This window comes from Cupressus sempervirens, chromosome 1 (assembly GCF_028749045.1).
Source record: "Cupressus sempervirens isolate cs-2001-9-10 chromosome 1, ASM2874904v1, whole genome shotgun sequence".
Classification (NCBI taxonomy): domain Eukaryota; kingdom Viridiplantae; phylum Streptophyta; class Pinopsida; order Cupressales; family Cupressaceae; genus Cupressus; species Cupressus sempervirens.
In genome coordinates this window covers 755,011,947-755,156,125 of record NC_143118.1, presented here as the reverse complement: position 1 = coordinate 755,156,125, position 144,179 = coordinate 755,011,947, and the positions used below count along the sequence as shown (strand labels likewise).

Below are 144,179 nucleotides of genomic sequence, written 5' to 3'. Positions count from 1 at the left end.
CCCATGTGTGAACCTGAATTAAGGATTTTTTGCACAAAGCAAGTGGGGAAGGAGTTGACGCACTAGAATCCCAAAAACCCAACCAAAAGGAAAAAAGGGACACCCAATGAGAAGTAACTTTTACCAAAGCTTGACTATGGACTTAGAATATTTTTTAGAATGTGAGCTTGATAACTTCACTTGATTAAGGCCACTAAGGGAAAGCTCAAAAATGGGGCAACAATTGGGTCTAACTGGGGATATAGGCATGCAAGTGCCTAAGAAAGCAACCTAGTATCTCAGGTTTCGTAAAAGTATGGAGAGACGAGACACAAATAGAACAAGGGAAAAAACACAAAGCAAAGTAGAACAGGAAGTAAAGCGGGGAAGAAAAACTAACCTACTTTGTACATCATAGGGGTTACCTACTTCATTTCAAATCTAATAAAGCTTCAAGTCTTGACCATTGTAGGACAATGATAAGACTTCTCCAGATAGATATGCTAGAATGAATGAATTCTTCTCATTTTCCTGGTGGAATTTGAATGGTCATTTCCATAGGCTCTCGAACTTGGAGTGTATTACTTTTGGTTCATGTCTCCTTCCATGAACTTATGGCACCTCGTCCTCTTAGCGACGATATTCTTCACGTGCAATCGGTGCTGCATAATTATGTCCACCATCTCTCCTCTTTCTTCCTCCATTTGGGTCAGGTACATGATTCTTTTCTCTAGACTATCTCAAAAAATGCCTTTCTCCACTATTTGTAACTTACACATGGATAGCTCAAGGGGAATAGGAAGATTGTCTTATCTTCTATTTATTAGCTTAGTTGGCAAAATCCCAATGGCTCGCTTGGGGGTCACCTTATCAACCCACAAAGCTTTATGAATCTTTTTATGCTAATTCCTATGATTATCAAATGTGAGCTTCTTCATGAGATTCACCCAATTTTTATTGTTTGACTCATCTTGCCTATTACCTTGAGGGAAGTAATCTGATGAATGGCTTAGATGAATTATGTGATCATAGCATAACTCGATAATCTTCGCTAAACAAAAGTATAAGGCATTATCCATGACTAACTTCAGTGGGGCACTGAACCTTACCAATATATTTTCTTTTAAGCATTCACATACTACTTCCAAAGTGGTCTTCTTGGTGGGTCTTGCTTCCACTTATTTCGTGAAGTAGTTTTTTGTGGTAATGATGTGAGTGTGGCCAACATTGGACAAAGGATTGAGGATTGATAGGCCTAATGAAATATATCCCCCATTGTTGAGATGAACCTTTGATCACTACTAGCTTCAATGGGAAGGCAACTAATTGTAGCTTTACAGAGAACATCTTACACTTCTTGCATTGTCCTACCCACTTATAGGCATCTCTAAACATCCCCACCCAATAACAACATTGTCTTAATATCTTGAAGGCCATGATTGAAGAGGAGTAGTGGTTGTTACATAATTTGTTGTGAAAGGCTCAGAGAAACTTCTCCTGATGTGACTTGTCTCCACACCTAAGGAATGTATCGTTGATTTCCTTCTTCTAAAGCCAATCTTTGTAGATTGCATACTTTGTTGCCTTCATTCTAAAATCCCTTTTCTGCTTATGAGTAAGACTATTTTGGAATTCTTTGTATGTCAGGAAATAAGGTATGTTTGAAAACCATGTATCTTGGAGAATCAGCATTAGATCTTTGGGCTCATTTGTATCCTCCTCTTCTGAGTGGTTCTTTGCAATTGCCCTACAAAGTCCATTTCCTTGGACTAGCTTCACTAGCTTGATTTCAATGTTGTGCTCCTAGACCTTTGCTATTCATGCACCCTCAGTACTCCATCCCTCTTCTTGTTGTGTGGGGATGCTTTTTACTGCTAACTTAGGTACATACACAACAACATGGGAGTAAAGCATATAAAATCTGAAATTTTTTAGAGCTTACACCATTATGTATGTGTGCTTCTCTATTTCTAACTACTTGAGCTCCTAGTCTTTCAATGGAATGTTATTGGGGTGTGTACTATTTCTTTGTTCTCTTGTGTGAGGATAGCCAATATAGTGTGCTCTAAAGTGTAACAATAGATGATAAATTCATTCGTATAATCAGGATGTACTTAAATAGGGGCATTGGCAATGACACTTCTGACACTCTCAAAGGTTTTCTTGTTGAGATCACTCCATTTGAAGTTTTGACTTCCTTTCATCGTCTCTACAATGCATTTGGTGATTTTAGAGAAATCTAGAATGAACCTTCTCAAGAATTTAACTTGTTAGAAGGACTTAACTCCAATTTTGCTAGATGGAAGACTTAGTTGTTGGATAGCTCAAGCTCTCTTGGGGTCTATTCTAATTATTTCCTGCAACACTGTATGTTTGAGTAGTTTCCCTTTTGTAACACATAAAATAGACTTCTTCAAGTTAAGGGATATCCTATTTTCCTGACATCTCTGCAACACTTTACCAAAATATCTTAAACAATATTTCCTCTTCTTGGAAAACATAGTGAGATTATATAGGTATATGACAATGATTTTATCCTTCAAGTCACTTTAAAATAAAATCATAGCCCTTTGGAAGGTGGCACTTGCATTGATTAAACCATATGCAATCTGGTTATACATAAATGTTCCCCACGGGGTGGTGAAAGCATTTTTGTGTTGGTCTTTTCATCTACTTCAATTTGGTTATAACCAGAGAAGTTGTCCAGCATTAATCATTTCTAACCCAGCCATTGTTTGCAACAAGTGATCCATATTGGGTAGAGTGTAATTGTCTTTAGCAGATACTTGGTTAAGATTTCTAAAATCCACACAAATCCTTATCTCTATTTTGCATCCTTTTGTGGACAATATTCACAATCCATGTCACATGGTGAATCAAATATATAACTCGCGCTTTTAACATTTTGTCTACTTCCCTGAAGATGGCATTGGTTACCATACGATTGTAGTTTCTCTGCTTCTGGTGAAAGGACGTTGCATCAGGTCTTAGAGGAATCTTGTGCTTAAACTTCTTGTCCATGAAATTCTTTAAATCTTCATATCCCCAAGCAAACACATCCTGATAGGTCTAGAGTAGCTCTTTCACTTGCACCCTTTCTTCCCTGGTGCAACATTTTTCAATGTCAATGACATTTGGATTGAGCTCATCTCTGATGTTCAAACTATCTTGTTTCCTGATGGTTCTATCTCTCTCTAATTCCTCTTCTTTTACATGTAAGCATCTTGTCTAGTAAATAGGTTCTCAAGGGAAACAAGGTGTGATGAGATTTTGTTACTTTTCAACTGCACGATGCCATGCTCTGGATCTTTCCTATTGTTTGTAGATAGCTCATAATTGGTACTTTTGCTACCCTCGAAATATTGCCCGATGAATACCTCAACATTTTCCATGAATAACTAGATATTTCAATCATCTTCAAACACTTGTCATGACTCTACATTGTTAGGTACATTATGACAGAAGAGCATATTGATGTTTAAAGATCATATTTTGCAAATGTACTAATATTGTCATTATTATTGGTGTGTTCCAAATGCAAATTTGAATCTCATACAAATATGAGAGGAAGAGACATGTCTCTATGGTTTAATCATCATTTTTTATTAATAATATATTAACAAAGATAATAACATGTATAACAATATACATACATATTATATAATATAATATTTATATATACTATATACAATAATATATATTTAAAATGGATAACTATATACTTTTGCTGCCCTCGAAATATTTCCCAATGAATACCTCAACATTTTCCAAGAATAACTAGATATTTTGATCATCTTCAAACACTTTTCATGACTCTACATTGTCAGGCACATTAGGACAGAAGAGCATGTTGATGTTTAAAGATCGTATTCTACAAATGTACTAACATTGCCATTGTTATTGGTGTGTTCCAAATGCAGGTTTGAATCTCATATAAATATGAGAGGAAGAGACATGTCTCTATGGTTTAATCATCATTTATTATTAATAATATATTATCAAAAATAATAATATGTATAACTATATATATATATATATATATATATATATATATATATATATATATATATATATATATATATATATATATATATATATATATATATATATATATATATATATATATATATATATATATATAACATTTATATAGACTATATACAATAATATATATTTAAAATGGATAAGTATATATAGGAAATGATGACTTACCAATAAAAATAACGTATCTAAGTTCGAATCAATCCGACTGAAGCTACAACATTAACACTCCCTCTTAGCTAGGGAGGATTCGTAGAACACATTATGCTCTCAAGTATATGAAGAGATATTATCTCAGTATGATATTCCTAGAATGACATATTTAAGGATATCAACATAAATCCATCAACTTAGATGTTATCTTTCAATATAATCTAAAGTATGATTCAACAAGAAATATAATCATATGATATTCATCATATGTATATTCTTTTGGAATGTGCAGTGGCATCAAATCCTTGACGCCTACCAAAAGAATATGTTATATCCTAGAAGGATATAAGTTATTTAATTGTAGCACTCTAGAACAACAACTTAACAAGAAATCATAATGTCATGGTCTCTATCATGACAAGTATCATGATCTTCGACACTTCGAGACAACAACTTAATGAAGTGTGATCATAATACGTTTTTTATCATGACTTCCAAAACTCTGGGACTGCAACTTAATGAAGTTTCTCGTGATAATAGGTCTACCATTTATAAGATCGTCACCTCACAATGGTTACCTTTTGTTTATATATGTCAATGGAAGATCGTCACCTTTCATGACATTTCATATGTGAAATAGTAACCACCATGAACCAAGTCAAAGGGTGGTACAAGGTCTTTTACCTCAATTCTTTCTCACAGAGAAGAATACATTACAAAGAATTTCACTTCAAACTTTTCCCTTATAGAGAAGATATCACATTTCAAATTTCTCCCTCTGAATAACAATCCTAGGAAGTCAAGTCCTCTAGTTACTCTCTTAGAGCTCTATTCGCCTAAGGATGCTCGTCAAACTCCCACTGAATTTGATATTGATCTTCATGACTTTTTGGTGATGAGTCATTACTTCCTCATGATATACACAGAAGTGGGCTCATAATCTCAAGCAGTCACACACATGTATTTCTAGACCCCCTTTGAGTATCAATCTTCTAAGCTCCTACGTTGCCTTTGAATAGGTGGCATACTCCCTCTTAATGTAGAAGAATACTCATAATCTCAATCATCAAGAATATTTTCTTCAAGAGCCTCACTTTATCCAATCTTGTCATCAGATGACTAATGAATTCTAGATCATAGCTTCTTTCGAGCTATTGTCATAAGATTGTGTATGCACAATATTTTGGTAGCATGTGTAAAGTACCAGTCTTCTTTTCCTTTCAAGAACATCCTCAAACATAAAGGAAAAGATCAAGTCAAATAGCTCTTAATAGTATGTATAGAAACACAAATAGATAAATACAATACTCAAAGATATAAAATACTTATTTGTAGATAGATGAAACATCTCCCCCGTAAAGATGGTTCAAGTGGGAATGGAACATTGTTTATCATTTTCCCTCCCCACAATGTGAAGTTCCCACTCTAGATTTATATGTGGCTATAAGAATGTTTCAGATCGTCTCTTGATTAATTTAACTTTGCACAAGTCTTTGCAATAACAACACAATTTTGTCAAAATACCGAGTTGTGAATTCTTATTATTTCCAATGCCTCTAAACTATATCTTCAAATGTCAGTCTAAGCTCGTGTATTAGTCACATGCTTCCCTATTCTTAGATTGAAGGGCACTAATTATGTAAGTCACCAGTTATAGTCTTCTAATTAAGGAATATAATCTCACAGGTGTTATCAAAACCTAATTTTATAACATTATCTCAGTGTTTAGATAATAGTAGGAATTTTAGATGTTCACTTTGCAAGGGTAGGAATTACTAATATATGTGGAATTATGAATTCCTTGCACTTGTGTAATAATAATCACCACTAACTTGAATTATTAGATATCTTCCTCTTAAGACCCATAATTTATGGTGGCCCACTTCACGCAATTCATCATAAGTTACCTCTACATAATTGGAGGAGAGGATATCAATTATATACCATGTTTAATCTAGTTTAATTCAATCTTTGTCTCTTGTGAGTATTTGGCAGGTATTCTGAAATAACTCTATTATATTCGTGTGTACATATAGAATAATATTCAAGGTCCATGATTGCACTATTGTGTGTGTCTAATGTTGTGGCAATTCAATCAACCTTATACACTAGTTAAACATGGGTTTGGATCATCAACATCTCTTCAAATTAGAATAATGTTAATCAACTGCTTAATGTATTGGTCTTGATGCGAAGACATGGGCATAAAAATTTCTAGTGCGTGACACCATTTGTTCATAATGCTCAATCAAAATAATTGTTCTAGGAAGCTGTGTCGAGGGATGGGCACAACTTTCTAATGCCTTCAGAAAAACTAGCAGCCCCGTCTTTATTTTCATTGACAAACATTCAAACAAACAGTAATATTGATAACCTTCTACCCGTGCAGTGGGAGTGGCTTCCAATTCGTAGCAAAATCGTTATAATCAGTAGTCCCAAGCCTCGGTGTAGCACATCTAAACATATTTAGTAGTCTCACTATCTAATTGAGGGTATTGATGGTGTTCAAGCAAAAAAAAGTGTGTAAACAGGTTTTTGATAGTGTCGAAGCAAGCTTCAACCTACAGCCAAAATATTGATAGCTTGGCAAGCATGTGTAATGGCATTCCACTAGCTCTTAGAATGATTGCCTCTTATTTGTGTGAGCATGTTTCATCCTTAGATATTTTTGTTTGGCAACATTAATTCATATCCAATATATAGATTTATAATCTATCTTATATAATTAAAACCCCTTTATTTGTAATTCTTATCTATTCTCTTTTATTGCCATCTTCGGGCTTGGTGTTCATTGTCCGTCATATAAAAGAGAAATGATGATGATTCTTTCTTTTAATATTTGTGGCTTCGTCTACATATATCTTTCGAATTATCCTTTGTAGATAATAAAATTTATTAGGTGATCCAATGATTGCTCTATCATATAATTGGTATTGTTTGAATTCTGTTGTTTATAATTCTTATGCAATCGTTGCTAATGTTTATTTGCTATTAAGCATATTTTCTCTTCATCACTATTGAAAAATCTCCTTCTCATGATGATTCATATCAATATCTACCATTGTAGATAAGGAATTGATTTTTGTTATTGTTAATGGTTTCCAATGTCTTGTTTCAACGTACATCATTTTTAGATGTTCTCTTGTAACTATGTACTTCATATAATTCATATTCTAATTATTCTATATCCCACACGCTTCTTATTATTAGCCATTTATGTTGTATGTGTGCTCTTAGATACCCTTGTTTTTTATTTCATATTCCCTATGCCTAATAGAGATTACCAAGTGCAAACCAAAGTAGAGTGAAGTTGTATCAAGATTGGTAACACCCTCCATTTGGTCTACAAACTTGAGTTGTTCCAAAGACATTCATTCAATCTCCTACAATAATCATCTCGTTCAAATAATAGTCTCATCTCATATTTGTCACGTAATTATCACTGGTTATTGTTTATGAATATTGGAGTGGTGGATGGTGTTCCATGTGATGAATCGACACTTAGTTGTTGATGGTGCTCTATTCTCTACAATAATTTTGTTATGTTCTCCTTTTGTCTTGTGTAATGACTGATGCCAACTTCTATTGTGTTGAGTCCTTCTCTATCATTGAGTTGGTTGTTATATGGTTCTTAGAAAACATCAGTGGATAAACTAATCTAATTCTTGTTAATAAGGGTAAAGATGGCACTCTTTATTTTGCATTGTAGATAATTTGGATGCTCGTGTCAACTCTAGCAGTTGCTATTATTCCTACCAAAGTCTCAAAAACTTCCCATGGTCTACCGTAGTTAAAAAAAATAAAGCCTTTTCAGACCAAAAACATATATACTCTCAATCAGTATCTTGTTTGGATGTTCAACATCTATAACATCTAATTAAAATCTTGGTTGTTGAAGCATTGAACACCTTATATCTGCCCCAATTTGACTGCCTATGTCATCGAATTCTGAAGTGTTAATTGATTGTTGAAATTTCCTTTTGTATACCTCCATGATTGAGTTTTCTTTTTTGGTGGTCTATTCTACTTGATCGATGCCTCCTTCCTAACTATAATTTTGATGACAATGATGATTGTTTGTATATGGAAAAAGGTTTCGAAGAATCTATAATTCCTTCCATATGACTCCCAACACTTCCTCCTGCTCTGTCGTGACCTCTATCTACTTGATATATTTTCCTAGGATTGTATGCCTTTTTTCCTTCCATCTATCAGATTTTTTCTCTTCATTGTTCATGGTACATTTGCAGTTTGGCTTTGATACCATGTTGATGTTTAAAAATTGTATTTTGCAAATGTATTAACATTGCCATTATTATAGGTGTGTTCCAAATGCATATTTGAATCTCATATAAATATGAGAGGATGAGACATGTCTCTATGATTTAATCATCGTTTAATTAATAATAATATATTAACAAAAATAATAATATGTATAACAATATATAATATATATTATCTACTATAATGTATATATATATATATATATATATAAAATTTAACATGGATAAGTATATATAGGAAATGATGATTTACCAATAACATTAATGTATCTCAGATCGAATCAATCTGACTAAAGCTACAGAGCTCCTCTACCTTGTATTTCTAGTCTTTCAAATCTGAGTGCAAAAGAAGCAAAGAGGTTGACACGACTAGGGAATCTGCTCTTAAATTATGATCTCAAGGAATGATTTTGATATAAAAAGCCTCAAATGCTTCAATTTCAACCCATACTCGATTTTTGTAATTCTAAAACATGTGGTTCTTGACTGTATACAAACATCAAGCTTGCTTCACTATAAGTTCTATGTCTCTGTTGATGCGAGTTTTGTGTCACTACATAACATATTAGTAATTGGATGCTTGATACAGAATATCAAATACACAATTCCTCTCTTAAAAAGTTATCTCTCATGGGACATGAGTATAACTCCAATGTTCCTTACACCGTTGGATACTCGCTCAATTTTATCAATGTGATTTGTTGGTAATCACGTAGGCGGCCTTACGTTTTCTTGTTTGAGAAAAATTTGGATCTTGGTGAGAAAATGGAGATGGTGGTTCGGTGTGAATGCTAGATGATGTTGATGGCGCGATGATGGCAATGTAGGGTGAATGGCGATGGAAGGTGAGAATGCCGATGTTTTGGTTTACTTCTCTAACTAACCTCTTCTAAGCATGAAATTTGGCTGCTCAACTACTCCTACTCCTAAGAATGGAAGGTTAGCAGATGGATGGGGATCGAATCTAATGAAGGCTAACCAGCGGCCCTACCTCCATAGATGCAACGCTTCAAAGGAAAGTAAACTAGATCACCACACAAAGCCTCCCAACCAGCCGCTAGGATGCTAGTGGCCTAGTGTTGACCCCTATCAAACATCTACCAAAGCTACCATGCAACTATCCATTTTATTTTACTCTTACTCTAACAACTTGAAATGAAATTGCTTCAACTTGAAAAGAAAATTTAACTATGTGGAAGTAGAAAACATGCAATAACACCCAATGTTCTTAGTCAACATGCAATGAAAAAGAGAGCACTTTGGTATTATTTTCGCAACAATTTCTCCAATCCCCTCCTCTTTACAAATGAGAGCCAATGGCCTTATATAGAGGTCCAAAATACAATGGACGGTAGAGATCAAAACAAGATCGACGATCCAGATTGGATCCAAAAACCCTAATTAGGGTTGCCACCCCATCGGCCAATGAGAAGATGCCACCTCATCAATGGACCAATGAAAAAAGTGCAAAAGTGGCAACCAATGAGAAGGCACCAAAATGGTGGCCAATCAGAAACAAACACTTGTCCTATTCTAGAAGAAAGAGAAAGCTGCCACTTGGGCTTACATAAGATGATCTTCTAATATAATTCTTCCTTTTTCTTTTGTTCTTTTAGCTAAGGCAATGAACTTAGCTAGCCTTTCGTTAACTTCTTCCATAGGAGGACAAGGTGTGTGCTTCGCTCGGAGTTCTGCTGACTTTGCCACGCTGTTTGCTGCTTGTAGTATCCTTTCGTGATCCTTCTCATATTCCTTTGCAAACCCAATAAAAGCATTGAGTGAGGAAAGGGTGTTCAGATGTTTCCTTTTGACGGCAGCCTTTCCTAACTCATCCAATCTCGATCCAAATCCTGTCTCACTGACATCCTCCTCTCTAATACCCTCAAAATCAAGCGCCACCCCAACGTCGCTCATCATGGTCGAAATGGAAGTGTCGACACTTGGGCCGTGTTGTGCAATCTCATCATGAATTTCTTCAAGTGTTCTGAATCTGGTAGTCAATGCGACATACCAAGATTCAACTATGCTCAATCCTCTCTCATCAACCAATCGGGCTCTTTCCAAATATGCCTCCGGTAGCCTCATGAACGCCTGCAGCCTAGGAATAACCAAATCCTTGATGGGAAGAAAATTCTTCCATTCCTCTTCAAATAATCTGAATTTGTTTCTAACAGTCACCAATGACTGGAATGTTGAGATGAAGGAGGGCAAGAAATTTCGCCCATCTTGGATTGTATCATAGATCCAACCCCTTACTTCATGTAACTGAGCTGATACCTCTTCTGAATTGCTCCCGCTGTCTTGAGGAAGGGCTGCCTGATGCAGCTGTTGGATTGGCTGGCAATCTCTCCAATATTTGTTTTCGGCCTCCAACTTTACTATCCTTTCGTTTGCCTTCCTCAATCTTTCTCTGATTGATGCTATGCCTTCCTGAACCTCCTCACATTCCATATCATCTGTATTTCTTCCCAAATTATGTTCTACTATTTCGTACTCCCGGGCTGCAATCTCATCCGCTGCCTTATTGACTGTTGGTATAGCAATCTGAACCCTTCGGTGACCATCACTGTCGCTTCTGATTACCCTTGCCACCGTATTTGCCATCTATTTTTGGTTCTCGCTATCATCCTTTTCTATTAGTCCTTGGATATCATCAACTGCGTGAGCCATTACCACCTCGCCTCTTGGCATAAGCATTTGCCTTAACCATAGTGGTGCAGTGCATCTCCCCAAATCCGGATTCGGTTCGACCAACAAAGCATCACCAACGGCCTTAGACGCCTGACTTATCTCTTCAATATCAATCGGCCCATCTTCTTCTCTACTAGTTTCTGCCATATTTCCTTGCTGGTTCTCCGAGAGAGGGGAGTACTCCGTACTTTCACTGTAGCCACTTGATTCCGAATCAGAGCTCACCTCCACTGCGGCCCCTTTATCACTCGAATTGACCTCTTGGCTTCTAGCCTTAGTTATACTCTCCCTTGACGGCACTGCCCGCTGTCTTTTGGCTGGAGGTTCCGAACGTTCTTGGCTTTTCTCTACCTCCAAAGCCCTCTTCTTGCTATTTCTAACTGTCTTCAATTGCCGGCCACTTCCTTCACCCTTCTGTCTGATTGATTCTACTAGACCTTCCTTCGGTTTCATCATCTCATAAGTAAGGAGAACCTTTTGTCTTTGTAGCTTTCTCAACTTGGCATTATACCACGACTCGGTATGCAAATCTACTGTCCTTGTGACTGCCTCCAAGGAAGGATCCTGATGATCGTCCCAATCCACTGGATTCAACTCTGTTCCAACTACTGTCTCATAGTCTTCTCTCAACACACTACGATCATCCTCCAATTGATCGGGAATATCAAGGCCTCTCCATCTGATATCTCTCATCATGTTCACCGACAATCTCGAGAAAGCTAGCTTTCTCACGTGAAAATCATCCTTTGCATTGGCCCAAAAGTCCTCTATAGTGGGAACATGCTTAAATTCGCTTCCATGAGATGCCTTGATAAGACCAACAGGGTCGAATCCTTGCCTTGCTCTGTACCATCCTAGATGATACCACTCCAATTCCTTTTCCGCAGCCTCAAAGGTGGCCCGATTTGGGCAACTATCATTGCCAATTATAATTGAGAAGGAAACGCCTGTTTTCCCCTCATTCCTCATTACTCTATCATAGTGCTCAAGCTGCCTAGCCAATTCCATCAAAACTACCTTGTCGGGCGGGTATCTTGGAAGCCTCTTGGGACAAACTGTACTTCCTGCCACTCTAATGTATGTGAATTGCGGGAATTGGATGAACCAACTCCCAAACTTCTTAATCCTTGCTTCTGCTTCCAATGAAAGTCTCTTAGCAGGCGCCCCTTGTAATACCCTTACTGTCTTCATGGTGAATGCATCGCAAAACATCTTGTAATCCTTGTTATTGTGCAAATGAAGCTGCGGATAGCATTCATGCACCAAATATTGCCCCGGCCCATTACCAATCTCTCCTAAGGCCCTAAGTCCCGGACTCTCATACAATCTAGCAATTAAGTAAAACAAATAGGATCCCATGTAGAATTGCCTTTGGTTTTGAACTGTTCTAAGTTGCAACTCTAAATTTTCACTTATGATCCTAGCCCAATCAAATTTTCCTTTTCCCTTTTCAATTTCATCAATGAAGAAGTACATCCAGTTTTCGAATTGCATAGCTTGAGCTAGGCCCATGATCCGGCTGAGAAGAACAATGAGATCGCCATATTCCGGCTTGAAATCTGCCACTGTAAGCCTTGTTTATTTGTTAACTCCTTTCCTTCCTTCGTGTATCCAATTCCGCTTTAGATGTGAGAAGTAGGCCTCTTGGTTACCTTGAAATGATTTGGCCGCCTGATCCACCATTACAACTGTCATGCCCTTGCTCTGGGGAATATTAAATGTCTCTTCAATTGCTTGTTCGCCAATGTTGGCCAACACTCTCTTCCCTTCGCCAAAAATGATGGATTTACTGTCTAGATCAAATCTGGATGCACACTCCATAATCAATTCCGGACAAGGCAAAGTAGGAGGAAAAGCTGCTGCATGTACAATTCCGCTCTTGTATATCCTCTTTGCCAAGGGGGATTGTCCTTCCTTTAGTCTGTCCCTCATCCGTATCATGTCCACTGTAGCGATATTAGTATCAGTTATTTTCTTCATTTTCGAGAAGAAGGAAGTTTTGGGCGTCATATCCTCTTTGTCTTTCTTAGCGTTTGCCCGCTTGGGATTCTTACTTGCACTATCATCCTCCATGCTCGTCGCCCTATTACGGGATGGTAGAGTGGTGGACCAAAAGGCAAGAAGAACCAAGTAGTGCAATTCTTAGAAAAGAGCGAAAGAATGGATGTCAGCTTAAGCACTCCTTGCAACTCTAGATGATGACTTTCACCTTAACTAATAATCTTACAGCAACTTTTCGGAACCCGGGATATGACATCAAAGAATTACAAATCCCTTTGCAAATTAGAAAACAAAGCCTCTAAGCTTATCCAACACTTGCCTTCTATGCAAAAATCAAACTTTCATATGTATCTCTTCTCCCAACAAAATTGCCCAAATCTGATATAAAAATTGCAGCCCCTCTAGAAAATCAGAATTTTGTCTTCCACAAATTTCGGCCCCCACAAAATTCGGCTAAGCATGAAAAAAAAATCTGCCCTTCCACAAAATTCGCCCAAGCAAAGAAGGAGCAAAATCTGTAAAATCCGCCATCTAGGGCACAAATTGCAGCCCACAAAGTGGAGCAAAAATCCCCAAAAACGCAAAAAATCTGGCCCTTAGACAAATCGCCCAACAATGGCAATGGAGAAATTGCCCAAAAATCGCCAAAAAACTGCCTTCCACCAATTTCGCCCAAGTCTGGAAATCTGCCCTTGCTTCAAATTCGCCCAAGCATGAGGAGCAAATGAATTGATGAAAATGAAATGGGAGGGGACTCCCTTTATAGCAGCTTTCACCTTCTTCCCAGGCTGGCCGACTTGGTCCTATAGAGAAAAAAAAAAAAAACCAAAATTAAAGCTAAGTTAGTGGCCCACTTTAAATACTTTGCCAAAATTTTAATTTTCTAAAATGAAAACTGCACTTTTAATTTACTAATTAACCACAAATTGCAAAACGAAATTAAATGGTGCCTTGGGGATGCTAAAAATTTCTATTTAATGAGGGTTTGCTAATTAATACATCCTTGAAGTTGAATTTTGGCTAACCAAAAGCCATTTCTTAATATTAATTTACCAATTTCATTAAATACCAAAAGCTTTCAAGGCAAATTTAATCTATTAAAGCCAATTTTTGCAATTTTCCTCTAAATCGATTTTGCTAAATAATTAAAATTTTATGACAAAAAATAAAATTGCCTCTAGAGTAAAAATCGATTTTGCAATTTAACTTCATCTTACAAAATTAAATTCTATTTCACCAAAAAAAATAAGATTTTCCAAGAACCTAAGTCTAACGAAAAATTTTCTTATTTGAAAATCATTCAAATTTACAATTAAATCCAAATTTTCAAAAGAAATCGTCTAAGTACAAAATTCACAATCTTATCCTGCCAAGTTGAAATCAATTTTGAACTTATTCGGCCTAAGGATAGAACTGATAGCTCTGGAAAATCAAGTTGAAACCGGGTGAAAAATACATCTAACCTTCTCCACTGGCCCTAAAGGCGATTAAAAAGGGGGTCCCCAAGATTTTGGGGCGATGTGTGAAAACCTCACAACAGTCTCCAAGAGATTTTAAAACATTTTCTCCTTTCCCTTTGGCAATTGTTATACCCAACAACATTGATACATACTCTACGGTGTTATTGGTGTTCATAAACTCCAATTTATAGGCAAAATGATTCATTTCACCTCTAGGGGAAATCAAGATGACACCTGGTCTAGAACCAACTAATGCACAACTACCATCAAATTCAAGTGTCCACGTATATGGACCATCGAGAAAATCTGGTTCTTCTTTAACTACCAGCAAGTCACTGAAAATCATGTATTTTCTCAACTCCATCTCTTGATACAAGCTTTGAGCTTCGGGGTTCTTGTATTTCATCATGGTGTATTTTGCCTTCTCTCCTAGCTCAAGATCAATCTTCTTGTTCCCAATCAAAATTATCGCATGAGATCAATCCAACTTAATTTTGCCACCCATTTTCCTAGAAAAGCTTCAGCTCAGCAACATGTAGCTAGTTCGAATGTCTACTACTAGAATGGTGAGCTACAATCTCTTGGTTAGATGGGTCGCTAGAGAAACCTGCACATCTTTAATCTAGCCAAGCAACGGGGCTTGCTTGGCATCCATTGAGTAGCATTAGTCGAAAGTCTGGGTAAAACTAAGCTATGGGATTTGACTTTAAGTAGTCCAATGGTGATATATGGATACAAGCATCTTTACAAAACTAAACTATGTCAAAGGAGCTTGAGTTCTTACCCATTTGTGTGGCATTGGACAATGAAACACTCGGGTTGTTTGTTTGAGTTGAACTACCAGCGAGCACATTATTCTGAGGCTATGTGGAGGCAATCATAGTTTCACCTTTCTAGTTTCTTGTTAGCATAGCTAGTGGTTTCCCATCTAGAGTGGAAAAGATCTAGAGTGGAAAAGCACTCTTGACCCTTTCCAGATTCTGATTCATACTCCAGCTAAAGTTCCCAGAGCTACCTTCAGTAGTTTTATCATCTCCATATCCTAGAATTTCCCTGGCTAGCTCATTCGTAATGTTCATCTGCATGTAACTTGTCATCTTAGGGCATTTATCTCCATCATGGTCATTAGTAAGGTGCAACACACACATGTTCCCTTTTCCAAGTGGTGCTTCTGATTATTTGGGGTTAGCATGTTAGCTATTAGGATCCTATTAATGATCTTATTAAACTTTGCTATGAATTCTCAAATCAAAATGGCTGGCTCCTTGATGTGTGTAAGCTAGGTCAAAAATGTATGCTCATCCTTTGTACTTTTGAATCTTGTCTTGAGTTGTTGCTTCATGTTTGCCCAGTGTGTGATGCATCACATTGGCAAATGTTGAAACCAATTTGTCACAGTATCTACCAATGTCTCCATGAACATTCTCATAGCTACGTCTTTGTGTTGGGGCACTAACACACTGCATGCTACAAAAAAGGAAGCGATGTGTTCTTCAATCGACACTTTTCCATCCCCGCTGAACTGGGGAAGTTCTTTCTTGGCGACTGTGGCAAGCCATTATTTATGGCCAAGTGTAGGGGACCGATAGCATTTCCCCACAGTATTACCATTGCTCTCAGAAGATTAAAAGGAATGAGCCAAAAATTGATCCTATGTGGTGTGATGGTACTATGGTACTATTTTCGACGAGTGGGATTCTTTGTTTAAGATTTCACTTTTTGAATGTCCTCAAGGATAGCCTATATCCCTCTCTTCTCCCTAAGGCCTTTCCAAACGAGTTCCAAGAGTGGGAAATTGGCTTTTCTAAGCTCTTCAAAGACAAGGTTTTTCTTTCCACGTCCCTTAGAAATCTTGGTGTACTTAGAATCTAGGTTGAATGAATCTCCTCTTCTTTACTGCTTTTCAAGAAAACCAACCTTCGAGTTCTTTACTGTTGTTGAGTACACCTTCATCACTAAAGGACCCTTCCCATTTCCAACTATGGCTTCTTCTCATTCTAGAACCAGGCTAATTCTCTTGTAATCTTCTGTGTTTCTTCTCAACCTCTATACCAAGGTATTAAATTGTCCAAAAATGTCTTCTTGCTCATCCTAAAAATCCAAGTTTGTTTGTAGGACCAGGATTATGCCTCATTAGGAAGCACCATTTTTCCTCATAGTATGGAGTGGATGATCTATTAACACTTGTTCATCTCCCAAGTCACCAAAAATTGTTGGTTGACAAATTTGTTCTCTGCTCTTTTCTTAACAAGAATTTGACTCTTTCTTGTCCATCGGGTGAGAAAACAACTTGTAGCCAATAGATGGGAAATATATGTTGGTTTCTCTCCTCCTTTAACTCCCTTCTAGATTTTAAAGGTAGAGCTCCCTTCTAGGATGATGTGCAATGAATTTTGTTTTGAATCCTACTTTAATGGGGGGGGGTATGCTCTTAACCAGAGAGTGGAAGATACCAAATTTTTGATAACCATGAAAGACTCGGGCTTGATTTAGGATTTCTAGTTCAACTACTCCCATGACCATGAAAGCAAACAAACTTCTTTCAACACTTCAACTTATAATTCTACTCCTACGTGCATCTACCAATTAATTGAATAATTATGCATTTTTACTTCAAAATGCAATCACAAACAAAGGAAATGGAGATACAACTAAAGCCATAGTAACTCAGATTACCCAAAATCATAAAGTTCAACAACAAATTTAACTTAATTGACTTTATGGTTTAGTTGTATCTTAATCACCAAGCACAAAATGCAACATGCAATTACAAAACAAGGGAATAGAATCATAAATGAAACTATAGTGATTCTCAAGCCATCAAGGCCAATAATTCTTACAATACATGGAAAAAGTAATAACTTGTAGTTTCACTGTAAATTGATTATCAAAAACACACATACAATGAACAACAACCTTGATGAAAACTTTTGAGTCTTAATGGTCTCAGGCATATAGGGGAAATTGATACCAAAATTTGTCGATCCTTCAATAATTATTGAATTGTTACATATATAGGCCCTTCATCTTCTAGTTGCTACAAAATTACATTTATGAGAACATGAAAAGAGAGGCCACAAATAGGGAAATACAACACCTTCATTCTAAACAGAGTTCAAGGGAGTTGGAGCGTTTTGGCTTCCAATGTTAGTTGGCTCGGTGTTTCCTTGGCTCAACTTATGTGCCTTCATCTCTCTAATGATGACTGCAAGATCATCAGCATTAGGGATTGACACATTGTCCGATCAAACCATCTAGAAGTCACGATCCACCGCCATTCTTCCTACAGTATCAACCTAGGTTTGCAATTTTTCTAACACCTTCATTTGCATTCCATCTAGGGAAGTTAAAGTGTCGAGATCGAGTGTCAGGAATTCATCATGGTGCACCAATCCATCAATAAAGACCTGGTAGGCAGTCTTCATGTGATCAACATCAACTACTTTGTCACTTTTTCTCACATGAGACTCTGTATGCATCTCCCAAAGAAAGATAGAAATTGTTCCCCTTCTTTACTAATTCATTTTCTTCTCAATTTGTACCATACTTTCCCTTTTGAATTCAAGGGACCTCATCCAATGGGAAAGGGCTCTATCCCCACTCTTTAGAATACCCAAATGGGTCGTATTCTCTAGCTTCATGCTCATGACTTCATATAGCATGGATATGGAGTCATTGTACTTCTCTATATCTCCCTTGAGGGAGTCAAGTTTGTTGTATATGATTTCTTTCAACTTTCCAAGCCTTCTACAAAGGGCACCCAAATTTTCAATTAAGGGGAGGCCCCTTATTTTAATATTCTCCAACCATCCATGCCCAATATGAGTGAAGTGCATTTATTCTTGCAACATAGCAAGTAGGGCCTCATTTTCTTCTGTAGATGGGTCAAAAGGCCTTGTGCCTAATGATTCTCCTACCTTATATTTATCCTTTTAAGCCTTGAGCATGTTCCTTGCATAAGACCAAGAGGCACATGAATATGCTCCTACTGCAATTGGGAAAGGGATGTCCACCTTCTTAGTATTCAAGCACAACTCGTTTACCTCTAAAATCTAGTGGCACATCTCAACCAAAACGATCTTGTCATTTGGATACCATGGGAAGCCATCAAACCCTACAATGTAATGTATGAAATAGTCGAGAATTGGATGTAATAGCTTTTGAATTGTGTCTCGACAACTATTGCCTCAGGGTAAAGACATCATTCTGGACACTCTTGCAACATCTAACAAATTCTTATGGTGAAGGCATCATTTACCTTCATAAACTTCACATAGCTCATAGACTTTGATATTTTCATCAAATTCCTCAACATGTGGCAACCTAAGCCACAACTAAATAGTAGCCAAGGCATAAATTACATATGAGGACATGTAAAACTACTCCCAAGCCTTCCCTATTTGGAGCCAACCATTTCATTGAGTATTTGTGCCTAGTCTACGTACTCTCCTTCAGCACAAACTATTTGCACTAGGCAGAAGTAATGTTCTACAAAATTGAGAGTGTCTTCATTTCCTTTCAACTTGTGCAAGATAGCCATAATATCCACAATTTTTCTCTTTAAATTGGTACCAAAAGTAGTTTTAGGTAGTTTACTTTTATAGCCTCGAGGGGTCCGAAACCATGCAGCCATCATATCTCCTCTCCTTGTGGATTTCTTCTCATTATATAAGAGGCAAATTTCTAAAAATTCCTATCATTACACTTCCCTCATTGGCAACTAGAAACAATTTTGTATCACATCTCACTCGAGGGAAAGTAGCATTTCGTTGTCTGACATCTTGATATGGTATCTAGATTGTAATGGAAAATGCATTAAAGGATCAAGTCAAGGGCCTGCACTATCATCGGAAAACTCATCGCCTCAATTAGGCTACTCTTTTTCATCTTCTTGGTAGCTTGGTGAATGGGGTCCACTTGTAATCTCCTATGCAAGTCACCAAGATCATAAAATCATAGCTTAGATTCTTTAGAGTGCAATCAATTTTGTTTTAATTGTCATACCCAATGTACTTAACAGTTATCGCGAAGAACTTATAAATACTAGAGCATTTACTTAGCTACGAAAATCAAAAAAGGCCATTGAGAGAGATGATAGAAAATGCATGTAAAATTTTACTTTATAGATATGTCATTATGGTTGGTAACTGGAGTTTCTCATGCCACATGAGCAATCTAATTAGCATTAATTAGGAGGAGCCTTTCAAGCTTAACAATCAGATTTGCATTAAATGTTAGAAATTAACAAGTGAAAATGACGTCGGACATGTCTTATCTATGTAGCCTTTCTTTTCACAAATTTAATTTCCCTCATAACCCACTGCCTTAAGTGAGAGAAGCAAAGTCTTTGATTTATTATCTTCAATTTTGGCTAAAGAAAATGATTATTTATGTTGCATTCGAAAATCTAACTTCCATGTGGTAGGTGATCTGCTTAATGCCCTAGAGAAGCATTTTAACTACTTTCTTGAAAACCGTTAATTTTACATGCTTTCCTTCATTGCAGCAATCCTCGAAAAGAGGTTCTCCTTGAACTACACCTTTATAAAGTCCTGGCTTCAATCTTCATACTCTAGACTTCTATCTTGCCACGGGAGCTACTCTTATAGTTATGTGGAGTTTCACTGGAATCACTTCGCCTCCAAGCAAAAGAGAAGTGGGATAGTGGAAATCCTAATTTCCGCATATTTGAAACAATATTGAAAGACTAGGAACCTTTTCTTCTTGCCGGCGGGAAGCCTAAAACTTTCGCTAAGGGGAAGAACATAGTTAAATCAAAGCCACATGTATCCGAACGCAGTTTAAGGATTTTCCACACAAAGCAAGCAGAGGAGGAGCTAATGCACTAGAATCTCAAAAACCCCACCAAAAGGAAAAGGGGGCACTCAATAAGAAGAAAATTTTACCAAAGCTCGACTATGGACTTAGAATTTTTTTTAGAACATGGGCTTGATACCTTCACTTGATTAGGGCTACTAAGGGAAAGTTCGAAAATAGGGACGGCTGAAAATGGAGCAACAAGTAGTAAAGGGAGATAAGCACAAGATAAGAGGGGGCATACCAATGTATGATGGAAGTTTGAAGGAGGAAGAGCTATTGGATTGGATAGTAATCATGGATGTCTGTTTTGAAAGTAAAAAGGTACCTAATGATCAAAAAGTCAGATTGTCAAAGTCAAAGCTCAAGGGACATGCACTTCTATGGTGGGACCATGAGGAGGCTACTAGAAGGAAGAGGGGGGAAACCAATATCACTTCTTGGGACCAAAAGGTGTCTAAATTAAAAGATAACTTCCTTCCTAAAGATTATGAGATGCAGTTCTATAAAAAATAAGGGTTAAAATAGAAGATTATATGATGTTAAGACTTATACTAATAAATTTTATAAGTTAAGCTTAAGCGAAATGGTAGAAGAAGATAAGGTTAAGCAAGTTGCAAGGTACCTAGGACCTCTGAGGTTTAAAATACAAGATGAACTTGTTGTTAACCCCAAGATTGTCAAGGAGTTTTATGAATTGACCATAATGATAGAGTAGAAGAAAAGGAGAAGAAAAGACAAGAATACAAGGGGTTGGGGTATTAGTTCAAGGGGAAGAGAGACATCATTAACAATACAAACTCATGAAGAGAAGAAGTACATGGGCAAAGTTCTAATTTCTAAGGCAAAAGTCCAAGAGGAACATTTAATGGAGGTAGAGGTTTGGGAATCTTTACAAGGAGATGCTACAATTGTTATCAAGTTGGGCATTCAACAAATAGGTGCCCTCGAAAATAAACATGTCACTCTCAAGGAGGGGAGAAGAGGACCTATTTGGTTAAGGAAGAAGATGAAGACGGAATCCATCTAGCAAGGCTTGTATTCAATGGAGCAATGTTGATGATGAGAAGACAAGTTTAGCAGCCATTAGAAAAGGACTTGAGTCAAAGAAAGAATTTATTCAAAACCTTGTGAATGTGTTTGTAAAGTTGTTGATTTTGGTTCACAGGGCAATATGGTATCTAATAAAATGGTAGATAAGTTAACTTTGGCTAGGATACCTCATCCAAGACCCGATAAGGCATGTTGGGCCTTAGATAATCAGTCATTAGTTGTGACGGAGGTAGATTTTTTGATTGGACAACACTTGGCTAGGGTTGTGTGACATAATTCATGTGTTGCCATTTTCTATTAGGAAGGCCTTGGCAATTTGATAGGGTAGTGTTGTAAGATGGTAAGAGGAACACTTATCTTGTTCACAAAGGTGGGAAGAAGTTTAGCTTGTTTGTAGGCATTTGAGACAGCAACTAATGAATCAAAGAACATCATGTTCAATAGACAAGAGCCTAATCTCAAGAGTGAAGGAGTTCATGCCATTTCAAAACTTAAGGAAACAATGCCACTCGAATTGTTTGAAGTGGTCATGGTACGGATAGTCGTGTCCTAATATGCACTAGAAGGAAAACATTCACACTACAAATACAAATACCATAGCTCTAAAACCAAAGCGGAATGAAGAGCCTCCTTTGGCCAAGATGGTGGTTCAAGTTCCCAAAACTACCTATGGGGGTAATGCATAAGTGGGCGCCTTCATTTCTACTCCTTGTTTTTTGAAATTATGTGCAAGTATTTGTCCTTTTGTTGCAAGTATTCAAGGATTTCAATATGGCTCATTATACTCATGGGGCATGAGTTCTTTTCTAGCAGGGAGTATGGTACAGGGGCACCACATTGAACCAACAACCTACATGAGGGTAAAAAGAACAAAACATTTGTATATTTATGCTAATAACGTCTAAAAATACCACAAATGATGTAATAAGGCCATCAAGAGCCAAATAGGTGCAATAATGGAATCATTAGGTCCTAGGTCCTAAAAGTTGGCATAAGTTGGTACAAAGAGTCAAAGGGTCAATATTGATAATCCAAAGGTGAAAATTGGCCATTTAAGCCATGTTTGATGTAAAGGCATATGATCTCACCTATTGGAGTCATTAATTTGATCAAATGGTCAAAATTTGGGAAAATTGCAAACATTGCACAAAAGTTGTCTAATAAGTTTTTAGTTGCTTGACATCTTTGTGTCTAATCAATTTTCTTTAGGTGGTTTAAGGAATTGGTTGGTTGGAAAAGTTGCAAACTGTATAAATAATATGTAAATGCTCCAAGGTAATGTAATGGTCGATTTTTTGAAGTTTAGCAATAATGCACAAAATTTCCCTACAAAATATACATGTTTTCTCTAGTAGACAATCTAATTACATGCATTTTTCATGGTGAAGTCTTATTGAAATATCTTGATCTATGTTTGGAGATTGTAACACATTGATTCCTCTTCCTTTTAGCATTGGTTTAAGGAGATTTCATTTTGTTTGCAAAAAGATATCGCATTATTTGTTAAAATTGGTCCAATCCCTCATAAGGTAATTGGTGGCTTAATAAAATGTAATTACCTTATATGTTCACATTTAATAAACCCTAAAATGGAGGGATATGAATGTAGATAGCATGTGTTTGATGTTCCAATTACTTGTGGAGAATCATGTTGAGCTTTGCATGTGGAATCAATATGCAAGGAACTGCAATTACTATCATAGATTGAATAATTGGCTAGGGAGTCTAATCATGGGCATGTTTTGATCGTACAGGATTGTTGAGAAGGAGGTATGAGTCTAGACATGAGAGGAAGGTTCATTAGCACTTCCAAGTGAATGGAATAACATTTGAAGGTAATCCTATAAAATGATTGTCTCAATAAGAAGGGTGATTTTTTCAATAATAGTAAAATTGTGTTTTTGGTTTGCATGTGTCCAATGAAGGTAAATGGGATCATAAACTTGGTCTAACATGGGAAAACGGTGTCCATTGAAGAGAAGAGTTGTGAAAGTCCCTTGGATAGGGTAAGTTTTCAGAAAAAGGTTAATAGAGTGTATGTTAAAGGGCTTAAGACAGTCACTCAAAAATATGATTGTAGGAATGTCACAAAAGGGTTTGGTGCCTTGACAAGTGACCAAAGGATCTTTAAGAAGTAATCATAGAGTCGTGGATCTAAATATGCGAAAGTGAATCTATTTCTTTGAGTAGGGAAGTCATGTTGGCATTGGGTTGTCAAGAAGAACCATGTAATCAATCTTAGAAAGGATTGTGTTCATTTGTGAGTTATGGGTCAAGAGTGTCTTGTGAAGACAATCGGCGTCTATAGAGCTATTTAAAATCTTGAAGGGTTCAGGGAATATTACAAGAAAAGGTGTCAATGAATTTTCGAAGGGAAGGAACCTTCTTGTCAAGTTGGTACATGAAGCCCTAGTAGGGGTTTGAGGGGTGGATGATCTTCATTAGGGGCTCTCACCATTTTTCTTGTTCGGTAATGTTCTTATGTTCCTCTGATTGGGTTCGAGTCTATTGTTTTGGCTACTACTATCGGTGATAGGGGAAAGGTTTTGCCCCAAAAATATATTGTTCTTGGTAGGAGCAATGCTCACCCAGCCAAACCCGTTGTTGCTACCATCCCTTCTAAGATGAAAGCTTGTCTTGATTCTTATGTTAGGACCCCATTGGTAGTTTCTTGTGGTCCTGAAGTCATGGAAAATGTAGAGTTCTACCAGAGTTGTGGGATGGTAGGTAGATTCACAAACATTTGACCCTCTTATGGACCGGCATTGCTATGTTACCAACTCTTGGAGATGGTTAGCCTTAAGTTACATTGAGCTCTACCCTTGTGCCAAGGGGTTTTTTATTGCCTCATTTTATTCTTCTAAAGTTTATGATATTATTATGAACCAAATTCTAGGTCTGGGGGAATCACTCTCTTTCTGCCAAACTCTAGACAACTTCATTTAATCCTCCTAACGAACCAATCAATGTGTGTCAATGTGGGTTCACCTTCCAAATCTCCCACTCCATTTCTGAGAGATGTATTGCTTTTAGGCCACTAGGAACTCCTTGGGTCAGTTCCTAAAAGATGATGTATAAAGATGTGGTTACTATGGGCTATTCTACTGTTGCTCGAATTTTGGTTGATATTAATGTCTTGTACCCACTTCTGAGGGACATGGTACTCATGGTTGGTAGAAGGTCATGGACTCAAGCATTGAATTATTGTTAGATTAGGTGAAAAACTAATCTCCCAAGAACACCTGCATGCAAAAACCTGTCACATGAATGAAGCAAAGAACGGAGGCAAGGAAAAATCATAGAGGCCAAAAAGCCAAATCCATTTTATGGACATGCAAAGAGCAATATCTCATATAATCCAATAAGTGAATAATCAAATACAAAGAGGTGAATCCTTATAAAGGAATCACGAAACCCGAAAAGGGAAACTAAATCCTAAAAAAGCTAGGTTGCACAATATAATTAATAAAATATTAATTATATGCACCTACAAGATAGCTTAAGCAAACTAGAGTAATAAGCAACTTAATTAATTAAATCAAAGTGATTTAATTAATAAGTTAGAACAAATAATTACTCTAACAATTATGAGGGTCTCCCCTTTCATTGACAACACTCCTCTACTGGCCACATGGCTACTTCGTATGCTCTTCTTCGCCACAAAGGTGTTGCCACTTGGTGGAAGGTTGTGTGTATTGATTATTTGAGATTTTGTGTTGTTGACTTTCTTTCTGAGTCCTTTGAGGATTCATAGGCTACTAACGAAGAACACACCCCTATGGTGTATCTTATGCCCCTACTGCAAACCAAGGTTAGACTCATGTTGATGCTTCAAGTCTTTCTCTTGTTGCTAACCCCCAATCCTATTGGAGTGACACACTCTAGCCAAGGAGACCTCGTTGCTCCCTCTACTTTTGTTGCTTCTCTACATTAAGATTTTGCTAATGCTGCCCACTTTCTTAGCACTACGATCACAATTTTAAGTGGTGCCATAGTGGAGTCTATTTCATTAGGTAGGCTAAGGAAAGTATCATTCATCATTGGGCCTTTCTTGTGTAAGGGGTCAACCCCCTTGTTTCTTGGTTGCTTTAATATAAAAAATACTAATACATTTCACTTCTCCAAATGATCTTGGAAATACTTGGGAACATAATAGAAACAATGATGAAACAACTATGCCTTTACTATAATTTATAGCAAAATGGGACGAGAAAAACTACTATTTTCCCAAAACCAAAGGCCACAAACACTTGCAAATAATCCCACCCTAGACAACGAATTGCCAATAGCCATAATAGCCATAATAAAATAATAAAACTCCTCACTATTGGGGTGAAACAGGGTTGCCCTCTTTCCCCACACGGTTTGGCATTTATATTGATGAGCTTGGGACCTTCCTTAGAAAGTCTTCGCTCCCATGTGATGGTTGCTACTTACACCAAGTATTGATCTCCATTCTCCTATATGCTGACGATGTGGTCCATTTAGCATCTTCTCTCGAGAGTCTTCAAAGGCTCCTTAATGGCCTAGGCTCCTTTTGTGACATATGACAGTTGATTGTGAGCCTAAGTAAGACTTGGGTTATGGTATTCAACTATCTGAAGAGCTCTAATCTACACTTATTTTCACCGACAAGAGATTGGGATCTCATCTTCTTACACATCTCGGTGTCAAGTTTTTGGGACATCGCTTCAATATGAGAGCGGCCATCCAGCCCAAAGTTAACAAGGGGATGTGCTCCCTTGCTATGTTACAGAGACAATGCTTCAGACACCACTTCTAGGACATGATGTCCAAGTTGTCCTTTTTGGACTCCTTGGCTAGACTGATGATGCTTTATGTTTCAGTGGTTTGGAGATTGTCTCTTCTTGACTCTGACTGGGCCTCTATTGAGCGTGTTTAGACTTTGCTTCTCAGACACATTATTAGATGCCATAGAATCATCCCCCATGACATTATTTTGGCAGAGTTCGGAGCTCATCCTTTCAGACTTACTGCCATTTTTTATTCGGTTTGGTTTCTTCACCGTCTTTGTGGCTTTGCGAACTCTGCGACTAGACGTCACTGATATTCTTACTTGGCCTATTGCTCCTTTGTTGTTGTTGGTGCCTCAGATCCCTCCCCTAAGGGTCGATGTCGATATGCTCAAGTGACCTCTTTGTTGAGCTCTATTGGGATTGATATTGACCACCTCCCTCCCTTTCAGTTTTCAATGGATGCTCCTGCCTATCTCCTCCCATCACCACAGGAGTTGAACGGACATGTTAGGACAGATATTTATAGACAGTACATGACCATGACCTGGAGTAACTCGACCGAGGGGTCGTGTCCTAAGATGGCCTTTTATGTTAAGCACTTCTTGCTTATTACTAATGGGGTTATTACACAACCTAGTTACTTATCACGGCGCTGGTGTCATGCCTTACACATCTCCCTTGGATCTTTCAGAGTTGGCTCCCACCAATTACGGATATAGACTGGTCATCATATGTGCAAAGAAGACCGGATTTATCATTTATGCTCCTTGTCTGAGGTTGAGACAGAGACCCATTTCATCTTCCACTGCCTGTCATACTATGAGATCAGAGGAAGGTTTTATTCCCTATTTAGAGAGTGTAGTTCCCTCACAGCTTTCTTCATGTATACAGATCAAAGATGCCTGGCGCTCTATCTTAGGGAGGTGATGCAGCTTCGAGACTCCACTTTGCAGCGCTTGACTCCCTATAAGGTCACGGATCAGCCCCTCATCACCACCTTCTTTATCTCCCCCTTGTCTCTGACGAGGGGGGTGAAGCGGACCTCTAGTGCCAAAAATAACCTTGTAGCTGGCCACTCTCGATCTATGAGACCCCGGACCAAGTTTAGTACTACTACTACTCACTCTTCAGCAGCACCACTCCGGCAAGTCACAGCGACAAACCAGAGGTTCTTCATGCCAAGATTCATCTCATTTGGTGTTGGAGTTCTTTCAGCAGAAGAAGGGTCCCTAGTTCTTGCCTCCTTGTTGGCCCCTTTGTTTTATTTATTTTGATCTCGTTTGGTGTCTTGTAGTTTGTTGCTTCCTTGCTTGTATGCTTTTAGTCCCTTAGACCCTTGGTGATCTTTTGTTGGACATTAATAGATTTATCTTATCTTATCAAGCCTTTGCTTTTTGGGCGCCATGACTTCAGACATTCTAACTGATCTATATAACTTCTAGTGTTCTTTGAATCCCTAAATGGACACCTTTGTGTCCTCTCAAACTGAGTCTCGATGTGCATGAATCTTCATGTTTCAATATAGACATAGAAAAGAGTGTATGTTGTCCATGTTGATTTATCTTTATCATCCCTTCATGATCATTTCTTGAAAAGGCAATTACAAATGGCATTAAAGTAGAAATATTTAGTATTTTCTCATGTCTTAGGGAAAGCTTTCCAACAAACATGGACATATATGAATGGCTTTGGATTGCAAGGTTAATGTCACCATATCTAACAACACAATAGTGATCCACTATGAAGTTTTGACTAAACCATGAAAAACACTTAACATCACTTGGGAGGGTACCTTGCCAGTCCAGATTATTACAATAGGTTGACCAGCATATTTGAACCACTTTACATTGCAAAAGAGTGTGCGTGTATATAATGATTAAATTTGATTTTTAACATATTTAAAAATATTTCTCAAAATCTGCACAATAAAATGAAATAATTAAAATTTTTTAAAAATGTTGAAATCTTCTTGCGATTGGTTGTTTTATAGTGTTCTCTAATAAATTGTTAGTATTGGCAGTACTATTACACTTAAATCCTCTTGCCCTTCGCAGGTTGAGTGTGTCATTCAGGAATACAACATATCAATAATTCCATCTTATGTTGCACTATAGTTTTTAAAGAAAATGTTTTGCAGTAATCTTATTATATATACAACGGCAACAGAATCCATCATAAATAACCTTAATTAATTGTTTGTCTTACAATTCATCATACCCAATATGCCTTCTAACACTTGTCGAACCTGTCAAAGGGATTTGTAATAACCTATCACAAGAATTTGTCATACAAAAATGAGTTACACGTGTTTCTAAGATTCCAACACATGGCAAAATATCTCTACAAAAGTAGGATGCCTACTTGCCTAAAAAGGACAAAAACATACTTGTCATCGTCACCAACCAATGTGAAGACAACTTGCCTTGCATGTCACACAAAATGAAAAAACATGATGAGCAAGAAATTACATTTAAGACATTAAATAAATAAATACAATGTCAGGAATAGCTAAGGTTAAGATACCTTAATAACCAACAATCACTTCAAAATATCAGATAAGGCAAAACCATCCAACAAATCTAGCAAATATCGGCAAATCTGTAAAGCTACAGTGTAATGCATCACACAGTAATGCATGCATGGAAACTTTTCTAGCTTTTATTGGTTCTTTTCAGTATGTGACTTAACTTATTCACTGTTAATAGTCAGTAAAAGGCAACTTCACATTAAAGCACACCAAAATGCCGATATAACAGTGTACTAAAAAAAATTTCTTGTTATAAGGATCCGCACAATACTTTCAAGAACATCAGTATATCATTCGAGTGTATATGAATTAACCTAATACCGCTTGAAATAGAGCCACTTTCTTCTTCAACCTAAAGTAAACACAGAATTCGTATGATCATTAATGTAGATGTGTGGATGTTGCAAAGACCGGTAGTTCCTCACTGAGAACAGCATGTGAAAGAGGATAACGAATGACAAGGATACAAAGAATAGAAGGTAGAAACTTGTTTGCACATTTACATCTAATAGAAATAATAAGTGAGCATTTAGCACAACCTGTGCAACATCAGAAAGGTAGCATATCCATTTCTACATTTACAATTATTTTACAACATAAACAAGCAGTAGCACAAATCATGAACTGAGCAACACTGGAGAAGCTGCATATCCACAAAATCAGATAAACTGGTATCAACTACACCTCTTACACTGCCACAAAAGGTACAAATATCTTGCAAAAATAATCAAAAGAAAAGCAATTACACATTACATTCAGATTAGACACAAACTGCTCATGACATTTGGAGGGTAGGGGACAGGCCTGCAAATAAATTCATTGTGGCCTTAATTGCAGAAAATGTTCAGCGTCACCATCTAAATATGTTCTAACTACAAGAGACGTGTGAAATAGACTAGCCTCTATTAATTCAACAAGGTGAACAAGTACCAAAAAGCACAGCATGTGGCTAAAAATCCAAGCATTAATCTGATACACAACTAATTTGGGCACTTTGATTGCTTAGCAAAACATGTTTGGAGATGCTGCCAGAGGTTCAGTCAACTTTATCAGATATATAATTCTTAAAGCCATTCTCTTTTAATGCCTCCACCTTCTGTAAAAGATTGTCAATCACTCTAGAGGGATAAAGCTTGGCTGCCAACATTCTTTCCTTGAAGCCATAAGCAGGAATTTGTGCCTTTATGTAAGCTTGCAAAAGAAACTCAAATGATTGTAACTGGTAATTATATCCAATACTAGTCAAACAATCAAATATTTTCTCAGCATTTGCAATATCCCCTCTTTCAGCATACTTCTCTAAGACCATACTGAATGACCTATAGTGTGGCTTTACTTGATTCCTTGTACAAACTTTAATCAAAAAAGCACCTGCCTTTTCTGTATCACCTGATTTCACAAAGAGTTTAACAAGTGAATCACAAGTACCAGGATCAACTGTAATTCCTTTGCTAAGCATTTGTTTTACCAATTCCACTCCTTTGATTGACATATTATTGTTGACATAAACATCAAGAAGAGCATTGTAGACTCTGGGTAATCCTTTCTTCCTAGAACTTAATGATTTCTCAAATATGATTTCTGCTTTTTCAATGTTGCCCAGCTTTCCCCAGGCCTGTATCCCAGCAACAAGTTCATACGTATAAATTTTGTGTGAAGTTTCAAAAATATTCCAAACCTTTTCAATTTCATTATCCTTACCAACAACTGCGTACAAAGGAAGAAGAATTTTCAGAGCATGACGCTCATTCATATAATTATTTTCCAACTCTTTAATTAATGACTCCACATTTATCATATTTCCGACATGGGCATAATGTTTTGCTAGTGTTGACAGTATCATATAGTTAGTTTCTATGCCGTCTTCTTTCATTTTATTGACAATCTGCTCCATTCCAACAATATCGCCTGCTTGGCCCTTCCAATCTATCATAATTTTGTATGTGAATGCATTAGGTTTCACATTTTCATGCTCCATCATTTCTAATATACTTAAAAACTTTTCACTGTTTACAAGCTTGAACAGTATTTTGTTATAGTCTGTCACATTAGGGGAAAGCCCTGCATCTCTCATTTTTTTAAAAATCTCTTCAATTTTTTCAATATTACCCATGAATGTACAGTGTGATAAGAGAATTCTATACACTCTGTTTCCTCTCATTTTTAGTGGTATTGTCTCAAAATATTCCTGAGCTTTATCAATTCCATGTACCCTGGTAACCAAACCCAAGCAAATTGAATACTCAATCTCATTTAATTGAAAAGGACCTTTTGCCAAAAACGACTGGAAAACCTGCTAAATAAAGAACACAAATCAATTTATTGAATGCATAAACCAAAACATGAAGTGAGGACATCTGTTTATAACTTTGTATGACATTCTAGATAGTAGAAATAAAAAAATTGTTTTTTCAGTGAAATCCTTGTTTATGGAAACATATGCATCACATTCCTCAAAGAGACTCATCTTAACTTGTTTGTAATGGTTTCCCAATGTAACTGAAACATTAATTAAAAGTTTCTTACCTACATCATGCACTGTTACTACTGACTGCAATAGATGCATTAGTACATTTTCTTCAAACTAGTGTAATATTTACGATGTAAATGTTGTCGATTGTAATCCTTAAAAATGTTTTAAAACTATATCAGGTAATAATTAGAAGTATTATAAATTATGTAAACCCACAGGCTAATTAATCATGGTGAAGTTCAATGCATGGTACTTTGATCAATTCAACACTGCCCAAGGTACAAAATGATGTAGGCTGTGTAATTTTATTGGGGAGTGTGCCAGTGCCAAAAGTCAATTTTTAAGTATCCATCCACACCCATGCATATTGCCTCAGTCTCATACATTTGTGCAGCCTGTGCACTTATCTCCATTTAGCAGGCCCCACATAGTCCTAGAACAAAATGCAATTCTGCACACAATACTCCAAGCACAGTTGTGCATATCTTTGTGGAACATTGTTGGTCCACATAATGTTGTGCATGACATGGGTGGACAAATAAAGGTCATACAGGTTCAACACCTGGGGCACTCCTATCCACATGGAAAGAGCACAATATGGACATGGAGTCTATAGCACATTTTTCAGGCCTCTCTAACAGCCACATAAACAAATACCTGTCCTGTACAAAGACCAGACAGGGAAGTTCCAACTGGCAACCTTGCTACAAAGATACAACTATATAGATCTTCTTCCATGCATTACATTTACATTGTAAAATCGTTCACTTATCTTGAATGTGCATTTGCATTCCAATCTAGGGTTTCATATGCATATTCTACACATTCTGTAAATTACACATTAATCTGCAATTTTGTCCTGTGGTCCACCTGGTTAAGTTTTGATCAGATTTATATGTTGTACAAATTTTAATTTTAATCAATGCTTTGCAGATGTATATGCTTATTTATTGCAGATCAAACAATACACTGTTCAATGTCCTTTGTTGATCACATTATCACAATAATAAACTTGAATATATAGTAATATCATTTTAATATAAACTTATATCGATAAGTTATAATCTCAATATCGATATCAATCTGAGATACGTAATGTTGCTGAAATATGTCTATGAGGAACTTATAACATACCATTTTTACTAAACTGACTATAAAGAACATATTCTAAAACTGTAACCAAATATCATAACAGAATGACATAAGTATTTGGAAACAATATGTGGAAACTACATTAAATAGCGACTACATCCATTTCATATGAAAACAACTGAATTAACTTCCATAACTGAATTCTATGATTTCAGTTGAGCTAACTACATATATATCTATTCATTTCAAAGTAAAGAAAATAAAGGTACATGAAAGTAAAAGATTTAGAACTCATACATGAACTGAAATCACTATCGACAATTGTGCAAGCCTCGGTCTCTGGTGAAGAGGAGAAGCATTGACATGGGCTTAACCTCCCAACCATGGACCTTAACATATCCCTACACAATTTCTAACGAGAAAGGCCCTCCCTACCCCGGGTTAAGCTTGGGTCGCCATAGTCCTACCATCCTGAGCCTACCAGTATTAGAGTGTCGACTAAGCAACATACAAGGCTAAGGAATTCCTTTGTCAACCTTCCCTCTATCAGCTAACACTCCTGACCTCTAGTGATCATTTTGTGGCAAGCATGTCTCTAATCTACCTTGGCCAAGGTTTTAGATGGGCATTAATCAGCCCGATCACCACCGCTCGGCTTGACAAACAACTATATCTTGGACAACCATGAGCTTATTTGGCCTTAAGCATTTTCTTTCTTATTATGTTCATATAATAAAAGACATTGATTAATAGCTTTATTTCTTGTAGTATATCTTTCCTCTTTACCCAATTGTTCTTAGCTCTACTGGCCTTGGATGCATCCTAGGAGACTGTTGGTTTGTATCTAGTTACCATCTCACCACACTGTTGTTGTTGGCCTACCACCTAAGCACTACTTTTGTTGACCCCAATTGTCCCCCCGATCTCGGCCCTCCACCTCCACCTTCGCCTCTTGCACCACCATCATCCACATCCTTGGGCCGGGGCACCCACTCTGTAGGATTTATAAATCTGGGAAATGGATGCGCCTGCAAATATCTCTTGCACTTTGTGTTCATCATGACATTTTAAACATCTGGTAGGTAGTCCTACTGCATTAGTTGCACTGCTTGCATCTCTAGTAAACCATCTACAAATGACTGTATATGGCCCACCCTAAGACCTCATCTGAATATTTGGTATAGCCTGCATACTTTGTGCTAACTCCTTGCCGATGCCTGGATTGCTGCCATACTTGGGTAAAGCAAAACCGCTCTACAAGGCTTGAATGCCTCCCTAATAGTGGCCTACTGCTTAACATGTATGAGAGCACCATCTAAGTTCATCTCCATATCTATATCTATACGTATGGACGCCAAATCACCACGATAAGATCATCTGATGTGCGACATCAATAGAAAGTTTTCTCCAATTAGAGTTGGTGAAGGTAACCTACATATCCGTAAATATAGGGCATACCTAATGCCCACACTACACTCATTACTGGCGAATCGTGTAATCCCACGTGATGTGCCTCTCAAGAATGACATCATCATCGAAAATCTCGTGCATAGTTTGTATGCCCTCAGCAACAGTCTTATCAAAGTATACGTACAAGAACAAAGAACATAATTAGCATGCTACATGATACCGAACAATAAACTAATACTGCACCTAAAAACAATGCTCACCTGATCACTAAGGCATGGTATGCGCAGGATCCTGTACACGTCCTTTTACGTGAAGATGATCTCAGTTGTTAACAAATGGAAAGTGTTATGCTCAAAATGAAACAGCTCTACTAAGGGGGTCAGTAATCCATAGTTCACACAGATGTTCAGAAGCTATAGTAGCTCCCTGAGGCCTAAAGTATCGATCGCACTCCGATCATTATCATCAAGGTGTCGAACCAATCTAAGACTGGAAGGATAAGGACAATGGATATGTAGGTCTAGACAACACACCTAGATGTAATGAGTACAAATGCATCAAATATCGATCCACAATGCACCAAGACATCATTATAACATATTTGCAAAACAAAAACTATCAAATGGAAAATAAATCTAATTATGAATGGAAACATACAACTTGCTCAACAATGGTGCAATACAACCACTGATTGGGCTGTATTTTATGGCACAAGATTCAATGGGACAAGATACAAGCTTTTTATGCGGTATATCGCAACACTAAATGCGACACAAGGGTCCAGTTGGAATGACATGAACCAATAAGGCCATGCGATACAACTAAAGCACATTTTGTATCATGTGACACAACTATCTACTGCACGTAATACAATAAAATATTGTGCGATAAACTACAGATTGACTCCCTAAAAGATGAAAAAGTCTACAATTTCAATGAAATTTGAGTCGGTTTTGACTACCTACCGATGCATCGTAATCTCAAGTTGTACCTTCTAGAATGCTCAAATCGTTTAAGAATTGCCATGTTGGCTCTCAAATAGCTCTTAACTCACAAAAAGACAAATGTGCAAATGATTTGAAAACGACCCCTTCGGCCCCTTATATACAAATTTGACCTAATTTTCAACTTCCTTTGATTGACATGAAATTCACACCTCACTAATTTCAACATTTTAGATCCATTTTCGAGATTGAGATCAAAATCTGACATTATTTTCCAAGTCAAAATTGCCAGCCAACCTTTTTAGTTAATCTTGTTGTGATATATTAATAAACAGTTGTTATTGTTAAACATAAAGTATCGAATCATATCTCATGTCAAGACATGACTCTACACGAGACCATATGTTTTGCGCAGAGACATGGCTCTTCGACCATATACACATTGGAGGTCATTCTGATTCTTAGCAATGTACAGAAATCAACTAGTGCAAAGCAAAAATTCAGCAGTTTTGTTACGTCCCAAATTTTTTATCTTTTAAAAAAAAAATTATAGCTATTGCAAGGGTGGGTTAGAAACTCTTGGATATCATGATCTTGTGAAAAGGAAGTTATGATTAACCATTTTGATTCATGTATAAATGACTTGTTAGTTAATAACTGTTATTTCACGTAGAAATGACTTGTTAGTTAATCATTTTTATTTCATGTGTAAATGACTTGTTAATTGATGATTGGTATTTCAACTGAAAATGAATGCTTATATTTTAAGATAAAGGTTAGTGGTGGTTAGCCAGTGTGACAGTTATCAGTTATTTTATTTGTTGATATCTTAATGTATATTAACATGTTATTATTGTGGAATATGCATTTTGGTTGCAGAAGCAGATGAATGGGTCACCAATTTAGTCCATCGTCAGATCACCAAGTATGGGCTCTAAACTACTTTGATTAAGGATTTATCGACTAGGCAACAAAGTATACCTTGGACAAGTCATTAGCTATTTGGTCAACTTTGATGAAGGCAAAACGAATATTAAACACTTAATATCATGAAAAGAACTATTACCTCTCCTTATTTGAGCCTGTGGAAGTGATCAACACTATGAGTTTTACATATATGTACACACACACACATATATATATTTGATGCCACCATGACACTCTAATAATATCAAAGAATTGCACCTATATATTTGTGTATGTGCATGCGTGTATCTAACGGAGTGCAAGGTAGGAGAAACCCCAAAGGAGATGTCCTAGCCCCTAGCAAATAACCACACAGCGAAAAAACAATAACAACACAAGATTTGATACCAAATCACAACTCTTTATTCATAAAATAATTGTTACATGCAATGTGCCAGGCTATAAGGCCTTCTCGGTTACGGCCAAACACAAAGCAATTACAATAACAGTTCTGCAAGATCCCTCAAGATCCAATCCAAACCCTAGCTAGTCCAGATCCACACTCTAGTGGAAACCTCCAAGGAAGATCTCAACTTGTGCTCGCAAGCCCACCAAGCAATCTCTTTGTTTTCCCAGCCACAACTACTAGCTCTTCTCAAACTTTATCCAAGTGTAAAATGCCTCACATTCGGCGCTCTGTCCACACACTTGAAATCTTCTCTCACTCAACTACTCCATCTTCCATGTTCTTCTCCAAGCTAGATGATTAATCACAATCCTGCTGTAAACTACCTCACATTTGGCGCTCAGTCCACAGTCTCAGGAAAAACTCGCTCTTCAGCTACTCTCCACACTCACTCCTCTGAATGAATGAATAATGACTAAAGACTCCACCACAACCCCTACTTATACCCAACTAAGCCACAAGTCCGCCCAATAAGCTACAAATTAAAGATCCCTTACATTAATTACTTGAAGAGCCACAACTTGGCCTCCAATAGGAATTAAATACCAAATGCCTTTAAATGCTTACAATAATAATTAAATACATCAAAATTAACTACCCAAGACCCAAATGTCTAGTCAACCCCACCAAAATCCCTTAATCATGCAAGATATCCAACTACCCTGGGATGCTCCTACATCAAACTCCCAAGGTGCGAAAAAGAAGTTTGTCCCACACTTTGATGCCCAATGAAAAAAATCCAGAACCGTCTTCATCTTCACCAAAGGCTTCCACTGCAACAAGGACAAGAAAACCAATTTGTACATTGTCCACATCTGCATCACTCTGTCAAACACCAGAATCTCAACCATCCAATCAGCATGCTCACTCCCAGGAACAAAATGAACATAATGCTTCATCAACAAACCCTCATCCACATCAGCAACTAGTAAATCCACACCGACAACAACAAACTCCATATCAGTAACATTGTATAATTCCTCAGCAACATATGCCAAACTCACAACACCAGCAATCTCATTGCTCACAACAAGATGCTCTGCAACAAACAAGTCACCACCAACAACAACCAGATCATCCACGACCAAGTGCTCTGCAACATACAAGTCACTACCAACAGCAACTCGATCATCCATGACCAAGTGCTCTGCAATTTCCATGTCAGACCCAACCGACTGATCATGAAACCCAATGTCCATCCCAGCATCAACAAGGTTAGGAATATCCTCAACAACAACCTCTAGTTGCTCTGTAGGTTCTGTATTAGGCTCCACAAACTAATCAACAAAACCAAACTCTTCCACCTTGACCTTGCTATGCCATCTTCTCTTTCAAACAAGTCTCTTAACCGGCCAAACAACTCTCTTCCAGATCGATACACTCCAGCTCCACAAACATCTACGGAATGCCTTCCTCATCTTGTCCTTATCTCGATCAACCGAACTAGTTTCAAACCGAGCAACCACCTCCTTAGCTTGACCAACCAAACTAGCTTCAAACTAAGCAGACATCTCAGAAAACATCCTTTCCACCACATCATGGAGATTCGCAATCATCTCAAGGTTCAATCCTCTCAGAGCCATCTCCCAAGATCTTTGTAAACCCTCTGCAACAAATCCTTCCTATGCTCCTTGTGACAACCTCAAATTGTTTGAAAGTCCAATAGCAACCTGCCACCTCGCATGAACAATCTGGAACCACATCACAAGTCCAGGACCACGGATCTGCAATCCACAAACTCTCTATGATCATGCCTCAACAAGATCAATCTTCCATCTTCGCATCCATCAATCCATCTGCAAGCCCTCTGCAAATTGCAAGTCAGAACCACACTCTGACACCTCGCAACCAAGAGATCTAGGACTCCAGAAAGAAAATCCACCACCAGATCAAGATCAACTCAGATCTACTTCTCCAACCCAAGTCCTAGTGCAAACTGCCACAACTTCGGCAATCTGTCTACATGCTCAGGAACAACCTTCGCTCTGATACCACTTGACGCAATGCAAGGAAGGAGAATCCCCAAAGGAGATATCCTAGCCCCTAGCAAATAACCACATAGCAGAAACACAATAACAACGCAAGATCTGATACCAAATCACAACTCTTTATTCATAAAATAACTGTTACATGCAATGGCTAGGCTGTAAGGCCTTCTGGTTACGGCCAAATACAAAGCAATCACAGTAACAATTCTGCAAAATCTCTCAAGATCCAATCCAAACCCTAGCTAGTCCAAATCCACACTTTGGTAGAAACCTCCAAGGAAGATCTCAACTTGTGCTCGCAAGCCCACCAAGCAATCTCCTTGTTTTCCCAGCCGCAGCTACTAGCTCTTCTCAAACTTTAACCAAGATCCAAGTGTAAACTACCTCACAGTCGATGCTCTATCCACACATTCTGAAAATCTCCTCTCACTCAGCTACTCCATCTTTCATGCTCTTCTCCAAGTTGGATGATTAATCACAATCCTGCTATGGCATTCCGTCCACAGTCTCAGAAAAAACTTGCTCTCCAGCTACTCTCCACACTCACTCTTCCTCCGAATGAATGAAAAATGACTAAAGACTCCACCACAACCCCTACTTATACCCAACTAAGCCACAAGTCCACCCAATAACCTACAAATTAAATATCCCTTACATTAACTACTTGAAGAGCCACAACTTGGCCTCCAATAGGAATTAAATACCAAACGCCTTTAAAAGCTTACAATAATTATTAAATACATCAAAATTTACTACCCAAGACTCGAATATGTCTACTCAACCCCACCAAAATCCCTTAATCATGTAGGATATCCAACTACCCTAGGATGCTCCTGCATCAGTATCTAGAGATAATATAATGATAGTTATGCATACTCTCACAAAATACACACGTATATAGATATATGTATATATGTAGGTACAATATAGATACAATTCAATAAGTTGGTGATGTTGTGTGTGTGTGTGTGTGTGTATATATGTATATCTATGTATGTATGTATGTATGTATGTATGTATGTATGGAAAAACATAATAATTTAAATCATGATAAAATACAATATTTATGTTTAAATATGACTCCAAGCGGTGAGCGTTTCCACCTTTCCTAAACTTTTAAAAATTATATTGGAATTCTTGAAACTGTTACTAAGCTTCTTTCTTGTAACCGAGCGGGAGACTATATTTCTCTCCTAAATCAAAGGATTCTTCGTTATTATATGATCTTGTCTCGCTCTACTCTGCTTTTCTTCTCAAAAAAACATGGTATATTCACACCCCTTCGCTCGTGACCTAGAGCATAATAGCAGATCACCCCGCAGTAGTGAGCCAAACAGGCCAAAATCATAGAGTGCACATTGGGATCACCACAGCTATTGCATTTGTAATCATTCTCAGGTCATAAATATTTCACATGTCACTCTCATTTCTTTGCTATGTCGTTTTTCTTGCTATCATGACACTTATGAAAGTCACAGTATCATGTTACATGCCCGATTTCATATCTAAGAAGCATTGGTTCTGCTCTCTTTTTTTATAGTTCACAAAATATCGTGTTCATATGCTCGAATGTATATCTAAGAAGTAACCGATCTGCTCTATTCTATATATTTGAAATAGTATCATATTCACATAATTATACATAATTTTACATCTAAGATACATAAGGTCCTACACTTTCTTTATAAATGACAAGTTCACATCCATGCATATCGGGTATCTGCCCGTGGAAATTGGAACTGTTATAATCCCGTGAGAAAGAAGTTTTTAGTAAATGATAATGCTAATAAGTCTTTCACTATAAATGATTGGCTATAACAGCCTGAAGTATTCTTTCTGATATCCATGTAACTAGATTGTAACAAACGCTTTTTCATATCAAAAACAAAGAAAGTTTAAACAAGAAACTTCCAACATTCATAAATATACAACTGAAATCCTTTTCACATGACATTAACTACTTTTAACAATTAACTGAAATAACCATAACCTTTATCAATGTTCATCTGAAAATAACTAGTTTAACAATTAACTGAAGATAATTGTATTTATGATCAACTGAAATAACTAGATTAATGATTAACTAAACATAACTGTATTCATGATCAACTGAAATAACTAATTTAATGATCAACTATCCTTTCTTCATGCAAGTAAATGATTAACAAGGAAGAAGGGAAGAAACATACAAGTATCATTCTGGAGGATCTTTAGCTAGTTGTGCAAGCCTCGTCTTCGGTGAGAGGAGAAGCATTGACATAGGCTTAACCTCTCAACCTCGGACCATACTTATCCCCACACAATCTATTAAATTAGAATGGCCCTCCCTACCTTGGGATCGAGCTTGGTATGTTCTTAGTCCAGCCACCTGAGCATCCTGGTTTAGAATGTTTGCATAGTTATGGAATGGTCATGCTTGCATAACTGGCGCCACTGACATCAAGTGATTATTAAATGGCAAACATGCCTATAAACTACCTTGGCCAAGGATTTCCGATGGGCTCAACGACCCGATCACCACCACTCGACTTGACAACAGGTTTCATTACAGGGATGAGCATGAGTTATTAAGTATATTTTATTTAAATAATTCATGTCTGATTTCTCTTTTGCTTTCTTGCAGATTTATTCCACCTCTTCACCATTCATGGCTACACAGTCGGTGATTCTCAGATGTTTTGGAAGTTTATGAGCATCCTGCCCTTTACACCTCTTCACCATTTCATGACAATACTGCCGGTGAATCCCAGGTGTTTGGAGAGTTATGAGCATTCTACTCTTGATCATTGTTTATATCTTTATCATAAATTGAGGCAAAATTAAACATGTTCTTAAGATCAATAGCATTCATCCAGGTTCTTATTACACTTAGAAACTCTTCTTCAAGAGATACTATTCAACTCTCTTCATGATGATTCTGGAAATTTTGAAAGTAAGAAGAAATTTCATTATAAAAGATAGGGATTATTCAGCAACCTAAATAATGTGATCTTAGATAATAAAAAGAAGTTTATGTGCCTAGCCGAGTGATGTAGAAATTGTATTTAAAACATTGGAATGGTGATTCATAACCTGATAAGAATTCAGTATTGTTTTGAAGAACTTGCAAAATGGATCAGTTCCCTCTAGTTGCTTAAGATGTCACTTCAGTGCATAAAATATTTGATTCTCAGGCAGGATACTTGTACTGCAAGGAGTAGAAAGCATACTGCTTAATCAGGGCTAAACAATCGATATTGTAAGAAATCGATTATAACTAGAAGTTCAGAGATCAGTGGATTGAAGGAAAAAGTAATTATTGGTAATATGTAAATTACTGCAGACAACAAAATCGGTGTTATGGAGGCAAAGAGAATTTTTGAAAACGTAGCTGTGGAAAGATAATCAAGTGTATGTAATATATGATATCCGTCTCTCTCTCTCGTCTTCCATATATCGAGAGTGATCGAGACTTCTTGGCTTATGCCGATTTAAAAGATTATTTGTCATTTCAAATTTGCCAAGTGTTAAATCGATTGGAAAAGAAAGGAAAAATAAAAAGGTTGGAAGGAAAAGTTGGAAAAATTATAATTCGGTTTATTTTTATTATATGTATGTATGTATGTTCATGTGAATATATCAATGGGTGACATCATTTTATTAAGTTCTTGTAATATAATGGTGTCATTTCATTTTTATATTTATATGTATATATATATTTTATTAAGTTATTATAATATAATGGTGTCATTTCATTTTTATATTTGTATGTATACATATATATGATGAAGGATCAATTAAAATCCCTTGAGGTACGTTTTATATTTTAATTAGATCATTTTATGTTTTCGTAGAATATTTTCTTAATAGCTCATGCGGGTCCCACAAATGTATCCTATGTTCAAGTCGTCGAGTCCTTACCAAAGAAGTTTAAGGTAATACCTGCCAATCCTAATGACTAAACTTAGCAAGCATCCCATTCCAACAATCCCGTTTAGCAATGCTTCCCCCCTTCATCTTCTCTTGCAATGACTCATGAAAACACTTCCGCCATAATAACAATTCACTAAGTTGCACGGGTACCTCCCCCCCCCCCTCCGGACCACGTACCAGTTCGTGGTTCTAGTTTGGTTCGACCTGGGTTCGTTTTTGGAGGCCTGGTTCAATCTGGTTCGAACCAAGGTTCGAACCCAAGAGAACCACATATAAAATTTCAAACCAAGGTTCGAACCCAGGAGAACCACATATAAATTTTCCACATTACAGCATGTTTTAATTTAATTTATGTTGATACATCTTGGGTCTGGGTTGGTAGGCATTACAATGCCACAGTTTTTTAGTGTTGAGTAATCCCTAGCTGTAAAACACTTTCTATTTGAATCAAAATGCTACTAAATTTGAGACACCCACAAGAGAAGATGCTCAACATGTGGCGACCACCATGACCAATTTCGAGGAATTTCAGGGCCTATTTGAGTAGCAATATGAATTTTTCAAACACTAAACAATAAACAACGTTTTATTGGGAAATGTTGCCCTGCAGAAGAAATTTACGGTCACATGAATATGGTCAGGTGGGGCAGCTACTTACCACATTGTCTATCACTGTTTGGCTGATTATTTCTCCTCTAGGTATATTAAAAATTGTATTAAAGAATATTGAATCTGGGACGTCAGACTGTGTTATCCAGAGGCCTCCATGAATGGTCTTTTTCCAGTTTACTGTTGTTGATCAGTGCTTGGGAGATTGTGCCCAAAGAGATTGAAGAATATTCAGCTGGTCAAAGGGATTTACCTTCTGCAAGCTAGATCTAATTAGTTTTTAACCACGTTCAATCGATTATGTTAATCATAATAAGAGTTTGGTAAATAAATTTATGAAAAGAAGAAATTTTTATTAAAACTTATTGTTGATCTGCATAAACTAATCAGATAAAGTTATGAATTTTTTAAATGAAAGGGAAGAGATCTAGTCGCTAGGGGTTCCAATGATCGCTGTGGTTTGCTACTATATTGTTTATGCTGTTTTAAAGTTTTTTGTTGTTCAAATGTGTTTATGCTACTATGCTACATTCTAATTCTAACTCATGCTTCGTAAAGATGTATATATATATATATATATTTTTTTTTTAAATATTTTTTTTACATGTTTTTGTACTAACGAACCCAAACGAACCCAAACCCCTTTTCAACATTTTGTCGAACCAGCGAACCGGTTCTCGAACCCGAACTCAGAACCGAACCGCGAACCGGCAACTTAGACAATTCATAATAATTTCATATAAATATTTAAAAGACTTTAAATTATTAATCATAATTTCAAAATCTAGCAACTGCTAACATCAAATAACAGTTAATGACTAACGACCATCTTCATTAATAGTTAATACAACGTCTATAAATAACTATCTATTTCACATGGTCATGAAAGAATAATCCGTTAAATCCAATGGTTATGAACAAGTTTTAAAATTAGGTCAAATTTTGGGATGTAACATAGATACATACCAACAGTCTCCTAGGATGCACCCAAGGCTGGTAGAGTCAAGAACATTTGGGTGAAGAGGAAAGATATACTACAAGAAATTAAGCTATTAATCAATGTCTTTTATTATATGAACATAATAAGAAAGAAAATACTTAAGACCAAGTAGGCTCATGGTTGTCCAAGATATAATCAGTTGTCAAGTCGAGTGGTGGCGATTAGGCTGATTTATGCCCATCTAAATCCTTGGTGAAGGAGATTAGCGACATGCTTGCCACAAAATGATCACTAGAGGTCAAGAGTGCTAGCTAATAGAGGGAAGGTTGACAAAGGAATTCCTCAGCCTTGTATGTTGCTTAGCCGACACTCTAACACCGGTATGCTTAGAATGGCAGGACTATGGTGACCCAAGCCTAACTTGGGGTAGGGAGGACCTTTCTCGTAAGAGATCGTGTGGGGATATGTTAAGGTCTATGGTTGAGAGGTTAAGCCCATGTCAATGCTTCTCCTCTTCACCAGATGCCGAGGCTTGCACAACTTGTCGATAGTTATTTCAGTTCATGTATGAGTTCTAAATATTTTACTTACATGTATCTTTATTTTCTTTACTTTGAAATGAATAGATATATATATGTAGTTAGCTCAATTGAGATCATAGAATTCAGTTAAGGAAGTTAATTCAATTGTTTCCATATGAAATAAATATAGTCATTATTTAATGTAGTTTCCATATATTGTTTCCAAACTACTTATGTCATTCTATTATGATATTTGGTTATAGTTTTAGAATATTGTCTTTATTTTCAGTTTAGTAAAAATGGTATGTTACATATGGTATTAGAGCACTGAGTTTAACTCTAAACCTTGGGCTCATCACTTAACAAAATAGGAAAACTGAAAATACAGATTTAAATGTAGCAGGATGTATATCCGAAAGACTCCTTGCAAGAAAACCCGACATCCCCATATTCTTTTATTTGATAAAGAACATGCCAAAGCATGATTATTCCTATTTCTCCAAAACCCAAGATGATGAAACCCTAGCTTAGGCCTTGCAACGAATGAAGAAGGAAAGGTTCATATGGATTCCTGTTAGGAAGGCAATACTAAGGGACAAACTTATGATGGCATGGAATGCCAGACAAACTGATCCTCTCATGATCTTTAGTAAAACTTGGATAGTGCAGGATAAGCACAGAATTGAAAATGAACGAAAGACCAAAAAAAAGTATAGCTGATCGTTCAAAAAAAATTGCACTTCCTTTGTAGTATCCTTAGAAGAGGAGAATTTTGTAAATAAAATTTGTTACAAATGTAACTGGAAAATTGGTGAATTCAATAAATGAGCAATAAGTAATATCTTAATGACCTTGCATATTCTATGAAAACAAACTTATAAAGTATGAACATGACATTGATTTAAGAAACTAGTTTACATTTCAGGGGCATTTAAAATAGGAAACATGAATAGCAATGGAGATCCTGTAGTTAATGAAGACAACCCACAAATTCCCTCGGATCTGTTGTTTCAAGTTTTGCAAGACACGCAATCGAAGTTGGAAAACATGGAAAGGAAAATGAACAAACTAGTAGCCCAGATAGGGCGAAGTCAAGAGGAGATGCGATCCTTGCCTCCACCTAGAACTGAACATGAAAATTCTAACCACAGTGAAACGAGTGCTCAATTCTCACTTATGCAAACTTAGAAACAGAAGCAACTTGAAATAGTTAGCAACTTGTCCTTTGATATTAAAACGATCAAACCACCTAAGTTCTCGAGCTCTAAGTCCAAAGAGGATGTGGAAGCCCAGTTAATTGAGATGGAACAATACTTTGAAATCAGGTGTTTTTCCGAAACTTCAAAAGCAGTATGGTGAATATACCACCTTTCAGGTGAAGTAGCTACTTGGTGGAGAAACATCAAGATCGAACTCAACATTAAGACAACTAAGGTTACCTGGGACAAGTTCGTATCCATCTTCAAGAACCGATGGTTACCCCAGACTTTCTACGACCTGAAACTACTAGACATCATGAACCTTAGACAAGGGGATATGTTTGTACACAAGTATCAGGAAAAGTTCACTCGGTTGCTGAAGTATGTACCCCCATATCAGCAAGATAAGAACCTGAAGGTTAGAAAGTTTATTATGGGATTGGATAATAGGATCGGGGGAGCAATGGATGTCCTCGCTCCCCGAACCATGGAGGAAGCCCTCAAGATAGTTGTTCACTAGGAACACAAAATAAAAAGGGATGATTCTATCCGAGATAACAAGAGGAAAACCAATTGGAGCATAGAAGGGTCAGATTCAGGGCCTCATAAAAGACACTTTAAACATTTCAAGTCCGATAAACCAAAGCCTAGAGGGAATGGTGGTAAAAAATTCAAGGGTAACTCCAATGGAGGCAATAAAGGAAAGGAGAAGAAAGAACCCATATCAGGATGTTACACTTGTGGTGGGGAACATTGTGCGAACAAGTGCCCTAACAAGTCAAGCAGCAATCAGCCACCCTGACCCCCATTACCACCACAATAGACTGTCTACCAGCAGAGGATTCATGCAACACTAGACAATCGACGATCTGAACAGCAATTGGGCCCAATAGAAACTCCAGGTAAGATCTACAAAAACTCTTTCTATATTGATCGATACAAGGGCGACATAATGTTTTATATCCCCAAAGATATTGAGTAGATTCCTTAAAAGAACTAGTTTTATGGCAAATCCATAGACTATTGAGTATGCAAACCAGTCAAGGGCTAAAGTAGAGCAGTGCATGTTTGAGGCCTATTGATGTTTGATAGCTTCTTTCGAATAATCATATATATAATTATATAATTGAGATATAAATATATGAGAGAAATATATGTGTGTGTGTGTGTGTGTGTGATTAAATATATTATTATATAAATTATCTGATTAACAAATAGACATGTCCCATCCCACGAAGGGACATGTCTATTCATGGCTTCTACTCAATATAAATGTAAGTGATTGTTGCATTTGGAAAACACATACCCTTACATCCAGCAGTGCTTAGTACATTTGCAGTGATCCTCAAAAAATCCAACATGGTCTCAGAGCATAACTGCAAATACAAGAAAATAAAAGCATATCCTAAATCACGACATGAAAATAAAGACATTTATATCAACAGAGAAAGATAGTCACGATGCAAATCACCCTCTATTCCTAGATTCTAGAATGATCAAATTATCAATGAAGACAATGTTTGAAGTATTGAGCACTTTGAAACCTAACATGAATTCAAGAATCGACAGAAGGGATACTTGACAGAAGGGGATATACAGGAGGATATCTTTGTAAAATATGTGGAAGCAAGAAAATGTTTTGGAAAATATCCATTCAACATGCTATGCCCAATCCAAGTTTGCAAACAAAGTAAAGATATCAAACAACAAACAGGCATCAACAAATTTTATATTCAACTTCAAAGGATATATCTAATGTGGTGTAGGTCACTCAGAACCAATAAGTAGGAGATCGTGAACCACACCCTTGCAAGAATGTTTGAAGATTCCAATATATGGACAAGTGATTTATATATAGCATGTATTAGAACAACTCTCTGAATTGCATGATGTCTTCATGATGATTTGGAAGAAATATGAATCACACGATGTCTTCCATACACTTCATATTTTGGATTGTATTTGACGAAGATGGTGATTAAAATTTTATGAACACATAACTATCATTTTCTTCAGGCATAGTCAGCAAAAAAGTTTAAAAGGGGAAAATGATAGAGGTGTCGTTTATGCTTAGTAGCTTGGAAAGACAAAGCCGAATTGAAATTTTTTAAAGTTAAATAACTAGTAGTTTACAACTAAATAACTACAATTGTGTATCTAATATGTCACAGAAAAGAAAAGTCTCCTACATAAGACTAGATATAGAGTCAGCATACAGTCAATAACCAGGCAATCGATTGAGTCCTTTGTAGTCGAGTATGAGAAAATACTGTAGAGGTATACCCTATAGTATGCGGAAATAAACTAAATATGGAGAAAATAACGTGGACACTTAAAATATCTCAAGCCACAAAGGATAAATAAGGAGAACGAGGGATTAATGTAATGGTGTGAAATCATTGACCCATCTAATATATTGTAAAATCTCTTAACTCACCTATCATTCACAGAGAACTCATGTGGCAACAATAGGAAGGATAAAAATTCTACCAACGAAGGGTTGGTCGTTGAAGACATCCCAAACATTGAAGGAAGACAGATTTTGAGAAAGACGTGGACAATAGTTTGAGAGATGGATCAAGAAGTAAAGACTCTCCTTCGTAGTGCAAGGTGATCCCAATGCTGGACATGTAAGCATCAAACCTGTGCATTAAGGATAATATACAAGGTAAAATGCATTAGTAATATGCATTCCATTTTTGTCCTTACTAATGTAAATAAATATTAAATAAAGTTTTATAATTATATTATGTGTGATAATAAATTATAAATATATAAATATAAATTCATGTGTGTGTGTGTGTATGAATTTATACAATTTAGAATTATGGTGTGAATCATGAGAATAATAATGAGAAATATATTTATGTTGCTAGTAATAAGCATGACTTAAATAACCATCTTAATTAATGTCAACATCCTTATTTATGCACTACAAGAGTTAATTGACTTGATTTTTTCCTCCAAGAAAGTTATTGCAGAAAAGAGGTAGAATGATATTTAGAGGGTGTCTGATACATCTGTCTAAAGAAGCGGATAGAAGGTATTGTTCACTTGATCTTTAAAGATCTCAATCATATCAGATTCAGAGGGAGTTTGACACATTCATCTGAAGGAGAGGATATAGGATATGCTTCAATTAATCGTTGAAGATTTGGATCATATCAAAATCAGAGGGAGTAAACCATGTTGAGATGGATTCTCCAGTGATCAATAAGTTGTAGTCAAGAGGACTGTGATACCTCGTGACTATGTCATTTTTAATTGGCCTACACCTTGTGTACACCATGAGGAAGTGACAACTTCCAAATGATGTCCCTTGTATTTGCAAAAGTTACTGTAAGGTGACAATCTTACAATAACTTGTATTATGAGATCAAACAAATTGAGTATACGATGAATGTGTTGCATCTCAACATTTTGGGAGGCCAATACTCTTGATATCAGATGTGGTATCAAACTTTACTTTGACTAATTGGTGAATATCATTGATATTTTGGGAGGCCAATACTCTTGTTATCAAAGGTGATATCAAACAATATTGAGTATTTGGTGAATATCATATGTTGATATTCTATATAGGAGACCAATACTCTTGATATCAAATGTGATATCAAAATGATGGATATTTTCTAATCAAAGATATCCTTCATCTTGCTAAAGGGAGTGTTGATGTTTGATAGCTTCTATCGGATAATCATATATATAATGTAACAAATGGCTTTTCATATCTAAAAACAAAGACGGATTAAACTAAAAACACCCATCATTGATAAATAGATAACTGAATCTTGATCATATGACATTAACTACATTTAACAATTAACAGAAATAATTGTATTCATGATCTATTGAAATAACTAGTTCAACGATTAACTTTTCACAATTGTATTCATGATCAACTGAAATAACTAGATTAACAACTAACTAGCATAACTGCATTCATGATCAACTGTAATAACTAGATTAATGATTAACTATTCACAATTGTATTCATAATCAACTAAAATAACAACCATCTACCATATGCATATTCATGATCAACTAATGATGAAACTTACAAGTAAAGTAAATGCTTAACAAGAAAAGAAGGAATGGAACATACAAGTATCATCGGAGGATCTTTAGTTGGTTGTGCAAGCATCGGCTTTGGTGAGAGAAGCATTGACATAGGCTCAAACTCCCAACCTCAAACCATACTTATCCCTACACATTCTATTAAATTAGAATGGCCCTCCCTACCTCGGGATCGGGCTTTGGATGTTCTTCAATCCAGCCACCTAAGCATCCTGGTGTTTTGAATGTCCGCTCAGTTATGAAACAGTCATGCTTACATAACTAGCGCTATTGACATCAAATGATCAATAGATGGCAACCATGCCTATAAACTAGCTTGGACAAGGATTTCCGATGGGCTCAACAGCTCTATCACCACCACTCGACTTGACAACAAGTTTCATTACAAGACTAAGCATAAGCTATTAAGTATATTTCTTTAAGTGATTCATGTTTGATTTCTCTTATGTTTTCTTGCAGATTTACTCCACCTCTTCACCATACATGGCTACATAGCCGGTGATTCCCAGGTGCTTGAAAGATTATGAGCACTCTGCCCTTTTTACACCTCTTCACCATTTCATAGCTACATTGCCGGTGAATCCCATGTGTTTTGGAAAAGTGATGAGCATTTTGCTCTTAATATCCTTTATCATAATTTGTGACAACATAATACTTGTTCTTGAGATCAGCATTATTCATTGGATAGTATCTCATTTCAGATTTTATTGTACTTGAAAACGCTTACATAAAGGTTGTATCTAAATTACTACGAAGGTTTAAGGAAATGGACTGATAACAAAGGACACTGAATATGTAGCAAAACTTCTAATTGTAACTTGAAAAATAAAATCTGGAAAAGAGAAAATCTTAGATGCCTAACTAGCTGTTTGAAAAGCAATAAAATAATACTGAAATGTCATAACATGACTTGACGTATACTGGATATGTTGAATCCCTACAACCGAATTGGAAATCTACTCTCCTTTGGACATTGCAAACATATCAATGCAGAATACTTCAAAGGCTGAGTTCATACGGCAAGGTTACTATTTGAAGTGGACGCTTAGACTGGAAGATGAAATGGAACTTTAGCTCACAGTTTTGTATGAAATTAGGTGTTGGAGATGACAAAATGAAAAAGGAACGCAGTAAAAATGAAAGGTTGATGGTATGCAGAATGCTATATTGAATCTGTCTCCACGGCAAGACAGACGAGTATATAAAAAAGGTGTCGGACTTCATAGATGGCTTCAGTTAAAAGGAGAGATGTGCCTTCTTGGCTTCTACCGGTTTTCAAGATTATATGACAATTTGAATTGTCAAATATTCAAATTGATTGTATAAGAAAGAAAAGTAAAAAGGTTGTAAGAAAGAGTTGGAAAGATTATAATTTCAAATATTATTATAATATATATACATTTACATACGTTAATGTAAGTATATCAATGGGGTGACATCATTTTATTAAGTTATTTTAATATAATGGTGTCATTTCATTTTTATATTTATATGTTCATATATAAATATATATATATAATAATAATATAAGAAAGATCAACAAAAAACCTAAGTATGTTTTATATTTTATGTTTAGATTATTTTCTTAATAGCTTATGCGGGTCCCATAAATGTATCTTGTGATCAAGTCGTTGCGTCCTTTCCAAAGAAGTTTAAAGTCATACCTACCGATCTTGATGACTAAACTAAGCGAACATCCCATTCCGATGATCCCGTTTACCAATGCTTCCCCCCTCTCCATCTTCTCCTACAATCACCCATGAAAACAATTTCACCATAATAATAATAATTCTATAATAATTTCATATAAACATAATAATCATTATTTTAAATCAAGCAACTGCTAATCATCTAATAACAATTAATGGTTAACGGCCATCTTCATTAACAGTGAATACAATGTATATAAATAACTACCTATTTCACATGATCATGAAAGAATAATTTGTTAAATCCAACGGTTATGAACAAGTTTAAAATTAGGTCAAAATTTTGGGATGTAAGATACCCTTCCCCTTAAATTTTTCATCGTCCCCGATGAATATCACAACTAAACTTAAAACAATACTAAATCAGTTAATTTAAGAAAAGAAAGAAATGTTCAGTTTCCAACCATGGAGAAAAGATGAGGGTATTTTTGGAAAATTTCATGATAATCCTCCCAAGTGGCATTATCTTTTGCATACTGATCCCACTGGACCTTGCATTGTGTCACCTCCCGATTTCATAAGCGTAGCTTATGCACCTTGAGTATTTTGAGTGGTTCTATTTCTACCACCCTTAGTTCTCGCACCTGTAATAGTTTCCAGTCAATTATATGATCATAATGGGTGATGTATTTCTTAAGGTATGACACATGGAAGACGTCATGCATCCTAGCAAGGGCTGGTGGTAAAGCAATTTTGTAAGCTACTGGGTTCACAACTTCCAATATTTCAAAGGGTCCCACAAACCTTGGGGCTAACTTGGCATTCTTACGAAACTTGATTGTACTCTTCTGAAGTTTTACCCTTAATAGAACTTTTTCTCCCATTGAGAATTCTTTAGGTGTTCTTTTCACGTCTGCATAACTTCTATATCTGTCATTAGCTTCCTTCAATCTTAGACGAATCAGGATTATCTATTCTTCCATTTCCTCAAGCATTTCAGGTCCAACAATGATTCTATCTTCTAAGCGATTCCAACTCACAGGAGTTCTACATTTGCGGCCATATAGAGCCTCAAAGGGAGCTATTTTAATGGTGTACTGGTAGGAATTGTTATACGCAATTCCACCAAGGGTAAATATGTTTCCCAGTGGTATTGTCGATCCATACAATATACTCTCAAAAGATCTTCTAATATCTGGTTTACTCTTTCTATTTGACCATCTGTCTCAGGATGATAAGCTAAACTAATGTTTAGTTTAGTACCCAATGCTAAAAATAATATTTGCCAAAACCTGGAAGTTATCCTACCATCCTTGTCTGAAATAGTTTTCTCTAGGATTCCATGCAATCTGAAAATTTCTTTTTTGAATTTGTTAGCAATTTCTGGTGCTCCATCAGTTAGATTTCCTAGTATAGAATGAGCAACTTTTGTCAATCTATCAACTATTGTCAGAATGGTATTGTGTCAATTTCGTGTCATAGGTAATCCTTGTACAAAATCCATGGAAATTATCTGCCATTTCCACTCTGGTACTTCATTAGGGTGCAAGAGGTCTGCTAGGTATCGATGTTCTGCCTTAACTCTTTGGCATTCTAAACAACCTACCACAAATTTTGTTATTTCCCTTCTCATTCCATTCCAAAATTATAAAAGTTTTATATCAAACAACATTTTGGTTACCCCAGGGTGTCCTGAATATGGAGCTGAATGAGATTCTTCCAAAATCATTCTTCGGAGTTTAGAGTTGTTGGGTACATAAGTCCTATTATGATATCTTAACAATCCATCCTCCTCTAGACTAAATTCTAAAAACTTAGAGTCCTGCGGGTCCCTGATAAGAGCTAGGCTGATTTCTGCATAAAATTCATCACGTTCTAGATGTTGTAAAATTTGGTCCTTTAATCTGAAGTTTATAGTAGCCATTGCAAAAATATGTCTTCTCCTACATAAGGCATCTGCCACTTTGTTTTCCTTGCCTTTAATGTAACTTATGTCGAATTCATAGTCTGCTAAAAATTTCAACCATCTTCTTTGTCTAGCATTTAGATTTGGTTGACTGAAAATATATTTTAAGCCGTGATGGTCAAATCGTAGTTCAAAAGGTTTTCCAATCAAAGAATGTCTTCACATTTGAAGAGCATATACAATAGTTGCTGATTCCAGATCATGAGGTGCGTAATTCTGCTCATAATTTTTCAATTTTCTAGATTCATATGCAATTACTTGTTCATCCTGCATTAGCACCCCTGCTAAACCTTCTCCTAATGCATCTATTATAACTACAAATGCCTTTTGCGGATCAGGTACTTTTAGTATAGTGTTGTAGTTAACAATTCCTTCAAGTATTCAAAGGTTGATTGACATTTTTCTGTCCAGATAAATTTCTTTCCTTTTCTCTTAAGTGATGTAATCGAGTGTGCGATCTTGGAGAAGTTCCTAACAAATTTCCTATAAAACCCTGCCAATCCCATAAAACTTCTAACTTCTGTCACATTTTTAGGTATGGGCCATTCTTTATTTGCTTTAAATTTTTACAGATCTACAACTATGCCCTGAGCTGATATAATGTGCCCCAAATACTAAATTTCCTTTTGATAGAGAGCACATTTAGACAATTTTCCATATATTTTATGTTAACCTTTGCAAAACTGTTTCCAGATGTTTTTGATTTTCTTCCTCGTTCTTTGAATAGATTAGATATCATCTATAAAGACCAGCACAAACTTATCCAGACAATCTTGAAATATGCCATTCATTAAATTCATAAAAGTTGTTGGGGCACTGGTTTAACCTGAATGGCAACACTGTAAATTCGTAATGTCCATACCTAGTTTTGAATGCAGTTTTGTGAATATCTTCGTCCTTAATACGAAGCTAGTGATATCTCGACCTCAAATCAATTTTTGAAAACACTGTTGTGCCCTTCATTTGATCAAAAAGATCATCTATTCTAGGAAGTGGATACTGGTTCTTGATGATAACCTTATTGAGCATTCTATAATCTATGCATAATCTCATGGTTTCGTCATTCTTCCTAACAAACAACACTGGGGCTCCCCATGGTGAAACACCGGGCCGGACCAGTTTCTTGTCTAACATGTCTTGTAGTTGTATCTGCAACTCCATTAATTCTATGGTAGTCATTCGATATGGTGCTCGAGAAATGGGTTCTGCTCCTAGTATCAAATCTATGGTGAAATCAAAGGCTCGGGAAGGTGGTAGACCGGGGAGTTCTTCTGAAAACACATCTTGATAATTCTTTAGATAAGGATATTTTTCTTCGGAAGATTCCTTTAACTTTTCTCTGATTTCCCCATCTTCAAAAATGTAGTCATCTCCATATGTGGTGCTTTTAGGTTCTCTCATGTCCTCAACTCTAACTGCAAAGATCTCACAGCCTTTTCTTCCATATTTCTTAAGTTGCATGGCAGATATTTGTTTTGATTTAATTTCATGTTTAATCCCTATAATACTGGCGGGTCTACCCTAACCATCTAGACAATCTACAGTTTTGGCAAGACAATCCACCTTGGCCTTATGTTCATTGAGCCAATTAATGCCTATGACAATGTCGTAAGACCCAAGAGGTGCTACATACAAATTCAATTCCGTTGAGAAATTTGTAAAATCAACCTGAGCCTCAAATAGACATCACTTTACCTTAGCCCTTGACTAGTTTTCATATTCGACTGTCCATGGTTTTGCATTAAACTAGATCTCTTTGGAAATCTGCTTAATAGTTTAGGCGATATAAAACATTTAGAAGCTACAATATCAATTGAAATGGAGACAGGGTTCTCGTAGATCTTACCCGAAGTTTCAATCGGGCCTATTTGTTGTTCTACTTGTCTATTGTCTAGGACTGCATGGATCCTTTGCTGATAAACTTGTTGTTGTTGTGGACGAGGTGATCGTTGCAAGTGATTGGTGTTGGGTTTGATGGGGCATTTATTAGCATAATGATCTCCTCCACAAGTGAAGCATCCTAAAGGTGGCCCCTTCCTTTCATTACCCTTATTTTTCTTACTTGTACTAAAATTACTTTTAACATCCTTGACTCCGTTTCCTTTTGATTTTGGTTTGTTGTACTTGAAATCCTTATACTGTCTTTTATGAGATCTAGAATCAGCACCCTCCATATTCCAGTTTGTTTTCCTTTTATTATGCCGGATGGAGTCATCCTTCTTGATTTTGTATTCTTGTCGAACAGCCTTCTCTAGAGCTTCCTCCATAGTTCGAGGAGTGAGAACGTCAACTGCTCCTCCTAATCTGTTATTCAGACCCATAATGAATTTTCTCACCTTCAAATTTTTGTCCTACTGATATAGTGGTACATACTTCAATAGTCGGGTAAATTTCTCCCAATACTTATGTACACTCATATCTCTTTGCTTCAAGTTTTGGAAGTCTAGAAGTTTCTGGTCATAAAAGGTTTGGGGCAGCTAGTGATTTCTAAAAATGGTTCCAAACTTTTCCCAAGTAATCTTAGTAGTTTAATGTTTTGCTCAACTATGGTGTTTCCCCACCAAGTTGTAGCGTCTCCAGTAAAGTGGTATATTCCCCAAACCGGTTTTGAGGTTTCAAAAAAGTTCCTAATTTCAAAATATTGTTCCATTTAAGTTAGCCAAGCCTTTGCTTCCTCTATGGACTCAAAACCGGCAAATTTGGGTGGTTTTGATTTTCTTAATATCTACTGACAGATCAGCCACTATTTCTTGTTTCTTTTGTTTTTCAATTTGTATGGGTGAAGAAGTTCTCTTGTTATTTCCTAAGACTTCTATCTTTGTTCTAAGATGAGGTGATGAATGTGTTTCCTCATAGTTATACCCCATCTAGGCTGCCATCTCATTCATTCTTTTTTTCATGTTATCCAACTTCAGTTGCATTTCTTGCAAAATCTTAAGTAACAATTCAGTGGATGATTAAGTGTTTTCACGGACTAGATCATGGTCTGCAACGTTCTCATTGCTGTTCATTTTGGTTTGTTTACTGGTTTAACCTGTTAATTTACAAAATTTGTGTCAATTTATTGATTTTATACATATTTAAATATTTCCACAATAGAAAGAGTTTTGCGAATGCATGAAACACATGATTTAACCCAACTTATTTAATAAACTAAATACTTTACTACTGCATTCAAGGCAGCCTTATTTACAAAAATTTCCTCTATTGAGGATGTTTACATCATAAAACTTAATCTTGCTTTTCAGCATTTAGTTTTGGCCCAGATCAGTACATATCCCGCACCATCCAGGATCTATGGAAATGCAAAAGAGAGTTGCCCTATCAAGCGTTCCAATTTTGAATTAACTTGTTCATATATGTTGTTTTACTAGTAGGGGTCCACTTGACTCTTTCTTTCTTCATTCGTTGCAATGTTTGGTTCAGAGTTTCATTATCTTGAGGCATGGAGCAATAAGTATAATTGAATTTAGGCATGTTTTTAATTAGATAGGGAAAGACGAGGTGTCGAGTCTTCTTGTGGGGTGTTTTACATACTTGCATCCTGTACAATCATTCTAAGAATTTTTCAAGTTTACATGGAAGGTGGTGTGCACTAGGTTCAGTGTTCAACCCAGCACTCTGATACCATATGTAACAAACGGCTTTTCATATCTAAAAACAAAGACGGATTAAACTGAAAACACCCATCATTCATAAATAGATAACTAAATTCTAATCATATGACATTAACTACTTTTAACAATTTACAAAAATAACTGTATTCATGATCTATTGAAATAACCAGTTCAACAATTAACTTTTCACAATTGTATTTGCGATCAACTAAAATAACTAGATTAATGACTAACTAGCATAACTGCATTCATGATCAACTGTAATAACTAGATTAACGATTAACTATTCACAATTGTATTCATGATCAACTGAAATAACAACCATCTACCATATCCATATTCATGATCAACTAATAACGAAACTTACAAGTAAATGCTTAACAAGAAAAGAAGGAATGGAACATACAAGTATCGTTGGAGGATCTTTAGCTGGTTGTGCAAGCCTTGGCTTTGGTGAGAGGAGAACCATTGACATAGGCTTAACCTCCCAACCTCGGACCATACTTATCCCCACACATTCTATGAAATTAGAATAGCCCTCCCTACCAAAGGATTGAGCTTGGGATGTTCTTCGGTCTATCCACCCGAGCATCCTAGTGTTTTGAATGTCCGCTCAGTTATGAAACAGTCATACTTACATAACTGGCACCACTAACATCAAGTGATCAATAGATGGCAACCATGCCTATAAACTACCTTGGCCAAGGATTTCCGATGGGCTCAACGAACCGATCACCACCGCTCGACTTTACAATAGGTTTCATTATAGGATTGGGCATGCGCTATGTAATGAACCCATGCCCTTCTGGTGTTGGAGATTGTGCAAAAATCACAAAACACAAGAAATTGAACCGACCGTACGGAATGGCAAGAGACCTGATGGCCATACGAGAAGGAGAAGCTAATAGCCGTACGGATGGTAACAAAGCAAGAAGAGAGAGCCGTATAGAAATGGAAGTCTATACAATGTCTAGTATGAACTACACATATGGTAACAATTCGTACGGGGGTGTTTGAGAGGCAAAGAAGCTATACGTTGGCTTAGATAAGCCGTACGGTTAGAGTCGGAGATAGTACGCTGACTAAAAATGGTACTTCAGAGCTGTACGAAAATGGATGGACGGGTAAGGAAAAATCAATACGCATTGATAGAAGGGCACAGCATGGAAACACAATGTTGCATGAACTCAAAATGCAGAATATGATTAAATCAATGGCAATCACTGTAGATCTTGAACACCAAGTAATGCCCATACACAGAATGAAGAATATTCACCAGTTGAAAAGTATTTGCAAATGAGAGCACTCCAATTTGCCAGATACAAACCAGTTGAATACCGACGGAATAGGGTGAGGGTTGAATCTCACCGAAACCGTATGAGCCAAATAGGGAAGATCTTTCACTTCCAAAATGGCAAACAATCTCGAACTCCAATAGGAATCCGCAGTACATGAAAATATAATCCAAAGCACGCCTATAGACTACCTACGAGCCGCGCTTAAATACTCATTGGGAAAAGCTTTCCGCGGGTGTACAAAGTTAGCTGACGGCGACACAAACTACGAAAACAAAATAAAAATGGGTCTGAGATAAAATAAATCAATCGGCCCGTTACAAAGATTAAATTATTATTTATTTTATAACGAAGACATTACAGTCCTCCCGTCCCAAAATTTTCTTGTCCTCAAGCAAGTGCAATACTGGGTGCTGGAGGATGTGCTCACCTTTCCAGGTTGCGTCATCCAATAGTAGGTATCACTAACATACTAAGTATTCCTTCACAGTGCGGTTCCATAGGACCCTTTCATGCACTTCGAGAATCTCAGTAGGTTCTAGAATGAGCTTCCCTTCCTCGTTGAGTGGAAAAAGGTCGGTAGTGACGAAGACGTTTTGCCCTGTAGCCTTCATCAGACAAGAAACATGGAAGACATTGTGAATGCAGCTACCCTCCGGAAGTTCCAGTTCGTATGCTACCTCACCGATGCGACGGATCACACGATAGGGACCATAAAAGTGTGGCTTCAATTTCTCCTTACCTGTTCCTTTTAATAAAGACTATCGATATGGTTGAAGCCGAAGATAAACCAGATCCACTAATTCAAATCTCCTCTCTATCCGATGTCTGTCGGCGTACACCTTCTGTCAATTTTGTGCCTGCTGCAGGTTCTCTTTCAAGCTCCTCAGTATGTCCTGCCCCTCCTGAAGCCAATGCTTCACCCTTAAAGCGCGACTGTCACCCAAAATTGTGTCGATGAAGGAGAGGGGTTCGTGCCCGTACAGAGCTTTGAATGGCGTCATCCCGATAGACGTGATATGTCATATTGTAGCAATACTCCCCGAGATGGATCCATTTGACCCACGCGCATTGTTGTTCCGAGACGTAGATCCAAAGGTAACCTTCGAGCCATTTGTTCACAATCTCAATTTGGCCATCTGTCTGCGGGTGGTAACTCGTGCTCGGTGATAACTCTGTCCCTACCATCTGAAACAATTCTATCCAGAAAATACTGACGAATCGTCCATCCCGATCACTGACGATGTTTTGGGGTAACCCGTGCAAGCGAAAGACTTCTCTGAAAAACAAATCGGCAACTTGTGCAACTTAAAGATCTAAGGGGATGGCGAAGAAGTGTGCATACTTTGTCAATCTATCAACCACCACATAGATACAGTCCTTTCCGTTCACCTTGGGAAGACCTGTTATGAAGTCCATTGATATACTTTCCCACGTATGTTCGAGAATAGGCAAAGGCTATAACAGTCTAGCAGGAAGAGTGTGTTCAGACTTGTTTTGTTGGCAAACTGTACATTCTCTCACATGCTGCAACATGTCCCCTGTCAATCCATTCCATGAAAATCTCTCCCGAATACTTCTATAAGTTTTTAAGAAAGCTATGATGTCCAACCAGAGGGGAGTCATGCACTTCCTTCAGGATCTTCTACTTCAGTTTGGATTCTGGCACTGGGTATATCCGATCTTTATAATAGATGATATCATCCACCACCCTGTACTGATCATCGTGGATGTGACCATCCATTATCTCACAGGCAAATGTATTCTTGGAATATTCTACCAATAGTTGTGCCTTCCAGTCAACTGAGATCTGGTCTAGCGAGCAGATGGTGGGTTTTCTGGACAAGGCATCTGCAACAACATTGTTCTTCCCTTTTACATATTCAATGTCGAAATCAAAAGACTGAACTTTGCTTACCCATTTTTGTTGCCGTTCGTTCAAGTCCCGTTGCTCCAGGAAATATCTCAAACTGTTGTGATCCATACAGACGACAAACTTGGCACCAGCCAAATACTGCCAGAACTTGGTTAGTGCACCTACAATGGCCAACATTTCTTTGTCGTAAATGGAATACCACCTCGATGTAATGGATCTTTCCCTTCCTGAGGCATCGATGGCCAAGCTCCCAAGGGCCCTTGCAATCGAAACACAATTTCTTCCTTCCAAGTTCCTGTTGGGTAGCTTCATCCAATGACGGCTTCTTGGGCAGAGGTTTGTCTCTCAGAAACGTCGATGGTTTCGGATGTGAGTGAATTCGAGAGGATGAGGTCGATGCCGACGATGATGCCATACTTTGTGCCTTACTGATTGCTTCTGATAGGGTAGACGGATTGAATCCCTTCACCCAACCCTTCAGTGGTTCTGCCAATCCATTCATAAAGAGCACGACTCGTCTTCTTTCGGAGATGTCCGTGACCAACACAGAAAGTCTCTGAAATTCTGCAATGAACTGATCTACCGATCCAGCTTGCCTCAGTTGCGCCAATTCTTTGAAATTGAGCTCAGGGTCTTTCCCATCAAATTATTCTATTAATCTCTCCGTAAATTCCGCATAGGTCGTTATTTGATCATGCCCTAATGTGATGGTGTCGTGGTGCCACCATTCGTGTGCAACTCCTTCCAAGTGCAACGTGGCAAATTTGATAACTTCTTCAAGCATAGGATTCAGCTGGAAGTAGGTATCAACTTTCATCACCCAAGCCTGTGCTAAAATGGAAGTCGATCCATCAAATGGAGACAGATTCATCTTCCTCAATTTTCTCTTGAGAACATCATTAAAGTATCCTCCTCTGTTTCCACCTCCCGAGTATCTCATCCTCAAATCTGCGTAATCTTTGTAGAAAATGTCCTCTTCAAGGTTTGCATCCCTCCAGTCCTCTCTTATCTCTTCGAAAGTTGGTAGTCTCTCTCTGTGATGTGCTTTCATCCGTTGTGGGAAAGTCAACATGGAAGGTCGAGAGCGTGCTGGCTAAGGGTGTGGCTTACCCAATACTGAGTCTGCGCTGTGTCCATTTTGTTCTCCAAATATTTTGTTCTCCGCCAACTTCTTGAGGGTTTCCTCCATGAGTCGTTGCGTATCCATGATCTGTGCCTAATTCCGGGCAAGTTCTCTCAAAATTGCCACAAGTTTGGCGCCCGTCGGTTCCCGTTCGTCAGCGATTCGATCAACGGAATGTATCCTTCTCCTCTTTCAGCTATAAACTCTCTTTCACCGTCCACAAGCTGGCAAGATCAAAGAGCTCTGATACCACTGTGATGAACCCACGCCCTTTTGGTCTCGAAGATTGTGCAAAAATACAAGCGACAGGAAACTGGACCGACCATACGGAATGGCAAGAGACCTGATGGTCATACGGGAAGGAGAAGCTAATAGTCGTATGATGAATCTAAAGGCCGTATAGAGATACTAATGGTCGTACAGATGGTAACAGAGCAGGAAGAGAGAGCCGTATGGAAATGAAAGTATCTGTACAGTGCCTTAGACAGTCTGTACGGTGTCTAGTATGAACTAGACATACGGTAATAGTCCGTACAGGGGTCTTTGAGAGGCAAAGAAGTCGTACAGTGGCTTAGATAAGCCGTACGGTTAGAGTAGGAGATAGTACGCTGACTAAAAATGGGAATTCAGAGTCGTACAGAAATGGATGGAAGGGTGAGGAAAAATCAGTACGGATTGATAGAAGGGCACAGCACGGAAACACAACGTTGCACGAACTCGAAATGCAACATATGATTAAATCAATGGCAATCATTGTAGATCTCGAACACCAAATAATGCCCGTACACAGAATGAAGAATATTCACCAGTTGATAAGTATTTGCAAATGAGAGCACTCCAATTTGCTAGATACAGACCAGTTGAATAACGACAAAATAGGGTGAGGGTTGAATCCCACCAAAACCGTATGAGCCAAATAGGGAAGATCTTTCACTTCCAAAATGGCAGACAATCTCGAACTCCAACAGGAATCCGCAGTACATCAAAAAATAATCCAAAGCATGCCTACAGACTACGTACAAGCCGTGCTTAAATACCCGTCGGGAAAAGCTTTCTAAGGGTGTACAAAGTTAGTTGACAACGAAACAAACTACGAAAACAAAATAAAAATGGGTCCGAGATAAAATAAATCAATCGGCCTATTACAAAAATTCAATTATTATTTATTTTATAACGGGGCCATTACAAGCTAGTATGTATATTTCTTTAAGTGATTCATGTCTGATTTCTCTTTTGTTTTCTTGCAGATTCATTCCACCTCTTCACCATACATGGCTACATAGCCGGTGATTCCCAGGTGCTTGAAAGATTATAAGCACTCTACCATTTTTACACCTCTTCACCATTTCATGGCTACATTGCCGATGAATCCTAAGTGTTTTAGAAAAGTGATGAGCATTCTGCTCTTAATATCCTTTATCATAATTTGTGACAACATAATACTTGTTCTTGAGATCAGCATTATTCATTGGATAGTATCTCATTTCAGATTTTATTGTACTTGAAAACGCTTACATAAGAGTTGTATCTAAATTACTATTAAGGTTTAAGGAAATGGACTAACAACAAAGGACATTAAATATGTAGCAAAACTCATAATTGTATCTTGAAAAATAAATCTGGAAAAGAGAAAATCTTAGATGCCTAACTTGTTGTCTAGAAAGTGTTGATGTTAGTTTTGTACCACTACATAACATATAGCAATTGAACATTTGATATGGGTTATCAAATCCTCAATTCCTCTCTTGAAAAGTAAATCATGAGATATGAGAATAACTCCAATGTTCCGAACACCTGTGGATACTAGCTCAGTTATTGATGTGATTTGTTGGTAATCACGTAGTCAGGTTTACGTTATTCATTGGAAGAAAACTTGGACTTTTGGTGGAATGGTGGTAGCGATGATGCTTTGGTAAGAGTTCTAAATGATATTGATAAAGATGGTAATGGTGATGGAGGGTGAATGTGCTCTGATACTACTCTACTACTTGCTATTCTACTCCTACTCCTATGAATGGAAGGATTAGCAAATGGACAGGGATCGAATCTAACGAAAGTTAACCAGTGGATCCACCTCCATAGATGCAATGGTTCAAAGGAAAATAAACTAGTTTAGCACACAAGGCTTCCCAACAAGCCGCTAGGATGCTAGTGGCCTAGTTATTGATCCCTATCAAACATCTACTAATGCTACCATGCAACTATCCATCTACTTTACTCTTACTGAACAACTTGAAATGAAATCTACTTTAATAACTTCAAAATGAAATCTAATTCTAACTATTGGAAGTAGAAACCATGCAACAACATCAAAAGCTCTTAATCACCATGCAAGTCACAACAATGAGAAAGAAAAGCGATTTTGGCATTATCTTATGCAACAATTTTCTCTGACCCTTACAAATGAGAGCAAATGGCCTTATATAGAGGCCAAAATTTACAACCGACAGTAGAGATAACGAGGCAAAACCGACGATCCAGATTAGATCTTAGAAACCTTAATTAGGGTTGCCACCCCATCGGCCAATGAGAAGATGCCACCTCATCAACGGACCAATGAAAAAAAGAGAAAGTGGCAACCAATAAGAAGGCACCAAAATGGTAACCAATCAGAATTAGACACGTGTCCTACCCTAGAAGAAAGAGAAATTGCCACTCGGGCTTACATCAAATGATCTTCTAATATAAATCTCTCTTTTTCCTTCATTCTTTTAGCTAAGGCAATGAACTTAACTAGCTTTTAGTTGACTTCTTCCATGGGAGGGCAAGGTGTATGCTTTATCTTGAGCTCAGCCGATTTCATCATGTTGCTGCTTGTTTCTTTGCCGGAGGTTCCGAATGTTCTTTACTTTTCTCAACCTCCAAAACTCTCTTCTTGCATCTAATTGTTTCTTGTTGCCGACTACTTCCTTCACCTTTTTGTCCGACTGATTCTGCTGGACCTTTTGGCATCATCTTCTCATAAGTAAGGTGTATCTTTTGACTTTGTAGTTTCCTTAACTTTTCATTATACCACGACTCGATATGTAAATCTACTGACCTTATGACTGCTTATAAGGAAGGATCCTGATGATCATCCCAATCTATTGGATTCAACTCTGTTCCTTCTACTGTATCATAATCTTCTCTCAACACATCTCCATCATCTTCCAGTTGATCAGGAATATCAAGGCCTCTCCATTTGATATCTCTCATCATGTTCACTGACAACCTTGAGAAAGCTAGCTTTCTCACATGAAAGTCATCCTTGGCATTGGCCCAAAAGTCTTCTATAGTGGGAACATGTTCAAATGCATTTCCGTGAGATACTTTGATAAGACCATTAGGATCAAATCCTTGCCTTGCTTTGTACCATCCTAGATGATACCATTCCAATTCCTTCTTTGCAACTGCAAAGGTGACACGCTTGGGGCAACTATCATTGCCAATTCCAAATGAGAAGGTAATCCCTGTCTTACCTTCGAGTCTCATTATTCTATCATAATGCTCAAGTTGCCTAGCCAATTCCATCAAAACTACCTTGTCGGGTGGGTATCTTGGAAGCCTCTTGGGACAAGTTGTGCTTCCTACTACTCTAATGTATGTGAATTGCAGAAATTGGATAAAACAACGCCCATACTTCTTTATCCTTGCTTCTGCTTCCGATGAGAGTCTCCTAGCAGGTGTCCCTTGTAATACCCTTACTGTTTTCATGGCAAAGGCGTCACAAAACATTTTGTAATCTTTGTTGTTTTGCAAATGAAGCTATGGATAGCATTCATGCACCAAATATTACCCCAGCCCACTGCCAATTTCTCCTAAGGCCTTAAGTCCCAGACTTTTATACAATCTAGCAATTAGGTAAAACGGATAGGATCCCATGTAGAATTGCTTTTGGTTTTGTACGGTTCTAAGTTGCAATTCTAGATTCTCACTTATGATCCAAGCCTAATCAAATCTTTTTTTTTCTTTTTTCAATTTCATCAATAAAAAAGTACATCCAGTTTTCGAATTGCATACCTTGAGTTAGGCCCATGATCTGGCTGAGGAGCACAATAAGATCACCATATTTTAACTTGAAATCTGCCACTGTGAGCCTCGATGATCTAGTTACCCCTTTCTTTCCCTCGTATAGCCAATCCTGTTTTAGATGTGTGAAATAAGCTTCCTGGTTATCCTGAAATGACCTGGCCAACTGATCCATCATCACTGTTGTCATGTTCTTGTACTGGGGAATGTTAAATGCTTCTTCGATCCCCTGTCCGCCAATGTTGGCCAACACCCTCTTCCCTTCATCAAAAATGATGGATTTACTGATCAGATCAAACCTGGATGCGCACTCCATAACCAATTCTGGACAAGGCAAAGTAGGAGGAAAAGTTGTTGCGTGTAAACTTCTGCTCTTGTATATCTTCTTTGCCATGGGGGATTGTCCTTCATTTAGTTTGTCCTTTACCTGTATCATACTTACTGTACCGACATTGTTATCAGTTATTCGCCTCATGTTTGAAAAGAAAGTTGTTTTGGGCATCATATCCTCTTTGTCTTTCTTAGTATTTGTTCCCTTAGGGTTCTTGCTTGTACTAACATCTACCATCCTAAACACTTATTTCTGCCGCTTCGTTCAAAGTGATATGGACTACCGTAATCGATCTCCAACTTTCTTTCTATCGATGGATTCTACACTTATTTCTGTCTCGCCAAGTCTTATCACTACACTTATCAATCTCCAATCTTCAACCTAGGATGAGACTAACACTTATTTCTACCTCGCTATTATCTTAGAATGGACTACACTTATATCTTCTAACTTCAACCTAAGGTAGTCTAGCCTATTTCTACCTCTTCAAATGTCCTATCATAGATTCTACACTTATCAATCTCCAATCTTCAACCTATGATGGGATGATGAAGTGGTGGATGATGAATGCAAGAAGAACCAAGAGAAACAAAACTAGACAAGAACAAAAGAGCGAAATCCGCTTAAGGACCACTTTCAACTCTAAATGAATTGAATTTACCTTTACCAATGGCTGGGTCTTCTATTGAATTTTGGATCAAACCTAAGAATTTCAAGCCCTTTGCAAATATTGATGCCCTAGCTGAAAAAATCAGAATTCTGTCCACTTGAAATTGCCCATGCATGTGCCAAAAAATCAGACTTTATCACTTGTTTTCCTCACCAACAAAATCGTCCAATCTCTAGGAGAAAAATCACAGCCTCTCTAGAAAATCATAATTTTGTCTTCCACAAATTTCGGCTACACAAAATTTGGCTCCACAATAATCGCCTTAGGGCAAGAAATTCTAATTTGCTAGAAGAAGTTGCCTAGGGAAGAAATGCAGCCTTCATGGAAAAAAATCAGATTGCCAACAATGGAAATCCACCTTTACAAGAATGCCAAAATTTAGAAAAAAATCGCCTTCCTTAAGAAAAACCGCTGCCTTCCTCAAAATTCGCCCAAGCATGGAAGAGGAGGATGGAATGAATGAGGTAAGGGGAAGGAGATCCCTCTTATACCCAATTCACTTGCTTTCTTTAGCTGGCCGACTTGCAGCTAGAAGGGGAAAAAAACATTAATTAATGCACAATTCTGATCCCAATTAAATGATAAGCCAAAATTTAATTTTGCCACAATGAAATTTGCATTTTTGAATTGCCAATTAGACCAAATTTGCAAAAATAAAATAAATAAAGCCTTGGAGATGCTAAATGTTTCCATTTAATGACAATTTAGTAATTAATATATCATTAAAAATCGCATTTAGCAAGCCAAAATTGATTTTTTCAATTTTAAATTACTAATTTCTTTAAAGACTCTAAAATCTTCAAGGCAAATTTAATCCATTTAATGCCAATTTTTGCAATTTAATCTAAATCAATTTTGCTATGCAATCTTAATTTTTAATTTTAACAAAAATAAAATCATTCTAGAGTCTAAAAGTGATTTTCCTATTTGATTTCACCATCACAAAATTAATTTTTTCACCGAAAAAAATTCGAGATTTTCCAAAAAACCCCAAGTCTAACAAAAATTTCATTTTTGAAAACTACTCAAGTTTATATAATTATATCCAAATTTTCAAAAGAAAATCGTCTAAGTACAAAATTTACAATTTTATCTTGCCAAGTGTTGTTCTTTCAATTTTGTTTGGCCTAAAGATAAAATTAGTCGTTCTGGAAAATCAAGCTTAAAACCGGGTGAAAAATAAATTTAACCTCCTCCCTCTTGACCCGAAGGTGTCCAAGGCGTAAAATTTTCTAAAATCGAAAATTTTTGGACAACTTCAAAAAATTATTGCCAAGACAATCAAAAAAATGGGGGTCCCCAAAAATTTTGAGGTGATGGCGTGAAAACCTCACAACATCTATCTAGCATCAACCCAAAGAAATGTTCCTGAACATCTCAAGAAATAAGTAACTTAGAACAAAAATCTCAAGATGGCCTATCCGAAAATCTACTTAAGGACAAGCACTCAACAAGGAAATAACTCTCAAGTTGATCCTAAGCACCCTGACCATAAGTTACCCATTGTGTGTGCAAATGATTTATTCCCCACTCGACAAGAACTTGATAATCTCTCAAATCCATTAAACTTAGCTATTGTAAATATCCTTCTTCAAAAGCAACCTGTATAGAGCTCCGCTGCCGGTCAAGCATCTATAGCCTCGACGGAGTTATCGCTGTGGCACTACAATCATGGTTCTAACTTCTACCTTTAGTGATTCTTTTTATAACACTGGTAGAGATGATTGCACACCCTTGAACCAAATTTCATCTCTATTTTCACTTTGATACTGCTTTTTCTCTTTTCTCATGATATTTTCTCTTTTTTCTTTTCTTTTCAATCTTTTGTTTGGATTGCAAGCAATGAAGCTTGCGGAGGGTTTGGAAGACCACAGTGGCGCTGAAGCAAGTGTATGATTTTTACTAAGTCCAATTTCACTTCAAAACATCAAGAACTCAGAGCAATTAAGTGTGTGTAGAATGTTTTAACCATGCCAGAGATAACTCAAGAACCTCTATTGAGTCTAACCCAAATTTAGTACAAATCCCACCATAGACCAACGACTAAACACATCCTTTAATCTCTGAACCTTGTTAAATGTATTCGAGAAATGAACAAGACAAACTTCGTTTTGTCACCAAAGATGTAAAATCTACACACCTCGCCCACGAGTGATAACATGGACCCCCCTTTGCTCTTGCAAAGGCCCAAAACCAAAATTGCTTTCCAATTGAGGGAAGCTAAAAAAAAATTCAAGTCAAATGACTTGATGCAAATCAAGCTCAAGCTCCCTCACAAAACCTAAACTAAACAACTAAAAGAAATCTACTCTAACCAACTGAAAGGGAAACTTTAATCTACCCAACTGAAAGGAAACTAAACTACTCTCCTAAACCAAATGGTCCAAGACAAACCTACCCTAACTATGTACAAGACTCTAAAGGGCAAACACTAACTGATCTAATATATACACTGGATCTAACATGGTTTCTCAGGATGTTCAAAAGTAACAAGGTTTGGGTGATAGTTCTCAATCTCGCAAACTCATCCTTATACTCTGAAAAAAAATTGGTCACCTCAAACTCAACCTCAAGAAAATTATCATGCAAGATCAACAATTGAGGCAACTCATTAGGACTATGATCCAAACACAAACAAGTTGTTTCTCCAGAATTTCCATAATCAAAATAAAAACTTTCAAACCTTTCATCTTTAAGAGCGGGGAAAGAAACAACCTGGTGTGCTTCGGGTGGTAACTTTTGTTTAAACATCAATTGATCATTCACAGCTTCAGGAGGTCACAATTGGTGATGAATCTTCCCTCTAACATCTACATCGAACTCATTTGTAGTCCAAGCAGGATCAATCTTGAAATCAAGCTCATGAAATATTGTCTTTGGGGGCTTGTCCCTGTGAACAGTGAACCATGAATCTTTGTGAATCTCCTCAAGTGTATCCTCAAAAATCAAGGATTTTTGATATTCTCCCCATCAAACACCTCTCCAAGTTGCTTGGACACAATATCCAACTATAGCATCAACCCAAACTGTTCTTTATTTTCCTTTTCCATGGGAGCAACTTGATCACCACTCAACAATTCTTGCATATCCTCGTCAATAGGAGCTTCATCATCTAGCATGTAATTTCCATTTGAACTTTCTTTAGGAACATCTTGCAATTATTTATGTAGACTCTCACCAAACATAGCACCTTCAAGACTAATAGGAGAACCATCATACATCTTTGTGAGTTGCCCATCAACTTCCATTTCAAGTGGCAAAATTTTTGGAGGTCAAAGTAGATGGTGAATCATGCCACTTGCAACAACTTGATCACCTTGAAATGCTTCGGGCAATGACTCCTTTTGTATTTCTTCTATAGGATGTTCAGGCATCCCCCCAAAGAATGTAGTGGAGATGGCGCCTTGTATTGGTTTATCAATATTTTCCTCATATTTGAAATCTCTTGTGATATCTTGTAATTCCTTGTTCAACTCACCCACTTGATTATCTTCCTCTTTAAGGATATTTGAAACTTCTTGCAACGCATCCTCAAGAGTCACCCCTTGAATTATGCATGAAGGCTCACCAAAGATGTCCCTTTCGTCCACCTTTTGATGTTCCATTTGTAGTTCTTCGTGTGCCCTCATATGTTGACCTTTACCTACCATTTTTTCTCTCTCTTGGATAAATTCAATTGTTTTCTCAATTTTCTTGTCAACCTCTCCACCTCATGATATAATGTGTGAAGGTTCATCCACTAGTTTATCTTGAACATTAGAATCAACCATATCGTCTTGATAAATCTTACCTTCTTCATTCTTTGGTGTCCAACTTAAAAGCTGAAAGAAATCTTTACCACCCCCCACTGATATTTCCTCATACCAACCCAATTGAAACTTGACCAAGTCAATGGTGTCTTGGCAAGATGGGCAAGTAGACTCTGAATGTGAGAGACCATGTACACTGCACCAAGAACTTCTTCCATATATGTTTTTTGGTTCCCAATTGATATCTTCTTTGAAAACAAGAAAATCTTTCTCCAAATTGACAAGGACTGCAAACTCATGTATTTGTGAAAAAGAAAATTTTCCTCTTAATGCCAAGTCCACTCTTAAGAGCAACACCAAACAATCCAACTCCTCGTGATCTGTAGTACCATGTATCCTACACTTCCCTGATGCTACAAGTTGAGACAAATCCCATGGAGGTAACCTTTTGTTCAAATCAAACCAAATGGGAAGAACGTCCACTTGTCTATCCATTGAGAAACCTTTCTTTCTTTCTTTCTTTCTTTTTTTTGAATTTTTTGAATTTTTTGATTTTTTAAATTTTCACTTTAAAAGAGATCTCCCATCTCAAATCTAACTTTGAAAGCTCATTCCTCGTCAATGTCTGCTCTGAATTTCCAAGTTCATCCAAGAATGAAAGTCATTCAACCCTCCTTCTAGCACCGAATAGTGTTGATGTTAGATTTGTACCACTACATTACATATAGCAATTAAACATTTGATATGGGTTATCAAATCCTCAATTCCTCTCTTGAAAAGTTAATACTCATGAGACATGAAAATAACTCCAATGTTCCTTACACCTGTGGATTCTAACTCAGTTATCGATGTGATTTATTGGCAATCACATAGGCGGGCTTACGTTATTCATTCGAAGACAACTTGGACTTTTGGTGGGATGGTGGTAGCGATGATGGAAGAGTTCTAAATGATGTTGATGGAGATGGTAATGGTGATGGAGGGTGAATGTGCTCTAATACTTATTCTTTCTTAACTTTCTTCTTCAAAACCTCTACTACTCTACTACTTGCTATTCTACTCCTACTCCTATGAATGGAAAGATTAGCAAATGGACAAGGAATGAACCTAACGAAAGTTAACCAGCAGATCCACCTCCATAGATGCAATGATTCAAAGGAAAATAAACTAGTTTAGCACACAAGGCTTCCCAACAAGCCGCTAAGATGCTAGTGGCCTAGTTATTGATCCCTATCAAACATCCACTAATGCTACCATGCAACTATCCATCTACTTTACTCTTACTTAACAACTTGAAATGAAATCTACTTTAATAATTTCAAAATGAAATCTAATTCTAACTATTGGAAGTAGAAACCATGTAACAACACCAAAAGCTCTTAATCACCATGCAAGTCACAACAATGAGAAAGAAAAGCGATTTTGGCATTATCTTATGCAACAATTATCTCCGACCCTTACAAATGAGAGCAAATGGCCTTATATAGAGGCCAAAATTTACAACCGACAGTAAAGATAACGAGGCAAAACCGACGATCCAGATTAGATCCTAGAAACCCTAATTAGGGTTGCCACCCCATCGGCCAATGAGAAGATGCCACCTCATCAACAAACCAATGAAAAAAGGGAAAGTGGCAACCAATGAGAAGGCACCAAAATGGTAGCCAATCAGAATTAGACACTTGTCCTACCCTAGAAGAAAGAGAAATTGCCACTTGGGCTTACATCAAATGATCTTCTAATATAAATCTCCCTTTTTCCTTCATTCTTTTAGCGAAGGCAATGAACATAGCTAGCCTTTCGTTGACTTCTTCCATGGGAGGACAAGGTGTATGCTTTATCTTGAGCTCAATCGTTTTCATCATGTTGCTTGCTATCTCTTTGCCAAAGGTTCTGAATGTTCTTTGCTTTTCTCAACCTCCAAAGCTCTTTTCTTGCGTCTAACTATTTCTTGTTGCTGGCTACTTCCTTCACCTTTCTATCCGACTGATTCCGCTAGACCTTTTGGCTTCATCTTCTCATAAGTAAGGTGTATCTTTTGACTTTGTAGTTTCCTTAACTTTTCATTATACTACGACTCGATATGTAAATCTACTATCCTTGTGACTGCTTCCAAGGAAGAATCCTGATGATCATCCCAATCTACCGGATTCAACTCTGTTCCTTCTACTGTATCATAATCTTCTCTCAGCACATCTCCATCATCTTCCAGTTGATCGGGAATATCAAGGCCTCTCCATCTGATATCTCTCATCATATTCAGCGACAACCTTGAGAAAGCTAGCTTTCTCATATGATAGTCATCCTTGGCATTGGCCCAAAAGTCTTCTATAGTAGGAACATGTTCAAATGCATTTCCGTGTGATACCTTGATAAGACCATTAGGATCAAATCCTTGCCTTACTCTATACCATCGTAGATGATACCATTCAAATTCCTTCTCCGCAGCTGCAAAGGCGACATGATTGGGGCAACTATCATTGTCAATTCCAAATGAGAAGGTAATCCCTGTCTCACCTTCGAATCTCATTATTCTGTCATAATGCTCAAGTTGCCTAGCCAATTCCATCAAAACTACCTTGTCGAGTGGGTATCCTGGAAGCCTCTTCGGACAAACTATGCTTCTTGCTACTCTAACGTATGTGAATTGCAGAAACTGGATGAACCAATGCCCATACTTCTTTATTTTTGCTTCTGCTTCCGATGAGTCTCCTAGCAGGTGTCCCTTGTAATACCCTTACTATCTTCATGGCAAAGGTGTCACAAAACATATTGTAATCTTTGTTGTTGTGCAAATGAAGCTGTGGATAGCATTCATGCACAAAATATTGCCCCAGCCCACTGCCAATTTCTCCTAAGGCCTTAAGTCTTGGACTTTTATACAATCCAGCAATTAGGTAAAACGGATAGGATCCCATGTAGAATTGCTTTTGGTTTTGTACGGTTCTAGGTTGCAATTCTAGATTCTCACTTATGATCCTAGCCCAATCAAATCTTCTTTTTCCTTTTTCAATTTCATCAATAAAGAAGTACATCCAGTTTTCGAATAGCATACCTTGAGCTAGGCCCATGATCTAGCTGAGGAGCACAATGAGATCGCTATACTCTGACTTGAAATCTGCCACTGTGAGCCTCGATGATCTGGTTACCCCTTTCTTTCCCTCGTGTAGCCAATCCTATTTTAAATGCGTGAAATAAGCTTCCTGGTTATCCTGAAATGACTTGGCCGCCTGATCCATCATCACCGCTGTCATGTTCTTATATTGGGGAATGTTGCATGCTTCTTCGATCGCCTATCTGCCAATGTTGGCCAACACCCTTTTCCCTTCATCAAAAATGATGGATTTACTAACCAGATCAAACCTGAATACGCACTCCATAACCAATTTTGGGGAAGGCAAGTTAGGAAGAAATGTTGTTGCGTGTACAATTCTACTCCTGTATATCTTCTTTGCCATGGGGGATTGTCCTTCCTTTAGTCTATCCTTTACCTGTATCATATTTGCTGTACCAACATTGGTATCGATTATTCGCCTCATTTTCAAGAAGAAAGTTGTTTTGGGCATCATATCCTCTGTCTTTCTTAGTATTTGTTCCCTTAGGGTTCTTACTTGCACTAACTTCTACCATTCCAAACACTTATTTCTGCCGCTTCGTTCTAATTGATATGAACTACCCTTATTGATCTCCAATCTTCTTTCTATCGATGGATTCTACACTTATTTCTGCCTCGCCAAGTCCTATCACTACACTTATCAATCTCCAATCTTCAACCTAGGATGAGACTAACACTTATTTCTGCCTCGCCGTTACCTTAGGATGGACTACACTTATATCTCTTAACTTCAACCTAGGGTGGTCTAGCCTATTTCTGCCTCTTCAAATGTCCTATCATGGATTCTACACTTATGAATCTCCAATCTTCAACCTATGATGGGATGATGAAGTGGTGGATGATGAATGCAAGAAGAACCAAGAAAAACAAAACTAGACAAGAACAAAAGAGTGAAATCCACTTAAGGACCACTTTCAACTCTAAATGAATTGAATTTACCTTTACCCATGGCCGAGTCTTCTTTTAAATTTCGGATCAAACCTAAAAATTTCAAGCCCCTTGCAAATATTGATGCCCTAGCTGAAGAAATCAGAATTCTATCCACTTGAAATTGCCCATGCATGTGCCAAAAATCAGACTTTATCACTTGTTTTCTTCACCAACAAAATTGTCCAATCTCTAGGAGAAAAATTGCAGCCTCTAGAAAATCAGAATTTTGTCTTCAACAAATTTCGACTCCACAAAAATCACCTTAGGGCAAGAAATTCTAATTTGCCACAAGAAGTTGCCTAGGTCAGGAATGCAGCCTTCATAGAAAAAAATCAGATTGCCAACAATGGAAATCCACCTTTCCAAGAATGTCAAAATCTGGAAAAAAAAAAATCGCCTTAAGAAAAATCACTGCCTTCCTCAAAATTCACCCGAGCATGGAAAAGAAGGATGGAATGAATAAGGAGGTAAGGGGAAGGAGATCCCTCTTATACCTAATTCACTTGCCTTCTCTAGCTGGCCGACTTGCACCTAGGAGGGGAAAAAAAACATTAATTAATGCACAATTTTGGTCCCAATTAAATGATAAGCCAAAATTTAATTTTGCCACAATGAAATTTGCATTTTTGAATTGCCAGTTAGACCAAATTTGCAAAAATAAAATAAATAAAGCCTTGGAAATGCTAAATGTTTCCATTTAATGACGATTTAGTAATTAATATATCATTAAAAATTGCATTTGTCAAGCCAAAATTGAATTTTTCAATTTTAAATTACTAATTTCTTTAAAGACTCTAAAATCTTCAAGGCAAATTTAATCCATTTAATGCCAATTTTTGCAATTTAATCTAAATCGATTTTGCTATGCAATCTTAATTTTTAATTTTAACAAAAATAAAATCATTCTAGAGTCTAAAATCGATTTTCCTATTTGATTTCACCATCACAAAATTAATTTTTTCATCAAAAAAAATTCAAGATTTTCCAAAAACCCCAAATCTAACAAAAATTTCATTTTTGAAAACTACTCAAGTTTATACAATTATGTCCAAATTTGTCTAAGTACAAAATTTAGAATTTTATCTTGCCAAGTGTTGTTCTTTGAAACTTGTTCGGCCTAAGGATAATATTAGTCATTCTAGAAAATCAAGCTTAAAACTGGGTGAAAAATAAATTTAACCTCCTCCCTTTTGACCCAAAGGCGTCCAAGGTGTAGAATTTTCTAAAATTGAAAATTTTTGGACTTCAAAAAATTATTGCCAAGGCGATCTAAAAAAAGGGGTCCCCAAAAATTTTGGGGTGATGGTGTGAAAACCTCACAATAGAAAGCAATAAAATAATCCTGAAATGTCATAACATGACCTAATGTTTATACTGGATATGTTTGAATCCCTGCAACCGAATTGGAAATCTACTCTCCTTTTGACGTTGCAAACGTATCAATGCAGAATACTTCAAAGGCTGAGTTCATATGGCAAGGTTACTGTTTGAAATGGACACTTAGACTAGATGATGAAATGGAATTTCGGCTAATGGTTTTGTATGAAATCGGGTGTTGGAGATGACAAAATGAAAAAGGAACGCAGTAAAAATGAAAGGTTGACGATATGTGGAATGCTATATTGAATGTGTCTCCACAACAAGGCAGACGAGTATATAAAAAAGGTGCCGGACTTCATACACGGCTTCAATTAAAAGGAGTCGTGCCTTCTTGGCTTCCACCGGTTTTCAAGATTATATGACAATTCAAATTGCCAAATATTTAAATCGATTGTATAAGAAAGGAAAGTAAAAAGGTTGGAAGAAAGAGTTGGAAAGATTATAATTTCAAATATTATTATAATATATACATTTACATACGTTCATGTAAGTATATCAATGGGGTGACATTATTTTATTAAGTTATTTTAATATAATGGTGCCATTTCATTTTTATACTTATATGTTCGTATATAAAGATATATAATAATAATATAATGAAAGAACAATAAAAAACCTTTGAGGTATGTTTTATATTTTAATTTGATTATTTTATGTTTAGATTATCTTCTTAATAGCTCGTGCAAGTCTCATAAATGTATCTTGTAATCAAGTTGTTGCGTCATTTCCAAAGAAGTTTAAGGTCATACCTATCGATCCTGATGACTGAACTAAGTGAACATCCCATTCTGATGATCCTGTTTAGCAATGCTTCCCCCCTCTACATCTTCTCTTGCAATCACCCATGAAAACAATTTTGCCATAATAATAATTCTATAATAATTTTTTATAAACATAATAATCATTATTTTAAATCAAGCAACTGCTAATCATCTAATAACAATTAATGGTTAACGATCATCTTCATTAACAGTTAATACAACATATATAAATGACTACCTATTTCACATGATCATGAAAGAATAATCTATTAAATCCAACAGTTATGAACAAGTTTAAAATTAGGTCAAAATTTTGGAATGTAACATATAGTTATATAATTAAGATATAAATATATGAGAGAAATATATATATATATATATATATGATTAAATATGTTATTATATAAATTATCTGATTAACAAATAAACATGTCCCATCATGGGATGGGACATGTCTATTCATGGCTTCTACTCAATATAAATGTAAGTGATTGTTGCATTTGGAAAACACATACCCTTACATCCGGCAGTGCTTAGTACATTTGCAGCGATCCTCAAAAAGTCCAACAAGGCCCAGGTTGACTTTCCAAATTTTTCAACAAAGCTGAATCTGTATGTAGCACCTATTGGGTCCTATGACATCATCTTGGGTATAAATTGGATTACTGAACATTAGGCTAAGGTTGAGTGTCTTGCCAAAATAGTAGAATGTTTAGATGACCAAGGCAAACCTGTAACCATCAAGGGGAATATACATAAGATCAAACCACGTTAGATATCAACCATGCAACTTAAAAGATGTAGTAGAAAGGGATGCAAGATCTTCATAGTGAAATTGAAGATTTGAAAGAGCCTCTAGATACTACTTACAAGGACGAATATATCTTTGAAGATGGAGAAATTAGAGAAAAAACAGGAAAACTCCCTGACCTACCCCCATCTAGAGTATTTGATCTCAACATAGATTTGATACCCGGAGCAAAACCTGTATCCAAAGCACCTTATCGAATGACCACTACCGAGTTAATGGAACTACAAGTGCAACTACAAGATTTATTGGATAAGAAGCTCATCCGACCCAGTGTCTCACCTTGGAGAGCTCCGATGTTGTTTTTCAGGAAGAAGGATGGGACCATGAGAGTGTGTATAGAGTATAGGATGCTTAACAAGGTTACTTTTAAGAATAGATATCCACTTCTTAGGATTGATGACTTATTTGACCAAATGAGAGGTGCAACTGTATTTTCTAAAGTCAACCTAAGGTCTGAATATCATCAGCTCCGTATTAAGGACGAAGACATTCACAAGACTTCTTTCAGAACTAGATATGGACACTACGAATTTACCGTACTACCATTCGGTTTAACCAATGTTCCAACAACCTTTATGAACCTTAAAAAAATTTAAAGATTGTTTGGACAAATTTTTGTTGTTCATAGATGACATTCTCATATACTCACAAAATGATGAGGAACATCAAGGGCACTTAGAAATAGTTTTGCAGAGGTTACAAGAACATAAACTATACGAAAAATTATCAAAATGTTCATTCTATCAAAAAGAGATACAATATTTGGGGCACATTATATCAGCTCAAGGAATAGTCGTAGACCCCACTAAAATCAAAGCAATCAAAGATTGGCATGTACTTAGGAACGTAGCAAAAGTCAGCAATTTCATGGGTTTACTAGGATTTTATAGGAAATTTGTTAGAGATCTCTCCAGGATAGCTTACCTCATTGCCTCATTTCATAGAAAAGGGAGGAAGTTCATTTGATCTGAGAAGTGTCAAGCAGCTTTTGAATACTTGAAGTAGAAGTTAACTACTACCCCAAAACTTAGAGTACTTGATTCCCAAGGTCATTTTGTGGTTATAACTAATGCATGCAGAGAAGGGTTAGGAGGTGTGTTGATGCAGGAAGATCAAGTAATTGCCTATGAATCTAGGAAGCTGAAAACTTATGAACAAAATTATGCTCCGCATGACTTGGAGTTAGCTTCCATTGTTCACGCCCTCTAGATGTGGAGGCACTATTTGATAGGAAAACCCTTTGAGACCACAGACTGAAATATATATTTACTCAGCCTAACCTCAACACACAACAAAGGAGGTGGCTAGAATTTCTAGCAGATTATGACTCTGAGATCAGCTATATTAAGGGCAAGGAAAACAAGGTAGCAGATGCTTTAAGCCGGCGAAGGCATGTATCAGCAATGGTAGCCATAAATATCGGACTTAGAGAGCAAGTAATGCAACACCTAACCAGAGTCAATTTTTATAATGAGGTCAGCCAAGCACTTCACAAAGACCCTCAAGATTTTTGATATAAAGATAATCAGTTAGAAGAGGATGGATTGTTAAGATACAGAGGAAGGATGTATATACCAAAGGTCCTGGAAGTTCAAAGGATGATTTTAGAAGAACTGCACGCCGCTCCTTATTCTGGACATTCTGGCGTGACCAAAATGTTGGTAGATATAAAACCCTTGTATTTTTGGAAGGGGATGTGAAGAGAAATAACGGACTATGTAATTGGATGCTTTGAGTGTCAAAGAGTCGAGGCAAAAACACCACTACCCAGTAGGCCTACTACACCCAAATGAGGTTCCTGAATGCAAGTGGCAGGTAATTACCATAGATTTCATTTAGGGGTTGCCCATTGCCCGAAACAGACACAATACCATCTTGGTAGTGGTAGACAAGTTAACAAAAGTGGCTCACTTCATACCAAGTAACCCAACAGATGGGGCATTGCCCAATAGTTCATTCGAGAAATTTTTTGACTTCGTGGAATTCCATAAAAGATTATATCTGACAGGGATGCTGGATAACATCCAGATTTTGGCAAACTCTATTTTCAGCTTTGGGAATAAAGCTAAATATTAGTTTCAATTAACACCAAGTGTCCGATGGCCAAACATAGAGAGTAAATCAAGTTTTGGAAGATCTCTAAAGAGTGCATCTTCCCTTGGTAGAATTTGCTTATAATAATTCTTATCAATCCGCTATCAAAATGGCACCCATTGAGGCTCGATACGGTCATAAGTGCAGAACTCCTGTGAGTTGGAACCGAATTGAGGATAAAATTATCATTGGCCCGGAGATGCTCTTAGAGATGGAGGAACAGGTAGTTCAAATCCGCGAGCGGTTGAAAGAGGCAAATGACAAAAAAAAGAGTTATGCAAATGCTAAAAGAATACCTCAAGAATTCTCAATGGGAGAAAAGGTTCTATTAAAGGTAAAACCACAAAAGAGTACTATTAAGTTCATGAAGAATGTCAAACTAGACCCAAGATATGTGGGACCCTTTAAGGTGTTAGAAGTTGTAAACCCGGTGGCCTATAGGATCACACTGCCTACAGCCCTTGCCAGGATACATGATGTATTCCATGTGTCATAACTTAAGAAGTATAGTACTCATCACAAACATGTAATTGATTGGAATCTTTTGCAGGTACGAAACCCAAGGGTGGTGGAAATAGAGCCAATCAAAATACTCAAGGTGCGTAAGCTCTGCTTAAGAAATCGAGACATAACCCAGTGCAAGGTTCAATGGAACTAGTATAATAAGGAAAATACCACTTGGGAAGATTATGATAAGATCTTCCAAAAATTTTCCCATCTTTTCTCTAGGACTGGAGCATAAATTTTTGTGACTATCTATTTAAAACAGAGACTATGCTTGTTTACTTAAGTAGAATTCTGGTTTTTTTCCTCTTCTGTAAAGATCATTGAGGACTATGAAACACAAAGGGGAGGGTATGTTACATCTCAAATTTTTGATCTTATAAAAAAAAATATTATAGTCATTGTAAGGGTTGGTTAGAAACTCTTGGATATCATGAACTTGTGAAATAGAAGTTATGATTAAGGTTTTGATTCATGTATAAATGACTTGTTAGTTAATAATTGCTATTTCATGTATAAATGACTTGTTAATTGATGACAGTTATTTCAACAAAAAATGAATGCTTATATTTGAAGATAAAGGTTAGTGGTGGTTAGTTGTTGTGACAATTATCAGTTATTTTATTTCTTGATATCTTAATGTATATGAACATGTTATTATTGTGGAATATGCATTTTGGTTGCAAGAGCAAACAAAGGGGGGGAAAGCATTGCTAAACGGGATTCAAGAAATGGGTCACCAATTCAGTCCATTGTCAGATCACCAGGTATGGGCTCTAAACTACCTTGATAAGGATTTATTGACTAGGCAACGAAGTATACCTTGGACAAGTCATGAGCTATTTGGTCAAATTTGATAAAGGCAAAAAGAATATTAAACACTTAATATCATGAAAAGGACTATTACCTCTCATTCTTATTTGAGTCTATGAAAGTGATCAACATTATGAATTTTACATATATGTATATGCATACATATATGTGTATATATATATATATATATATATATATATGTGCATATACATATATATGCATATGCATATATATATATATGATGCCACCATAATACTCTAATAATATCTAAGAATTGCACCTATGTGTGTGTGTGTGTATATATATATATGCATGTGTATCTAGAGAGAATATAAAGATAGTTATGCATACTCTCAAAAAATAAACACATATATAGATATATGTATATGTGTAGGCACAATATAGATAAAATTCAATAAGTCGGTCGCATTGTATTCATATATATGTATATATGTACATGTATATATATGTATATGTGTGTGTGTGTGTGTGTAAAAAAATAATAACTTAAATAATAATAAAATATAATCGGCACCTGCCTTTTAAAAATTATATTGGAACTTTTGGAACTATTACTAAGCCCCTTTCTTGTAACCAAGCAGGAGACTATATTTCTCTCTGCAGTCGAAGGATTCTTGGTTATTATATGATCTTGTCTCATGCCGCTCTGCTTCTCTTCTTCTCAAAAAAAAAGATGGTATATTCACACCCCTTCGCTCATGACCTAGAATAGCATATCACCCCGCAATAGTGAACCAAATAGGCCAAAATCATAGAGTGCATAGTGGAATCACCACAACTATTGCATTTGTAATCAATCTCAGGTCATGAATATTTCACATGTCACTCTCATTTCTTTGCTATGTCATTTTTCTTGCTATCGTGACACTTATGAAAGTCATTGTATCATGTTACATGTTTGATATCATATCTGGAAGCATTGGTTCTACTCTCTTTTTTTTATAGTTTACAAAATATCACGTTCATATGCTCAAATGTATATCTGAGAAGCAACTGATCCGCTCCATTCTATATATTTGACTTAGTATCATGTTCACATACTCAATTTTACATCTAAGATGCATAAGGACTTGCTTTCTTTGTAAATGATAAGTTCACATCCATGCATATCAAGTATCTGCCCGTAGGAATTGGGATTGTTATAATCCCGTGAGGAAGAAGTTTTCAGCAAATGATAATGCATAATAAGTCTTTCATTGTAAATAATTGGCTATAACAGCCTTAAGTATTCTTTCTGATATGCATGTAACAAGATACACACCAGCAGTCTCCTAGGATGCACCCAAGGCTGGTAGAACCAAGAACAAGTGGATGAAGAGGAAAGATATACTGTAAGAAATAAAGCTATTAATCAGTGTATGTTATTACATGAACATAATAAGAAAAAAAATGCTCAAGACCAAGTAAGCTCGTGGTTGTCCAAGATATAATCGGTTGTCAAGTCGAGCGGTGGTGATTGGGCTGATTAATGCCCATCTAAATCCTTGGCCAAGGTAGATTAGAGACATGCTTGCCACAAAATGATCACTAGAGGTCAGGAGTGCTAGCTGACAAAAGAATCTCTCAGCCTTTTTTGTTTCTTAGCCGACACTCTAACACCAGTATGCTCAGGATGATAGGACTATGATGACCCAAGCTTAACCCAGAGTAGGGAGGGCCTTTCTCATAAGAGATTATGTGTGGATATGTTAAGGTCTATGGTTGGGAGGTTAAGCCCATGTCAATGCTTCTCCTCTTCACCAAATGTCGAGGCTTGCACAACTTGTCGACAATTATTTCAGTTTATGTATGAGTTCTAAATCTTTTACTTGCCTTTACTTTCTTTACTTTGAATGAATAGATATATATGTAGTTAGCCCAATCGAAATCATAGAATTCAGTTATGGAAGTTAATTCAATTGTTTTCATATGAAATAAATGTAGGCATTATTTAATGTAGTTTCCATATATTGTTTCCGAACTACTTATGTCATTTTGCTATGATATTTGGTTATAGTTTTAGAATATGTTCTTTATTTTCAGTTTAGTAAAAATGGTATGTTACACTGAAGACTGTCTAAAAAGCACAGAAACTAAGAAGGTGAATATTAAAAGCACAATGTTGGAGATCGCGGCTGCCTTCTGAAAGTTGTGAGGAAATTGATCAGGATGAATCATCCCCATGTGAGAATATGATATATCAAAACAGCCATACTAGCCATTTTCCAATGAGACAAACCACAAACATCAAAAGTATGACAAAGCTAGCTTCAAAGGAGAGAATAACACAAGAAGAAAGGAATGAATTTTCAAGTGTAAAAATTGACCATAATTTGTGAAAAGAAGAGAAACCACTGTATGTGAGTAGCAAAGCAAATCAGGGAAATTCATTTTTACTATGGCCAAATGCTCTTTAAGCATGGTATAGAATTTCAATATATTATGCTCTCTAGCTCAAAACCTACATATATAAAAAGTAATTGATAAGCTGTGTTACATTCAATCTGTTCTAAAACAACGATGGCAATCTGTAATAACAGAACAAATGAATCAAAGAAAAAGAGAACAAAGAAATGTAAGCTGAATGAATAATGGAGTGACAGGAAAATGAAGCAATCACAAATACTGAACCAATGATTTATTACTTATAAATTCTGTGACCTGAGTCAATAAACCCTATATAGGTCCATTAATGAAATTGATTTGTGGATGACTATCTTTGAAAACTTGATTGAAATACTGAAATAGATCTATAATGATCTTCTAATAAAAAATAAAACTTGAATTCTGTAAAGAATTGGGCAATTCTTTACAAGCACACCTTGGCTATCATCAGGCAAAGAATCAAACCTGATCTGTTATTTTTCACAAGTTCATGAAGCAAGGTTGTGAAACAAGGAAGACGGTACCTAAAACTATCTCTAAACCTTTCTGGAAATGAACATCTAAGACCATTGATATGTATCGTGATTCTAATTTTCATCTTAATATGTGGAAAGACTAACCCTCGCTTCAACTCACAAAGACATTCAATGAGCAAGCATAGTGGACAACCTGATCAGTTTTTGCAAATACAATTGGCACTGTTACAACATTGTCTTGATCCTTTTTCTCTAGAAGATGAGAGAAAACTTGTCTTAATTTAAATTAAACCTTGCTAATTTCCAACTATTGGTTATACTTCACATTTGAAATAAGGAGAAAGAATATGTATCTTATTCTGGATCTACAACTTATCATAATATCAGATAAGCACAGCGAACAATGCATTACAGTGTTACAAGGGGTTGGGGGATGGGGGGGGCATCAAGACAGGTTTCCAGGGTAGGGGAAAAGGGACCTAACTTTATGGGCACTAAGGGGACAAAAGGGGGACTACAATGTTTTAAATGCTATATTTTATACATATAGTATTTGAATTGCTAGTTATGAAAAAGATGTATGAGAAGTGAACTAGTAAAATTGCAAATTCCAAATACTAAATACTTGAACATTGAACAATGAACATTAAATATCAAATTACTAATTAGAAACTGGAATACTAAATAAAATTTCAATTTGACAAATGAAATTATTGAATCGGCAAATGGAAGATTTCTATTATATCAAAAATATCATAAAGATGATTACAATGAGTAGTATGATATCAAAACAAGTACAAAAACGTCAAAATGTAGTGAAGGGATGTCTCTAATCATCCCTCGAGAAAAACTCCTCATCACTACAACTATTGGACTCCTCGTGATCAAGATCCACGCATTCAAAGGCAATGATTTTTTTTTAAATTCATTTTACATTTCAGTTGAGTTGCGAATGTACAGACATCAGGACCAATCAATGGATGTTTGGGCATCCCTATATAGTATCAGGGACGTCAAGTCATCCCTCCATTCCGACAGTAGTTGGATGGCAAGTGAGGCGCAATGGGGAGGCATCCACTCCCGTCTACCTACCCTGGGGGCGTCTTCCTCCTGAGAATGTTATGGTCCAAGGGTCGAGACGCATCCTCTGTTACACTGATGGATTACAAATCTAACTACTAATCATTCAATTGTTGCTAGAGGATAGGCAATCTTGAGGGTAGACTATCATGCCCCTCGCTAATAAAACTATTGCAGCCCAAAATAACAACTAGTTAGCAACTAAGACCAAATTATATTAGAAATAAAAATAAAGTAATAGTTATTGACGACAGCCTACTAAGCCCAAGAAAACAAACAATTACTAGCAGAGTATTCCGGAAGGATGAGATATCTAGAAAGGAAATAAATAAATATCAGCAATCTTAAGTGGTCATTGTAATAAAGGTCAGTCATGATCAAAAAAGCAAAAAAGGGTAGCATTTGGTTAAACAAACAACCATTAATTTGTGGGCCAAACTAAACTAAGGGTACATTATAAACAATATTGAAATCTCTCTAACTATGTCGACTGGGATTTGTTATGATAACACTGTATTTATGAAAAGATGTGAACCTTGCCTAGGATTCAGGGTGTCATGAAGTGATATGAATCCCTCCAATGGAAGATTTAAAAGGGAGTTGAAGTCATCCAAGAAAGAGCATTAAGGAAGAGGAATCAACATTCGAGCTAATACAAATTATAAACTCGGAATAATAATACATATCACACAGAAAATTCCGCATGGATCAAGTATTGTGGATTCCATAAAATGCATTATCATATGATTTAGCTAACTCCTTATATGTCTTCATTTGATGAGGAGTATAAACTATGTTCCCTCGAGTTTCCAGGACGGGGATGGCAAGGGACAGCGGGACGGGTTTCCGGGACGGCAAAAAATTTTGCTGATTTTGGGGATGGGGGGTGGGGGGGTGCGTGGGGGGACAGCAAAAGAGACATTTCTGTTTTTATTTTTTATTTTTTGTGTGTTAAAAAATTGGGTAATATGCAAGTCCCCAATGAAGTCCCCGGGACTGTTGGCTTTTTTTGGGGGGGCACATCCTTGGGGAACACAGAGTATAAATGAATGTCAGTATTCTATTGCTCCTAACGTATGATTAATAATGGAGTAGTATTGTATGATTAATGTGGATAAAGATTGCTTTAAGCTTATAGCCAATCCACCATCCCATTATGGAGGAGAGGTATTCAATTAGTGGTAACCCTAAGTGGAGCTAAGAGGCCAAATAGCAGATGCCATTAATTAGCTCCTGAGATTGATGGATAAGACCAATGTGCCTTCTATGATCTCCCGCGTGCTCCATAATGAGGATGGGTTCTTGGAAAAAGCCTTAAGGAAATCTCATGCACATAAAAAGTATTATACTAGCAACTATATTTCTCTTTGGAACATGGCTGAATAATATGTTTATTTATCTATTGATAACTAACCTGGTTGCAGACTCTAAATCAAGATGTCATCCAAACTTCATCAAAGAGCTCTACGCAAATTAAGCCTAATAAGGGATATTAAAAAGTTGTTGTACAAATTATTGAATAATTATCATTTATTCATAATTTTCATTTATTGTTTAACTTTATTTACTACTTCATGTAATTATTCAAAAACAATTGCAAGTTTAAGGGACGACTTGGCTCTAATCAGGGACATCGCACTATGTTGGTCCTGCATGTTATTGGTCCTCGATCAACTTTAGATTTGGATCCATGCCTTCCACATTACTTTTCTTGCGGCCTCATCAAAGAATACCTCTATATAGTGCATTTGTCCCTTTCTGAAACACCACCTATCTCCCGGTTTCCACAGTTATCTGCATGTGAAGTGTAGCTTTTGGCAGACCAGTTCATTTTTAGACACCTCTACTTGGTTTGTTAAATGAGGTAGCATGCTTTTCTAAATAGATTTCTCTAATAGCATAATAGATCCTTGCTTCAAACTCAATATGTTCGTAGTCACTAAATCTTCAAAAATCAGAGCCCTATTGATGGTTCTTGTAATGAGCTCGGATCAAATGCCCCTACTAAACCTTTTAACAGATCTGGTAGGACCTTCCACAAAGAATACTGTAAGGCGTTTCTCTCTGACACATCCGAAAACACTACCACAAGCTTTTGAAATTCTGCTACACAGTCTTCCACCTTGCCCCCTTGCTTCACCTGTCCTAACTCTCTAAAATGAGTTTTTGGTTCCCTACTTCCAAACATTTCTATCAGCCCTTGCCTGAAGTCTTCCGAGTTGTTAATTCAGTCATGCAATTGGCTTACCATGTCCTGGTACCATAGTTCGTGAGTGAGTCCTTTAAGATGAAATGTGGAAAATTTGATAGCATCTTCCTCAAACATTGAATTAAAGGAAAAACATGTGTGTAATTTCTGCAACGAAGCCCTTGTTGAAGCATTACCAATAACATCAAAAGGAGGAGCGGTGATTTGTCCCAAACAATGTTGAATGTCTTTCCTCTTTTCATACCTTCTCCTCCTATGTGTAGTCCTTGTTTTCATCTCATAAAATTTGAATATCATGTCCCTGCACAGGGAAACAATCAAGGCATTGTATTCATCATTAAGTTATTTCATCTCATCTTCCTGATCAGGTTGTTCTTCCTTTCTGTTTTCTGCCTCCTCTTTTACCAGATATTTGGCCCAGAACATTTGCGTGTTTGCTGAGGCCTTCACACCACCTAATCTACTTTCTTCTTCTTCATTCTGTACTGTTCTCCCAGTAGTTAGTTGCGATTCACTCTAAGCTTGAACCATCTCCATCATGGTATCTCTCATGTTGGTATGGACCTCTCTAGCCTCCCTAATGAGTTCTTGAGAATTTGCCTCTTCCCTGTCTCCTACGGCCTTCTTTCTTACTTCTGGCTATGTTGATCCCTATCACTCATCAATTACCCTCGGGCCAGCAGGATGCCAAGCTCTGATACCACTGAAATAATCCAGGTAGGAAATACCGCAAATTTCACTGTAACTAATATTGCAATCACTAAACTGATTTCCAGATTAACATATCAACCCAGTAAAACAAAAGTTTCAGAAATTTTGCACACAAAACTTAAATTAGATTCCCTTATTCGTGAAATCATTCTGATACACATACACACTCTTGCAAATAATACAATCTGATTGTTTATAATTACAACAGAATCACATACAAAATTAGAACTTCATGAACAAAAATATGAGATGGGCCACAAAAATTTATACGGACATTCTCTCTATGTTGTTCTTGTTCTTTGTTTAGTTGAAATGATCACTGATTGTAGGCTTGTGTATCAAGGCACAAGCTATAGCAGCAACACCCTGGACATCCATCTCTTCTTTGACCCTGTGCTCAAATCAAAGAACATGAGATACTGATGCACCTCCAACTCCTTCATAACCGTTCTTCGAGCTCGAATTCTCCTCTAATTGCAGTGTTAGAACTCAGTCCTGCAACTGAAGAGACTCCAATGCTTATTCTCTTGTTGTCATCTGGGACACATGGCAAGACCATGCTTGTCACTGAGTGTTGGCTTATAACACCCAAGTCTGTAGCCTCCCATTATGAATCAAACTTGTAGAGGATCAGATCACGTCAAATTGGAAAGTGTGGGAAATTACTGAGCCAAGGTAATTTTGTGCTTGATAATAAGTTGTCAGGGATTTTACCTTACCACAGATGGATACTAATGTTCGTGTTTGAGGACCATTCTGCATTTGTATAATGCATGGGAATAAGAAACTCTTTGATACCTTTGCCTTCACTAGCATATGTATATGCACTAATCCGTCCCAGATTGACCAGGAGCAACTGCCACAACTGCCACAAAGTTGGCCTCAGAGGAAACTGCCACAAGCTTGAACAAGGTTGACCTAAGAATCATTACTCAAATTATTGAGTAATTATCATTTATTCAAAATTTCAAATCATTGTTTAATTAGAACTTTATACATTTATTTTTAAAAACATTAGCAAGTTCTAATCCTAGACATCACATCTACAACAACCTGCTACACCCAATCAATCTTCACTATATCTTTCAATGTGTTATTCAACACATAAACACAACACATGGTCCAAAAGATGTGCTTGCGAACACCCTCTGCCAGAAAACCAACTAATTTGCACACATGTGCTGAATCAATGATTACCTGCACAACAATAGAGGCCCAAACCTCCACTACCACCTCCACTACCATCTCTCAAAATATGAAATTGGAATTCTGCATCCTTACACTTCCCATGAATAATCAATAGTTCTAAGAAAATATGAGCTAGCTAAACATGTGACTATGATGTTGATAATTGGCCGATGTTTAATATCGGTCCACCCATCCATGACAACGGAGCAGCTTGTCCTAACCCAACACTATCTCATGTCCTCCACCACAATCATATTGGAATATTCTTTGTCAAGAAGTGAAGTGAATAGTTTATGTCCTCCGTGGGGGTAAATAAGGGACCAACAGTAGCTAAATGTTTGACGAGTTGTTTGAAAGAGAATCTGCTACATGATGAGAATAGAAAAGTTGACTCCAAAGGACTCTGTCACATCTTGTGCATGCACATTGAGCAAACTTGCAATTGGATTTGGCTGCTCACTAGAAATAGTCTCCCTCTTCCCTCTTGTGGCCTGAATATCACCATTAGCACTAACAAACATAAAAAGAATATGCAAAGCTGATTGTGCAGATTGTGTTGGCATTGGCAGCCTCATAGACTTCATATTTTGTCTCCATGTGCAAACCCTCTCATTGTCCTTAATCTCTTTATAAACCTTCACCCCTTTGGTAGATGAAAAAATTAGACTCTTGTGTAGCTCCCATTAAAATGATCTTTACAAAAGGTGACAACCACATTCCAGTACCCCGACAAAATTTTATTTCTACCTTTGTCTACAGCTGTGACCAAATGAAGATGTTTTTTAGAATTGAAGGGACCATTTGCATGTTCTTTGATTATTATTATTTTTAGGTTGTCCCCCTCCACCCATACCACTCCCACACCTTATGAACATCACAAGTTGGTTTGCATTTTCTTCTTCCCTCTCATCATGACCACTACTCCCACTATCACCACTACTCCCAACTGCTCATGTTGTTTGGTTTTGACATTTTGAATCCGATAATTTAAAAACCACAAAGTATCGTACATTTCATTTTTTTTTACTTTGAAAATAGTGAATAAAAAAATCACAAATGGATAGATTAACATACATCTTTGGCTTCTCATGCTTGTTCCTACCTCACTATTTACCCTTGTTGCTAACTGAATGTTGGTTTTTTCAACACCACAATCCAGCCCTGCTGCTTTGCCTTTCTAACTTGTTACTTGGCTGCAAAAAAAATTTAATGTTAAAATGAAGTCAGACACTACTTATGGAAAGATTAACATACATCTTTGGCTTCTTATGCTGGTTCCTACCTCACTCTTTATCCTTGTTGCTAAATGAAGGTTGGTTTTTTCAACACCATATTCCAACCCTGCAGCTTTGCCTTTCTAACTTGTTACTTGGCTGCAAGTTTTTTAAATGTAAAAATAAAGTCAAATGCTATGTTCAGTCATGTTAGGTTTGTTGGAAACAAACATTATTTAAAATGTCTATTTAAGTTGGGCCTTTTTTTGTTTTCTGAATGCTGGAAAAACAGGGATGGCTGACCATCCATCCAGGAGACAGTCAAAAGACATCCCTGATGCATCCCAAGGACAACTAGCCATCTCAACTCTGTCTCCAACCCATTCCCCTGATTTGGAGATGTCCCCAAAGTTTTGGAAGATTTTTGAGATGGCTGGGAAACATCTGCAAGACATCCCTGGTGAAGCGACATGAACAAAATACCCAAAGGATGCATCCTCATGCACTCTTGTTGCAAAGAAAACAGGTTGTTAAGAAAAATTGATGTTGTTGTATTAAAGAGAGGAGATGAAAGCTCCTTATATAGATTCACAAAGATAATGTTTCTAAAAGAAACAATTGTGAACTAAAGACGAAAATAGAAACTACTTAATAAACTAAGGACTAACTAGGATGACCATTAAAGAAACATTACAATATTCTAATACCATCCCTTAATGGTCATTGTCTAACTATGTTGCAGAAGATTATACACGTCTTGTAGTCATAAACTCTCCAAAGCATTTTGTTGTTGTTGAGACCCTCTTTGGATCTGCAAAATGCAATGACCAAGAGTGGCCAATATCCATCCAGAAAATAACAGAGAAGGGTGAGCCCTTCTTCAAAATGTTTTGCAACAAGAGACGAGAGTTTGCCACTAGCTCTATCACCGAAATGACTTTGCCACCAACCCTCCCAGAATTTGCAAAGTTTATGACCAAAAATCATCACAAAACATCCAACTTGATGTTGGGTAAAATGTTAATGTTTTGCCTAGAAATAAAGATAAAACAGCAATAAGGAACAACAAAAATAGATACAAAAGACACAAGAGAATACCCTGGGAAAACCCTTCCACTTGAAGGGAAAAACCCAGCCACACCACAAAAATATCACTTTTATTGATAATAAAATGTTTGAGTACAATGCTTTTTGCTTGATGCGATATATACAGAATAGAGAGACACTTCATTACACAAGTAAAGGTCTCTTCATTTTCTAAATAAAAACTCTTCATATTTCCACACTCGTGCCTCTTTGCATGACACATGACATGTGTCTCTTTATATAATATTATTACAAATGTCTTCTTCAGCTGAAGATGACCATAACGGTCATAACTGCCATATTTCTATTTCATTAAATCGGAGATAAAGATCTCTATCGCAGCTACAATCTTCAACATAGAGAGACACTTCATTACACAAGTGAAGGTCTCTTCATTTTCTACATAAAAACTTCTCATATTTCTATACTAACGCCTCTTCGCATGATACATGACATGTGTCTATATAATATTATTACAAATATCTTCTTCAGATGAAGATGACCATAATGGTCATAAGTACCATATTTCTATTTCATTAAATCGTAGATAAAGATCTGTATTGCAACTACAATCTTCAGCACAGCCTATTAACAAGAGAGAGATCTTTAGTAAGGAAGGCACACATAGCTGCAACCAAAGATAACAATATTTTTTCAACATATAGGTTCTCATTAAAGTATGTTATCTCTATTGGCAATATGGCTAGGTAGATGTATGAGTGTTGTCATTGATGGCAACATCTATATTTTGGTATTTCATTATATAAACAGAGATAGAAAATTGCCTAAGTACTGAACAATTTGCAGCAAAACAGAAATAGATTTGGGATGTACGAATGACAGAGTCCAAGTTAGCACATGCGCAATTGGGAAACGATAGTTGACAATGTCATGATGACGTATGTCAATGCGCAGACCTGTATGGACAATACAACATTAGTTACAGAAGAATTACTAGCACAGGTAATTAACAGAGTAGAATCGGGCAAGTCAGTAAAAAGTATTGTACGGCTTGAGGAATTATTTTGGAAACAAAATAATTATTTAACCATGATGGGCCAATATCCTAGATGTTAACCCCGAAGCTATTTTATAATAGCCAAGCATGTAAAGCATCAAGGCCAACTGATCAGGTGTTTTGATAATTTGCAAGGTATAAGTAAAGATCATATCTTGCGCAACTAATATGTAGTGGTAATGTGATGCAAACTATTTTGAAGGAAGTATAAGTGATATGCAAGCTAAGTAATGCAAAATCTAATGAATGATCAAAGCAAGTGCGAATTGCAGCAGTAAGATAGTATCATATGTATATCTATTCTTGTAAAGAAACTTATTTTCTTATTGCATGTTAGGATAGTAGGCTCTTCTTGCATACATTGTATTTGATCTACCAACTCCTAACAGGGTTGAGGCTTTTAATAGGGCCTAGTCCTCTTACAAGGGCTCAAGACACTATATGTATTTGATAGACTCCTAACATGGTCAATATCCTTAACAGAATTCTTTTGTTTAGTGGATCATCTTGTCAGTATCATCCCCACCGGGGTTTTCCCTTGGCCAAGGTTTCCCTAGTTAACAAATAATGGTGTTATTAGTTCTCTATGTGTATGGTTTTATTTATTGTTCAGCATTGTTGGTTTACTTTCATATGCAAGTTACAAAGTAATTAATAATATCCATTTGTGCACAAAAGTTTGTAGAATACTGATTCACCCCACCCCCTTTCAGTATTATCTTTTTCTAACAATCTCAACATAACATAATTTGCCATAGTTACTTTATAAGCACATGACTTCCATAGCATCTACTCATAGGGGGTGGTCCAAGTGTTGTCACCTCAAACCTATCCCAAAGAAGAATACATTTCCACCATGCCTTGGTGCAAAGGATGGACCGAAGACTTTCACCTCAAACTTCTCCCAAAGAAGAATGCATTTCCACCGTAACTACTTGCAGGGGGTGGTCCAAGGGTTGTCACCTCAAACTTCTCCCAGAGAGGAATAAATTTCCACCATAATAAGAGAGCTAATGTAACCTCCCTCTAAAGCTGAAGCATCTCCCTCTAAATGCAAAGCAATATTCATCTCATTGCTTCGTCCTTTTTAGATCTTGATCTCCATATGACTCCTTGCTAATAGTAACATGGTCTCTTTCACATAAGTGATATCTACGTCCAAAATTCTAGCAAGAAATACAATAGACTCACGCGTATGTGCTCAAGTTGCTTTGCCAATTCCTAACATTCCTTTACCCGACAGCTCAAGCTAGCCCCAAATGTTCCTTGGGATTGCAAGGCTCTATAGGCGGTGATCAGATAGGTTCAACAAATACGACAATATCTCACATAGAGATCATTGTTGCAAATGTAGATATCACACTACCTCACACTTTAATAGTTATAATAACTGTATACTCTTGAATGCATACGTTCCTAAATACTAAACTCTACCATCACCATAGATGATCCAAATCTATATCTTGTCCAACAAATAGACAACTCAATGAATACAAAGTAATGCCTTCTTTGAATACATTTTTCATTAAGACTCTCAACCAAGAAAACACGAGAACAATCCAAGGAATACAATGAATCCATTATCATATGCCATCTCAAGATACTTCTTTTGCCATGAGAAAACGTTTGAAAGATTTCCTAGTAACTAAAGGAATATTGTCAATGACACAAAGAGTCAATCGTTATAACGACAATTATCAATGCCAAAATCGATGTGGTCACCTCATATCTATGAGCCACCTTGAAGCACACTCATTTCATAGGTTTGTTATTAGAGTTAATCGCAGGAATAATTTTGCCAATCAAACTAGTGAAAGACTTTGGCTGCCAACTCCATCACCACCAAACCTAGCCTTCCCCTCACTCCCTTCATTTACCAAATCTCCCTTCCATGAATTCTCGTCCTCAAACTAACTAGCAACTGAAGGAGCAATGTTGCGAGAATGTAAATCAATGATCTTTGGGTTGAATGAGACAATGGTAACGAAATTGGAGTAGAAAGGAGTCTGGTTGCAGAGAGAGACCAACTATGGCACACACATGGGGCCACTGCCGCTAACTTTGATGAAAGCCTCTCCAATATTGCATCCCTCACTTCCTCGCTCAAATAGCCCCACCTTTGGACAATCACCACAACCAAATGTCTACAAAAAAACTCATAAACACCTCAACAAATACATGAACTAAACTCTACAAAATGTCTCCTGTAATGATGGCACATGCAGAATAATACATAGTTTGGTGCTTTGTGTTCTCAAACCACCAATTCCCACTATCGACGATGTTGTCCTTGGACTCCATGAAATCCAAGAGTCTCAAAACGATTTGACACAGGTGCCTCAGCCTTGACTTAAAGATTGAACAACATTGCTTGAAAAAAAGCGATTACAAGGACAAATAATTTTGGAAGTTGTTAGTCGCCTTGAGTGGAGCTTAAACAGTTGTCTGTACACTTTCATCAGACAAATTCTCACCACGGAGAAGATTGAGACCTTCAATCATGCCTTTAAGCATCCAAATTTCCAGCAGTGAACATGTCATAGCCATACATACCAACTCAAGGAAACTAAGAATTGCACAATTGTTTAATGCAAGAATGCAGAACCTAGCACCAAAATTCATCATTCTTGACCAATATGCATGCTGGTTCCTAAATATCTTCATCTCTCTCAACTACAAGGATATCCCTAGGAATATCCAAAAAATCAAGATGACAGAACAAAATGCATTTAAGGCGTGATCCATTCATAGTCGTTGTAGCAAGCAAGCTAACAACAGTTGTGGGTCATATTCCAAAGCACCTCTATATGCTAATGGTTTGAGGACCTATTATTGCTGAAACTGCCAAAGCATCTGCCTCATTAATGATAACAAGAATATCCAAATAATATAGAATGATACAAAATAACTCTACAAAACTGTTGCACATGATCCAAAAGTATTATCATTGCAACAAGAGAATTTTATCATTGAACGTAACCTAGCTCTGATACCATGTTAATGTGTTTCCCAGAAATAAAGATAAACAGCAATAAGGAAGAACAAAAATAGATACAAGAGATTATCCTGGGAAAGCCCTTCTACTCAAGGGAAAAACCCAACCACACTAAAAAAAATCACTTTTATTGATAATAAAATGTTCAAGTGCAATGAAGATATAAAGTATAAAGAGCCTCTTCATTACACAATTGAAGGTTTCTTCATTATCCAGAATAAAAACTTTTCATATTTCCATATGCATGCTTCTTCGCATGACGCACGACACGTGTCTCTTTATATTATATTATTTCAAATGTCTTCTTCAACTAAAGATGACCATAACAATCATAAAGGTCACATTTCTATTTCATAAAATCAAACACTAAGAACAACTATCATGAACCCCCATTGATATACAAATGTATTAAATTCTAATAATACATATAATTGTTTGATAGATAATCTATTATTAGACTAATTAAGTAAATCAATAATGAGTACATGTTAAAATAACAATTATCAATTAATGTTAAATCAATAATCAATATCGATGCATGAACAAAAACACAATTGAAACAATTATTAATGCTAAGTGTATAAATATTTATTAATCAAATCACCCACAATAAAAATCTTATTAATGTTAAGTATATTTACACAATAATTGGTGGTGCGAAGTTTACAATTAAAATCTCAAAAAATCACCGATCGATGAAACAGTGCTAAGAGGGTTGTGCCTGATCATATAATTATATATAGTGCTTGGAAAAAAGACATAAAATCACCAAAGAAAACATAAAGAAAACCAAAACCTTTGCATTTGGATTGTTGAAAAGGATCAAAGCAAAGTCAAATAAATTGAATAGGGAATCTCCATTATCAATCAAGCCATGTATATCCTCTTTAAAATTAAGCCATTAATGTTTTAAGATAAGTATAAGAAGGAAAATATGTTATTAATAGAAATGAATGGGAGTATAAGGAAATAATAAGGCAAATGAAAAGTAATAAGAAAAAAACATGTTTGTGTGGGATAAGAAAAGAAAATGGAACAAATACCATTAAGAAGTGAAAAGTAAGTTCTCCTTTTAAAATTCGTAAAGATGTATATATAAGTGTAAATATGAAATTAGTATTATTATTAAATAAACTCATTTTACATATTAATTATAAAGATATATAGACATAAATCAATAATAATGCATTATAATCATATGATTTATATATAATTAATAAATAATCATAATAAGAGAATTAATCTATATTCCTAGACTATCCCTTATACTCTCCCTATAGTCTCAGGAGTTGATAGATAGTGTTGTGTACGGAGAGGCAGAGCAAATCCAAAGAATGTGCTAGTGTCAAGCACCCTATGACAAGTAAATCCACGCTCTCCTTAGGGTGAATTTAGGACAGAAAGAATCAAGGCCTAAAAATGATAACTACTAAACGAATTATGAATTTTCATTAATTGCCTTGGATGCTTAGTATTGTGTGTTAATCATTGGAAATGATAACCTCATATTCAAAGGCATGACAACTATTTATGATAGTAATATATACTAAGTCAATTCTTTAATCACTCATTTACACAACCAAGCGGATAGGGAGTTTGCACATGGTAAGGAGTAATTTGATCACGTTGGGGTAAAGGAGTCCCAATACGGGTGAGAACCATTGATAGGATCAACCTATACACCAACATTTCATTTGGATTTTCAATACTTCTTTTAGCTCAAGGAATGTTCAACACTAACCTTTGAACTTCTTGCTAGGGTTTTCCAATTCAAATTTGCCCTCTCACCTTCTAGGTTGTCCTATCAAATAGACCTTGATTTCATTACTTCCCTATTCTTCACCAAGGCCACCAAATAAGTATAATCTCCAAATCAACCAGGGTGAGTTGCAAGAGTGTAGAGGTCATAAAAGTATCATTAGGTCACTTGACAAGGTGCAAAGGTTTGTCATAGCTCTTATCTTCCTTACTGATCTCTTAGTTATAGCAATTAGCTCTTGTAGCCCTTTCAGAACTGAATTAGCCCTCCAATCTAGTTTTTAGGGCTCAATTTCCCAAACTTACAAACAACCCACCAAACCATTGTGCTTTCCAGATGCCCATTCAGAAACCCTAAAGGATTTTGTAGGTTTCATATACCCATGGTGTTTGTACATGCCTAATGTAGGAAATGAGGGTTTGTAAGCAATTATGAGGGTTTCTAGACCAATCTCAATTCAATGGCTTCCACAACACCAAAATGAACTCAACTTTTGATCCCAATACATCCAGACCTTGTCAAGACTCCCACAAACATACTTGAACCATTTGTTTGGTTCTTTCAATCACTCTCTGCAAATTTTTCTTATCTATTATATGACTGCTCCTAATCAGGTTCCCATCTAACTCGCAAAGGACATAGTCTCAAAATTCAATGCTTAACTTTCTTGGGCCCAAACCAAGACTAAGTTATAGTACATTGCCTTCTCTACAAAACCTCCAAAGATCGTTATGAACCAACAGTAGAATAAGAGAAATTGGCATTCTTTCCTTGGTGTCCTGAACCAGTCCAATGATAGTACAAAATTTTATTGAACACATTAAACTTAACAAGAGAAAGCTTCCAAACTAGGAAAGAAAGAACACAATATATACAACCTAATTACAATGAAAATCATCAATTGCAATCCAAAAATGATAAGATGCTTTGGTTGCAATAAAACTATGCATAATATTGCTCAATCTATCAAGCCTTTTGTATTCAAAATATTCACTCCAAAGAATCCAACCTTCCAAAATAAGTTGGGAGAGCTTAAATATGCATGGTCAACTATTCCAACAAATTGCCTAGCGTTGGTAACTACTTGGCCCAAAATTTACATTTTCTTGCAACCAATTGTCAAGTAATTTACAAAACTTGCAAAGTTGTCATTGACAACTTTTGCAACATTGGCCAACTTTGAACATATCAATGCTTGCTTGCAACCCAAGGGTACAAAAACATGTCTTAATGCATTTTTAAGCTATCTGACCTATAAACAAGCCCTCCTAACACTTAGATCAACTTTTGACACACTTAACCAAATTTAGCACATTTGGCAACATTTTGCCCATATTGTGCATTGCTTTGCCAAACTTGGAACTACTACCAACTTGACTCACTAACCATAACATAAACTCACTCATACACACTCTAGGCTTTTTAACTAGCCTTTATTACAATTTTGACCCATCATGGGTCTACAAACCAAAACTTTACTAGGGTCTTGTATTTCACCCTAAGGTGCTTCTACACCAACAATGAGGGAGCCTCAAGCATTAGGAGGGTGTTAAGGAAATAAATCTTAAGAATGCATTATAAGTCAATGATTGTTTCTAAATATAATGATGATAGAGAATTGGAATTCTCAAGTAGTATGAAACAAATGAAAAAGTCAAACTCTAAATTAAGAATATTTGAACAAATTATGTAAGGCCCTATTTGGGGTCATTACAACAACTATGGTTTTGAGGAAAATTAGGTAAACCCTCCAAACTATTGTTGATGAGCCGGATACCCCAAAACAAATTGCAAGACACCATGATTTGCCAAGAAATTTTACAAATGAGGACTATGACTCAAATCAAACTGCAAGAAGCCACAGGTTTGTGGAAAAAACCTAAAAAAACCTTGTAAGTGAAATTTACAAACCATCATTTATTCCCAAAAATAATTGTAAAAACACACAAACTTCACAAATTACATAAAGCAAAAACGATTGTTGAGGTGAAAAATCGATCAAAACCAAAAAAAATCTACTGCACAAATTAGAGAACACAAAACTTTGATTTTAGGAAAGGGTATACCCGACAAATATTTTTGAGGGAAAATTTATTAAAAACCCAACAAATAATTTTTGGGGAAAAATTTATTAAAACGAAACATATAATTTTGAGGAAAAAGTTATTAAAATACAACATATTTTTGAAGAAAAAATACTAAAACCCATCAAATAAAATTTAAGGTAAAAATTACGAAACCTCAACAAAGAAACCTTTAAATGGCATAACAGGGGACTTTGCATGGTAAGACAACACATGCAAGTACATGCAACCTTCAAAAATCAAAGACTTGTGCTCAAACTAAGAAATCATGCGAGCAAAACCCTTAATCAAGCTCACAATTTTTAACAAAAATCTTCAAAGACAAACTACAAATTTTCATAAAATATCTCCAATGATTTTTATTTTAAAAATCAGAAAAACAAATTCCTCAAGGAAAATTCCAGATCAAAAGAGGCTCAAATTATTCTTAAAAAAAATCGCCAAATTTATGAAATCTTATTGACCCTCTCTAATACCATGTTATGGTAAATTGATGTTGTTGTATTCAATAGAAGAGATGAAAGCTCCTTAATAAATTTACAAAGGCAATGTTTCTAACAGAAACAATCATGAACCTAAGACAAAAATAGAAACTACTATGATTAACATTAAAGAAATATTAAAATATTTTAATACAGATCTTGCTAGGCTCAAACTTAGATCACCCTAATGTGCCTTGCTTGTTATTAGATGAGATTGCCATTATACACCCGTTCTTCCTTATTTTCAAATGATGGCCTAGATGGCTTTATTGTTCTACAAAGAGTAAAACTACCCAAAACAACTGGCAAATATTTCCATAGATGCATTAATTTAACTATGTTTTATGAAAACTACGTAGCAAAGAATGATTAACCCAATTAAGCAGAGAAATTTATAGGGGATGGACTATATTTTCCAAGTAATAAACAATTATCAATCTTTATAGTATTGTAGGAATTTTAAGGAAAATTATATGATATATTGTTAATAAATGTAGACTTAGAGGATGCTAATAACTTAATGTGTGTTTGAAGTAAAAACTAGCATTTGTTTTCTTTTTGAGATTTACTAAAGAATCTAATTTTTCAATATTTGATGAAAATATAGCAGACTGATCAAAAAGTGTCTTGCATTCAAGGCAAGAACGTAACAAGTACACTTACCTTAAGGGCTCGTCCATACATTTGTCGCTTACTAAGCTTCCTTATAATAATGCAAATATCTTTTCTAGTCAAAGCATTGTCATGTCCCCAAATTTTAATGTAATAATTTAATTGAATTAATTAATTAATTGGTCCCAGAATTTAAATAATACAATAAAAGGACTTTTAATTAGTTACTTTAATTAATTAATATGGGGCCCAAGTTAATAATATTTGTATTTGTGGTTTCGATTGATTTAGAATATCTCGAACCCATTTTAATTGTTTCCGTAGGTGTTGTCGTCAGCTATCTTTGTAAACCCTCGGGAGTTCCTTCGAATGGTATTTAAGCACGGCATGTAAGTAGTATTGGTATGCAATTTGAATTATTTCTTTATACTATGAATTCCCATTGGGATTCACTGTTGTTCACCATTTCGAAAGTGAAAGATCTTCCCTACTTGGCTATTCCGATTTCAGTGGGATTCAACCCTCACCCTATTCCATCTCTGTATTACTTGGCTCGGACCTGGCAAATCGGAGCACCATCTTGTCTGCAAACATTAATTGAAGTTTATCTGTGTTCAATCTCTATTCTTGTCCAGCATTTATTTGGTGAATTTGGAACTCTAATATTGTTTATGGTTGTATTGATTGATTCCTTCTTCCACCACCATGCGGCTCCCTCCGTACGACTTCACTCTACCATCTGTTGCAACCGTACGGCCATCTCAACCCAGCCTCACACATTGCCATTCAGCTGATTCCCTCCATCATACAGCCTATTCCTAGTTTTATTGTATGGCCTCCTGCCACCCCGTGTGGATCTCCTACTGCACCATACAGATCCCTTGTTGTATCGTACGAACTACCTATTGCATCAAATGGATCCCATACTGCTGTCGTATAGACTCTCTACTGCGAGGACGGAACATTACAATGGTATCAAAGCAATTGCCTTTGGGTCGAGATCCCCTTCGACCAAGTCCCCCTTCGAATCGAGATCCTCTTCGGACCGAGATTCCCTTCGGATCAAGTTTCCCTTCGAATCAAGTTTCCCCTCGGAACCATATACCCTTCGGATCAATTTCCCCTTCGGATCAAGATTCACTTCAAACCAAGTTCCCCTTCGAATCGAGTTCCCCTTCAGGTTGGATTCCCTTCGAACCGAATTTCCCTTCGGATCAAGTTCCACTTCGGACCAAGATTCCCTTCGGATCAAGATCCCCTTTGGATTGAGATCCCCTTCAGGTTGAGATTGCCTCCGAACAGATATCCCCTTCACAACGAGATTCCCTTTGGGCAGAGATTGCTTTGAGGTTGAGTTCGCCTTCATGATATTACAATGGTATCAGAGCCATTGCCTTCGGGTAAAGATCCCCTTCGAGAAGTCATTGCCTCGATCGAGATGCCCTTCAGGAAGTCATTGCCTTTGGGTTAAGATCCCCTTTGGGTCGTGATTGCCTTCGGATCGAGATTGCCTCTAGACAGGGATCCCCTTCGGGACGAAATCCCGTTTTGGCCGATATTTCCTTTGGATCAAGATTGCTTGTAAGCTGAGTTCGCATTCAAAACATTACAAGCTTGCCTTCTTCAACCCACGTATCAAGCGTAGCAAGCATATAGCGGTAATCACATCCCGTGAGAAGTTCAGTTAATTTCACAATTTTTTCTTTTTCTGATAAATAAGGATCAACCCGAGCTTCTTCCGCTGCTAAGACCTCACTCTCTGAAGCCATCACCTCTTCTGCAACTTGACTCTGTGAGGCCAAGGTGTCTTCCTCTAGGGCAGCATCAGGCTCAGAAAACATACAATCATCGTCCTTCCCTTTAATTTTATTATCTTCTTTCTTCTCACTTGCATGTATGAAGAACCCTAAAATGTTGGGTTGTTTCTTTGACATTGATAATAATTGCTAGCCAAAGGAGGCTTTAAGGCACTACATGAAATTACTTCTTCACCAATCAAAAAGCAAACTTTGGTATGCAAGTTACTACATGCACTAAAATCCTGCTGGCATCCTTCTCTTGAATACTGCCATCACTAAGAAACGCTTGTATTCATTGTACATCCCCTGATCTTTTTCAAAATAAACGTTGTCATTGCTGACCAACCTGCCAGTGATGTGAAGTTGAATCCACAACCCACTTGAACAAGTGTGTGAGAGGCAACATAGATGATTCTTCTAGCAATAATGTAGCCTTCTTGAGGAAAACCCTCACCATTAACCCTGTTTGACTCCTCGACTGTATTGCATTTTGATCGCTCAAGTAAATTTGAAGAGGCTCTTAACGTGCCCTTGCCATTGACACAAGGAAGTCTACAATTCATTAATTATGTGAGTGTTTAGTGCTAGAGAAATTTAGCTAGGCTTCCAACTAGTAGCAAAATATGAAATTGGAATTCTGCATTCTTAAACTTCCCATGAATAATCAATAGTTCTAAGAAAATATGAGCCAGCTAAGTATGTGACTATGATGTTCATAAGTGGCCAATGTTTAATATTGGTCCACCCATCCATGACAATGGAGCAGCTTGTCCTAACCTAACATTATCCCATGTCCTCCATCACCACACTCACATTGGAATATGCATTATCAAGAAGTGTAGCACATAGTTTATGTCCTCCACGGAGGTCAATATTAAACCAACAACAGCTACATCTTTGAACATTTGTTTGTAAGAAATGTGCCACATGAAATTGGATGGCATGGGCACAGAAATTTTGACTACAAAGGAGTCTGACACATCTTGTGCATGCACATTTAACCAACTTACAACTGCATTTAGCTACTCACTAGAAATAGTCTTCCTCTTCCCTCTTGTGGAATCATGAGTATCACCATTAGCACTACCAAACATTGAGGGCATATGTAAAGCTGATTGTGCAGATTTTTGTTGGCATTGGCAGCCTCGTAGACTTTAATTTTGTCTCCATGTGCAAAGTATAACACTCTACCCTCTCATTATCCTTAATCTCTCTATAAACCTTCACCCCTTTGATTGTAAAACCCAGTAGATGACAAAAACACTCTTGTTTGCTCCCATTAAAATGATCTTTATAAATGGTGACACAAACACATTCTAGTACCCCCACAAAAATTTCTTTCTACCTTTCTCTACAGCTGTGACGACATGAAGATGTTTTTTAGAATTGAAGGGACCTTTTGCATGTTATTTGGTTTTTTTTAAGGCTGTCCTCCTTCAGCCATACCACTTCCATGCCTTATGAACACCCACCTTGATTTTCATTTTCTTCTTCCCTCTCATCATGTCCACTACTCTTGCTATCACTGCTCATGTTTTGTTTTGACATTTGGAAACCAAAAATTAAAAAATCACATAGAATCAAACATTTCATTTTTTAAACTTTGAAAAAAATTGAATAAAAAAATCACAAATGGAAAGATTAAAATGCCTCTTACACTTCACTTACTGGTTGCTACCTTACTCTTTACCCCTGTAGCTAAATGAATGTTGGTTTTTTCAACAGCGCCTTTCAACCCTGCTGCTTTACCTTTATAACTCTGTCCCCAACCCATCCCCCTGATTTGGAGATGTCCCCAAAGTTTTGGAAAATTTTGAAAATGGCTGGGAAATATCCTCAAGCTGTCCCCTGTGCCTAAGACATCCCTGGTGAGCAATATACCCCAAGGATACATCCCCGTGTACCCTTGTTGCAGAGAGATCAGGTCTTGCCAGACTCAAACTTAGATCACCATAATGTGTGATGCATTTAGAATCAAGAACATGCCTTGCTCGTTATTAGATAAAGATTGCCATCATGCACCCACTCTTCCTTATTTTCAGATAATAACCTTTATGGCATTATCGTTCTACAAAGAGTAAAACTACCCAAAACAACTGGCAAACATTTAGATAGATGCATTAGATTTACTATGTTTTCTGAAAACTACAAATTCAAGAATGACTGAACCAATCAAAGCAGGGAAATTTTTAAGGGATGGAAATTATTTTTCAAGTGATAAATGATTGTCAATCTTTACATTATTGTAGAAAATCTAAGAAAAATGTATGATGTACTTTTAATAACTATAGACTAAGACGATGCTAATAATTTAATGTGTGCTCTAAGTAAAAAACTAGCATTTTTGCTTTTCAAAATTTACTGATGAATCTAATTCTTTAGAATTTGATGAAATATAGCAGACTGAACAAAAAGTGCATTCAAGGCAAGAACATAACAAGTACACTTACCTGGAGGGCTCGTCCATACATGTGTCGCTTCCTAAGAAGCTTCATAATAAGGTGAAGACCTATTCTAGTCAAAGCATTACCCTCTTGGACCCACGCGTCAAGCCTACCAGACACAGAGCGGTGGTTACATCCCATGACAAGTTCAGCTAATTTCACAGTTTTTTCTTTATCTTCTTTCTTCTCAACTGCATGTACATAGAACCTGGAAATGTTGGGTTGTTTCTTTTCATTGATAATAATTTCTATCCAAAGGAGGCTTGTAATGCACTACATTAAATTACTTCTTTGCCAACTTTGGTGTACAAGTTACTACATGCACTAAAATCCTGATAGCATCCTTCTATACTACCATCACTAAGAATTGCTTGTATTCATTGTGCATCCCCTGATATTGTTCAAAGTAAATGTTGTTATAGCTAACCAACCTGCCAGTGATGTGAAGTTGAATCCACAACCCACTTGAACAAGTGCGTAATGGGCACCATAGGAGATTCTTCTAGCAATAGTGTGGCCTTCTTGAGCAAAACCCTCACAGTTGTCCCTGTTTGATTCCTTGACTGCATCGCATTTGGATCTCTCAAGTAAATTTTCGGAGGCTTTCAGTGCTCCCTTGTCATTGCCACGAGGAAGTCTACAATTCATAAATTATGTAAGTGTTTAGTGCTATAGGAATTTAGCTAGGCATCCAACCAGTAGCAACAGTTACGAAATAAAATTCTCATCCGGATGCTAGACACACAGGATGATCTCAAAATTTTCGCAAACATTTATTTCAGGTTTTTCCAGAAGCTTTAATTGTTATAGACGCATTTTTATGAACGTAGAGGATGAAGCCTGAACGACTTACCTGAGATGTCTGGATGTTCTTCGTAGTGCCCACATGATTAGTTTGAAATAAAAGCCAGTGCAGGGCAAAAATTAACCAGTCCGGGGACTAAAAAGCCTTCATAAATCTTAGACGGAAGCTTCATGTGCGCATAACCCTTTCAATCATTCTCTAACCCAATTGAACCACATGAAATTTCTCTTGCAAGAAATCTGAGGTACAGATTTTTGGTTTAGTAGATTTTAATTTCCATTGAGGACTTTTACAAGTTAGTATTTGCAGTTAAATGGGAACACATGGAGGTGTTTATAATGAAATAGAGCCTTTCCATAGCTTATTAAAAAAAAATTACAAAATATAAAATTGGCAGATGTTTCTTTGAAAGGTATAAGGATTGTGTAAATTTTAAATGATGCTAATACAAAATGTACTGCAGTTCAAGTTAGACTCGTTTTAAGATTTATGGTAAACAATTGAGTGAGATTTAATATTCAGAAATGAAATTAGGTTACATTCCTAACAACAATATAAGTACATTTATCTATACAATTTATACATAACTATTATAGAACAAAAGAAACAAGGCATGATAATAAATAACTAATTAAGAAGGAATGAAGAAAAATGTTGTGTGAAAGAAAGGATTCGCACTTGTCAAGATTAACCTCGGACAAAAATAACAGTTACATGCAAATATAACTAATACCAGAAAATAGTAGATCGCATAAAAGAGAACACAAGACACCAAGATTTAATGTGGTTCACCCAATCCCTGCGCTACATTCAGCGACAGCAAGTCCAATATTATTATTATCTAGTGATTACAACCTGATTACAATTCGTAGTCCCTTACAGCTCAATACCACCACAAGAAGCTACAATATCACCATTCATAATAATAAAATTCCTAACCTTAAGCCCTTTTATACAAGCTTTTGCCGCTTACAAAATTAGAGCTAAAATAATAGAAAAATAGTAGCTAACGTCTTTTACAATATAAGGGCATTTTTTGGCTTCAAGGGTGTTGCCCCTCGACCCCACCCTATATTGCAACAAGGAGTGCATCAAGGGCACTGCCCCAAGACCCTGCAGTGCGCTACCCCTTGACTCTGTCTTGGGGGGCTACCCCCGTAGAAATAATATGGGGAGAAAACCACACCGAATAAACCTTTGAGTCTAATTAGGCTCCATATCACAACAACACCTAAAACATGTTGGTCAAAAGATTTGTCAAATCTCAATTTCTAGCCCCTGCATGACCAACAAGCCATAGAAAGTTGCTATAGTCTTCATCCTATACTAATTTTGGTCACTGGTTTTTACTTTCTAGATAAAATTGTTTAGATCGCATTTTGTTAATTCTATAATTTCTTTTAAATTTAATATTCATTCATTATATTGATTAAATTTATTTAAATTTAAATTTTTGCCCACTTCAAAGATAATTGATGAAGAAGGCTTAAGATACAGATAAAGATTTTGTGAATGCCCTGTAAAGTGGAGCTTTAACAAATGTGACTACTTTTCTAAATGGGGTGATGACACCAAAATTATCTCGTGTTATTGAGAAGAGATCTAAAAATCTTTGGAAAATGATTGGCAATGCTCTCTCTCCTAGCATTATATTGTTCTAGATGGATTCATTATAGTTAATGGTCTATTCTGGAAACTTAACCCACTTAATTCAATTTAATGATCAAATTTCATTTTTAATTGTATTTAGACGAAGTGTTAAGATTATTACGGGTTATTTAAATATTAAGATTTGTTGTGTTATAGTAGAGTATATGCAAACAATATTTGAAATTGATGGCTGATCTTTCTTGTCAAGGAAAATATAAACTATGTACTATAAATGGTCTATTTAAATTCACTTTTTTAATGGCATAAATTTATGACAAATGTGTATGCTTATGATAATATGAAAATTAAATGCTTGGGGTAAATATAATGTCTTTAGATTATTTAGGATTTTAGATTAGCATTCGAGTTTGTATCTTTAAGTTCTTTTACATTGTAGATTAAGGTTAGAATTTTTTCAAAAAAAGAAATCAATTGAAAACATTAATATATTGTATTTTGTCATTCTCTTAGAATTTAGTTTAGCATTAGAGATTTTTTTAATTACTTTGAATTTGAGATAATCGAAAATGTCAAAACATGTTGTACACAATATATTTGCGTATTCATGAAACTAAATAACATGAAAATAAAGCTAAAATGCTATCAAAATGAGATAAACTTGCTAGAATAACAATACTAATATGCTCAGTATGAAAACTCTAAATATGCCTATAATGCAGATGCCTAAAACTTGGATCCTTTTGCTCTTGAATTCTTCTTCTATTTATAAGATTTTTAGAAGGGGTTGGGGTAAGAATCTGAGTTTTACCTTTGACGGGTGGATAGAGGTGAAAATGAAAATGTCTCATAAGGGACAAGAGGAGGAGTCCAAAAGTCTTGATTTTAAAGATAAATGTGAATTTTTTTCCAATTAAAATGTCTCATAAGAGACAAGAGGAAGAGTCCAAAAGTCTTGATTTTGAGGATAAATGTAGAGTTTTTTCAATTAAAATGTCTCATAAGAGATAAGAGGAGGAGTCCAAAAGTCTTGATTTTGAAGATAAATGTGAATTTTTTCAATTCTTTATAATATAAAAGGAAGATTTTCACTTTTGTGGGGTTAAATAGATTTATTGATTTAATTAAAGTTTCATTTATTTTCAAAAAAGTTTGTCTTTTCCTTTCCTTTTTGAATTGTTTTTCTCCTCTTTTTGAAGTTGATTTAGGTCTTATCAATTTGATTTAATCGATTAATGACCTGATGTAATCCTTAATTTGAAAGTTTATTATTTTCCTCTGATTTCCTCCTTAATTTGCATTGATTGGTCGAAGTTGCGGTGTTTTAAGTCTTTGCGTATGATGCGAGAGCATCTTGGGTTTGCTTGCAATCATGCATGTTTGGAGGGATTTTGGTTAAGTGTTGACAAGCATCGAGCTTGGATTTTGGTGGACTTATGTTTTCATGGTTAAGGATGTGTTGGAGACACATTGGAGAACCTTTCCTCATGATTTCATAGGGATTGGATGGATTGAGTTGAAGTTTGAACTGTTTTGAACCTTGCTGCTAAAATTATGTTTTTTTGGTTTTTGGGTGCCTGTTGTAGGTCGTATAACTAATTTTTCATAATGAATGAGAGGTTGCACACCTCAGGGATTGAAGAGGGCCTAGAGTACTTCCTTATGTCAAGGTTGAAAGTTCTAACTCCTAATAAGTTGGGATTTATGGCAATTCTTTCGAAGTATCAATTTTTGACAGACTATGCGACAGTTTTTTGTGCGTGACTTTTAGGATGGATGCACACTTTTTCTTGGGGAATCAGCCTTCATGCATTTGAGGGGTTGTAGAGGACCTAAATTACTATCTACAGTTTAAAGCACGAGTTCTAATTCAATCTAGGAGATATCACGGTTTTTCTCGGATATCAATTTTTGAAAATTTAATTATTGTTGCAGGTTGACTTGTGGCATTTAATTTATGTATTTGTATTTAATTTGTGTTATGGGACAACTTGTGGCTTAGATTAGTATAAATAGGGGTCTTGCGGGGTCTTTTAGTCATTCAGGATGGAGTGATTAATTCAGTTGAGTGTGGGGAGCATCTGAAGAGCGAGTTTTCTTCAGTCTGTGGATAGAGCACCAAATGTGAGGCAGTTTATAGCAAGATTGTGATGGAGTTGTGAATGTCAGGATAGAGCACCGAATGTGAGGTAGTTTACACTTGAATCTTGGATAAGTTGGAGCAAAACTAGGGCTTGCTAGAAATATTCTAGACTATGCTAAGTTACTGAGAGGGGAGGGGTGAATCAGTAACTTGTAAAACTTCTACATTTTCAACTCTTAATCCAACAATCCAATTAGCATTTAATATTTCTTATATAATCTAATCTAATTGCATGCATAAGAAACTGAAAACATGAAAGCATTCATAACACTATGACAAAAAAATTTGGTGACTCAGAAACCTTCCAAATAGAAAGTAAAATTGGGGTGGGGATGATACCCACGAGCTTTAGTATTGCAGTATAAAGTTGGCCTGTTAAGGCTTAAATTGATCATTTCTGATGATTTGCCCTATTAGGAGCAATAAGGATTGCTAGGTCCACCTTGTGAAAGGATTTACAAACATACAATAAAGTATGCACTCGGTAAAGAGATTTACAAAAGACTGTTAAGTCTACCTTGTTAAAGGATTTGATTGATCCACCTGTTAGGATGAAGCAATAGTTGATCTCTAATCTGCAACTTGGTTTGCTGAATGAGATTCCTTTATGTACTAATCATCGTGTTGTGATAGATATCTCTTTGCTGCTCCTTATACTGTTGTAGCATTTGTAATTCATTGTTTCTGCTCTTCTCTAATTATATTTGATTACATTGCATTCACATTCACTTACTCACACACTTGGATATGATAGAATTCATTACATATATACCAATCCAATTATACAAATTACAAATTTGGCCACAATACAAGTTTACACAAATATTACAAAGTCAGCTCAAGTGTAGACACTTGGGCTCTAAAGACTGACTCGATGAGGTTTTGATACTCGACATCCACTATCAATGCTTCAGCATTGTCATGCACTCAATAGACATAGAAGCTCAATCCATACTGATCACTTCCAAGTAGTCTTGAACTCGATCTCCATTGGTGACTCGGTAGATACTATGAAACTCATCATATAAACAGAATCACTGGTTTACCACTAGATAGCTCGATAAACACTATCATCTTGAGCTCGATATAAATTAAATCACTAAGTAGCTCGGTTAACACTGAGTAGCTCAGTTAACACTGGACTCACATCACATAAACTGCAAACTTGGTGAACATTGAACAACTCGGTTTGCATTGCTAAACACAACATACACTAAGATGCATGGTTTACACTGTTGATCTTCACTATAACTACAACTGCTTGATAACCACTGGGATTTGTCCAAAGGACTTGGTAGCAACTGTAGAACTTGGAAACAACTAAAATGCTTGGCAAACATTGTTAACTATACAATAAGCTAGGTAACTATTTACAATCTGAATAAGTGTATGTCGCTAATAACAAACTTGATTAATATGTCAACAATCTCCCCCTTTAGCATTAGTGACAAAAACACTTATCAGTCAAAACTGAATTCAAAAAGTTTCTTGAATACCCTATATCCATCACTTGTGATACTAGCTCAGTAGAGTATACTATTTTTGAGGTTTTTCAAATTTGATTTTGTAAGATATATATATATATATTTACATGGTAAGGTTCTTTCATACAGTATACTATACATCTTCTTGTTATATACAACATATCTTTCTATACATATCTTTCTCCCCCATTGATTTTACAACTTACTGCATTTTCTCTCCCATAACATATATCTTTCTCCTTATTCACAGTATGTACTCCCCCTATACATATATCTTTCTCCCCCTTTTTGACATTAATGCCAAAGATTTGTTTTATTTATTTACATGTTGATGCCAAAATGAGATAAGAATTTTGAATGCGCCTTGAGTATGATAGCCAAGGTCTTATCCCAATCTTCTTGCAAGACCTTACTTTTGTGTAGTGCAATTTGCACTTCTATTGATAGCTCTATCATATGGTCTATTATGGAGAAAGTTTTGTCATGGATGAGAGTTTTTTAATGTACAATGTGTTTCTATAGTGCATCCATGTTGGGAAGAATCATGTGTTGTATATCTACTAATGTAGATCTGATCTTTGCTTCTTCTCTAAGCAATTCTGCTTGCATATTTGTCACAAATCTTATCCTCTTGAAGTGTGTAGAGCTTGAACTAGGGTCAAGTTGCAACTATTGAGTGCTTGACTTAAGATCTTCATCTATTTTGGACAATTTTTCCTTTATTTCCTTGGTAAACTCAGAAACATTACATAGCTTACCAAAAAGTGATGATACATTTGTACAAAATGCTTCTAAAGAACCCAAAATTGTAGAAAGTTCTACTTGAAAAATAGCAATTTTTTGGGCAATGTGCTCCAACACTTTATTCTCAAACTTCTTTTCTACCTTCTACACTAGCTTATCCTGCCCATTAGTATCTTCATTAAATCTTTGAATGGCCTCTACTAGCTGATACAAAATTGGTTGTGAAGAATCAACCTCCATTCCTATGGCCTCTACCAAAATATTCTTTGCATCCTCAATAATTTTGAATTCCTTATCTCTTTCCTCTCTTAATCTTTGTTGTTTGGCATTCTTCTGGAGGAGTTCACCAAATGACTGCATTTGGTCTGGAGTAAGCTTGGAAATGTCCCAATTTGGGATTACAATTTCCTTATCTAATTCTATTTCTTCCTCCATCTCTTTTCCTTTACCCAAAGCCTTAGTCTCAATTGTCCTTGCATTTATTACTTGTGCGCCCAAAATAGAAATAATTGTAGACATACTAGGACTGGCTGTGAAAATTGATGTTGCACTTATTGAAGGAATATTAACATAAATACTTGAAGAATCCAAAATGTATGTAGATGTGGCCAAAACTATTGTGCTCAAAATTGAAGTAGCCAACTTGGTAGATGAGGGAAGAGATTGCAGCTTGGTAGATGAAGTGGAGGTCACCTCAGTCAATGATGTGTTGAGTTGAATAGGATCAGAGAGTGATTGGATGTTTGAGTTGTCACTGCTGGTCACAATCAATCTTGTTGGGGATGTCTCTATGCTTGATGTTATCATTGGTTTTCTTGGAGAGTGAGGAAGTGAGGCAATAATTGTTGTAGTTATCTTAACTAGATTATTTTCCTCATCATCTTGCTTTACTTCCTCGGTAGCCTCTTGCCCTTGTTCCTCTTCATCTTCTACATTATCAAAATTAGTTGCTTCTTCAACATTTTCCTCTTCATCTTTTTCCTTATCCTCTTCATCAGCATCACCATCATCTTTAACATCAATAGGAAAATCACTTGGTTTGTGTAATAGATAGATGTTTTTCGAAGTGTGTGTTGCATTCCTTAAAACATATTCAATATCTTTTATCAAAATCAGGCAAGTGTTGAATTTTAGAGTTATTTTTTCTTCATTTTTATTCAGTGACTCTTTTACCTCTGCATTTGATATGCTCGATATAAGCTGCCTCAAGGTTTTCTCGTAGATGTCTTTTACAGTTTGCATGGAAAAATCCCATCTTGGCTTGATTTTCTCCAACAAATCATTAGGAATTTGAGAAGCAAGTTGGTCTGGTGGGTATTTCCATTTACCCATTTTGTCCATCACCAAATCTTCTATCTACATTTGCTCTTCAGCTATCCTAATTTCATACTTTAATGATTTAAAGTTTGTTATTCTAGCTCCTACTTCCATATCTTTCAATCTATCTTGGAAGGTGGGTGGAGGGTTTTTGAATATAATGTCTCCTCCTTCCTTGTCAAATTTCTTCCAAGAGGATCTTCTTGTGAATATTGTAGTGGATGGCTTTGGTGGCTTGGTGATAATTACCTTGCCCTTCTTCCTTAATGGCTCTTCTTCCTCAGATTCTGCCTCATCCTTTGCTTCCTCATCCTCACCTTTTCCCTTGGTCAACAAAAGGGTTGAACTTGTTTTTAGTTTTGTAATTCTTTTCTTTCCTTTGTTAACTGCATGAGGGAGTTTTATTTCTAGTTCTATCCTGGCTTTTGCTTCATCATATGTGCCCAAATATGTAGCCTTACAATCAACTGACTCATTGACAAGTGCTTCGATTATATCTTTGGTTTCATCAATATTAACCTCATAACCAAGAGGTTTCACCCATGCAATTCTAGGCTTAACTACTTGGATGTATACTTTGTCACAATCCACCATGAAACATACATCATCCTTATAATCTTCAACAAGTTTCTTGGGGATTCGATATCTATTGTTCATTTTCTCCTTAAATGCATCAAAATAGTTATCCATAATACTATTGTAATTTTCACCGATCTCAACAATATACTCATTTATCTAATATAGCATAGGCACATCTTTTCTCCATACAACAGTTTCTTTTGAAGGGAAGAATTTTTGAACATAAAAGAACAAACAAGTTAACAAAGAACCAAACTTACATGGGTTATTCTTTGAAGTCCTTATGCTTTCCATATTCTTGTTGAACTATTTCAACAATAGCTCAGTAAGATCAAAACATAAATTGTTCTTCACCACCTTGTAGGCCAAGCTCATAGCTTCACATGACACATTGTTTAACTTGCTCGAGTTGTAGATCTTGTGTGCAATATTATGGATGCCAAATTTCAACTCCATGTTTGTGACACTGCTAATCTTCATTCCTTTGTTGTCCCATTCTGCTAGGGTTTTCTTTTCAAGTTTGCCCGACCTAGGGTTTTGGTCATCTTGGCTTTGGCTAGCATTAGCATACTAGTGATTCGATGAATCATTTTATTTGTGATCAATATTGGTTGCTCCAACCACAACTGCCCATTATTCACTTGACTAAGGATAAACCTAATCCATTTTACTTGAAATTCACAGGGCATGTGAGGGATGTGGGTTAACCCTTTGATTTCCAGGTGTTGGTGCTCAGGTTTCAAAACTCCATTCACACATAGCTTATCTAGTGTATCATCCATTTACAAAGTGCCAATCTCTTGAATAACACATTTGAAGTGAGTGTGAATATCATTGATCAATAGTACCTTTGGAGGGATTTGAGACTGTGCTCCACTTGAATCTAGGGTTTTTGTGATTGTAGGGTTGAGTTTGAAATCTGGTGCCTTCCATTCACCACAAACCAACATGTATGAACCTTGTTTTTCCTTGCTATTACTGGATGTCATCTTTTCTCGGTAGGGTTTTCAGAGAATTCAAAAACTTTCACTGTCAATTCGCTCAAATCGCTTGAATGCTCTGAAGATCACACTTTGTAATAGCTCTCAAAAATTTCATAATAAGAATGATTTCAATGCCATTCCATTTATTAGATTTCACCATAAATGCTCAATACAAAAGGTGGATCAATTCACATCATGTTGATAGGTTGTCATCCACTACACTTGCATTAAACACTTGGTGAAGTCTTTGTGACTCGGTAACCATATGCATCTTCATCGCTCTCAACCTCATTTGGTAGAGTTTGTGACCCAACCTCACTTGGTATAGAAGGTAACTTGGTAGACACTAGTACCCTTTTACTCAGTGATCCCTTTGTATCTTGAATACAAATATGGATCGTTTCGTTCTTATCAACTAGAACTGTTTTGGATCTCCATTTTTGATAGCCTAGTTCCAATTCTCCTTTGAGAACTTAAATGGAAATGGTAGAGTCACTCAATTCTTGAGTAACTTGATCACCATTGCTTGGACTTGTATCCTCGGTAGGCTTTGGAACCCATTGCTAGCTCATCTATTTTTAGATGTTATTAGCTTTTGTCTTCTTTTAATCTTCTATTCTACTAGTATTCATGTAGTTCCTGGCAAGATCACCAAGTTTTGTACAAATGAAACATCTTTTAGTAGTGTCTCTTTTCCTCGAATGATGCTTTACACAATTCATACCAATGTGTCCAAATTCTCTACAATAATGACATCTGCACGAGGTGTTGTAGACCCAACCAAATATTGCTTTCATAATTTGCTCTGTTGGATTTAATGTCTTGGTTTTGCATTCTAATGAATTGTGTCCATGTTTATTGCATTTGTGAAATTTACCTTCAAATCTTGGTTTCTCTTTGCATTCATTAGCCTTGTGACCATGCTAATTGCAATTGTAGCACTTTCCATTGAATTTTGTTTTTCCATTGCTCCAACATTTTTTTTGATGTTTGACCTATTTTACCAGAATGATTGCAAGTAGGTCTTTGATTCTTTTGAGCTCCTTGCTTGGATGTGAAAGTTTCCATAATAGATCAAGATAATCACACTACTATTCCTCTAATAAGGATACTCTATCCATCTTGAGAACTATCTATTCCACTGTGAAAATACATTTGAATTGTCAATCCAGGGACGTAGGACTTGAAATGGGTCAGCACAGTATGTGCACCAAGTTCCTTTAAGAGTATTAATATGCTACAGGAAAGTAAAATGCATGAAATGAATCTATACTACTAATATTGAATGGTAAGCATACTTAGATTATCAACAGAGAACTAAGGAAACTACAGAAAACAAAATTCTAAACTAGTTAACAATTCAAATATCCACCATGATAGTTTTCCACAAGTGTTGCAGGAACTTTCATAGTAACTATGCTATAGGACTAATATAGTAAAACTATCTTAAATAGGAAATTACAAGAAACAAATCTATTCTACCTAAATCTATTCCACCTCCCAAGTGGGCCCCCTTGGTTAGCTTCAACTAACTAAGAACACAACAGGTAATCCAAAATCACTTTCTCATTAGAATTTCGTTTTTGTTACATGACTGAACAATTTGTAAGGAACAAAGAAAACAACTTCAGAATCCTCCCAAACTAACTCTAACTTCCCATATATAGAGGATTGGATCTTATTACAAAAACATAAATAAAAACTCGTGAGCAAACATCATTAGTAGAAAAAGAGCGAGATGTCAACCATGACTTTTAGAACATTGATTGAGTAATAGAATAACGGTCCACAGATAATGTAACAAGTCAGATTTCTAAAATAACTCCTTTCATAGACATGGCTTATCACCCGGAACTGATCCACACTTCTCATGCTATGAGCAGTCTTCATTACTCCTTCTTTAATGTAGTTTTTGCCACTCTTCACGCCGCTTCCTCATTTCCTGCAAATTAGAAACATTCACACATATACAACAACATTTCTACTCTCATCCAAATATTAAAACATAGCTTAAAACATTTATATGAAATACTGCACTTTATATATTATATTAAGCAAGGTACGTCATATCCACTATCCATAGGTTCTGGCTACGTTCAACATAAAACATTAAAAACAAGTATTTTGGAAATGGCTCAAAGAGTAAGTTCAGACTATATAAAAACTATATAAAGTTTGAAACATTAATGTGTCTCATCATCTGCCCTCCACTATGCTAATGCTTATCCTCAAGCATTGTACTTCTTCACCATTGTTCTAAAATCTCCCACTATTGTCTTCCCCTATTTCCCACTTCTGAAGGTGTAGAAGTATCCTCTTGATCATCTCCAATGCTCACCCAAGTTTTCTTCAACTAATGGATCTAACCTGGTAGCATTTATTTCATATAGGGGCTAGAGAAGGGTAGGTTGGAAGGTTAGTGGCACCCATAACTCTTTCCTTATTTGCCTTCCCAATTGCATGTATTTAGGCACTCTGTTCACTACTGCCTCGAAATTAATAGGGTTGTATGGTTCAACCTTCCTGAAAGATTCTAGTAGTTGACTCCACCTATTTCTAAGCCCTGCAATTGCTCTTTATTGTGTAAAATTAGGAAGTGTTTGATTCTCTCTGTAAATGTTTTTCCCTTTATTCAAAAATTTTCTCTTTGATTTCTGGTTTTGGCCTTCCATAAGTTAATTTAAACCAGTCCCTTAGGAGGTCATAAGGTTTATGGGATTCAGCTCAGAGTGGTAGTGGCTCAGATTTTTTGAGGTCTCTATAAGTATCCAATTGTCTATCATAATTGGTTTTATTGTGTATCCATGACATTAGAGCTCTTAAATGTACATCCCCTATGTAGAGCAAGGGATTCCACTCTGTTTCTTGTGGAATTATGAAATTATGTAAATAGAGCTCACACAACAAGTTATTTTGTCATGAGGGAAAAGTTTGATATACATTATAAAAATCTCGAGCATTCTTAAACTCACAATTAATATTTCTTATTTTCATCATCAATTGGAACAATAAAAATTGTTCTTTTAAACACATAGAATACACCCTTGGGGGTGGTCTACATGCTATAACTTGATCAGCTAACTTCAAAGCCTTATTCATTTGTTGCTTCTACTTTTCTAGTTGCTCCTTTAATGATTGAATTTCTTCATCTCTGTCAAATATTGCCTTTTGCATCTGGTCTCTCTCTTGCTTCTACAAGACTTTCTAAAAAATAAAATGATTGTATAGACCAAACAATATTGACATAATTGTTGATGACGAATATTCTCAAGTTTCAGATTTCATCTTTTGTTCTCTACTAACTTGTTGGAAATACTGGGTGTACCAAGAAGATTTATAAGGTATAAGGGAGACATTGGAATATTTAGAAACTAATGGCATGACAAGTTATTCATTATTGGGTGCTTCTTTTGAAACAATAGTAGGAATTGGATTGCACATTTCTGGATTCTCTTGCGGTGTCTCCTTGATAGACTCAACTTCACATGTTTCTATGTTTTGGGGCTCTACTTGCACAGGAGAATCATCCATGACATCTTCAACTACTGACTCTGTTTGAGATTTTGAAACTAGGGTATTTGGCTTTTTAATAGAAGCTGGAGATACTTGACCTCACATGTGAGGGCTTCTATGTATAGGACCTTCTTCAGCTTTGACCACTTTACGGATCTATTTAAGTTTAGGTGTGGTTGGAGTAGATGCTACAAGATCAATTATTGCAGGAACATACCTCTTTCTTTTTGTTACCTTAACAGAGGGATTTTGCACTTTCTTTTCAAGGTTAGGACTAACCTTACTCTTACCTTTACCCCTAGAAGAGCTTGGCATATCATCCTCTAAATTAGGCTTAGAAAACTTATCAGGAGATGGTTCTTTTTCCTTCTTAGCTAGATTTTGAATTGGTTTCTTCCTCATTTTCTAAGTTTTGAGGAATAGGGTTAACTTGCAGCTGTAAGGTTTTGGTTTCAACAAATTCTACCCATGAAATAGTGGAAGAATCCCTAAGAGATCATTCAACTAGAAGCTTAATGAGGGCATGATGGGAAAAAAAATTTGGCTTTCCTTTTTGGGTTTCCTCAGCACTAATACATAATATATTGTGAAGAAAGTTGGGAATATTAACTTGCATGTTATGCCTTATGCAACTAAGCAATTTAAAATGATGAGCATGCAAGTTTGAAAACCTACCTTCACAGGTTAAATATTTGATAATGTGGGTTGCTAGCTCTAGATATGGAGGTGGAAGAGAAATTCTCTTACATCCTTGTTTTGTGATGTCCAGTTGAGGGTCACCTTGCTGAGTGAACTATGCCCTTGCAAATCTAGCATCATGCTTATTTGGATAATGTTCCCCAATTGATGGTGACCCAGTGACCTTTGCTTTTCTTTCCTCGGTAGCAACCACTCTTAATCCCCAAACTGAGGCTTCTCCTTCATCAAATGTTGTCATGAAATCCATTGCCACTTCCTCATTGAATTTTGTTAATTGTAAGAAATAACCGATCCATCCACAAACATGGAATTGCCACACTGCTTTAATATCTACGAGTAAAATATTATGAACGACTGGCTCATACCTCTTTAGCTATCCTCCCATCTTCAAAATGTCTAGCTTCCACTCTTACTATTGCAACAAATTTTTGTCCCTCTTACCTCTACAAATTTTCTTTTTCTCTAAGCTTCAAAACTTATTTTAAAAATGTTGTATGTTGTTACCACTTCTCATAATCAACACCCCTTCTCGGCATGTAGAAATTTGATGCATTAACGATGGAGTACATTGAGGCTTTAACTACAAATATTCTCATAACAGCTCTTAGTCCTTTCAATCATGCCAAGTACAAGAGATCTTTTCCCAAAAATCACAATAAAAGGTACGGCGGATATAGAAAGATTTTTAAAATTAATGAAATGAAAACTATTAAACTGCTGCCAAAGTACATTCTTTGATGTAGACATGACTAGGATAACATGGAGGTGACATTGAGAAATTACTACACTTTCTCGGCCCCCACTAAAATTTTGACAAGTGTCCTCAATTTAAAAAATTTGGTATGGGAAGAAGAAATTGGCTTAAGTCTTCTATGATATATATAATGTAGTATTAGATATAAATATCGAAACCTATATTTTGAAAATAAATAAAGAGGAAAAGAAATTATTGTATCTACAAATTTGTGATTGTACATCCGCATGTAAGTTTATGAGGTGGCAAAGGCTGATGATCATAGAAAGTGCTGACGGTTTTATGTATTGAAAGCAAAAAGAAATAGAGTGTGGGTGACATGGAAGGTGGAATGTGGGTGGATGATAGATAAAGAAATAAGATGGGTTAATTATGAAGAAAGAGAAAAGTGAATGGAAGAATGGGGCCTCATATTTAAATGAGGTTTTATTATGAAGGTTCCTAGAATTGTATCATTGCATGGGTACAAGAAGAAGATCTTCATCTTCTGCTACAGGAACTATGTTTAGAAGAGGTGGTTCATTAGTTGGTTGAAATTGCTACAATAACTATGCTTTAGTTTGTGGCTTACGATAGAGACACAACCTATGGCCATTCATGAGCAACTTAAATTGAATAGGATCAATGGTTGTGAGTTGCACTGCACCATTATCAAATACATGTTGAATTTCATAAGGCCCTAACCATCGAGTCTGCAATTTCCCTAGATTCTCTTTGAAATGAGAATCATATAGGAGAGCCCAATCTCCTACTTGAAATATTTAATTCTTGATATGTGCATCATGCCACTGCTTCTCCTGGTGTTGAATAATTTATGTTCTTTCTAGAGCTCTCTTTTGTATTTCATCTAGCGAATTTAAGTGAAGGAGTCTCTCTTGTTGTGCTACAGGAAGATTGATGTTCAATTCTAAAGCAGTGCGCAGTGTCTTCTGTTCAAATTCAATGGGTAACATTGTTGCTTTACCATAGACAAGCTCTCAAATGGAGTAAATCCAGTGGTTGTCTTCCATGTGGTCTAGTATGCCCAAATAACTTCAATTAATCTAGTTGTCCAATCTTTCTTATGTATGTGTATTGTTTTGGGAATGGCTCCAAGTTCTCTATTGGTAACCTTTTCTTGCCCATTTTCTTAAGGGTGATAAGGACTAGATTTACTGTGTCTTATGTTATACTCCTTCATAACCTTAGTGATCAAATTTGATGTAAACTGAGGTCCTTGATTTATGACAATTTCTCTTGGCACTCCATAATGGGTAAATTTTTCTTCATATAGAAGCTTAGCTACTTTCTCATCTCGGGCATTTTTCATTGCTCTAGCTTCCACCCATTTAGTTACACAATTTGTACATACTAAGATGTAGGATTTGGCACTTGATGGTGGGTCAATTAGACCTATGAAGTCCATGCCCCATTTTTCAAAAGGTGTGATGACAACCTGTGGAGTGAGTGGCATCTCATCAGTTTTGGTTGGTCAGCCCATCCTTTGGCATTTGTCACAATTAGTTGTATATGTCATTGCATCCTTATGTAGGGTTGGCCAATAGTATCCTGTTGTAAGTATCTTCAGTGCTATTCTTTTTATTGCAAAATGGCCTCCACCTGGTTCATTATGACAAGCATGCAGTATATCATATGTCTCATCTTCCTTGACACACCTCCTCATGACTTGATCTGGCCCTACATAGAAGAGATTGCTATCTATCTAAGAGTATTGAAAACTTTTCTCTACTAACTTTCTCTTTTCTTTATAAGAGAAGTGTGGGGGCAGTCTATTTGCAGCAAGATAATTTGCAATGTTTGCATACCATGGTGTATGAGTTGCTATATGGAACAAGTGCTCATCTGGAAAAGTGTCTTCAATTAGAGTTGGATCTTCATTAGTAATGGTCAATCTAGACAAATAATCTATAATTATGTTGGATTTTCCTGGCTTATCAATAATGGTAATATCAAATTCTTGCAACAACAAGAGCCATCTTGCTAATCTACCAATGACAACTAGTTTTTCGTTAATTACCTTATAGCTAAGTGATTAGTATGAACAAAAATAGGATGTGCAGTCACATAGTGTTTGAATTTGTTCAATGCATAGACCATGGCTAAAAGTTCTTTTTCTATTACTATGTAATTTAGCTCGGGTCCATGAAGGCTTTTACTAATATAGTAGATGGCATTCTCAAGATTAGCAAGCTTTTGTCCTAATACAGCTCCTACGACATAGTCTGATGCATCAATATGGATACGAAATGGAATTGACCAATTTGGTCATTGTAAAACTGGTGTCGTAGTGAGAAGTTCCTTAAGCTATAGGAAGGCTTCATTACATTTGGGTGTCCAAATAAATTCAGCTTCCTTATTTAATAATGTGTATAAAGGACTAGCTATTTTGCAAAAATCTTTTATGAAACGTCCATAATATCCAACATGACCTAAAAAAGATCTTACATCTTTTTGTTTTGTAGGTATGGGTAGTGTTAGAATTACCTCTATCTTAGCTGGGCTCACTTGTATTCTTACAACTGATATGAAATGACCAAGTACCACTCCTTCCCGCATGGAAATGAAATATTTTTCACTATTAATTGCCAGATTATGCTCTTTACATTGGATAAGAACCTTTTCAAGATTCATCATGGCTTCTTCAAAGGCGACTCCAAATGTTGTGAAATAATCCATATATATTTCCATATAATCATGCAATATATAAGCAAAAATGTTGATGACAGGTTGTTGGAATGTTGCAGGAGCATTACATGGGCCAAATGGCAAAATAGAATATGCAAAAGTACCCCATGGGCATGTAAATGTGGTTTTGTCTTGGTCTTTAGGAGCAATACTTATTTTATTATAACCATTGTACCCATCTAGAAAAGAGAAACACTTCTTTCCAACTAAAGTGTCCAGAACTTGATCTATGAATGGTAAAGGAAAGTGATCATTTTTGGTTGCTTTATTCAACTCTCTATAACCCACACAAATTTTCCATTTACCTCCCTTTTTAGGCACTATGACTAGGGGTGACATCCATCGACTATTAGATATAGGATAAATAAAACCAACATCAAGCAATTTTTGCAATTCAATTTTAACTATTTCTCTAAGGGCTAGAGTAATCCTTCTCTAGGGTTGATGAAGCGAAAAACACCCTTCATTTATGTATATTCTATGGATACATAATGTAGGACTCAATCCTTTCATATCCCTATAGTCCCATGTAAAAGCCTTTTCATGTTTTTGAAGTAGCTCTATTAACTGTTTTATTTGTGTGGAAGATAATTTGGGATTGACATGAAGATTATGACCTTTTGATAGCTCAATAGTATTGGTAGACTCAATTATAGCAACTTTGGAGATTGGACTTGTATCTAATTCACATGGTAAGAGTTGATGAATAATGTTTGGTTCTTTGAGCAGAATACAATTCTCATTACATTCCTCATATGTGATTAACTCTAACATGGAACTGTCATATACATCTTTTTCTACCACACAAGTGTTAGTAAGGATACTCTGAATTACTGAATCCTCTTCCTACAACTTTAGGAAAGATTATCTATGTAACATCATAAGCTATGCTATAGAGTTTAACTCTTCTTCTTCATCCCCTAAGTCTAGCTAGACATATGTGCTTAAATCTAATTGTGAATGTGCTGGAGGATATTAATCAAATTTCTTTGTTGCTTGACCATTAGATATGGTCATGTTCCCTAACCTACAACTTATATTTGCATCAGATGTAGCTAACCATGGTCATCCTAGAATGATAGATAAATTAGATAAATTGACTTTGGGAGACAAAATCATGAAATATGCAGGGTACTCTAGAGAGTCTAGGGTTACAACTATGTTTTCTATCATCCCATAATAAGTGATAGTAGAACTATCTACAAGTTGCAGAATTATTGGAGTAGCTATTAATCCTTCTATTTTCAACTTCTTCATAGTATCCTTGGTCATGATATTTATAGCGGCACCAAGATCAATTAAAGCATTTTTAACAAATTGGTCATTTGTAATCACATTCACAACTAGACTACCTAGATCAAAATATATAGGAGTAATGAATTTTCCTAACATAATATCAGTCAACTATCCGATAACATGGATTGTAGTTGGGTCATTTTTCTTCCTCTTAAGCTTCTTCAAGTAGGCTTCTCTAATAGCTTTTCCATAGATAAGAACATCTTTAATAGCTTGGAATAGGGGTATTTGGACATGCATGTTCTTTAACTGATCAACAATATCAAAAGACTATTCCTCTATTTGGACAGGTTTACTTTGTACGAGCTTCTTTGGAAAAGGAGATTCAACCGTTGATCGGGCTTGAGCTGAAATAGTAACATTAGTTGGGTCAACCTCTTTAGAAATTACGGGTTTTGATTCTATAAGAGTATCTGGTATTTTAGTTATAAGAGATAGTTTAGATGCTGGTATGGTTGTACCAGATCTCAAATGTATATCTCCAACATTCAGAGCATAAGCAAGATATTGCTGAGCATCAACAAAGTACATGGGTTGTTGTGACTACTGGTTATTCGGATTTGGCTAAAGTTGTGCAAGTAACTGGGTCTTCTTTTCAGGTCCAAAAATTGCAAGTGGTGGCATTAGTGCAAGTTGTTGGACTGGGGGTGGTAATTGTGGAGTAGAAATATTTTGGTTAGGCCACTGTTGAGGTCCTCTCCATTGATTTGTAGACTACCAATTCCCCTAGGGTGGTTGCCATTGGTTCTGCTGGTTCTGCCATTGATTATTTTGTTGGTTTGGCCAGGAAGGTTGGGAATTCTGAGGCCATTGGGACTATTGCTGATTATTTTTCCAAGCATTATTCTAATTAGGTTGACTATATTGTGGAGGACGTTGGGTATTATGGTTTTTCTATTGATTACCATATAGATTTGAATTTTGCAAAGGGTCCTAAGGTATACCTTAACATTGGGCTGATGGCCAACATTGAAGGAAAAATAATACTTGCTCATCATCTCCATCTATTTTGATATACTCAATTGGAAGATGTTGGTTTTCCACGCTATTGACCAGTTTGCATTGGCAATCTTTCTTCTGCTTCCAACAATGAGGGCAGTACTCAGCTAGTTGTACTTTAGCTTCTATGTGTTTCTTCTTTGCAGTCATTGTGTCGAGATATGTAGCAACATCATTTATAATGTCCTCCTTGAAATCTGAGAGCAAATTAGATATCTCGAGCTTTGAAATACCCTGACTGATTCCTTTAAAAGTTGTAGTCTGGTGTCCCTTTTCTTTCTTCATGGTTGATCTTGAGTAACTAAGAAAAAATTTCTTGGGGTCATCCCAAGAAGATTGATAAATATCTCCTCTAGCCATCAAGTCTAATGCTTCTAAACAATTATCATTTACACCTCTCAAAAAGACTAGCTTTTGTGAATCCTCAGACAACACATGCTGAGGGTTCTTCTGCAGTGTGTACAATAAATGTGAAACATAGTCTTCCAATATTTCTTCCTCCTTTTGTGATATTCTAAAAATATCGTCTCCTCTTGAATCATTTTCTTTGCAATACTCTTTGTACTTGTCCAAAAATAGAGTTTGCATTTCATCCCAAGTACCCTCTGCATTGGCTACTAAACCCATGAACCATTATATAGCTGACTCTTTTAGTGTTGCTAGAAATAATTTGAGCTTATGAGCATCAGTGTTGTAGTCAAAGATAAGACAGAGTATGTCAAACTCAAACAAGAAAGTATCAAGATCTTTAATTATGAGGCCATAAAACTTTGGAAGAGCATTTGGAGGTATATTTTTTAGATAAGCATTGGTTACAAGGCTTGGGAGAGGAAATGGAAAAGTAGGTTGTGCCATTACTGGAGGCATTTGATTATGAGGTTGTTTTTGAAAAGGGATATTGGGCATTGGATTGTTAACAAGTGGTGGATTTGGAGTAGTACTATCGACAAAACTGGCCAAAATTTTAGCAAAAGGTTGAAGGTCACTTGTATCCAAAGGTTCTACCCTTGAGGATGATTACGTAGGAAAGATAGGGCTTGCATCTGAAAAAAGGCAACTCAGCTTATTCTTCAATTTCTTCATTCAAATTAACAAGCTCCTGTGGAAGAAATTTTCCATATTCATCTCATGGTCTTCCTCTTTGATGCATGCAATTGAATTGGTGACTTGTGGATCAAGCACTCAATCTTATGGTTTCTAACTAACATGCTAATCTAGAAACATAGGACTTATGAAGGTTCCTAGTTTGACACCATCCCTAGCAATGACACAAAAAATGCACGTTTTCATAATAGATCAAGATAATAATAGTACTATTCCTCTAACAAGGATACTCTATCCATCTTGAGAACTATATATTCCACTATGAAAATACATTTGAATTGTCAACCCAAGGACGTAGGACTTGAAATGGGTTAGTACAGTATGTGCACCAAGTTCCTTTAAGAGTCTTAACACCTATGCTGCAGGAAAGTAAAATGCATGAAAGGAATCTGTACTACTAATACAAAATAGTAAGCATACTTGGATTATCAATAGAGAACTATAGAAACTACTGGAAATGAAATTCTAAACTAGTTAACAGTTCAAATATCCACCATGACAGTTTTCCACGAGTGCTGCAGGAACTTTCACAGTAACTAGGCTATAGGACTAATAAAATAAATCTATCTTAAACAAGAAATTACAAGAAACAAATCTATTCTACCTAAATCTATTCCACCTCCCGATTGGGCCCCCTTGGTTGGCTTCAACTAACTAAGAACACAATAGGTAATCCAAAATCACTTTCTCATTAGAATTTTTCTTTTGTTACATGACTAAACAATTCGTAAGGAATAGACAAAACAACTTCAAAATCCTCCCAACTAACTCTAACTTCCCATATATAGAGAATTGGAACTTATCATAAAAATATAACATAAAAACTTGTGAGCAAACATCATCAGTAGAAAAAGGGCAGGATGTCAACCATGACTTTTAGAACATTGATTGAGTAATAGAATAATGGTCCACAAATAATGTAACAAGCCAGCTTTTTGAAATAACTCCTTTTGCAAATATGGCTTATCACCCAGAATTGATCCACACTTCTCATGCTATGACTGGTCTTCATTACTCCTTCTTTAATGCAGTGTTTTCCACTCTTCGCACCACTTCCTCATTTCCTGCAAATTAGAAGCATTCACACATATACAACAACATTTCTACTCTCATCCATATATTAAAACATAGCTTAAAACATTTATATGAAATACTGCACTTTATATGTAATATTAAGCAAGGTACATCATATCCACTATCCATAGGTTTAATAGGTTCTAGCTGCATTCAACATAAAACATTTTTAAAAAGTATATTGGAAATGGCTCAAAGAGTAAGTTCAAACTATATAAAAACTATATCGAATTTGAGACATAAATTTGTCTCATCAAGATGATTCTCCTTCTTCCGTATATCCAATTCCTACTTTTCCTTTGTTTGTAGAAATTTTTCTCATTCAATTGATTCATGTCTGCTTGGGATTTCATCATTATTTCATTGGCTTGCCTTTCAAAGTTTAGATCAATTCTCAATCTTTCATTTTTAGATCTTAGGTTCATGATTTCTTCATTTGCATTGGAGAGTTGATCAATGAGGTCTGCATGCTGAAGGGATTGGTGTTGGATTTCATTGTTTCTTCTTTCTATATCTTCTTTTATCTTGTTATTTTGCTCCATGACTTCACATAGCCTTATTGACTGAGTTTCTTGTTCTCTTCTTAGTTTTCTTACTTCTTCTTGCAGGGAACCATTCTTTTCTAGGAGTTCTTTGGTTGCTTCATTTTTTTGATCTAAATTGCTTGAATGAAGGTCTTCTTTCTTCAATGTAGAGATGATCATTCATTTGAATTGCAAGTCTTTTCCTTATTTTTAGGATTGAGAGAGTTGCTTCTTTGCTTTCTTGAGTTGGGCAATAATCATTTCCAAATCTAGCTTCTCATTGTTAATGACTTTGTCAAGTTTGAATATCTCCATGGCCTTGATCTTTGCTCAAGCTATTAAAATTTCTCCTAAGAACCATAGTGCTTTGATACCAATTGTTGGATATATTCTAGACTATGCTAAGTTACTGAGAGGGGAGGGGTGAATCAGTAACTTCTAAAACTTCTATAATTTCAACTCTTGATCCAACAATCCAATTAGCATTTAATCTTTCTCATATAATCTGATCTAATTGCATGCATAAGAAACTAAAAACATGAAAGCATTCATAACAATGTGACACAAAGATTTGTTGACCTAGAAACCTTCCAAATAGAAAGTAAAACTGGGGTGGGGATGATACCCACAAGCTTTACTACTGTACTATAAGTTGGTTTTTTAAGGCTTACATTGATCACTTCTGATGATCTGCCCTATTAGAAGCAATAAGGAATGCTAGGTCCACCTTGTGAAAGGATTTACAAACATATAATAAAGTATGCACTCGGTAAAGAGATTTACAAAAGATTGTTAGGTCTACCTTGTTAAAGGATTTGACTGATCCACCTATTATAATGAAGCAATAGCTGATCTCTAATCTACAACTTAGTTTTCTAGATGAGATTCCTTTATGTACTAATCACCTTGCTGTGATAGATATCTCTTTGCTGCTCCTTATACTGTTGTAGCCTTCATAATTCGCTCTTTCTTCTCTTCGTTGATTATATTCGATTACATTACATTCACATTCACTTACTGACACACTTGCATATGATACAATTCATTACATATATACCAATCCAATTACAAATTACAAAGTCTACCTCAGTACAATTTTACACAAATATTACAAAGTCGGCTCAAGTGTAGACACTCGGGCTCTGCAAACTGACTCGGTGAGGTTCTAATACTTGGCATCCACTGTCAATGCTCGGCATCATCATGCACTTAGTAGATGTAGAAGCTTGATCCATGTTGATCACTTCTAAGAAGTCTTGAACTCGATCTCCACTGTTGACTTGGTAGATACTATGAAACTAGTCATATAAACTGAATCACATGTTTACCACTAGATAGCTCGGTAAACACTATCACCTCGAGCTTGGTATAAATTGAGTCACTTGGTTAACACTAAATAGCTTGGTTAACACTGGACTTGCATCACATAAATTGCGAACTTGGTGAACACTAAACAACTCAGTTTGCACTAGTAAACTCAGCATACACTGAGATGCACAATTTACACTACTAATTTTCCTGTAACTGCAACTACTCAGTAACCACTGGGATTTGTCCAAAGGACTCGGTAGCAACTGTAGAGCTCGGAAACAATTGAAATGCTTGACAAACACTATTAACTATATAATAAGCTCGGTAACTATTTACAATCTGAATAAGTGTATGTCACTAATAAAAAACTTGACTGATATGTCAACAAGGCTATGACTAGAAAACAAGGAGATTGCTTGGTGGGCTTGCGAGCACAAGTTTAGATTTCCTTGGTGGTTTCTTCTAGATTGTTGTTATGTTACATATTTGGACCAGCTAGGATTAGTATTGTGAGTTGGATCTTGAGGGATCTTGCAGAACTAATATTGTAATTTCTTTTGTATTTGGCCCTAACCCAGAAGGCCTTATAGCCAAGCATATTGCATGTAATCAGTTATATTTTATAAATCAAGTATTGTAATTTGGTATTAGCTCTTGCATTATTGCTTCTTGTTATTTTGTTTCTACTACATGGTTATATTGCTAGGGGCTAGGACATCTCTTGTGGGGATACTCCTGCCTTACACTACATCAAGTGGTATCAGAGCGAAGATTGTTCCAGAGCATGTAAATAGATCTCCAAAGTTGTGGCAATTTGCACCAGGACTTGGATTGGAGAAGTAGATCTGAGTTGATCTTTATTTGGTGGTGGATTTTCTTTCTGGAGTCCTAGATCTCTTAGTTGTGAGGTGGCAGATCATGGTTCTGACTTGTAATTGTAGAGGACTTTTGGATGGATCACTAGATTCAAAGATGGAAGACTAATCTTGTTAAGGCATAATCATAGAGAATTTGTGGATTGCAAATCCATGGTCCTAGACTTGTGATGTGCTTCCTAATTATTCATGTGAGGTGGTAGGTTATGATTTGACTTGCAAACAATTTAGTTTTTTCACAAGGAGTGTGGGAAGTATTTGTTGTAGAGGGTTTACAAAGATCTTGAAATATGGCTCTGAGAGAATTGGACCTTGAGATGATTGTGAATCTCCATGATGTGGTGGAGAGGAATTTTTCTAAGATGTCTACTCAGTTTGAAGCTAGTTTGGCTGATCGAGCTAAGGAGGTGGTTGCTTAGTTTGAAACCATTTCAACTGATTGAGATAAGGACCGAATGAGGAAGGCATTTCATAGATGTATGTGGAGTTGGAGTTTATCAATCCATAAAAGAGTTGTTTGACCAATTAAGAAACTTGTTCATGAGAGAAAATGGTATGATAAGGTTGAGGTGGAAGAGGTTGGTTTTGTTGATCAGTTTGTGAAGTTTGATATAGAATTTGTAGAGTAGTTGGAGGTTGTTGCTAAAGATATCCTAACTTGTTGATGCTAGGATAAACATTGGTTTTCATGATCAATCGGGTGGGTCTGACATGGAAATTATAGAGCACTTGGTCATGGATGATTGGGTTGTTGTTGGTGATGAATTGAATATTGCAAGGCATCTTGTTAGTAATGAGGTTGCTGGTGTTGAGATTTTGGCATATGTTGCTGAGGAGTTACATATTGTTGTTGATGTGGAGTTTTTTGTTGGTAGTTATGATTAGTTGCAAAGATTCTTGGTAAAGCATTATGTTCAGTTTGTTCCTAGGAGTGAGCATTTTGGGTGGTTGAGATTCTGGTGTTTGATATAATGATGTGGATGTGGATGATGTGCAGATTGGTTTTCTGGTCCCTATTAGAGTGGAAGCCTTTGATGAAGATGGAGATGGTTGTTGCTATTTCTTTGGGCATCAAAGTGTGGGATACACTTTTCTATCTACCTGGGGAGTTTGATGCAGGAGGATCTTGGGTTTGACTGCAATCCTACATGTTTGGAGGGATTTTGGTTAAGTGTTGAGGAGCATCGATCTTGGATTTTGGTGGAGTTATGTTTTCATGGTTAAGGATGTGTTGGAGATACATTGGAGAACCTTTCCTCATGATTGCATAGAGATTGGATGGATTGAGTTGAAGTTTAAATTGTTTTGAACCTTGCTATTGAAACTATATTTTTTTAGTTTTTAGGTGCCTCTTGTAGGCTATATAACTATTTTTTCACAATGAATGAGAGTATTTTCACTTCAAGGATTGAAGAGGGCCTAGATTAATTCTTTGTATCAAGGGCACAAGTTCTAACGCCTTATAAATTGGGAGATATGGCAATTCTTCCAAAGTATCAATTTCTAACAAATTGCATGACAGTTTTTTGAGTGTGACTTTCAGGATGGATGCACACTTTTCTCTGGGGAATCAACCTTTTCAAATTTAATGGGTTATAGAGGACCTAAAGTACTATCTATGGTTTGAAGCACGAGTTCTAATTCAATTGGATCTAAGAGATATCATGATTTTTCTTGGATATTGATTATTGGACATTTAATTGCTATTGTAGGCTGACTTGTGGCATTTAATTTATGTATTTGTATTTAATTTGTATTTTGGGCCAACTTGTGGCTTAGATTAGTATAAATAGGGGTCTTGTGGAGTCTTTTAGTCATTCAGGATGGAGTGACTAATTCAGTTGAGTATGGGGAGTAGTTGAAGAGTGAGTTTTCCTGAGTCTGTGTACAGAGTGTTGAATGTGAGGCAGTTTACAACAAGATTGTGATGGAGTTGTGAATGTGTGGATAGAGCATCGAATGTGAGGCAGTTTACACTTGGATCTTGGATAAGCTGGAGTAGAGCTAGGGTTGTGGTTGGAAAACAAGGAGATTTCTTGGTGGGCTTGCAAGCACAAGTTTAGATTTCCTTGGTGGTTTCTTCCAGATTGTTGTTATGTTACATATCTGGACTAGCTAGGATTAGTGTTGTGAGTTGGGTCTTGAGGGATCTTGTAGAACTAATATTGTAATTGCTTTTATATTTGGCCCTAACCCAGAAGGCCTTACAGCCAGACATATTGCATGTAATCAATCATATTTTATAAATCAAGTATTGTAATTTGGTATCAGATCTTGCATTGTTGCTTCTTGTTGTTGTGTTTTCGCTGCGTGGTTATATTGTTGGGGGCTAGGACATCTCCTATGGGGATACTCCTACCTTACACTGCATCAACATATTTTTGGGTTTCTACAAATTCCCCTCTTTGAGATGATATGGGAAGCATATTAGTTCAAAGAATGTCTGATTTTTTGGTTTTAGGTCAAATTCTGATAACTGAATGTTTGGTTGATGATGTTTGATTGATTTGCAATTGGTATGATATTAGATTATTGATGATCATTTGATTTTGTGATGTTTTGAAATCCCCCATTTAGGGTAACTTGATAGAATGCCTTGATTTGATTTGATGTTAAAATTTTGTCTTTTTTAGAAATTTTAATGCCCCATTTGATATGGATATATTGCCCCCTCAGAAATGAAATTGGAAAAAAATAAAGAATGAATGTTCAAAAATAAAGGAGGTGCCAATTTTATTTCTAAAATGTTTGAGAATTGATGGATAAAGATGATCAAGTTGGGTTAGTACAATACCCAATTCACAAAAGTGAGCAAAATGATTCCAATGTTGGGTAAATAGGGTGAAGAGTGATATAAATGCCCCTAAGGAGGGTTAAATAGGGAAAAATGTTTTTTACCCTTGTCATTTTCACACTCTCTTTTGGCATTCGAAAATTTTGGAGCTCTAAGCTAGTGACGATGGTGGTCCCTTTACAAGAGCACAGATTCGAGAGGGGTTGTAGGTACGAGCGTCCAATAGACTATGGTGCCCTGGTAAGTCATCAAGATCCTCCATTTTAAACATTTTGCATTTGTACCTGGATTGTTGTGAATTTTTCGTGAAGTTTTGTGGTAAATGTGGCTGTTTAGGTGATTTAGTAGATCTAGCATATCTTTTAGCGCATTCAAACAATTTTTTAGTGCATGCATGGAATGAAACAATGCATATGAAAACCTAGGTTTTACGTAAATTAGCGCATATAGTAAACATATAGTAGCTATAGGGGTTTTAATGGCATATTTGAAAGTTTTGGCGCAGTTGATTCATCTTATAGCACATATGTGTGAGGTTTTAATGCTTTTTGTGTTAAATAGCACTTATGCACTCAACAATAGTGCATATGAGTAGTTTGATAGCACTTACGTATGTTATAGCGCATTTGATCCAAGAAATAGCGCATTCAAATGTTATAATAGTGCATATGGATGTCCTAGTGCATTTGATGGATCTTATAGTGCATATGTCCTAGGAAATAGTGCAAATGAACTTTGAAGGGAAAAAAATAGATTGTAAAGCCGTAATTGAGCATAAGATAATGTAAAAGGCTAGATTCTAGGTCTGTCAACAAGGGATGCATCATAGCAAGTAAACAATAGCAATCAAGTAGTCATTAAGTGATGTCTTAGGATCACTCTTATGATAGATAGGTAAAGAATACTGTCTCAGCTTAGGATATAGAATAGGGAAAATAAACAAGTCCAACTTAGGATAGAGAAGGACAAGTAACAGGTCCAAGATAGAACCAGTAGTTGATTAGCTAGATATAAATAGTAAAATGATGTATGATGATCACTTGGGATGAAAACTGACATTATCGTGTGTTTTTTTGATGCAAATAGGTATGTGGGCACAAGCTCATGGTGTGAGGATTGTATCCATGGCCTCTAAATGCAGTAAGTAGATTGCTAGTCACAAATTGCCAGGTGATAAACATATGTGGATTCACTTATTTAGTATAGATGCCCCAGTTCCAAGTGAATAGAGGGCTATTGACAGTTGTGGCTGAGTGATGGCACTTAAACCACAACACCTTTCATTTGCCTATGGGTGAGATGACTATGATGTTGGAGGGTGTGTATCGATTGTTGCGGATCCCAAAAGTGGGAGATTTAGTATACTATGATTAGACTTCAAATGGTGTTGCATTTAGAGATCTATTTGGAGATGAAAACATTGGGGATGACAATGTATCCTTGTTCCAGATGTTGCAATATGAGCTATTGTCGGTAGTGCTGGTTGGATTGGTAGGGGTTTTGTTGCCAAATAGACGAGGGCAGGGATGTCTAATTGGATGGGGCCGATTGATATAGGATATGATTGATCAACCACAAAGATTTGCATGGGGCAGTTGTATTTTGGCCCACTTATATCATGACTTGCATCAGGTTGTATATTATGGAGCTTCATTGCTATCAATAGGTGTGATATTGTTACATCTATGCCATGGGAGCATCTACCCATTACTTGGACTATATGTGTGCGACAACATCCATAGGATATGCCTTATATATGTACTTATTCTGTTTGATCATGCAACCCCATTTGGGCATGATGAAGTATTAGCGGTAGAGATTGGATGACATTGATGAGGTTGTATGGAGACCATATAGGTTTACTGAGCCATGGGTTGAGGATAATGAGGAGATGATATATGTCTTTGGTCTGAGATATTTACTTGGCCGAGTGCCCACAATGATATAGAGATTTTGTTTTAGGTGGATTATGGGACAGTTTGGTCAGTGGTAAGGCATGCGACAAGCGTCATCACATTATGCTCGGGTTTAGTTAGAGAGAGCAATGTAGGGGCCAACCTTAAAGTATGAGGCTTGCCTGTAGGCTTTTTTATAGATGATAGATATGCCACAACCATGGGCATTGTGAGATGGAGAGGTAGATGTAGGGATGGAGGGGTATTATGCATAATGATTTTGTGAGCATCCATTCCCGAGGTACATGGATCCAACAGAGCCTATTCTGGGCATTGATGAGCTGTTGAGTGGAGGAGAGGATGAAGATGATGAGGGTGGTTTGGGAAAAGGTAGAGGTTGATAACATGCCAGAGCGAGAGAAAGAGGTGTGGTTAGAGCATGGGGGAGCTATGGAGGGAAAGGCCGAGTAGCCGTGGTACTAGCATAGAGGGTTGTGGCATGAGATCCAATGTAGAGACCAGGTGATGGAGGTGCAGGGATAGTTGGAGGGATCTAGGGCTGTAGAGGTGTGAGGGTGAGGGGTGGTGGTGTAGAAGCTGGTCGATGGGACAAAGATGTTGGGTAGGGTAGGGCAAAGTAGGTGAGGGCTAGGTTACTTGATGATGTATAGTTTATATGACAATAGAGGCCACAGGTACATGCTCCTATTAGAGTTTCACAGGATTTACAACCACAGGGGAAACAATAGGTGTCACTAGATGTGCAACCACCACAAGAGAGGCTAGGAGGATCCATAGATATGGAGACCCATATGAGTGCTATGGAGGCTTGGATGGGTGAGTTAGCGAGTACACTATAGGCTTTTATGGCAGCGATGACACCGAGGCTAATGGATACACAACCCAAGACCAATATGAACACAACAAGAAAAGGGAAATATTATTATCAATGAAAATTTGCTACTACATTCAATACAAGGAAAATAGACCCAAAGACATGTCCTATGGGCTTACAATAGATTGAATTCGGAGAGAAATTATCCTCACAATGCCTTCTCCCAAACTCCACTAAGAACTGCCTTTACAATGTCAGAAATGTTCTTAAATAGACCCCAATTGGTTTAGGGTTCGGAATACATTCTAGAATATGCCAGTTGTCATTGACCACCAAATCATAAGGTTCCAAAAATCTCATTAGAAGTTGGTGTAAAATTAGAAGAATCCAGAAATGGTAGCCCAACTTTCGGGAGGCATAACTTTTGAATCGAGACTCTAATTGACAAACCGTTAACATTTTTGAAACACTCTCAAAGTGCTCTATAGCTCTATGGTCGAGCTTAGCTTGTCCACCATTTTTTGGGCCCATATGAGGCCATTTAGTGCCTCAAAACTAACTTTGAAGTGCTCTTAGGAGGTCTCCAAGAAAATTAAAACTACAATAACTTTCTAACCGTAAAGCCTTTTGACCTAATTCTTTTTATAGATTGCATTAAATTACAAGTATAATCATCCCTCCAAATTAAACCATCTAACTCATTATAATTTTGGCTCAATTACAAAATAACCAATTTTTTGCATTTACACATATCCCAAGGTGCTTAAAAAACTCTAACCCAGAAAACTAATAGTGGAACTGTGAGAGTTGGAACCTTTATTTGACCCAAATGGGATTCCATAAATGAAAACACATTAAACAGAAACTATCTCTAAGAATTTTTTTTTCTGGGTGATATAGGATTGCCCTTACACCACTGGATGCTCCTGCATCAATAGTGCATATGTCATTGCTCATTAGTGTTGAAAATGTCATAAATGGAAATCTCTTGATGAATCTAGAAATGGTAGCCCAACTTTCAAGAGGCATAACTTTTGAACCGGGACTTCGATTGATGAACTATTTTAATTTCTAGAAAGCTCTCAAAGTGCTCTATAGCCTATGGATGAGCTTTTGCTCATCCCCCATTTTTTGGACCCATACAAGGCTGTTTAGTGCCTCAAACCTAAGTTTGAAGTGCTCTTGGGAGGTCCCTAGGAAACTTAAAATTGCAATAACTTTCTAACCGTAAAGCCTTTTGACTTGATTCTTTTTTTTTTGGAGAACTTTAAATTACAAGTATAATCATCCCTCCAAATTAAACTCTCTAACTTATCATAATTTTGATTCAATTACAAAATAACCCATTTTTTGCATTTACATGTATCCCAAGGTGCTTAAAAACTCTAACCCAGAAAACTAATAGTGGAACTGTGAGAGTTGTAACCTTTATTTGACCCAAATGGGTATCCAGAAATGAAAACACATTAAAAAAAAACTATCTCTAAGCATATTTTTGGGTGATACAGGATTGCCCTTACACCACTGGATGCTCCTGCATCAGACACCTAGGGTAGATTAAAAAGCGACCCTGTCACTTAATGGCTGGTAGAGCGAAACCCAAATGGGAAACCTTCGCTACTGATATCCAAGTTGAGTCTTCTATTGGTTGTTCTTTTGAATTCACTAGGTACTCTTCATACTACCTATTTTTGGTACTCCTACCCATACAACTATCTAGAATCTCTTCTATCTCCTCCTTCTTAGAAGTAGGAATTAGACATGGCCCCAGCATCAACCCCTCATCTGCACCATCATCATGATATTCTATTAAGTCTAGAATGTTGAAGATAGGAGAAATGTGAATCCCATCTGGAAACTCCAACTCATATGCATTTCCTGAGTCATGTTTCTTCAAAATTTTGTAGTGACCAAATTTCTTCATCTTCAGCTTGTTGTAAATACCCATTGGAAATCGTTCCTTTCTTAAGTGTACCATAACTAGATCCCCTACTTGGAACTCCTTATGCCTCATCCTTTGATCTGCCCTAGCTTTATAATATTGATTCATCTTGGTGATGTGTGCATGGACCTCCTCTTGTAGGCTCTTGATATGTTCAACAAATTCTTCTACTTCGACACTTGTCCTCTCCTCTTGCTCCATCTTCCTTAATTTTGGTGCAATCCTTGGGCTACTTCCATACACAATTTGTAATGGTCATCTACCAATACTCCTATTTACAGAATTATTGTAAGCAAATTCTGCTTGTGGCAGAATCAAATCCCATTCCTTGGGTTTATCTCCCACTAAACACCTCAACAAATTGCCTAGACTTTTATTTACCGCTTCGGTCTATCTGTCAATTTGTGAATGATGTGTAGAAATGAGCTTCAATTCTATCCTCAACTTCTTCCATAAAGTCCTCCAAAAATGCCCCACAAATTTAGTATCTCTATCGAAAACAATACTGTTTGGGAGACCATGTAGTCTCACCACCTCTCTGAAAAACAAGTCTGCAATATGTACATCATCATGAGTCTTGGGGCATGGGATGAAATGTGCCATCTTGGAGAACCTATCAACCACCACAAATACTGAGTCATTACCCCTTTGTGTCCTCAATATTCCAAGAACAAAATCCATACTTATGTCCTCCCAAGGCTTTGATGGAACATGCAATGGCTGATAAAGTCCAGTATTGTGACTAAATCCTTTGGCTTCTTGACATACTTGACAACTCTGCACAAATTTCTTCGCATCCTGTGACATTTGAGGCCAAAAATAATGTTTTCTAAGAATGGCAATGGTCTTATCTCAACCAAAGTGTCTTGCCATCCCCCCACTGTGTTTCTCTTTGATCAAGTTTTCCCTCATGGAACTCCTTGGAATGCATAATTGACTACCCTTGAATAGCATACCATCCTGAATCAAATAATCTAGCCACTTGGTTCTGTCTATAGTAATAGGTTCTTTACAAGCCTTCCATGCTTTATCAAAATTAGGATCCTTTGAGTATAGATTCTTGAGTTTATCAAACCTAACCACTTCAACCTGCATTACTGTAAGCAACAATTGTCTCCTACTCAATGCATCTGCAACCCTATTAGACCTTCCACTTCTATGTTTCAACACAAATGTATAGCTCTGCATGAACTCTACCCACTTCAAATGTCTCTGGTTCAATTTACCTTGGTTATTTAGGTACTGCAATGTCTGGTGATCAGTATATAAGAAAAATTCTTTTGGCAATACATAATGCCTCCATTTCTTTAAGGCCTGAACCATTACATAGAACTCCTAATCATAAACATAATACTTCTTCTTTGTATCATTCAAATTTTCACTAAAATATGCAATAGGCTTACCTTCTTGGCTCAATACAACCCTAATAGCACTACCACTAGCATCACAATCTACCTGGAACACTTTATTGAAATTAGGAAGTGCCAACATAGGTTGTTCTGTCACCTTCTTCTTCAACAATTCAGAACTCCTTGCAGCTGCTGTAGTCCATTTGAACTCTTTTCTATCCCCCCTTATTGTTTCAGTCAGGGGTGCACATATGCCACTGAAATTCTTAATGAATTTCCTGTAAAAACTAACTAGACCATGAAATGATCTCACCTCAATAGTACACCTTGGAGTAGGCCATTCCACGATGGCTTTTACCTTTTCTGGATCCATTTTGAGACCTTCAGATGATACAACAAACCCCAAGTAGACTAACTCTTTTTTTACAAAGCTACACTTCTTCAGTTTTATCAACAATTTCTCTTCCTTCAACCTTTCAAGGACACTATGAATGTGCAATAAATGTTCATCCAAAGTCTTGCTGAAAATTAAAATATCATCCAAATAGACAATAACAATTTTTCCCAAGAATTTCTTTAGTACCTCATTCATAAGCCACATGAAGGTGCTTGGCACGTTGGTCAGTCCAAAGGGCATGACTAACCACTCATATAGACCCTCCTTTGTCTTGAATGTAGTCTTCCACTCATCTCCCTCTCGTACCCATATCTGGTGATACCCACTCTTTAGATCTATCTTTGTGAAGTATTGAGCTCCACTCAAGCAGTCCATAAGATCATCCATTCTTGGCAAAGGGAATCGATACTTGATGGTTATTCTATTTATAGCTCGAGAGTTTGTGCACATTCTCCACTCTCCATCCTTCTTTGGTGCTAGTACTACAAGTACTACACATGGACTTAGGCTCTCTCAAATCAAACCCTTCCTCAATTTTTCTTGAACTAATAGTGGAACTTTGAGAGTTGGAACCTTTATTTGACCCAAATGGGTATCCAGAAATGAAAACACATTAAACAAAAACTATCTCTAAGCATATTTTTGGGTGATATAGGATTGCCCTTACACCACTGGATGCTCCTACATCAGAGGCCATCACCACCACTGCCACTGGGGACAGATGGGGCTTCAACCAGTTAGATGGTCATAGCTGGACATGTTGTAGCAACTATAGATGTGACTGAGAAGGTTCCATGAGAGGATGGGATTTCCCCCATTGAGAAGGGACCTTTAGATCAACCACATAGGGATGATGTAGGTAGTGAGACATAGGGATGATTGCATATCATTTATCGTTGCAGTACTTATCATATGTTTTGTTATTGGTGAGGACTGTTTGATATTTATGCTGATGTATTCAGTGACCCTATGATGTTCATGTTGATATACATTGTGATCTTTTTATGTGCATGTTATTTGATCCTTTGGATGTTCCTATTGATGCAATCCATCTTATATTCAAGTTGATTTGATCCTTGTGATATATCGTGTGATGTTTTGGTTTAGGAGATATCTAAGCTTATTGATGTGCAGATGTGTATGATTTTTATATCACAGACTCATGTGGGTATGCAATGGTTTGATGTGATGGATATAGTAGTAGTAGATAGTGATATATATGTGTTTGTGTTTGTGTGTGTGTGTGTGTGTGTGTGTGTGTGTGTGTGTGTGTGTGTGTGTGTGTGTGTGTGTGTGTGTGAATAAGTAATGTAGCACGATCTATGGATAATGAATAAAGGAATGAAATGGCAAAAAAAGAAGAAGAGTTGTAATGAATGAAAATGTGATGAAAATAGGCATGGATGAAATGTAATGAGATGAAATAAAATGTGGTAAAATGAAATTGGATATAATGCAATGTGATTGTAATAATATGGAATATAATGAAATAAAATGTTTAAATGAATGGAAATGTTAAGGAACAAGATGCATGAATGAAAGAAAATGCAATGAATGAAAATGTAGTAAAATATGTGAATGTAATGAAATATTTGGATGTAATGAAATACACATAGATGAAATATAATGCGGTGAAATGAAATTTGATGTAATAATATGAAATATAATTTAATGTAATTAACTATGATGGAATGAGTTGTAATGTGATTAAATAAAATAAAAGTGTGGGATGTAAGCAAATGAGATTGGGCATAATGAAATGTGATGTAATGAATTATGATAAATGAAAGCTAATGAAATGAAATGTGTAAATGAACGAAAATGTGACAATGTAATGGAATGAACAATGGAAAGAAATGACACGAGAATGAAATGAAATGGAAATGTGATAAAATGAAATGGAAGAAAAGATGATAAAATGGAAAGAAATGATTGGAAATGGAAATGTAATAAAAAGAAATGGAATGAAATGGAAATAAAATGAAATATGATGAAATGGTAATGATATGAAAATGTCATAAAGTGGAATGACATGGAATGATAGTGTAAGGAAAATGATATCAAATGAAAAGAAAAGAAATGTGATAGGATAAAAGGGAATGAAATGAATGTATAAATGAAATGAAAATGGAAATGAAATGAAATAGGAACGTGATAGAATGGAATATGATGAAATGGAATGAAATGAAATGCACTATGGGATGTAATGAAATAAAATTGAATGTAATAAATTGTGATGAATGAAAGAAGAGGGGAGGAAATGAAATGTGATGAAATGAAATTGTTTGAGATTTGAAAGCCACGTAATGTGGTAGATGATGTGGTGTAATGAGGAATGAAATTTGATAAAAGGAAATAGTGACTAGAATTTTTTGAGATTCAAAAGCCACATAAAGAAATAGGTGGAATAGATGATTGGCGAGAATGGAGTGTGATGCAAGGTGGTAGTGTTGTGAGGAGATTGAGTGCACAATAGTAGACTGTTAACCATGCACTAGTATCTTGGGTGGTGACTTGTTGTTGAATAACCATACTCGTTGTGTGTAGCCTTTTTGTTGATCATTTTGATGAGACTCATGCTTTTGGTATCTTGATTTATGTGCCAACTGTGTGTTTGCAAGAGACCCAAGATGAAAATGCAAACTAAATGAATGGAACTAACTATCACTTTTATTGTAAAGAGATGCAAATTAACTGTCATCATAGAGAATTTAATAAAAAGTGACCAAGTACAACCACTAGTAGCTTAGCTATGGTGATATGAATATTGTGTCATGCCAAGAAGTACCACCAATCATGGATAATGTAGATGAAAACTATGAAAATTTATTGAAAAACAAATGTTATAGAAAAGTATGACAATTTATTGAAAAATAAATGTTATAGCTGCAGTAAATAAAAATAGGCACACAAACAATCAAATGTTGGATAAAGTCCTCACCTAAGATATCATACAAAATTGGTCGAGGTACACATGGCTTTCCAAATGAGAGGAGACACTGATAATGCATGAAATCAGAGGATCATTGGAATTGAACAATGAAAAATCAAAGGAAAGCAAAGTATCATGACTTCGTCCTAGTACCTCTAGTCAAGTACATCATCGAGGTACCAAAAGTGCATAACAATAGAAAAAACAATAATTGCAAACCAATAGTGTCGATAATTGTGTGCAGTAGTGTAAAATTTGATCAAACCAGGGATAAAGTGGTTGTAATGGTTGGACAACAAATTATGAGATGTGTTAGTGGAAATCAGTAGCAGAATGCATGGAGTGTATGTTGGCGGATAAGGTCGGCATAAATTTTTTTGGTGGTAATTATAGCGTGGGAATGGTGGAAGTGTACCCAATATGGTTGCAGTGGGAAGCAAATGCATGGTAAGGTCAGTAAGGAATGAGTCCAGGCGAGTGATGTCCATAAATAGGTGGATAGCATGTGAATGGAATGAAGCAAGGTGAAGAGTAAAACATGGTCATCAGATTGATTAAGAAGTTTGAGATAGTGTGTAAGTGAAAGCATGTCAGGCTGACTAGATTAATTGCAGTAGGAGGGTGATGCTAGCCAAGGAAAGTGGATTAGACAAGGGCAAAGAGAAAAGTGAATTCAACAAACTTTTGAGGAGCTGGTTTATCAGCCCAAACTGCAAGATGAATCAAGTCAAGCAGGACGTGGGTTGGCACAACCTGAAGATGCGAGGATCAGGGCAGAAGAAATGCCCTTGTTAGCATTAATGATGTTTTTGAGGACTACAGTGCAACATGCATTTCAGGTGGTATTGGATGACATTGAGCTAATGATGCAAGCAGAGAATAGTCCACCTAAGATGACAAAGAGTATGTCCAGAGCAGAGGAGGAGACGAGGGAGATAAAATCTCATAAAGAGTTTGTGGAAAAAGCTCTAAGGGATGTGGGAGCTATTAGTGTGGGTGGGGGGATGAGTGGAGCAAGTTGGTTGATTAGCCTTGGAATTTCGAGATAAAGATCAATAGAAGGGGAAGCAAGTGGTGTAAATGTGGAGGAATCACGACTAGAGGCGTGGGTGGAGATCAATCATCAAGTGGCATGGAAGAATTATGGAGAATATTAGCTACAAAGAGTGTCTAAGTAGAGAATGTTGAACAGGAAGTCAAGTTCCTACTAGGATTGATGGAGAAGGCATAGGAAGATAGAGCGCAAATGGAGGCAAGACGGTTCCAAGTGGTGGTGAATATAGAGAAGGTGTGGGTGCAATTAGTAGAAGCAAAACTACGTGTGGAGTAATTATGTTCGAAAGGGAATGATGTAGGGATGTAGACAGAGTAGTTGCAAGCTTAGAGATTGAAAAAATCCATAAAAATGACACAAATGGGATTGGAAAGTGCACAAAATGAGCTAGTGTTGTTGCAGTCACAACTTGAGTCATTCAAGGAGGCAATTGCAAAATTGAACTCCTTGTCATTGAAATTGTAGGAACGATTAGCATTGAGTGAGTCAAAGGTGAGACAGTTGCAGCAGTGGTTGAGTGAGACAAAAGTGGATGTGGAGCATCGACGAATGACAACTGATCAAATGTAGTAGGAGTAAGATGTGGCCCAATAAGTGATCACTATACCAAGAATAAACAAACTGATGGAGAATGTGTTCATGGATATGCAATGGATGGAAAAGGTACACTGGGAAGTTGCCTATTATATGAGACTTTATCATCAGGCATTCCCAAATGAGAATCAGTGGGAGATGCAATTTGTAGATAGAGAATTTGTACAATTGTTAAATGCATAGTTGCATAGTGGTAGGTTTTTTATTCCCATGGGTGCAGTGTGGGTGCATAGAGGATTGACGCCAAGGGCTTATCCTTCAGGATTTGGGTTTGAAGAAACACCATTAATTGGACACCTTGTCTTGCCATCTCCCGCAGGGAGGCCAGAATAAATGATCCTCCATAGGATATTTGAATGTAATGTTATTGTTGTCATTGTAATAGAATAACATTTGTGTTTGTTTTTGTAGCAAGCAAAAGGACAACTAGTGGAAATGTTGATGTGTCAGATGAACATTGTCGTGTTTTTTTTGATATTTTTTGGAATGTATTTGGATGTTTTTAGCATTTTTAGGAATTTGTGGATGTTTTTGGATTTTTTGGGAATATTCAAATGTTTTTGGAATTTTTAGAAAAAGTGTCAATCTTTGTAAAAGTGGAGACAATATGATCTATAGAGGAAGACAAACCTTCACTTGTATGTGGAGAATTGAATGTCTATGTGAGCTTCCAATGAAAGATGAGTATAATTTTTTTATAACAATTGGAGAGTCGTGGCATTTGATTCTGAAAAAAAGTAGGAAGTGTTAAACCACAAATTGTGAGGCACAAGCCTGTGTATGTTGATAGCCTTTACAGACATGCATAATGCCAAAGTTAGGATTTTCGCTAGGTGTGCGCTGAGATGGATGCTCACAAGGCCTGTGAAAAGGCATTGGGACCTATGGGAAGCTTTGATGGCCAAAAGAGGCCAAAAAGGGCCTTGAAAAAGGTGCTCAGGTGTCCATGAAAGACGTTTGGACTTTGAAAAAGGCATCTGTGGCTTGAAAAGGCGCTTGAGGGCTTGAAAATGCCAAAATAGGGTCTTGAAGAAGGTGTTTGGGCCTAAAAAGTGTCTCGGGGGCCTAAGAAGGCACTTGAGGCCCAAAGAAGGTGTCTCGAGGGCTTGCAAAGGCCAAAAAAGGCCAAAAAAGGGCCTTGAAAAAGTCGTTTAGGCCTAAAAAGGCACTTCAGGGGCCTGAAAAAGGCATTTGGGCCTAAAAAGGCATCTCGAGGCCCTAAAAAGGCCAAAAAAGGGCCTTGAAAAAGTTGTTTGAAGGGCCTAAAAAGGAAATTAGACCCCTACAATCTCTCAAACTTATGCTTACTTATTATATGCCCCCTATTAGGGGATGATGAAAGAATCTGACAGATATCTGGGCCTTTCGGGATAACATTGATATATTTGTTGGAGCAGTCTAGATCAATCATGGCCACTGAAACATAAATAAGACTAATAATTTGTCAAGAATTGTTGTTCTTGGCTTGAGGAAAGATAAGGGACTCTATTGGATCCTCTCACTATTTGCGTTTGGCCAAATTTTCCAAAGCCCAACGAGATGTTTCAAGAGATAACTATGCTGCTTCTTAATGTCGTTGAAGCACTTTTTTTTTGGTTTTTCCTGAGGTAATGGAGCCATAAAATATGCCATAAAATATTTAAATATTTTTCAATACAGTGGGCCTCACTATTGATTTCATATAAAACTAGTTGAGGTACACAAACCTATCCCAAAGGAGCAACAATTATACACGGACACCAATTCGACATGAAATTAATGGATTGTTGATTTGAAAAATACATCAATAATTTAAGTATAGTTGAATAGCTTATTCAAGTTGAAATGAGCCATGTCTGATTGGAATTTTGGGGTGTTGTTAATTTTTTTTGGATTTTTCAGCTATTTTTGGCAATTATTACCCCCTTTAGAATGTTTTTGGCAATTTTTGATAATTTTTGAATATTTTTGATAATTTTCAACAATTTTTGATTTTTTTTGATAATTTTTGACGATATTTGAGTTTTTTAAATAATTTTTGACAATTCTTTATTTTTTTGATAATTTTTGACAATTTTTGATGATTGTTGAATTTTTTTGATAATTTTTGATGATTTTGTAATTTTTTGATAATTTTTGACAATTTTTGAGATTTTTGATAATTTTTGACAATTTGTGGATTTTTTTCATAATTTTTGACAATTTTTGAATATTTTTGATAATTTTTGACAATTTTTGGATTTTTTGATAATTTTTGACGATTTTTGAATTTTTCTGATAATTTTTGACAATTTTTGGATTTGTTTGATATTTTTTGACAATTTTCCAACTAGTGGGGGTGAAGCGAGGATGTGAGTGAGATTTTTTGGATTGTGGAG

At 36.5% G+C, this 144,179-nt stretch overlaps 1 pseudogene across 1 annotated transcript; it reads right to left on the bottom strand.

Annotated features, from left to right (window-relative positions):
• Positions 1–29,477: 29,477 nt before the first annotated feature.
• LOC149580098 (pentatricopeptide repeat-containing protein At1g80270, mitochondrial-like) lies at positions 29,478–104,570 on the bottom strand (annotated as a pseudogene). The gene is made up of 4 exons (XR_016353150.1): positions 104,387–104,570; positions 103,965–104,170; positions 103,540–103,724; positions 29,478–31,055 (listed from the first exon to the last, which is right to left on the bottom strand). The product of XR_016353150.1 is annotated as a pentatricopeptide repeat-containing protein At1g80270, mitochondrial-like (transcript).
• Positions 104,571–144,179: the final 39,609 nt, after the last annotated feature.